This window comes from Hemiscyllium ocellatum, chromosome 38, assembly GCF_020745735.1.
Source record: "Hemiscyllium ocellatum isolate sHemOce1 chromosome 38, sHemOce1.pat.X.cur, whole genome shotgun sequence".
In the NCBI taxonomy this organism is placed as follows: domain Eukaryota; kingdom Metazoa; phylum Chordata; class Chondrichthyes; order Orectolobiformes; family Hemiscylliidae; genus Hemiscyllium; species Hemiscyllium ocellatum.
In genome coordinates, this window is record NC_083438.1 from 21584472 (window position 1) to 21700265 (window position 115794).

General features: G+C 52.1%; 2 protein-coding genes across 10 annotated transcripts; both read left to right on the forward strand.

Moving 5' to 3' along the window:
* Positions 1-36020: 36020 nt before the first annotated feature.
* LOC132834027 (guanylate-binding protein 1-like) lies at positions 36021-81669 on the forward strand. Of its 7 annotated transcripts, none has more exons than XM_060852742.1 (17): positions 36021-36144; positions 37733-38008; positions 41151-41272; positions 43200-43309; positions 44400-44569; positions 55709-55936; positions 58085-58233; positions 61143-61347; positions 62265-62392; positions 63063-63172; positions 64178-64365; positions 65532-65774; positions 66347-66627; positions 70108-70320; positions 78126-78228; positions 79929-80331; positions 80801-81669. In XM_060852742.1, the coding sequence occupies exons 2-17, from the start codon at positions 37828-37830 to the stop codon at positions 81039-81041; spliced, it is 3075 nt and encodes a 1024-aa protein (XP_060708725.1). In that variant the 5' UTR covers positions 36021-36144; positions 37733-37827; the 3' UTR covers positions 81042-81669. The 7 variants fall into 7 exon arrangements, with proteins under 7 accessions (XP_060708725.1, XP_060708726.1, XP_060708727.1 ...); XM_060852743.1 differs by having other exon boundaries at positions 37738-38008; XM_060852744.1 differs by having other exon boundaries at positions 37808-38008.
* Positions 81670-94849: 13180 nt separating this feature from the next.
* LOC132833874 (G8 domain-containing protein DDB_G0286311-like) lies at positions 94850-108246 on the forward strand. Of its 3 annotated transcripts, XM_060852518.1 has the most exons (8): positions 94850-95268; positions 96232-96352; positions 96867-96983; positions 100282-100423; positions 100613-100756; positions 101681-101845; positions 105342-105503; positions 107566-108246. In XM_060852518.1, exons 3-8 carry the CDS (start codon positions 96921-96923, stop codon positions 107757-107759), a joined length of 870 nt encoding a protein of 289 aa, XP_060708501.1. In that variant the 5' UTR covers positions 94850-95268; positions 96232-96352; positions 96867-96920; the 3' UTR covers positions 107760-108246. The 3 variants fall into 3 exon arrangements, with proteins under 3 accessions (XP_060708501.1, XP_060708504.1, XP_060708503.1); XM_060852521.1 differs by lacking the exon at positions 101681-101845; XM_060852520.1 differs by lacking the exon at positions 96232-96352.
* Positions 108247-115794: the final 7548 nt, after the last annotated feature.

Here is a 115794-nt window from a genome sequence, read left to right on the forward strand (position 1 = left end):
TTTTCTGATTCAGTCTGTGGATGTACCAAGTAGAGAAGGTGCAAAACTTGACCTACTCTTGGAAATAGGCAGGGCAGGTGACTGAGGTGTCAGTGGGGAGCACTTTGGGGCCAGCGACCATAATTCTAGTGGATTTAAAATAGTGATGGAAAAGGATAGATCAGATCTAAAAGTTGAAATTCTAAATTGGAGAAAGGCCAATTTTGACGGTCTAAGGCCAGAACTTTCGAAAGCTGATTGGGGGCAGATGTTCGCAGGTAAAGGGATGGCTGGAAAATGGGAAGCCTTCAGAAATGAGATAACGAGAATCCAGAGAAAGGACATTCCTGTCAGGGTGAAAGGGAAGGCTGGTAGGTGTAGGGAATGCTGGATGATTAAAGAAATTGAGGGTTTGTTTGAGAAAAAGAAGGAAGCATATGTAAGGTATAGAGAGAATAGATCGAGTGAATCTTGAGAAGAGTATAAAGGAAGTAGGAGTATACTTAAGTGGGAAGTCAGGAGGGCATAAGGGGACATGAGATAGCTTTGGCAAATAGAATTAAGGAGAATTCAAAGGGTTTTTACAAATACATTAAAGACAAAAGGGTAACGAGGGAGAGGAATAGGGCCCCTCAAAGATCAGCAAGGCGGCCTTTGTGTGGAGCCGCAGAAAATGGGGGAGATACTAAATGAATATTTTGCATCAGTATTTACTGTGGAAAAGGATCTGGAAGATATAGACTGTAGGGAAATAGATGGTGACATCATGCAGAATGTCCACATTACAGAGGAGGAAGTGCTGGATGGCTTGACACAGGTAAAGGTGGATAAATCCCCAGGACCTGATCAGGTGTACCCGAGAACTCTGTGGAAGCTAGGAAGTGACTGCTGGGCCTCTTACTGAGATATTTGTATCATCGATAGTCACAAGGTGAGGTGCCGGAAGACTGGAGGTTGGCAGACGTAGTGCTATTGTTTAAGAAGGGCGGGAAGGACAAGCCAGGGAACTATAGACCAGTGAGCCTGACCTCAGTGGTGAGCAAATTGTTGGAGGGAATCCTGAGGGACAGGATGTACATGTATGTGGAAAGGCAAGGACTGAATAGGGATAGTCAACATTGGCTTTGTGCGTGGGAAATCATGTCTCAGAAACGTGATTGGGTTTTTTGAGGATGTAACAAAGAGGATTGATGAGGGCAGAGCGGTAGATGTGATCTATAGGGACTTCAGTAAGGCTTTAAAGTTCCCCACGGGAGACTGGTTAACAAGGTTAGATCTCATGGAACACAGGGAGAACTAGCCATTTGGATACAAGACTGGCTCAAAGGTAGAAGACAGAGGATGGTGGTTGACGGTTGTTTTTCAGACTGGAGGCCTGTGACCAGTGGAGTGCCACAAGGATCGCTGCTGGGTCCTTTACGTTTGTACATTTACATAAATGATTTGGATGTGAGCATAAGAGGTACAGTTAGTAAGTTTGCAGATGACACCAAAATTGAAGGTGCAGAGAGGGTTACTCAGATTATAACAGGATCTTGACCAAATGGGCCAATGGGCTGAGAAGTGGTGGATGGAATTTTATTCAGTTAAATTCGACGTGCTGTATTTTTGGAAAGGAAATATTAGCAGGACGTATACACTTAATGGAAAAGTCCTAGGAGTGTTGCTGAACAAAGAGACCTTGGAGTGCAGGTTCATAGCTCCTTGAAAGTGGAGTCGCAGGTAGATAGGATAGTGAAGAAGTGTTTGGTATGCTTTCCTTTATTGGTCAGAGTATTGAGTACAGGAATTGGGAGGTCATGTTGCAGCTGTACAGGACATTGGTTAGGCCACTGTTGGGATATTGCGTGCAATTCTTATCTCCTTCCCATCGGAAAGATGTTGTGAAACTTGAAATGGTTCAGAAAAGATTTGCAAGGATGTTGCCAGGGTTGGAGGGTTTGAGCTACAGGGAGAGGCTGAATAGGTTGGAGCTGTTTTCCCTGGAGTGTCAGAGGCTGAGGGGTGACCTTATAGAGGTTTATAAAATTATGAGGGGCATGACTAGGATAAATAGACAAAGTCTTTTCCCTGGGACAGGGTAGTGCAGAACTAGAGGGCATAGGTTTAGGGTGAGAGGGGAATATAAAAAAGAGACCTAAGGGGCAACTTTTTCACGCAGAGGGTGGTACGTGTGTGGAATGAGCTGCCAGAGGATGTGGTGGAGGCTGGTACAATTGTAGGGGGAAAGAAACTTCCCTTCACTCCATCTGGGCCCTTTCCCTCCAATCTGGGAAGAGTTGGCTTTCAACAGAAAGGCAGGATTACCGATGATGATGTGGTATGACCCAGTCTGGCAGTTGCTGACGCCAATCCGGCAAGTGGTCTCATTCAGTGAGCAGGAACCGAGGAGGCTGAACACATGAAACATTGAAGAGATCGTCCTGGAAAGGGAGAGATTGTAGAGAATTCAGTGAGACTCGGAGTTTCAGTTTGAGGGGAATTTTCACTCAAGGGCCATTACTGTACTGTGCTTTCAGATTACACCCCCTCATTCCGATCATAACCTCAAACACTTCACTCACACTGCGAGGGATATTAAAGGGTGTGGGGATTGGAGGGAGAGTGGGATTAGATTGGGTGGGATATTAAAGGGTGTGGGGATTGGAGGGAGAGTGGGAATAGACTGGGTGGGGCATTAAAGAGTATGGGGAGTGAGGGGGAGAGTGGGAATAGACTGGGTGGGATATGAAAGGGTGTGTGGGATTGAGGAGGAGAGTGGGATTAGACTGGGTGAGATATTAAAGGGTGGTGGAGTGAGGGAGGACAGTGGGATTAGACTGGGTGGGGAGTTAAATGGTTTAGGGAGTGAGGTGTAGTGTAGGATTATGTGGGATGAGCTAGATTTGGGAATATGTTCGGATTGGACGGGTTGGGTCTGTTGCTGTGCTGTCTGACTGTAACTCAGCACCTTGAGGGGCAATCCCAGAGAGTGGGACATCAATGATAGCGTCAGGAACCCCCAACCCGATCAGTGACACAAACAGATCATTCCTTACCTGCTGTGATCCCAGCACAGAGCAGGACAATGCTGAAGAACCCCTTCATGTTTTCCCCTGCAGAGCCGGTGTGTCTGGGATGATGGGGAGCTGCTGTCTGTGTTCACAAACTGCTCACTTTCTGTCCCGGAATCAGGAAACACCATTAGAGATGTTGAAACGAGCCCTCTGCCAGCAGCCACACAGTACAGGCTTCACCCCACCCCGTTCCCCTCCCACAGTCTGTGCCGTGTCGGCTCAGGGACAGACAGTGTACCTCATGCTTTAGAAACTCCGTGACCATTCCTGCCTGACCACAAGGGAAAGGATCGACAGCTCATGGACTCCCTGTGACCCTGCTGCAGCTTTCCCAGGAACAGGGTGGGAACGTGCCTTACAAATACCTCGGGCTGGGGGTGATCACCCGCGTACAGGGCACGGGACTGACCCACTCACACAGCACCAGGGACATGGTTCACCACAGAAGGACGCCATTCGGCCTTCCCTGCCTGTACCAGCCCGTTACACCCAGTGCCATCACCTCGTGCCAACCTCCTTTCTCCCCACAGCCTTGCACGTTGTTTTATGTTCAATCCCCCCTCACCATCCAATGGCCCTCTTCCGTCGTACCCACCTCCCTGTCGCACAAACCCTCCAGTCCCGGTAACATCCCTTAAATGTTTACTGAACCCTTTCAAGTTTAACAACATCCTCCTCCAGCAGGGAGACCAGAATTACACACAATATTTTAAAAGTGGCCTAACCAATGTCCTGTACAGCCACAACCTGACCTCCCAACTCCTGTACTCAATGCACTGCCCAATAAAGGACAGCATACCAAACACCTTCTTCACTATCCTCTCTACCTGTGACTCCACTTTCAAGGAGCTATGAAGGTGCCCTCCAAGGTGCCCTTGCTCAGGAGCACTCCCAGGGTCCTCCCATTAAGTCTCGAAGCCCTGCCCTGGTTTGCCTTTCCAAAATGCAGCCCCTCACTTTGATCTGAATTAAACTCCATCCACCGCTCCTCAGCCCTTGAGACTGCAGCTGGCTTCCTCCTCAGCAGGAACGGCTCTGTTCCTTGTTACCTTTGGCCTTACCTGGCAGTTGGAACACACAGTTTTCCTGCGATGAACTCCTTCAATTCTCCAGCAGGGCAACCCTTGTCTTCTGGAGTGAGAAAGCATCCACTTTCTCAAGCAGGTGTCCAAGCAGTTTGGAGAATGTGATCTGAACTCCCTCCAGTCCAAGTGCTGGCTAAGTGCTTTCAGTCTCTGCTCAACAGCACATCTTTGTTGTTTAACAGGTTATTCCGTACGGGGTAATTGATGTTGATTCCCTGTGTTGATTTGCTAGTTTCAGGAATATGCAAAAAAAGTTTGTTAGCTGAAGTTTATAACAACACAGACCACACCCTTGTTCCTTATGACCTTATGTTGTGAAGTTTTGTAGAGTCAGGGACCCACAGAATCATACAACAGGGAAACAGACCCTTCGGTCCAACCCGTCCATACCGACCAGATATCCGAAACTGACCTAGTTCCATTTGTCAGCACTTGGCTCATATTCATCAAAACAATTCCTTTTCACCTACCCATCCAGATGCCTTTTTAATGTTGTAATTGTACCAACCTCCACCACTTCCTCTGGCAGCTCGTTCCACACACGTACCACCCTCAAAAGGTCCCCTTAGGTCTCTTTTATATCTTTCCCCCCTCACCCTGAACCTATGCCCCTCTAGTTCCGGGCTCCCCCACCCCAGGGAAAAAGACTTTGTTTATTTCCCCTATCCATACCCCTCATGGTTTTATAACCCTCTATAAGGTCAGCCGTCATCCTGCGACGTTCCAGACATGAAGCCCAGCCTTTTCAGCCTCTCCCTGTCGCTCAAACCCTCCAGTCCCAGCAGCATTCTTGTCAATCGTTTCTGCATCATTTCAAGTTTCCCAACTCGCAGAAAACCAGTCGGAATTATAACCAGCCAAGAGACAGAATCAAATAGAATGGAAAGAACAAAGCTGGAGCCTGATCTCGGAGAGGTACAAATGAGGAACCCAGCTGGGAGGGATTGGGTTAGGGTTAGGGCCAGAGTTAAGGTTAGGGTTAGGGTTAGGGTGAGGGTGAGAATTAGTGGGAGGGTTAGGTTTAGGGTTGAGGTTAGAACAAAGGTTAGGGTTAGTGTTAGGATGGGTTGGTAGGGTTAGGAATAGGGTTGGGCTTAGCGTTAGTGTTTGATTTAGGGTTAGGATTGGGGTTAGGTTGTAGTGTTTATGTTCACCAAGGGGCTTGGTGTGAAGTTCAGGGTTAGTGTTAGGGTCTGGGTCAGGGTTCGCATGTGGGTTAGGGTTCGTGTGCAGGTTTGGGTTAGGGTTCAGGTTATGGGGACCGATTGGGATGAGGTTAGGGTTAGGGTTAGAGTTCAGGTTTGAGAAATGGATAGTATTTGCCTTAGGGTTCGTGTTAGAGTTAAGATTAGATGTTTGGTTAAGGTTACGGTTAGTGTTCGAGCTTTGTTGGGTTAGAGTTAGGGTTTGGGTTAAAGTTATGATTAGTGTTAGGATTAGGGACAGGGTTAGGATTTAGGTTTGGGTTGGGCCAAGGTTTAGGGTTCAGTTTACGGTTCCAGATACGGTCAGTGTTAGCGTTAGGGTTAGGGTTAGGGTTGGGATTAGGGTTAGGGTTAGTTTTTGAGTTCGTGTTAGGATTCAGATGGAGTTAGGGCTACATTTTGGGCCAATGTTAGAATTTGGATTAGGGTTAAAGTTCAGGTTCGATTTAGGGTTAAGGTTACAGTTTGAGGTAAAGTTAGGGTTTTGGTGAGGGTAAGAGTTCAGATTCGAGTTAGGGTTAAGGTTCAGGTGAGGTTTACAGTTTGGGTCAGTGTTAGGGTAAAGGTTAGGATTCAGGTTAGGTTTGGGATTCAGATACAAATCCAGAAAGTGTGGTCCAATTAGCTGGGAGCGTTTATGTTAAATTGGCTTCGGGTTCGGTTTAGGGTTCAGTTTAGGGTTAAAGTTTGGTTAGGGTTAGGCCTAGGGTTAGGGTTCATTTTAGAGTTAGGATTAGAGTTCGGTTTGGGTTTAGGTTTGAGTTTCGCCAAGTGTTACGGTTAGGGTTTCAGTTTAGGTTTAGAGATTGGGTGAGCGTTAGCATTTACGTTTGTGTTAGGTTTATGGATATATTTCAGGTTCGGCTTAGGGTTAGTGCTCGGGTAAGGGTTTAGGAAAAGGTTAGGGTCAGTCTGCGGGACAGGTTGATGGATCGGCTTAGGGTTAGGTTGAAGGTTAGGGTTAGCGTTTGCGTTGGATTCAGATGCAAACCCCGAAAGAATGGACCATTTAGTTTGTTAAATTCAGTTTTGGCGATAGGATTAGGGTTCGGGTTAGGGTGGGGATTCAGATGCAAACCCAGAAAGTGTGGTCCATTTTGTTTGGAGTGTTTATATGAAATGGGCTTCGTTTTAAGTTCAGTGTTTGGGATAGGGTTGGGGTTAGTGTCAGTTGTGGCTAGTGAAAGGTTTAGGGTGAGGATTAGGTTTAGTATGATGGTTCGTGATTGGGTTACGCATTGGTTTAGGGTCATCTCTGATTGATTTAGGATTAGGGATCAGGTTAGAGTTTGGGTTATGGCAAAGGTTAGGGTTTGGGTTAGGGTTAGAATTAGGGTTAAGCTTTGTCTTAGGGGTAGTGTTAAGGTTTGGGGTAGGGTTCAGATTGGTCTAATGTTAGGCTTTGGGTTAGGGTTAGAGTTAAGGTTCAAGATATGGTTTAGGTTTGGGTTAAGGTTAGAGTTAGGGTCAGAGGTAGGGTTTTGTTAGGATTAGGGTTTGGGTTAGAGTTGGGATTAGAGTTAGGGCCAGGATTTAGGTTTGGGTGAGGCCAAGCGATAGGGTTAGGGTTGGGTTCCGTTTAGGTTTAGAGATAGGGTTAGTGTTAGGGTGAAGCTTATGTTGAGGGTCAGTGTTAGGATGAAGGTTATGTTGAGGGTCAGTGTTAGGATTAGTGTCCGGGTGAAGGTTATGTTTAGGTTTAGGATTAGTGTTAGGGTGAAGATTATGTTGAGGGTTAGGATTAGTGTTAGGGTGAAGGTTGTGTTGAGGGTTAGGGTAAGGGTTTCAGTTCAGGTTGGGTTCAGTTGCTAACCAAGAAACAGTGGCCCATTTAGTTTGTAATGCCATATCACTTGCCCTTCACTCCTCCCGAGAACATCTTGACACCAAGGACAGCTACGTCAGAATCCTACTCATTGACTACAGTTCAGCCTTCAACACGATTATCCCCTCGAGACTGATTACTAAACTTAGTGAGCTCGGACTAAGCCCCTCTCTCTGCAACTGGATCCTCAGTTTCCTGACCCACAGGCCACAATCAGTGAAGATTGGGGACAATATTTCACCCTCACTAACACTCAACACTGGAGCCTCCCCCTCCCGGGTGGGGAGGGTGTACTCAGCTCCCCTACTGTACTCACTGTATACCCATGACTGCATCACCAAATACCAGACTGATGCCATTTACAAGGTCACTGATGACACCACCATAATCAGTCGGATCTCAGATGGTGATGAAACAGACTACAGATGGGAGGTGGAAGGCCTGGAAGATGGTGCACTGAGAACAACCGAGCTCTCAACGTCAGCAAAACCAAGGAACTCATTACTGACTTTTGGCGGGATGTTACTCATGCCCCCCCCCCCCCCCCCTACACATTAACTGCACAGAGGTGGAACGAGTGGAGAGTGTCAAGCTCCTGGGAGTGGTCACCCACAGCAGGCTTCCTTGGGCTCTTCATGTGGACACACTGGTTACAAAGGCCCAACAACGTCTCTCCTTCCTCAGGCAGCTGAGGAAATGTGGCGTGACGATGAATACCCTTGTCAACTTTTATAGGTGCACCATCGAGAGCATTCTGTCTGGGTGTATCACTACCTGGGATGGCAACTGTACCATTCAAGATCGGAGATGGTTACAGAGAGTGGGGAACTCAGCCCGGACAATCACAAAGGCCAACCTCCCATCGATAGAATCCATCCACCAGGCCCACTGTCAGGGAAAGGCCGCCAGCATTCTCAAAGCTCCATCCCACCCTGGCAATGTTTTTCTACAGCCTCTACCATCAGGGAGAAGGTACAGGAGCCTGGACACACACACCAGCCGGTTTTAAAACAGTTTCTACCCACTTGTTGTTAGAATACTGAACGGACTCTCAAACTCTGAACATTCACCTGTCCCTGTGTTTTTGTTTTTGCCGCTGTTTCCCTATTATTTACTATCTATGCTCATTAACTCTGTGATCTGCCTGTATCGCTCACATGACAAAGGTTTTCACTGTACCCGGGCCACGTGACAATCAATTCAATTCAATTCCATTTGAGTTTGAATTCATTGATTTTGCCAACAGTGAACCGATGAGACCATCCGATGCTGGGAGTAAAACAAAAGCAGGCATTTTGAAAATCCGAGAGAGTACTAGGCATTGAGAGAGTACCTTCCAATGAGACAGACTGCCATCAAAAACACTCTCCATCAAAAGGACCTATTTCATATGAAACATAACACAGTGAATGACAGAAGGTGACCCAGGGAGATCTTTAGCTGAAAGAAGACAGACACCAGAGACAACAGCCATTGTGTAAATTTGAAATTAAATTGTTTGAACTTGAATAAATGTCGTTTAGGTGTGTCAGATAAAGTAATGCAGGTGACAAATGTTGAATATCACCAATTTAAAACTGTATACCCAGTCCCCAACCCCAGCACATTGCACCACATGATTGAATTTAAACCAAACTGAAATTACAGCTTTTTATAATTTGAAGTGAGTGAGTAAATTAAACTGAAGAGCTTCTATCGAGTGTGGACAGCAGAGAATCCCCGACTTACTGCCCAGAAACAAAAGCCAGAACTGAACTCAACTGATAAGGACCTACAACATTCAGGCAAGATCGTTTTAACTCTTTCCCTTTCAAAACTACACAATGCTCAGCCCCACGTATCCCATTGTAGAGAAAGTGAAATGTTGCCCTATTTACTGTAAAGGAAACATGTCTCTCCCAAATTTAATAAAATCACAGGTTTTCAAAAAATATCACTTCTCAAGTTACATTTCAGAAAGGTTCTGGAAGGAAAAGATTCATAAAACATGAATTTGATTTGATCTGATTTGAATTGATTGATTCCTTTCCCATGTCCCGAGGGACAGTGGAAAGTTTTGTTTGATGTGTTTTTAGGGCAGGTTGTACCACACATAGAACAGAGAGCAGGGCTGACTGTGACAGCTGCAGTCGGGTTAGTAGTGCAGGAGAGTTCAAAAACTGAAATTACAATCGAGGAAAATGGAGTGAGAGAATAAAGAAAGGGAAAGGAGAGAGAGAGAGAGAGAGAAAATGGAAAGGAGAGAGAGAGAAGAAAGAGAGAGAGAGAAAATAAGAAAAAGGAAGAGAGAGAGGGGGAAAAGCGAGAGACGGTCCTTAGCTGAGCAAAGAGAAAGGAAGAAAGGATTTGAACTTCAGAAGTTGAGAATTTGTCAGGATAGTCGAGTTAACAGTCTGGAAATAAAGAGAGAAGGTGGTGAGGGATGGGTGTGGGCCTTAAAGACAGATAAGACTGATGAGGCTCTCAGAGAGAGTACTCTGCTGGAGGGGTTTAAAAACTCACTTCCGGAGATGATAAGAATCCATGTGAAGGAACAGAAAGTTCCGGAAGTGAGAACAGCAGCAGAGATGGCAGGTGAATATACGTTGGTGCTGAAGGCAAAGTTCACCTTCCAGCAAGAATGTCATCCTGTGAGGGAGAGGAATTGGGAGAAGGGGAGATCTGACACTACAAACCAAGGAAACCGAGCACACTGGGAATAGTTGACCACAGGATCAAAAAGAAGGCTGGGAGAGTGGGAAGGAGGTGACAGGCCTCAGGTGTTTCCACTGCAGTAAAGTGGGACACGTAAAGTCCCAGTGCTGGCCGTTAAAGAAAGGCATTGTGGGAAAAGGTGTGGGAAAAGAAGCGAAGCCAGTGACATTAGTGAAAGTAGTAAAGGAGACCCCAAGGAGAGCCGAGGAGCTGCAGGAGAGTGCACAGCCCAGGCAGGGGCTGGGGATGGAGTTAGTGCCTCATCTGGATAAAGCATTCATTCCTGTGGGTAAAGGTACTCAGAAAGGTCAGGGGGAGGAGGGCAAGAAGGTATAATTTTGAGAGGTACAGGAGCTACGTGACCACAATTCAGTTATGTTTACTTTAGTGACAGTAAGGGATGGATATGTACCACAGGACAGGAGTTATAGCCGGGGGAAAGGCAATTATAATGGGGTTAGACAGGATTTCGGATGCATAGGGTGGGGAAGGAAACTGCAGGGGATGGGCACAATTTTAATGTTATTCAAGGACCAGCTACTGTGTGGCCTTGATAAGTATGTACCTGTCAGGCAGGGAGGAAGTGGTCGAGCGAGGGAGCCGTGGTTTACTAAAGAAGCTGAATCCCTTGTCTCGAGGAAGAAGGAGGTTTATGTTAGAATGAGATATGAAGGCTCAGTTAGGGCACTTGGGAGTTACACGTTAGCCAGGAAGGAGCTGAAGAGAGAGCTACAAAGAGCCAGGAGGGGACATGAGAAGTTGTTGGCAGATAGGATCAAGAAAAACCCTAAAGCTTTCTGCAGGTGTATCAGGAATAAAAGAATGACTAGAGTAAGATTCGAGCCAATCAAGGACAGGAGTGGGAAGTTGTGTGTGGGTCTGAGGAGATCGGAGAAGTGCTAAAAGAACATTTTTCATCACTATTCACACTGGAAAAACACAGTGGTATTGAGGAGAATACTGAGATACAGGCTACTAGACTAGACAGGATTGAGGTTCACAAGGAGGAGGTGTTAGAAATTCAGGAAAGTGTGAAAATAGATACATTCCCAGGGCCAGATGGAATTTATCCGAGGAATCTCTGGGAAGCCAGGGAGGAGATTGCCGAGCCTTTGGCTTTGATCTCTATGTTGTCATTATCTACAGGAATAGTGCCAGAAGACTGGAGGATTCCAAATGTTGTTCCCTTGTTTAAGAAGTGGATTAGAGACAACCAGGTAATTATAGACCAGTGAGCCTTACTTCAGTTTTGGAAAAGGTTAAAGGAGATCGGATTTATAATCTTCTTGAGAGGAACAAGTTGATTAGGGATCGTCAACATAGTTTTGTGAAGGGTAGGTCATGCCTCTCAAACCTTATTGAGTTCATTGAGATGATGCCCAAACAGGTGGATGGGGGTAAATTGGTTGAGGTGGTGGATATGGATTTGATAAGGTTCCCCACGATAGGCTATTGCACAAAATACAGAGGCGTGGGATTGAGGGTGAGATCGCGGTTTGGATCAGAAATTGGCGAGCTGAAAGAAGACAGAGGGTGGTGGTTGATGGGAAATGTTCATCCTGGAGTTCAGTTCCCAGTGGTGTACCGCAAGGATCTGTTCTGGGGCCACTGCTGTTTGTCATTTTTATAAATGACCTGGACGAGGATGTAGAAGGATGGGTTAGTAAATTTGCAGCTGACACTAAGGTGAGTGGAGTTGTGGATAGTGCTGAAGGATATTACAGGTTACAGAGGGACAGAGATAAGCTGCAGAGCTGGGTGGAGAGGTGGGAAATGGAGTTTAATGTGGAAAAGTGTGAGGTGATTCAATTTAGAAGGAGCAACAGGAAGGTTGAATACTGGGCTCAGGGTAAGATTCTTGGTCGTGTGGTTGAGCAGAGAGATCTTGCACATAGATTTCTGAACGTTGTAACCCAGGTTGATAAGGTTGTTAAGAAGGCATACGGTGTGTTGGCTTTTATTGGTAGAGGGATTGAGTTTCGGAGTCACAAGGTCATGCTGCAGCTGTACAAAACCCTGATGTGGCCACATTTGGAGAATTGTGTACAGTTCTGGTCACCGCATTATAGGAAGGTTGTGGAAGATTTGGAAGGGTTCAGAGGAGATTTACTTGGATGTTGCCTGGTATGGATGGAAGGTCTTATGAGGAAAAGCTTATCTCTGTCCCTCTGTAACCTGGAACATCCTTCAGCACTATCCACAACTCCACTGTCCTTAGTGTCACCTGCAAATTTGTTGGAGAGAAGAAGGTTGCGAGGTGACTTAATTGAGGTCTATAAGATCATCAGAGGGTTAGATCGGGTGGAGAGGGAGAGCTTTTTACCTCAGCTGGTGATGGCTAGCACGAGGGGACATCGCTTTAAATTGCGGGGTGATAGATACAGGACAGATGTCAGAGGTAGTTTCTTTACTCAGAGAGTAGTAGGGGTGTGGAATGCAATCCCTACAACAGTAGTGGACTCGCCAACTTTAAGGGCATTTAAATGGTGATTGAATAAACATATGGATTAGAATGGAACAGTGTAGGTTAGATGGGCTTCAGATTGGTTTCACAGATCGGTGCAACATTGTGGGCTGAAGGGCCTGTACTGCGCTGGCATGTTCTATGTTCTATGTCTCATTGGTTCAATGTTGGCAAAAACAATAAATTCAAACTCGATTGGGTTTTAGTATCCTGGGGCATAAGTTAAACTGATTGGCCAAATTCGAATTGTTGTCAAAACAGCAACCAACTCGGGTATCTATGTCACAGCCAGATGTTACATATCTTCCATTTCCCAGTGCACTCTGAGACTGCTAGCTGGTCATATACACAGGGGATTGTCAGCTCTATATGCAGATCTGCATTTTCTCTCTCTTAAAGGGACAGTACACGCCTTCATAACACCTCCCCCACTTCAGAAAAAACGAACAATCATAATGAAAAGATGGCTTCATTTTTGTTTTTCTCAGTCTTAACCCCATTACAATGAAACCATTGGTCATTAATCTAAATTAATTCCTTTAAAGCCACAATAATGCATCTGCTCTCACATTTTTATGACCCACGACATGTTTGATTCCAATGTCTTGGCCTCAGATTCTTGTCTTTAAATCATTCCCAGAATGTAAGAGGATTGTGATCCGTGGACACAACTGTCCCTGCCACACTGTTGTAAGGCCGGTCCCAAACTCAATCATTCCTTTCCAACGGAGGAGTATTTTCTCTGGTGGGTGATGAGTTTCTTTGTAAAGTCACCAATTGGCCGTTCAATTCCATCATCATCCTCCTGTAGTAGAACAGCTCCAACTCCGAGATCACGAGCAGCGATGGCAACTTTGAAGGGTTTCAAACCATTTATTGTGGCTAACCCTGGTGTGGTGGTTAATACTGCGGGAAAACTGTCAGATACCTCCTGCATTGTTCTATACACCAAAATGTTGTGTTCCTCTTCAGTAAGTCTGTTCGCGATGCCACTACGCTGCTGAGGTTGGGAATAAATTTCCGGAAGATTCCGCTTAATCCCAAGTACCTCTTTCTTCAAGGTTGGTCATGGACATTCCTCGATTGCCTCGTCTTTGCGTTCCTTGGGGTCAACCTTCCATGACCAACGTTATGTCCCAAGAATGTCCCCCCATCTTCACAAATTCGGCTTTGTTTAAATTTATTACAAGTTTGGCTTTTCATAATTGTTCAAAGAGCCCTGCCAACTGGACCATGTGGTCTTTCCATCACTCACTAAAGATCATTCCATCATCCAGAGAGACTGTACAGTTTGTTAACCCAGCTACAACTCTGTTCCTGTGTCTTTGGAATGTGGTTGGTGAGCTCTTCATTCCAAAGGGCATCACTTTGAGTTGATATCACCCATTTAGGGTGACAAACACAGAAACAACTGTCACTTTCTCTGAGAAGTCAGTCCAACCTGGTGATGTCACTGGCTTCTCCAACTATCTCCATACACTCCTCCAGTCTTGGGATTGGGTCTGAGTCTGATTTTGTTCTGGCATTGACCTTCCGATAGACCACACAAAGTCACTGAGCCCCGTCAGGTTTGGGAACACACACGATCGGTGAACTCCACTCACTCTGACTCAGTTCGATGGTATCTTCGTTGAGCATTGCATCCACTTCCTTCTGGACCTGCATGGCTCTGAGAGGATTAAATCTGTAGGGGTGTTGTTTTATTGGAACAGCATTCCCTCCTTCCACCTCATGCACAATAGTATTAGTCCTCCCCATCTTATTCCTGCATATGTCCTCATACTGCTGTAACAAACCTTTCAGCTGGGTTCTTTGCTCCTGAGACAGATAGCTCACTAACCTATCCCACTCCTCAAAGATTTCTTCAATGTTTAACATATTTTGAGACACATCAAACTCCACGAAACCTAGATTTGATTCCTCACTCTGCGGGGCAGTAACTAACACCTGTTTCTCCAGTTCCAGAGATTAGATTAGGGTCCCTACAATATGGAAACAGGCCCTTCAGCCCAAAACGTTCACACCAAGCCTCGGATGAGTAACCCACCCAGACCCATTCCCTTACCCTGTATTTAGATTAGATTAGATTACTTACAGTGTGGAAACAGTCCGTTCGGCCCAACAAGTCCACACCGACCCACCGAAGCGCAACCCACCAGACCCATTCCTCTACATTTACCCCTTCACCTAACACTACGGGCAATTTCCCATGGCCAATTCATCTAACCTGCACGCTTTTGGACTGTGGGAGGAAACTGGAGCACCCGGAGGAGACCCACGCAGACACGGGGAGAATGTGCAAACTCCTCTCAGACAGTCGCCCGTGGCAGGAATCGAACCCCAGTCCCTGGTGCTGTGAGGCAGCCGTGCTAACCACTGAGCCACTGTGCCACCCCCAGTCTCTATTATTCACACGATATCCCTGACACAGTTATTTTCCTATCTGGCATCTTTACCAGAGAGTTTACCTGACTCAACTTTTTCTCAAAATGAGAGGGAGCACTAAACATGGCTTTGAAGGGATCTCCTACCCCTGGGAACAACACTAATATGTCACCCTCCCCCTCGGGAACAACCCCTGAGTCTGAGAGTTTTTATCTGCCACCTGCTTCACTCTATGCTGTGTCCCTTCACTGTTTCGCTAACTCACCGACCCGATATAATCTCTCCCTCACCTCAGATACATCATCCAAATGGGAGGTCCCTGACTTTGGGCCTGTTCATTTCTCTTTAATTAATTCCAAAGGGCCTCTCCCTTCAGGCCTGAATATTACCTCAAAGGGAGTGAACTGAGTGGATTCATTTGGGGCATCTCTAATGGTAAACAATCCGAATGGGAAACCTTTATCCCAATCATTGGGGTAATCCTGACAGGACGTTCTTAACCTGGTCTTCAGGGTCTGATGTCACCTTTCTAAAGCTCCCTGGGATTCAGGATGGTTCCCACTGGATTTAAAGAGCTGGATGCCTAAACTATCCGGGACGTCCTTAAACAGCCGAGCGGGAAAATTAGGCCCTTGCTCTGACTGAATCTCTCTGGGTAGCCCATACCGTGGGAGGAAAGTTACTAACTCCTCTCCCACCCTATTTGCCTTGGTAATCCGTAATGGAATTGCCTCCGGAAATCTGGGAGACACATCCATTCTAGTTAACAAGTCCTGATTCCCACTTTTAGTTTGAGGGAGGGGACCTACACAATCAATCAGAAGCCACATGGAAGTTCTTCAAATGGAGCGGGGGGGGATTGACAACAAAGGGGCGGGTCAGATTCCCGGCCGTGGCTGACCTCCCATTTGGCAGGTAGGACCCGGATGGCAAAAGGGAACCACACCCTTGTGCATTCCCGGGGGATACAAATGGGTTTGTACCTTCGACTGAGTCTTCCTGACACCTGGGTGACCTCCTACAAGTAGGCCATGTTCTCCCGTAACCCCTCCTGTCTGTATGCTACCGGCAACACAATCTGGGGCACTTCGGCCCATCTCTCTCTGTACTAACCTGCCGTGGTCTCCATTATCGTCTACGGAGTCTGCCTTTAAGATAATAACCCTCAGGAATAATTCTGACTCCTGTTCTGAGTATGCATCTATAAATAGATCTCTTTTATCATCTTGTCTTTCTGCTGTCAGTCCCGTAGCCTTTCAGGACTAACCCCTTCTGTCTGACCCTCTGCCTGTTCAGGATTTTCCTGCAGCATTCCATCAAACAGGGTGTCCGCGAACTGAACCACAACTCCTTCATCTTTCTCGTTTGTTTTTGCTCTGTGCTGGGACTTGTGATAGTGGGATCATGTTACTGCACAGTCTGGAAGAATTCCAGGGGATTTTTCTTTCAATTCCTCAGTTCCCTGATCTTCCTTGGGCTTCTCCAAAACAAGGGGTGTCATTCCCACCTTGGATCCTGCTCAATCGTTCCCAAGAACAAACTGTATTCCTGGAACGGACACTCTGTCCATCACTCCCACTGTTCCTTCCCCAGTCTCGAGTTGGCACTCCAACCTGATCTTACAAATGGGAACATGAGATTTCTGTCCATCCAGCTCACAAATTAACGCTCTCTCAGGGAACAGATCAGAAACAGAGCAGATTCACATATCTCTTACTATTAGAGACCGGTTAGATCCTGTATCTCTCAAAGTATACCTTCTTGCCGCCCTCCCCCGACCTTTCTGAGTAACCTTTACCCACAGGGGTGAATGCTTTATACAGATTAGGCACTAACTCCATCCCCAGCCCCTGCCTGGGCTGTGCACTCTCCTGCAGCTCCTCGGCTCTCCTTGGGGTCTCCTTTACTACTTTCACTAATGTCACTGGCTTCGCTTCTTTTCCCACACCTTTTCCCACAATGCCTTTCTTTAACGGCCGGCACTGGGACTTTACGTGTCCCACTTTACTGCAGTGGAAACACCTGAGGCCTGTCACCTCCTTCCCACCCTCCCAGCCTTCTTTTTGATCCTGTGGTCAACTATTCCCAGTGTGCTCGGTTTCCTTGGTTTGTAGTGTCGGATCTCCCCTTCTCCCAATTCCTCTCCCTCACAGGATGACATTCTTGCTGGAAGGTGAACTTTGCCGTCAGCACCAACGTATATTCACCTGCCATCTCTGCTGCTGTTCTCACTTCCGGAACGTTCTATCATCTCTGGAAGTGAGTTTTTAAACTCCTCCAACAGAATAATCTCTGTGAGAGCCTCAGCGGTCTTATTTATCTTTAAGGCCCACACCCACCTCTCAAAATGACTGTGTTTAATTCGTTTGAACCCAACGTAAGTCTGACCTGATTCCTTCTTTCTGTTTGTGAACCACAGTCCATACGCCTCTGGTCCCACTTCATAAACACTGAAAATAACCTGTCTGACCTCGTCATCATCTCTTGACATTTCATCTGACAGCTCAGCAAATATCTCACTCGCTCTGCCAAGTCTGAACTGGCATTCCCCGTAAATCCTCGGGCCATGCCATCTGCTTAGCCAATTTTTTAAAGAAATTAAGAAAGCTTCAACATTTTCCTCATCAAAATGTGGCAGAGTATTAACATATTTGTATACACCACGATCTTCCCTTTTCAGCTCCATCCTGTCATCTTGACTTTCCATCCTAATTCACAACTTTCCCCGTTCAGATTTCCTCTCTGCCTTTCTCTTTCCTCTCTCTCTCTCTCTCTCTCTTTTCGCTCAGCCAAGAACCTTCTCTCCTTTTCTTTATCTTCTAACTCCAGTTGTGACAATTGCAATGTCAGGTTTCCGGACGCTCCTGCACGTGTCTGTTTCTGTGACACACCGAACCGCTTGACTAACTCCATGACAAGTTCAGCTTACCTTTTGCCTCTTGTTAAACCCGATTCTAAATGATTTGCTAATACGAAAGGTCTGTCATTCCTCTGCCTTTCTAAACCTTTTCGGGAACTTAGAAAGCATCTTCAAACCCCAGAGCCTCTTCCACAATCTTAAGAGCCATTTCCCTCACTTTTAATGTAACCAACCACAAGGAACCAAAATTAAACAAATTTTCCCACTAAGTTTTATTTAAAGTTCTCGGAGGTTAATTTGCAAGAGTTTAATTCTGCTGGGCCCTTTTATACCAAATCTATTCAAATCCCTGACTTGATCTGACTAAACCTGCCCAAATCTATCCTAACCTCAGACAACGAGCCTCTAAACTGTTCTGGCAGAGCGGTGGACACCGCGGTTAATGAAACCAAACACCCAGAAACACCTTCCCTCAGAATCTGTTTCAATTCACGTGACAGAGAACTTCCACAGACCACCATTTAAAGAAAATTCATTTTCTTACCGTAACAAAAATAATTCACACATATAAACCTCTAGTCATCGAGAAGCCGTACAGTTCCCCACACCAACCCTGTGAAGAATAACCCAGACCCACTTCCCACACCCTATAATGACATCTGACAGATGCACCTAAAGTCCACATCCCTGGGCACGATGGGACAATTTAGCATGGTCAATCCACCCTAACCTGCACATCCCTGAACACTATAGGACAATTTAGAATGGCCAATCCACCCTAACCTGCACGCCCCTGGACATTATAGGACAATTAAGCACGGCAATTTCCACCCCAACCTGCACATCCCTGGACACTATGGGACAATTTAGCATGGCCAATCCGCACTAACCTACACATCCCTGGGCACTATGGGACAATTTAGCACGGCCAATCCACCCTAACCTACACATCCCTGGACAATATGGGACAATTTAGCAAGGCTAATCCACCCTAACCTACACATCCCTGGGCACTATGGAACAATTTAGCATGGCCAATTCAGCCCAACCGACACATCCCTGAACACTATGGGACTATCTCGAATGGCCAATCCACCCTAACCTACACATCCCTTAATTCTAAGTGACAATTTAGTATGGCCAATTCACACCAACTGATACATCCCTGGACATTATAGGACAATTTAGCATGGCCAATCCACCCTAATCTACACATGCCTGGTGACTATGGGAAAATTTAGCATGGCCAATCCACCCCAACCTACTCATCCCTGGACACTTTGGTACAATCTAGCATGGCTAATCCACCCTAACCTACACAACCCTGAACACTATGGGACAATTTAGCATGGCCAATCCACCATAAACTTCACATCCCTGGACAATATGGGACAATTTAGCATGGCTAATCCACCCTAACCTACACATCCCTGGGCACTATGGAACAATTTAGCATGGCCAATTCAGCCCAACCGACACATTTCTGGTCACTATGGGACTATCTCGAATGGCCAATCCACCCTAACCTACACATCCCTTAATTCTAAGGGACAATTTAGCATGGCCAATCCACCCTAACCTACACATCCCTGGGAACTATGGGAAAATTTAGCATGGCCAATCCACCCTAACCTACACATCCTTGGACACTATGGGACAATTTAGCATAGCCAATCCAACGTAAACTACAAATCCCTGAATTCTAAGGGACAATTTAGCATGGCCAATCCACCATAAACTTCACATCCTAGGACACTATGGGACAATTTAGCATGGCTAATCCACCCTAAACTGCACATCCCTGGGCACTATGGGACAATTTAGCATGGCCAATCCACCCTAACCTGCACATCCATGGACATTATGGGACAATTTAGAATGGCCAATCCGCCCTAATCTACACATCCCAGAACTCTATGGGACAATTTAGCATAGCCAATCCAACGTAAACTACAAATCCCTGAATTCTAAGGGACAATTTAGCATGGCCAATCCACCATAAACTTCACATCCTAGGACACTATGGGACAATTTAGCATGGCTAATCCACCCTAACCTGCACATCCCTGGGCACTATGGGAAAATTTAGCATGGCCAATCCACCCTAACCTGCACATCCATGGACATTATGGGACAATTTAGAATGGCCAATCCGCCCTAATCTACACATCCCAGAACTCTCTGGGACAATTTAGCATGGCTAATCCACCCTAACCAACACATCCCTGGGCACTATGGCACAATTTAGCATGGCCAATCCACCCTAACCTACACATCCCTGGGATCTATGGGACAATTTAGCATTGCCAATCCACCCTAACCTGCACATCCATGGACACTATGGGACAATTTAGCATGGCCAATCCACCCTAACCTGCACATCCCTGGACACTATGGGACAATTTAGCATGGCCAATCCACCCTAACCTACACATCCCTGGACACAATAGGAAAATTTAGCACCGCCAATCCACCATAACCTACACATCCCTGGACACTGTGGGACAATTGTGCATGGCCAATCCACCCTAACCTGCACATCCCTGGACACTATGGGACAATTTAGCATTGCCAATCCACCCTAACCTGCACATCCATGGACACTATGGGACAATTTAGCATGGCCAATCCACCCTAACCTGCACATCCCTGGACACTATGGGACAATTTAGCATGGCCAATCCACCCTAAACTGCACATCCCTGGTCACTATGGGACAATTTAGCATGGCCAATCCACCCTAACCTACACATCCCTGGTCACTATGGGACAATTTAGCATGGCCAATCCACCCTAACCTACACATCCCTGCACATGATGGGACAATTTTGAATGGCCAATCCACCCTAACCTGCACATCCCTGGAAACTATGGGACAATTTAGCATGGCCAATCCACAATAAACGTCACATCCCTGGACACTATGGGCCAATTTAGCATGTTCGAGTTAAAAAATGAGGTCTGCAGATGCTGGAGATCACAGCTGAAAATGTGTTGCTGGTTAAAGCACAGCAGGTTAGGCAGCATCTCAGGAATAGGGAATTCGACGTTTCGAGCATAAGCCCTTCATCAATCCACCCTGACCTACACATCCCTGGGCACTATGGGACAATTTAGCGTGGCCAATCCACCCTAACCTACACATCCCTGGAGACTATGGGACAATTTAGCACGGCCAATTCACCCCAACCGATACATCCCTGCACACGATGGGACAATTTCGCATGGCTATTCCACCCTAACCTACACATCCCTGGACAGTACGGGACAATATAGAATGGCCAATCCACCCTAACCTACACATCCTGGACACTATGGGACAATTTAGCATGTCGAATTCACCCCAACCGATACATCCCTGGACACTTTGGGACAATTGAGCATGGCTAATCCACCCTAACCGACACATCCCTGGGCACTATGGGACAATTTAGCATGGCCAATCCACCATAACCTTCACATCCCAGGATACTATGGGACAATTTAGCATGGCTAATCCACCAACCTACACATCCTGGGACACTATGGGACAATTTAGCATGTCTAATTCACCCCAACCGATACATCCCTGGACACTTTGGGACAATTTAGCATGGCCCATCCATCCAGCTCTGTGGGACAATTTAGCATGGCCAATCCATCCTAACCTACACCTCCCTGGACACTATGGTACAATTTAGCACGGCTAGTCCAACCTAACCTGTACATCCCTGGACACTACGGGACAATTTAGCATGGCCAATCCACCCCAACCGATACATCCCTGGTCACTATGGGACAATTAGCATGGCTAGTCCACCCCAATCTACACAGCCCTGGGAACTATGGGACAAGTTGCATAGCCAATCCACACTAACCTACACATCCCTTAATTGTAAGGGACAATTTAGCACGGCCAATCCAACCTAACCTGTACATCCCTGGGCACTATTGGACAATTCAGCATGGCCCATCCACCCTAAACTGCACATCCCTGGGCACTATGGGACAATTTAGCATGGCCCATCCACCCTAACCTGCACATCCCTGGGCACTACGGGACAATTTAGCGTGGCCAATCCACCCTAACCTGCATATCCCTGGAGACTATGGGACAATTTAACATGGCCAATCCACCCTAACCTACACATCCCTAGTCACTATGGGACAATTAGCATGGCTAGTCCACCCCAACGTGCACATCCCTGGGCAGTATGGGACAATTTAACATGGCCTAAACACCCTCACCTACACATCCCTGGACGCTACGGGACAACTTAGCATGGCCAATTCACCCCAACCATACATCCCTGGACACTATGGGACAATTTAGCCTGGTCAAACCACCCTAACCTGTACATCCCTGGGCACTAAGGGACAATTTAGCATGGCCCATCCACCCTAACCTGTACATCCCTGGGCACTATGGGACAATTTAGCATGGCTAATCCACTGTAAACTACACATCCCTGGGCACTATGGAACAATTTTCCATGGACAATTCACTGCAACCGACACATCCCTGAACACTATGGGACAATTTAGCTTGGCCAATCCACCCTAACCTGCACATTCCAAAATTCTATGGGACAACTTAGCATGGCCAATCCACCCTAACCTGCACATCCCTGGACACTATGGGACAATTTAGCATGGCCAATCCACCCTAACCTACACATCCCTGGTCACTATGGGACAATTTATCATGGCCAATCCAACATAGCCTACACATCCTTGGGCACTATGGGTCAATTTAGCATGGAAAATCCAACTTAAACTACACATCCCGGAATTCTAAGGGAAAATTTAGCATGGCCAATCCACCCTAACCTACACATCCCTGGTCACTATGGGACAATTAGCATGGCTAGTCCACCCCAACGTGCACATCCCTGGGCAGTATGGGACAATTTAACATGGCCTAAACACCCTCATCTACACATCCCTGGACACTATGGGACAATTTAGCATGGCCAATCCACCCTAACCTACATAGCCCTGGGAACTATGGGACAATTTGCCTGGCCAATCCACCCTAACCTACACATCCCTTAATTGTAAGGGACTATTTAGCACGGCCAATCCAACCTAACCTGTACATCCCTGGGCACTATTGGACAATTCAGCATGGCCTAAACACCCTAAACTGCACATCCCTGGACACTATGGGACAATTTAGCGTGGTCAAACCACCCTAACCTGCACATCCCTGGACACTATGAAACAATTTTCCATGGCCAATCCACCCATTACCTACACATTCCTGGACAGTATTGGACCATTTAGCATGGCCAATCCAGGCTAACCTATACATCCCTGGGCACTATGGGACAATTTAGCAAGGCCAATCCACCCCAACCTATACATCCCTGGGCACTAGGGGACAATTTAGCATGGCCTAAACACCCTCACCTCCACATCACTGGACACTGTGGGACAATTGAGCATGGCCAATCCACCCGAACCTACACATCCCTGAATTCTAAGGGACAATTTAGCATGGCCAATTCACCCCAACCGATACATCTCTGGACACTATGGGACAATTTAGCATGGCCAATCCACCATAACCTGCACATCCCTGGGCACTTTGGTACAATTTAGCATGGCCAATCCACCCTAACCTGCACATCCAAGGACACTATGGGACATTTTAGCATGAAAATGTGTTGCTGGTTATAGCGCAGCAGGTCAGGCAGCATCCAAGGAACAGGAAATTCGACGTTTCGGGCATAAGCCCTTCATCAGGAATGGGATGAAGGGCTTATACCCGACACGTTGAATTTCCTGTTCATCGGATGCTGCCTGACCTGCTGCACTTCAACCAGCAACACATTTTCAGCTCTGATCTCCAGCATCTGCAGACCTCACTTTTTACTCGACACTTTAGCATGGCCAATCCACCCCAACCTACACATGCCTGGACACTACGGGACAAGTTAGCACGGCCAATCCAACCTAACCTATATAACTTTGGGCACTATGGAACAGTTTAGCATGGCTAATCCACCCTAACCTGCCCCTCCCTGGGCACAATGGGACAATTAGCATGGCTAATCCACCCCAACCTGCACATCCCTGGGCACTACGGTACAATTTAGCATGGCCAATTCACCCCAATCTGCACATCCCTGAGCACTATGGGACAATTTAGCATGGCCAATCCACTCTAACTTGCTCATCCCTGGTCACAATGGGACCATTTAGCAAGGCCAATTCACCCTAACCTATATAACCTTGGGCACTATGGGACAATTTAGCATGGCCTAAACAGCCTCACCTACACATCCCTGGACACTACGGGACAATTTAGCATGGCCAATTCAGCCCAACCGATACATACCTGGACACTATGGGACAATTTAGCATGGCCAATTCACCCCAATCTGCACATCCCTGAGCACTATGGGACAATTTAGCATGGCCAATCCACTCTAACTTGCACATCCCTGGACACTATGGGACAATATAGCATGGCTAATCCACCCTAACCTGCCCTTCCCTGGGCACAATGGGACAATTAGCATGGCTAATCCACCCTCACCTGCACATCCATGGACACTATGGGACAATTTAGCATGGCCAATCCACCATAACCTTCACATCCCTGGACACTATGGGACAATTTAGCATGTCCAATTCACCCCAACCGATACATTCCTGGACACTTTGGGACAATTTAGCATGGCTAATCCACCCTAACCAACACATCCCTGGGCACTATGGGACAATATAGCATGGCCAATCCACCCTAACCTACACATCGCTGAACTCAAATGTACAATTCAGCATGGCCAATTCACCCTCATCTACACATCCCTGGAGACTATGGGACAATTTAGCATGTCCAATTCACCCCAACCAATACATCCTTGGACACTTTGGGACAATTTAGTATGGCCAATCCACCCTAACTTACACATCCCTGGACATTATGGGACAATTTAGCAAGGCCAATCCACCCTGACCTGCACCTCCCTGGACACTATGGGACAATTTAGCACGGCCAGTCCAACCTAACCTGTACATCCCTGGGCACTATGGGACAATTTAGCAAGGCCAAAACACCCTCACCTACACATCCCTGGACACTACAGGACAATTTAGCATGGCCAATCCACCCTTACCGATACATCCCGCGACATTGTGGGAATATTTAGCATAGCCAATCCACCCTAACCTACACATCCCTGGGCAATTTGGGACAATTTAGCATGGCCTATCCACCCTAACCTGCACATCCCTGGACACTATGGGACAATTTAGCATGGCCAATCCACCCTTACCGATACATCCCGCGACATTGTGGGAATATTTAGCATAGCCAATCCACCCTAACCTACACATCCCTGGGCAATTTGGGACAATTTAGCATGGCCAATCCACCCTAACCTACACATCCCTGGGCAATTTGGGACAATTTAGCATGGCCTATCCACCCTAACCTGCACATCCCTGGACATTATGGGACAATTTAGCATGGCCAATCCACCCTAACCTGCACATCCATGGACACTATGGGACATTTTAGCATGAAAATGTGTTGCTGGTTATAGCGCAGCAGGTCAGGCAGCATCCAAGGAACAGGAAATTCGACGTTTCGGGCATAAGCCCTTCATCAGGAATGGGATGAAGGGCTTATACCCGACACATTGAATTTCCTGTTCCTTGGATGCTGCCTGACCTGCTGCACTTTAACCAGCAACACATTTTCAGCTCTGATCTCCAGCATCTGCAGACCTCACTTTTTACTCGACACTTTAGCATGGCCAATCCACCCCAACCTACACATGCCTGGACACTACGGGACAAGTTAGCACGGCCAATCCAACCTAACCTGTACATCCCTGGAGACTATGGGACAATTTAGCATGGCCAATCCACCATACCCTACACATCCCTGGACACTGTGGGACAATTGAGCATGGCCAATCCATCCTAACCTACACATCTCTGTTTACTTTGGTACAATTTAGCATGGCCAATCCACCCTAACCTGCACATCCCTGGACACAATGGGACAATTTCGCAAGGCCAATCCACCCTAACCTGCACCTCCTTGGACACTATGGGACAATTTAGCACAGCCAGTCCAACCTAACCTGTACATCCCTGGGCACTATGGGACAATTTAGCATGGCCTAAACACCCTCACCTACACGTCCCTGGACACTACGGGACAATTTAGCATGGCCAATCCACCATAACCGATACATCCCTGGACACTATGGGACAATTTAGCATGGCCAATCCACCCTAACCTACATATCCCTGGAGACTATGGGACAATTTAGCATGGCCAATCCACCATAACCTACACATCCCTGTAACTGTGGGACAATTGAGCATGGCCAATCCAATATAACCTGCACATCCCTGGACACAATTGGACAATTTAGCACGCCTATTCCACCCTGACCTACACATCCCTGGACACTATGGGACAATAGAGCGTGGCTAATCCACCAAAAACTGCACATCCCTGGACACTATGGGAATATTTAGCATAGCCAATCCACCCTAACCTCCACATCCCTGGGCACTTTGGGATAATTCAGCACTGCCAATCCACCCTCGCCTGCACATCCATGGACACTATGGGACAATTTAGCACGGCCAATCCACCCTAATCTACACATCCCTGGAGACTATGGGACAATTTAGCACAGCCAATCCACCATAACCTTCACATCCCTGGACACGATGGGACAATTTAGCATGGCTAATCCACCATAACCTACACATCCCTGGACACTGGGACATTTTAGCATGGCCAAACCACCCTAACCTGCACCTCCCTGGACACTATGGTACAATTTGGCACGGCCAGTCCAACCTAACCTACACATCCCTGGGCATTATGGGACAACTTAGCATGTCCAATTCACCCCAACCGATACATCCCTGGACACTTTGGGACAATTTAGCACGGCCGATCCACCCTAACCAACACATCCCTGAACACAATGGGACAATTTAGCATGGCCAATCCACCATAACCTTCACATCCCTGGACACTATGGGACAATTTAGCATGGCTAATCCACCATAACCTACACATCCCTGGACACTATGGGACAATTTAGCTTTGCCAATCCACCCAAACCTACACATCCCTGGACACTATGGGACAATTTAGCATGGCTAATCCACCATAACCTACACATCCCTGGACACTATGGGACAATTTAGCTTTGCCAATCCACCCAAACCTACACATCCCTGGGCACTATGGGACAATTTAGCATGTCCAATTCACCCCAACCTACACATCCCTGTGCTGTATGGGACAAGGTAGCATGGCCAATCCACCCTCACCTACACCTCCCTGACCATAATGGGTCAATTTAGCATGGCCAATCCACCATAACCTTCACATCCCTGGACACTATGGGACAATTTAGCATGGCTAATCTACCATAACCTACAAATCCCTGGACACTATGGGACAATTTAGCATGGCTAATCTACCATAACCTACAAATCCCTGGACACTATGGGACAATTTAGCATGGCTAATCCACCATAACCTACACATCCCTGGGCACTATGGGACAATTTAGCATGTCCAATTCACCCCAACAGATACATCCCTGGACACGTTGGGACAATTTAGCATGGCTAATCCACCCTAACCTACACATCCCTGGGCAGTATGGGACATTTTAGCATGGCTAATCCACCCTAACCTAGACATCCCTGGGCACTATGGGACAATTTAGCACGGCCAATCCACCCTAACCTACACATCCCTGGGGACTATGGGACAATTTAGCATGGCTAATCCACCAAAAACTGCACATCCCTGGACACTATGGGACACTTTAGCATGGCCAATCCACCCAACCGATACATCCCGTGATACTGTGGGAATATTTAGCATAGCCAATCCACCCTAACCTCCACATCCCTGGGCACTTTGGGACAATTTAGCATTGCCAATCCACCCTCGCCTGCACAACCATGGACACTATGGGACAATTTAGCACGGCCAATCCACCCTAATCTACACATCCCTGGAGACTATGGGACAATTTAGCATGGCCAATTCACCCTAACCTACACATCCCTGGAGACTATGGGACAATTTAGCATGGCTAATCCACCATAACCTACACATCCCTGAACACAATGGGACAATTTAGCATGGCCAATCCACCATAACCTTCACATCCCTGGACACTATGGGACAATTTAGCATGGCTAATCCACCATAACCTTCACATCCCTGGACACTATGGGACAATTTAGCCCGGCCAATCCACCCTAACCTACACATCCCTGGGCACTATGGGACAATTTATCATGTCCAATTCACCCCAACCTACACATCCCTGGGCTGTATGGGACAAGGTAACATGGCCAATCCACCCTAACCTACACCTCCCTGACCATAATGGGACAATTTAGCATAGCCAATCCACCATAACCTTCACATCCCTGGACACTATGGGACAATTTAGCATGGCTAATCCACCCTAACGTACACATCCCTTAATTCTAAGGCACAATTTAGCGTGGCCAATTCACCCTCATCCACACATCCCTGGGCACTATGGGACAATTTAGCATGTCCAATTCACCCCAACCGATACATCCCTAGACACCATGGGACAATTTAGCATGGCTAATCCACCATTACCTACACATCCCTGGACACTATGGGACAATTTAGCCCGGCCAATCCACCCTAACCTACACATCCCTGGGCACTATGGGACAATTTAGCATGTCCAATTCACCCCAACCTACACATCCCTGGGCTGTATGAGACAAGGTAACATGGCCAATCCACCCTAACCTACACCTCCCTGACCATAATGGGACAATTTAGCATAGCCAATCCACCATAACCTTCACATCCCTGGACACTATGGGACAATTTAGCATGGCCAATCCACCCTAACGTACACACCCCTTAATTCTAAGGCACAATTTAGCGTGGCCAATTCACCCTCATCCACACATCCCTGGGCACTATGGGACAATTTAGCATGTCCAATTCACCCCAACCGATACATCCCTAGACACCATGGGACAATTTAGCATGGCTAATCCACCATAACCTGCACATCCCTGGACACTATGGGACAATATAGCATGTCTAATCCACCATAACCTACACATCCCTGGACACTATGGGACAATTTAGCATGGCCAATTTTCCCCAACTGATACATCCCGCGACACTGTGGGAGTATTTAGCATAGCCAATCCACCCTTACCTCCACATCCCTGGGCACTTTGGGACAATTTAGCATTGCCCATCCACCCTCGCCTGCACATCCATGGACACTATGGGACAATTTAGCATGGCCAATCCATCCCAACCTACACATCGCTGGGCACTATGGGACAATTTAGCACGGCCAATCCACCCTAACCTACACATCCCTGGAGACTATGGGACAATTTAGCATGGCCAATCCACCCTAACCTACACATCCCTGGACACTGTGGTACAATTGAGCATGGCCAATCCATCCTAACCTACACATCTCTGGTTACTTTGGGACAATTTAGCACGGCCAATCCACCCTATTCTACACATCCCTGGTCACTATGGGACAATTTAGCATGGCCAATCCACCCTAACCTGCACCTCCCTGGACACTAGGTGACAATTTAGCATGGCCAATCCACGCTAACCTACACATCCCTGCACACGATGGGACAATTTCGCATGCACAATCCAACATAGCCTACACATCCCTGGGCACTATGGGACAATTTAGCACGGCCAATCCACCCTAACCTGCACATCCCGGGACACTATGGGACAATTTAGCACTGCCAATCCACCCCAATCTGCACATCCCTGAGCACTATGGGACAATTTAGCATGGCCAATCCACCCTAACCTGCACATCCCTGGTCACAATGGGAGAATTTAGCATGGTCAAACCACCCTCACCTACATATCACTGGACCCTATGGGACAATTTTCCATGGCCAATTCACCCCAACCGACACATCCCTGAACACTATGGGACTATCTCGATGGCCAATTCACCCTAACCTACACATCCCTGGACAGTATTGGACCATTTAGCAAGGCCAATCCACCCCAACCTATACATCTTTGGGCACTAAGGGACAATTTAGCAAGGCCAATCCACCCCAACCTATATATCCTTGGGCACAATGGGACAATTAGCATGGCTAATCCACCCCAACCTGCACATCCCTGGGCACTATGGGACAATTTAGCATTGCCAATCCACCCTCACCCGCACATCCATGGACACTATGGGACAAATTAGCATGGCCAATCCACCCTAATCTGCACATCCCTGGAGACTATGGGACAATTTAGCATGGCCAATCCACCATAACCTACATATCCCTGGACACAGTGGGACAATTTAGCATGGCCAATCCACCCTAACCTGCACTTCCCTGGACACTATGGGACAATTTAGCATGGCCAATCCACCCTAACCTACACATCCCTGCACACGATGGGACAATTTCGCATTCCCAATCCACACAAACCTGCACATTTCTGGGCACTATGGGACAATATAGTTTGGCCAATCCACCCTAACCTGCACATCCCAGAACTGTATGGGACAACTTAGCATGACCAATCCATCCAACCTACACATCCCTGGACACTATGGGACAATTTAGCATGGCCAATCCAATATAACCTGCACATCCCTAGACACAATTGGACAATTTAGTACGGCCAATCCACCCTAACCTACACATCCCTGGACACTATGGGACAATTTAGCATGGCCAATCCACCCTAATCTACACATCCCTGGAGACTATGGGACAATTTAGCACGGCCAATCCAACTTAACCTCCACATCCATGGACACTATGGGACAGTTTTGCGTGGCCAATCCACCCTAACCTACACATCCCTGACCACTATGGGACAATTTAGCACAGCCAATCCACCCTAACCTGCACATCCATGGACACTGTGGGATAATTTAGCGTGGCCAATTTACCCTCATCCACACATCCATGGAGACCATGGGACAATTTAGCATGGCCAATTCACCCTAACCTGCACATCCCTGGACACTATGGGACAATTTAGCATGGCCAATCCACCCTAAACAACACATCCCTGGGCACTATGGGTCAATTGAGCATGGCCAATCCACTCTAACATACACCTCCCAGGGCACTATGGGACAATTTAGCATGGCCAATCCACTCTAACATACACCTCCAAGGGCACTATGGGACAATTTAGCATGGCCAATCCACTCTAACCAGATCATCTTTGTACTGTCGGAGGAAATCGGGGCTCCCGGAGGAATCCCACGCAGACACGGGGAGAATGTGCAAATTCCACACAGACATTCGCCCTGAGGCTGGGATCAATTCAAGTCCTTGGCGTTGTGTGGAAACACTGCTAACCACTGAGCCACTGGGCTCTCTATCCCTGAACTGCTTCCTCCCTGACTCCAACTCTCGTCTAAAACCACACTTTTTAAACTGGCGTCAACTTAGTCTGAAAATCGCCCAGTTCGGGTCTTCCCTGCTGCCTTCAGTGTTCCTGCTGCTGATCTCCCTGAACCATCCTCCATCATTTTACCACAAATAGGCTTCACAAATAGGCTTTGTTCGAATGTTATTGAACATGTTTGAGAGAAAATGGCAGCACAGTGGCTCAGTGGTTAGCACTGTTACCTCACAGCACCCGGGACCCAGGTTCGATACCAGCCTCGGGTGACTGTCTGTGTCGGGTTTGCACATTCTCCCCGTGTCTGTGTGGGTTTCCTCCCGATACTCCGACTTCCTCCCATAGTTCAAAGCTGTGCAGGTCAGGGTGGATTGGCCGTGCTAAATTGTCCCATAGTGTTCGGAGCATCAGTCAGAGGGGAATGGGTCTGGGTGGGTTACTCTTCAGAGAGTCAGTGTGGACTTGTTGGGCCGAAGGGCCTGTTTCCACACTGTAGGGAATCTAATTTAAACAAAAAGATGTTATTTAAGCAATTAGCTCTCCAACAGTTTCTCTCTACACAGCAGTTGCTCTCTGACTGATGCCCACATTCTTATAACCCCCCAACATCAGATCATCACATTGCTTTGGTGTTGGCAAAACAATCAATTCAAACTCAATTGGGCTTTAGTATCCTGGGGCATAATTTAAACTGATTGGATAAATTCGAACAACAGCAACTGTCTCATTTCGCAGCCAGATGTTCCAGGTTCTCAACTTTCCAGGGGACTCTGAGACGGCGAGCTCGTGATATACCCAGGAGCAAAATAACCCCTCGGTTCAGAACGCCATACTCTCTCAAAGGTACAGTACGTTCCTTCAACTTCATAACATGAGGAGATACTGCACTGTCGGAAGGTCAGTGCTGTGAGAGTGCCGCACTGTCGGAAGGTCAGTGCTGTGAGAGTGCTGCACTGTCAGAGGGTCAGTGCTGAGGGAGTGCTGCACTGTCAGAGGGTCAGTGCTGAGGGAGTGCCACACTGTCGGAAGGTCAGTGCTGAGGGAGTGCCGCGCTGTCAGAGGGTCAGTGCTGAGGGAGTGCCGCGCTGTCGGAGGGTCAGTGCTGAGGGAGTGCCGCTCTGTCGGTGGGTCAGTGCTGAGGGAGTGCCGCACTGTCGGAGGGTCAGTGCTGAGGGAGTGCCGCACTGTCGGAGGGTCAGTGCTGAGGGAGTGCCGCACTATCGGAGGGTCAGTGCTGAGGGAAAGCTCTGATCTGCTTCAGGACGTCCCCATTCTAAAAGCGAGTTACAAATCACCCAACACCAGGTTCTAGTCCAACAGGTTTATTTGGAAGCACTAGCTTTCGGATCCCTGCTCCTTCAGCATCTGGTTGTGGAGAATAAGATCATCAGACACAGAATGTTTGCTGTAAAGTGTGTACTTTTTATCTTTGTCCACCCTTGGCTCCTCTCCCCATTGGCCAGTAGGGAATGGTCTCCTTGGTCAAACCGAATCCCAGGTGGACATTGTCCCCAAACTAAGATGACCATCTCATTGCTGCTGTCAAGTTCATGTCAATTGGAAGATTCCTGTCAGACTGGCCGGGTTGGTTGTGAGCGAAGGAGGAAGAAACACATTTTGGTTCGAGTTGACTCTGAGCTGGCAACACCCACGGGACACAGCAAATTGGGATTGTGAGGGAGAAGAGAAATGGATCGAGATCGGGAGACACGGACTGTCAGGGAGACAGGGAGAGGGATACAGGGAGATGGTAGGGCCAGAGAGAGTCAGAATGTGGACAGAGAGAGAGCTAGACGTGGGGAACTGGAGGGAACGTGGGACAGAGAGAGGGAGAGAGAATGTGGGGAGAGACAGAGAGGGAGAGAGAATGTGGGGAGAGAGAGAGAGAGAGAGAGAGGGGGAGAGAATGTGGTACAGAGAGAGAGAGGGAGAGAATGTGGGGAGAGACGGAGAGAGAGAGAATGTGGGGACGGAGAGAGGGAGAGAATGTAGGGACAGAGAGAGAGAGAGAAAATGTGGGGACAGAGAGAGAGGGAGAGAGGGAGAGAATGTGGGGACAGAGAGAGAGAGAATGTGGAGACAGAGAGAGAGAGAGTGGTAGAGACTTGTGCAGGACACAGAGGTGAAGAGAGGGAGTGTGGTAACGGAGAGAGAGAGATCGGGGAGAGTGAGTGAGTGTTGAAACACAGGGCAGGATGAGTGGTCGGTGATAGACAGAAGGTGGGGGTGGGGAAGAGGAAAGTAAACAGAAGGAAACGGCCTTCATGGTGATGTCACAGCAGTATCCACGCTCCGAGAGACACAGATTCCCAATCCCACTGCGACTGGTCCGTTTGGGAAACCCGATCTGATTCATGCCCGTTGTTCTGTGGTGGCGATCAGTACGGTATAGAGAGACCCTTCGGTCCATCCAGCCTGTCCTGGCTCAGCTAGACTGAACCCAGAGCAGCCCCGCTTCCCTGTCCCACAGCCCTGGCCTGGAATGTTCGGAGGTTACAAGGGCTCATCCAAGTCCCTTCGAAAGGTTGAGGTTTTCAGCCTGAACGACCCTCCCAGGCCCATCCCTGACCCTCCATCACCCCCTGGGGGAGAAAGGGGATTGCTCACGTTCCCCCTTCCTGCCTTCCACTTTGACGTTATCTCTATGCTGTCATTGACCCTTCGACCGAGGGGGAGATGGCTGCTTCCTATCCATCCTGTCTCTGCTCCTCATCATCTTCCACACCTCGGTCAGGACCCGGCTCCACCTGCTGAGTGTGTCCCGGTAAATCCCTACACCCCTACACCCCCTCCACCCGGATCACCTCCTTCCTCTGGGAGAGAGTGAGGACACTGGAGGAGGGCATCAGAGGGAGACAGGGAGGAGAGGGGGGAATGGAGTGAACTTGGAGATGGGAGCAGTCACAGAGCGAGGAGGAAGTGTGGCACAGACTCAGTAAACCCAGAGAGGGAAAAGAGAGGATACCAGGACATGGGGCAGGGAGGGGAGAGGGTGTGTATGGACAGGGGTGTGGGTCATGGGGCAGGGAGGGGAGAGGGTGTGCATGGACAGGGGTGTGGGTCATGGGGCAGGGAGGGGAGAGGGTGTGCATGGACAGGGGTGTGCGTCATGGGGCAGGGAGGGGAGAGGGTGTGTATGGACAGGGGTGTGCGTCATGGGGCAGGGAGGGGAGAGGGTGTGCATCATGGGGCAGGGAAGGGAGAGGGTGTGTATGGACAGGGGTGTGCATCATGGGGCAGGGAGGGGAGGGGGTGTGTATGGACAGGGGTGTGCGTCATGGGGCAGGGAGGGGAGAGGGTGTGCATGGACAGGAGTGTGGGTCATGGGGCAGGGAGGGGAGAGGGTGTGTATGGACAGGGGTGTGCATCATGGGGCAGGGAGGGGAGAGGGTGTGCATCATGGGGCAGGGAGGGGAGAGGGTGTGCATCATGGGGCAGGGAGGGGAGGGGGTGTGTATGGACAGGGGTGTGCATCATGGGGCAGGGAGGGGAGGGGTGTGTATGGACAGGGGTGTGCGTCATGGGGCAGGGAGGGGAGAGGGTGTGCATGGACAGGGGTGTGTGTCATGGGGCAGGGAGGGGAGAGGGTGTGTATGGACAGGAGGGTGCATCATGGGGCAGGGAGGGGAGGGGGTGTGTATGGACAGGAGTGTGGGTCATGGGGCAGGGAGGGGAGAGGGTGTGTATGGACAGGAGTGTGCGTCATGGGGCAGAGAGGGGAGAGGGTGTGTATGGACAGGAGTGTGGGTCATGGGGCAGGGAGGGGAGAGGGTGTGTATGGACAGGAGGGTGCATCATGGGGCAGGGAGGGGAGGGGGTGTGTATGGACAGGAGTGTGGGTCATGGGGCAGGGAGGGGAGAGGGTGTGTATGGACAGGGGTGTGGGTCATGGGGCAGGGAGGGGAGAGGGTGTGTATGGACAGGGGTGTGGGTCATGGGGCAGGGAGGGGAGAGGGTGTGTATGAACAGGAGTGTGGGTCATGGGGCAGGGAGGGGAGAGGGTGTGCATGGACAGGAGTGTGCATCATGGGGCAGGGAGGGGAGAGGGTGTGTATGGCCAGGAGTGTGTGTCATGGGGCAGGGAGGGGAGAGGGTGTGTATGGACAGGGGTGTGGGTCATGGGGCAGGGAGGGGAGAGGGTGTGCATGGACAGGAGGGTGGGTCATGGGGCAGGGAGGGGAGAGGGTGTGTATGAACAGGAGTGTGGGTCATGGGGCAGGGAGGGGAGAGGGTGTGCATGGACAGGAGTGTGCATCATGGGGCAGGGAGGGGAGAGGGTGTGCATGGACAGGGGTGTGCATCATGGGGCAGGGGAGGGAGAGGGTGTGTATGGACAGGAGTGTGCATCATGGGGCAGGGAGGGGTGAGGGTGTGCATGGACAGGAGTGTGCATCATGGGGCAGGGAGGGGAGGGGGTGTGCGTCATGGGGCAGGGAGGGGAGGGGGTGTGCGTCATGGGGCAGGGAGGGGAGAGGGTGTGCGTCATGGGGCAGGGAGGGGAGAGGGTGTGCATGGACAGGGGTGTGCATCGACTGCACTCCTCACTTTCCCTGTCACTGCTGGTGTGTGGCAGTGGGACTGAGGGGCTGAGGGTGTGTGTCTCTGTGCTCGCATGTGTGTATCTGTGTCTGTGTGTGTGTCTGTGTGTGTGTGTCTCTGTCTGTCTGTCTCTCTCTCTCTAAGTGTCTCTGTGCCTGTGTGCTCACGTGTGTATCTGTTTGTGTGTGTGTGTCTGTGGATGTCTCTCTCTTTCTCTGTGTAAGTGTCTCTGTGACTGTGTGTGTGTGTGTGTCTGTGAATCTCTCTCTCTCTTTCTCTCTCTCTCTCTCCCTCTGTCTCTGTGTAAGTGTCTCTGTGCTCACATATGTGCATCTGTGTGTGTCTATGGATGTCTCTCTCTCTCTGTCTGGAATTTGAGGACAGCTGTTTTGTTTCTTTGCAGTTGGTCTCTCGGATATATTCTTGTCTGACTTTGGCCCTCCCTCACTTAGTGTATTTATACCTCACCCTGACTGTGCTTTCAGTTTCTGTTTGAATATGTTTCCCGGAAATCAGCTCAACTTTCAGAGCTGGGAAGGCGGTCTCACTGAGCAGTGAGCAGGCTTCCCATTTCATTCCAGAGACTGGGGGATTACTGTGGACACAGAGATCTCCGTCTGCAACTCCAGAGGCTGCAGGAGCAGGTATAAACCAACCGATCCCCTCCCTCGGTCCTTTCCTGACGGCACTGACTGGGAGCTCGCTCCACGTGGGCCGGAATTTAAACTGAAACTTCCCCCGTATTTGTGACAAGACCTTGTTCACTTCAGAGAGGGCTATGTCTGTGTGTTACTGATTCAGGCTAACACTCAGACTGGGGAAGGACAGCCCCTCTCTATCTCTGTGTGTTACTGATTCAGGCTAACACTCAGACTGGGGAAGGACAGGCTGTCTCGATCTGTGTGTGTTATTGATTCCCCTCCCTCTCTCCCCTCCCCCACTCCCCTCCCCCACTCCCCTCCCTCACTCCCCTCCCTCACTCCCCTCCCACACTCCCCTCCCACACTCCCCTCCCTCACTCCCCTCCCACACTTCCCTCCCACACTCCCCTCCCACACTCCCCTCCCACACTCCCCTCCCTCACTCCCCTCCCACACTCCCCTCCCTCACTCCCCTCCCTCACTCCCCTCCCACACTTCCCTCCCACACTCCCCTCCCACACTCCCCTCCCTCACTCCCCTCCCTCACTCCCCTCCCACACTTCCCTCCCACACTCCCCTCCCACACTCCCCTCCCACACTCCCCTCCCTCACTCCCCTCCCACACTCCCCTCCCTCACTCATCTGCCCCTCTTCCTCCTCCATCCCCTCTCCTCTACGAATGAGGGGAACAGGAGTTTAGGTGGAGGGGAGAGTGGGGGAAGGGAGTTAGGTGGAGGGGATTGTAAGGGAGGGGAGTATGCGGGAGGGCAGTGTGGGGGATGGGAGTGTTAGGGAGGGGGAGTGTAGGGGATGAGGAGTGAGGGGGAGGGGAGTATGGGGAAGGAGACTGAGTGTGGGGGAGGTGGAGTGTGGAGGAAGGGACTGCGTGAGGGGGGAGTGTGGGGGTAGGGGAGTGTAGGGGAGGGGAGTGAGGGGGTAGGGGAAGAGGAGAGAGAGAGGGGGCAAGTGAAAGGAGTGTTCCCTTGCTTCAGTGATCAATCCGATGTTGATGTGAATTTGTGAAGGGGATGAGGCTGATGGTGAGCAGCTCCAAGTTTATTCTCCAGGGGGCAGTGTTCAGAGGCAGCTGCCCTGTTGTGGGCTGGAGTCACGTGGAAAGCCAGCCCAGCAGTGTCCCTTCCCTCAGGGACATCCCGATGGTTTCCGACCCACAATCCTCCCACTGGGATTCGATTGGCCCTGCTGGGATTTGAACCTGCTCCATACCGAAGGTGATGTCCTGGGGTCGATGTGAGAGCCGTATCACAGGGACATTCCCACTCTGTCAGGGTGAGGATGGGGGGGGGGCTCGGCCTCATTTACCCCCTGCTCCAACTCAGGAAGTGGAGGCTCATGATAGACCAGGCCGGAGCCTCCTCAGCTCCACCTCTGCCAGGGTCAGCCATCGGGTCAACAGCACAGACACAGGCCCTTCGGCCCATCGGGGCTGTGCCCCTCACCAACTAACACCTCACTGTTTCAATCCAATTTTTGGAACTTCCTGAAGCCCCCTCCTCTCCCTGTACGTCAGGTGAGGAACATCTCTCTCTCTCTCTCTCACCCACCACTCTCTCCCCTCTCTCCAACCCAGAGCAGAAGAGGGTGGATGGGCCGAATTGCCTCCTGCTGCTGACCTATCTCCGGACTGACTGTGTTTCCTGTCCAGGTGTTGGAGAGCTGTTTGGAATGGAGACCGGCGATGCAATCTCCCTCCTTGAACTCACTCCCTCGGGTTCCCTCACCCTCAACCTGAAGGCGATACAGGTGCTGTCTGCCATTACCCAGCCTGTCCTGGTGGTGGCGATATCGGGGCCCCCGAACACTGGCAAATCCTACCTCATGAACAGACTGGTCAACCGCACCAAAGGTAAGGACACTACACCCCTCCCCATCTCTGTAACCCCCTCCAGCCCCTACACCCCCTCCCTATCTCTGTAACCCCCTCCAACCCCTACACCCCCTCCCTATCTCTGTAACCCCCTCCAGCCCCTACACCCCCTCCCTATCTCTGTAACCCCCTCCAGCCCCTACGCCCCCTCCCTATCTCTGTCACCCCCTCCAGCCCCTACACCCCCTCCCTATCTCTGTAACCCCCTCCAGCCCCTACACCCCCTCCCTATCTCTGTCACCCCCTCCAGCCCCTACATCCCCTCCCTATCTCTGTAACCCCCTCCAGCCCCTACACCCCTCCCAAACGTCATGAAAAATCACCCAACACCAGGTTCTAGCCCAAAGGGTTGATTTGGAAGCACTACCACTCGGAACGCTGTCCCTTCATCAGGAGGATGTGGAGCAGGACTATTAGACACGGACTTTATAGGAACAGGATTGCAGTGCCGTGGAATGGAATATTCAACACATTTCACCCAGGTCTTTCCTCTTTCCGAATGACCATCTTAGTTTCGGTTCCTCCATCTGTAAATCCCAGATAAACCTTTAAAGTTACATTCCCAATCTCAGCGCGCGCACACACACACTCACACACACACACTCACACCCACACTCACACACACACTCACAACACGAACACATTTGTAGGTGAATTTCTATTTGCAGAATTATATTTTATTTTGCTCAGAAACTGCATCAATCCCTGTCAGATTTTGGAACTCTCCCTTTAGAAACCGAACCAGTCTGATCTAACACTGGGATACAGCCGGACTTTCACCGAACACCTTCAATGCATTCTCTGAGCTGAGATGGGACGATTGTTCAAAGCTGTCCTGAGAATGTCACTTTGAACATATTCTGGGTTTGACACCTGCCCCTCAATCTCTCTCTCTAAAAGAAACCAGGACAAACTGCATTATCGTCACAATTGGGAGGGAAGGAGAGAGAGAGAGAAAATCATATTACTGAGAGGGAGAGAGAGAGCGTTATATTACTGAGAGGGAGAGAGAGAGAGCGTTATATTACTGAGAGGGAGAGAGAGAGAAAATCATATTACTGAGAGGGAGAGAGAGAGAAAATCATATTACTGAGAGGGAGAGAGAGAGCGTTATATTACTGAGAGGGAGAGAGAGAGAGCGTTATATTACTGAGAGAGAGAAAGTCATATTACTGAGAGGGAGAGAGAGAGCGTTATATTACTGAGAGGGAGAGAGAGCGTTATATTACTGAGAGAGAGAAAATCATATTACTGAGAGGGAGAGAGAGAGCGTTATATTACTGAGAGGGAGAGAGAGAGCGTTATATTACTGAGAGAGAGAGAGAAAATCATATTACTGAGAGGGAGAGAGAGCGCGTTATATTACTGAGAGGGAGAGAGAGAGCGTTATATTACTGAGAGAGAGAAAATCATATTACTGAGAGAGAGAGAAAATGTCAAATTCTGGAGAGAAAATTCCTGAGAGGTGCTGCATTTTGGGAAAGCAAATCTTAGCAGGACTTATACACTTAATGGTAAGGTCCTAGGGAGTGTTGCTGAACAAAGAGACCTTGGAGTGCAGGTTCATAGCTCCTTGAAAGTGGAGTTACAGGTAGATAGGATAGTGAAGAAGGCGTTTGGTATGCTTTCCTTTATTGGTCAGAGTATTGAGTACAGGAATTGGGAGGTCATGTTGTGGCTGTACAGGACATTGGTTAGGCCACTGTTGGAATATTGTATGCAATTCTGGTCTCCTTTCTATCAGAAATATGTTGTGTAACTTGAAAGGGTTCAGAAAAGATTTACAAGGATGTTGCCAGGGTTGGAGGGTTTGAGCTACAGGGAGAGGCTGAACAGGCTGGGGCTGTTTTCCCTGGAGCGTCGGAGGCTGAGTGACCTTATACAGGTTTATAAAATCATGAGGGGCTTGGATAGGATACATAGACAAAGTATTTTCCCTGTGTGTGTGTGATTAAATTAGATTATTTACAGTGTGGAAACAGGCCCTTTGGCCCAACAAGTCCACACCGACCCGCCGAAGCGCAACCCACCCATACCCCTATATTTACCCCTTACCTAACACTACGGGCAATTTAGCATGGCCAATTCACCTGACCCGCACATCTTTGGACATATGTGGGGTATCCAGAACTAGAGGGGCATAGGTTTAGGGTGAGAGGGGAAAGATATAAAAAGGGACCTAAGGGGCAACTTTTTCATACAGAGGGTGGTACGTATATGGAATGAGCTGCCAGAGGAAGTGGTGGAGGCTGGTACAATTACAGCACTTAAGAGGCATCTGGATGGGTATGTGAATAGGAAGGGTTTGGGGGGATATGGGCCAATGGGACGAGGTTAATTTAGGATATAATTTAGGACAAGTTGGATTGAAGGGTCTGTTTCCATGCTGTACATCTCTATGACTCTAATGAGAGAGAGAAATAAAGTAACATAACCGAGAGTGAGAGTGAGTGTGAGAGTGAGTGTGAGACAGATGACTGTGATGTCCCTCCTGAGTTGGTCAACAAACACACGACAGTGGATTGACTCCGACGGGATGCTGGGAGCTGTGTGACTTTGTCCAGCCCAGTCCAACACCGGCACCTCCACGTCACCTGCCCTGATTTGGACAGACTTTCACCAAGTGGTTTACTTGTTAATCCTGTAACCCCAGAGCTGCAGCAACATCCTGGGGAGCCCAGGTTCAAATCCCACCGGGGTAGATGGTGGAATCTGGGTTCAATTTTAAAATAAAGCTGGATTGAAGATGGTTATCAAATAGTTGGCTCAACTCGTTCACTCGGTGAGAGAAAATCTGCCTTCCATCCCTGGCTCGGGCCTCCATGTAACTCCAGACCCACAGCAACGGGGTTATTATAAATGGCCAATAAATGCCCATAAAGACACCTGCATCCTGGGAGTGAATTCAGTAGAGATTAGGCTGGTCTGAAAATTAATGGAATTCTCCCCCTCCCCGCTCCTATCCCCCTCCCCACCCCGAGATTACCTTCCCTCTATCCTCTCGATCAACTTGATTGTCTTGTTCTGTGATGGATTAGCTGTGACTGACCCCCTGCTGATGAGGAGCCGTCTCTCTCTCTCTCTCTCATTGAGTCCCACACTCTTTGTCTCCATCCTGTAGGATTCCCACTGAGATCCGGAAAGATGCTTCCCGGCTGGAGAACGTGGATGTGGTGTCTCCCTCACCCTGAAAGAGCCAATGAGTATCTGGTTATCCTGGACATCGACGGATTGGAAGGAGAGGTGAGGTTGGGCTGGAGGTGGGGTGCAGGGGGCAGTGGGGAGAGGGCTGGTGGAGGGGCAAGACAGTGGGTTTAGGAAAGGAATGAGCCAGTGAGGGGAGGTAACCGGGGTGGGGGGGAGAGATGGTAAGGACAGGTGGATTCTGCTTGTAAGGGGTGGCATTGACTCTGAGACAGAGCTGGAAGCAGACGCACGGGAGTCAGTGGTTAGCACGGCTGCCTCACGGCGCCAGGGACCCGGGTTCAATTCCAGCCCAGAGGTGACTGTCTGTGTGGAGTTTGTACATTCTCCCCGTGTCTGCGTGGGTTTCCTCCGGGTGCTCCGGTTTCCTCCCACAGTCCAGGGATGTGCAGGTTAGGGTGGGTTGGCCATGCTAAATTGTCCCATAGTGCCCAGGGATGAGCAGGTTAGGGTAGATTGGCCATGCTAAATTGTCCCATAGTGTCCAGGGATGTGCAGGTCAGGGTGGATTGGCCATGCTAAATTGTCCCATAGTGTCCAGGGATGTACAGGTTCAGGTGGATTGGCCATGCTAAATTGTCCCATAGTGCCCAGGGATGTGCAGGTTCGGGTGGGTTGGTCAGGCGTAAATGTCGAGCAATGGGTTCAGGGAATGGGTCTGGATGGGACACTTTTTGGAGGGTCGGTGTGGACATGTTGGGCCGAATGGCCTGTTCCCACACTGTCGGGATGCTGTGTTCTGTCGTGTGTGTCTGAGCAGAGAAGGTCTCTTTGGATGGAGAATGGAAGTGATGATGGTCTCTGATATTGACCTCCCAGAGGATCAGGTGGGAATTTAAATACCCCTGGTTTAAGATGCCGGGTATCAGAGGGACGTCTGTGGTGACCAGGGAGAGCCGGCTGCTTCCCAAAAGGCCAGCAGAGCTCCCCTGGGCTCCAGGTGACTCCAGGCCCCACAGGCCTGACCTTTCCCATCCGTAAGCAAGGCCCCATCAGATCCAGGAGATGGCAGGATGGCCAGGCCTCGCTGGTGGGGAACGGGTCCTTGAACATTGACACAGCGTCAACGCGCTGATTAGCTTCCCTTCTGTTTGTAAGAAGTAGGAGGTGGGGCAGGCCGTTCGGCCCCTCTGACAAGCTCCACCATCGATACCAACTCCTCTTTCAGAGCAACTCCCCGTTGCTTCAAACACTGGTCTACCCCCTCTGGAAGTCTTTCATTGATCTAGCCTCCACAAACCTCCTAGGCTAGAGACATTCACCATCCTTAGGGGCAGGAATTCCTTCAGGTCTCAGTTTTGAATGAGCCACCCTTGATCCCATGACTCTGTCCCAAGTGCGAATAAATGATCGGAAGCAGATCTGTTTCTCAGGGCTACTTTGGGGAAGGGGGGTGGAGGGGGAACATAAGAAACTGGCAAAGAGCTGACCTAGCCCTGGTGGGCCCAATGGCCTCCTTCGACACCTGCAATTCCAGCAAGCTTTCAGCAAGTAAGAAGGTATCAGTGAAAGTTGGAATGAAGCCCCCCACAGTCGAGCATCTCTGCTGCCCCCCAGTTTGAGGCATGAAGGCACACTTGGCTTGGCTGCCTATCAGAAGGAAGATGGAGCGTTGGAACTTCGAGGAGGGTCAGTGATGAGAGAGGGATCTGGACGGAGGGGTGGGGTGAGCATCTTAGAGAACACAGCAACGTCCTTTAGATCAGTGCATTCAAACCTCATTCTTCCCTTCACCACCCCTCCCACCTGTGGGAAATTGTCCCGTAGTGTTTAGGGATGTGCAAGTGAGATGGGGAATGTGGAGTGGGCTGGTCTGTGTGAGGGTCAGTTTGGACTGGATGGGCGGAATGGGCTGCTTCAGCACTGTAAGGATTTGATGATTCTCTCCAGTCCCCCAATCTCTCCATCCCTTCCAATGGCCAATCTCCCCCTAACTGCCCACCCCATCGGTCTCTTTCCTCTCCAGAGAAATGAAAACACAAAACCCCAGATATTTGCTCTGGCTTATGTCCTCAGCAACATCTTCATCTACAACAGCAAAGGGACCGTTGACCAGGAGGCTCTGGACAAACTGAAGTCAGCTTTCAATGGCCATTTGGGGAGGACTTTGATTTAGGGTCACATTGGGCTGGGGGAGGAGAGAGGTGGGGAGATTGGGGAAGGGGGAGAGAGAGTGGGGAAGGGGGGAGAGAGAGTGGGGAAGGGGGAGAGAGAGTGGGGAAGGGGGGAGAGAGAGTGGGGAAGGGGGAGAGAGAGTGGGGAAGGGGGAGAGAGAGTGGGAAGGGGGAGAGAGAGTGGGGAAGGGGGAGAGAGTGGGGAAGGGGAGAGAGAGAGTGGGGAAGGGGGAGAGAGAGTGGGGAAGGGGGAGAGAGAGTGGGGAAGGGGGAGAGAGAGTGGGGAAGGGGGAGAGAGAGAGTGGGGAAGGGGGGAGAGAGAGTGGGGAAGGGGGAGAGAGAGTGGGGAAGGGGGGGAGAGAGTGGGGAAGGGGGAGAGAGAGAGTGGGGAAGGGGGAGAGAGTGGGGAAAGGGGGAGAGAGAGAGAGAGTGGGGAAGGGGAGAGAGAGAGTGGGAAGGGGGGAGAGTGGGGGAAGGGGGAGAGAGTGGGGAAGGGGAGAGAGAGAGTGGGGAAGGGGGAGAGAGAGTGGGGAAGGGGGGAGAGAGAGAGAGTGGGGAAGTGGACAGATGGAGAGATTGGAGAAAGGGAGAGATGGAATGATTGGAGAATGGGTTGATGGAGATATTGGGAAGGGGAGAGATGGAGAGAGTGGGGAGGGGAGAGATGGAGAGATTGGGGAAGGGGAGAGATGGAGAGAGTTGGGGAAGGGAGATGGAGAGATGGAGAGATGAGGGAAGGGGAGAGATGGAGAGATTGGGGAAGGGGAGAGATGGAGAGATTGGGGAAGGGGAGAGATGGAGAGAGTGGGGAAGGGGAGAGATGGAGAGATCAGTAAAGAGAGAGATGGAGAGATTGGAAAAGGGGAGAGATGGAGAGAGTGGGGAAGGGGAGAGATGGAGAGATCAGTAAAGAGAGAGATGGAGAGAGTGGGGAATTATAGCTCCCTTCTCCTATGGTGTGCTGAGGGATGGGGAAGGTAGACCATTCACTGGGTGCACTGGGCATGTTAGAAAAGCAGAGCCTTTTCCATCTTCCTCTCACTGTCCATCAGCTACATCACCAAGCTCCCCAGGTACGTTCAGGAAGGAGCTGTTGACAGTCACAGGGAGATTTGTCCGGAGTTTCTGTGGTGTGTGCGGGACTCGGAGCTGGAACTTTGGATGGATGGCTTCAGGCTGGTTGCAGATGACTACCTGAACGCCGTTCTCCTCCCGGGCCAAGGTAAGAGTGGGCAACAGCGGCAAGAATTGAGGTATCGCCGTCAAGTGACCAATGGCAGGAGGTGGCATTTCTCAAACCAGCTGTCACCGCCCCCAGGCAATCAGAATGGGGCTCACAGCCAATGGGGACTGACCCTCCGACAGTGCGGCACTCCCTCAGCACTGACCCTCCGACAGTGCCCACTCCCTCAGCACTGACCTCCGACAGTGTGGCACTCCCTCAGCACTGACCCTCCGACAGTGCGGTACTCCCTCAGCACTGACCCTCCGACAGTGCGGTACTCCCTCAGCACTGACCCTCCGACAGTGCGGTACTCACTCAGCACTGACCCTCCGACAGTGCGGCACTCCCTCAGCACTGACCCTCCGACAGTGCGGCACTCCCTCAGCACTGACCCTCCGACAGTGCGGTGCTCCCTCAGCACTGACCCTCCGACAGTGCGGCACTCCCTCAGCACTGACCCTCCCACAGTGCGGTACTCCCTCAGCACTGACCCTCCGACAGTGCGGTACTCCCTCAGCACTGACCCTCCGACAGTGCGGCACTCCCTCAGCACTGACCTCCGACAGTGCGGCACTCCCTCAGCACTGACCCTCCGACAGTGCGGCACTCCCTCAGCACTGTCCCTCCGACAGTGTGGCACTCCCTCAGCACTGACCCTCCGACAGTGCGGCACTCCCTCAGCACTGACCCTCCGACAGTGCATCACTCACTCAGCACTGACCCTCCGACAGTGTGGCACTCCCTCAGCACTGACCCTCCGACAGTGCGGCACTCCCTCAGCACTGACCCTCCCGACAGTGCGGCACTCCCTCAGCACTGACCCTCCGACGGTGCGGCACTCCCTCAGCACTGACCCTCCGACGGTGCGGCACTCCCTCAGCACTGACCCTCCGACAGTGCGGTACTCCCTCAGCACTGACCCTCCGACAGTGCGGTACTCCCTCAGCACTGACCCTCCGACGGTGCGGCACTCCCTCAGCACTGACCCTCCGACAGTGCGGCACTCCCTCAGCACTGACCCTCTGACAGTGCCCACTCCCTCAGCACTGACCCTCCGACAGTGCGGCACTCCCTCAGCACTGACCCTCCGACAGTGCGTCACTCCCTCAGCACTGACCCTCCGACAGTGCGGCACTCCCTCAGCACTGACCCTCCGACAGTGCGGCACTCCCTCAGCACTGACCCTCCGACAGTGCGTCACTCCCTCAGCACTGACCCACCGACAGTGCGTCACTCACTCAGCACTGACCCTCCGACAGTGCGGTACTCCCTCAGCACTGACCCTCCGACAGTGCGGTACTCCCTCAGCACTGACCCTCCGACAGTGCGGCACTCCCTCAGCACTGACCCTCCGATAGTGCGGTACTCCCTCAGCACTGACCCTCCGACAGTGCGGCACTCCCTCAGCACTGACCCTCCGATAGTGCGGTACTCCCTCAGCACTGACCCTCCGACAGTGCGGCACTCCCTCAGCACTGACTCCGACAGTGCGGCACTCCCTCAGCACTGACCCTCCGACAGTGCGGTACTCCCTCAGCACTGACCCTCCGACAGTGCGGCACTCCCTCAGCACTGACCCTCCGACAGTGCGGCACTCTCAGCACTGACCCTCCGACAGTGCGGCACTCCCTCAGCACTGACCCTCCGACGGTGCGGCACTCCCTCAGCACTGACCTCCGACGGTGCGGCACTCCCTCAGCACTGACCCTCCGACGGTGCGGCACTCCCTCAGCACTGACCCTCCGACGGTGCGGCACTCCCTCAGCACTGACCCTCCGACGGTGCGGCACTCCCTCAGCACTGACCCTCCGACGGTGCGGCACTCCCTCAGCACTGACCCTCCGACGGTGCGGTACTCCCTCAGCACTGACCCTCCGACGGTGCGGTACTCCCTCAGCACTGACCCTCCGACAGTGCGGCACTCCCTCAGCACTGACCCCCGATAGTGCGGCACTCCCTCAGCACTGACCCTCCGACAGTGCGGCTCCCTCAGCACTGACCCTCCGATAGTGCGGTACTCCCTCAGCACTGTCCCTCCGACAGTGTGGCACTCCCTCAGCACTGACCCTCCGACAGTGCGGCACTCCTCAGCACTGACCCTCCGACAGTGCATCACTCACTCAGCACTGACCCTCCGACAGTGTGGCACTCCCTCAGCACTGACCCCTCGACAGTGCGGCACTCCCTCAGCACTGACCCTCCGACAGTGCCCACTCCCTCAGCACTGACCCCTCCGACAGTGCGGCACTCCCTCAGCACTGACCCTCCGATAGTGCGGTACTCCCTCAGCACTGACCCTCCGACAGTGCGGCACTCCCTCAGCACTGACCCTCCGACAGTGCGGCACTCCCTCAGCACTGACCCTCCGATAGTGCGGTACTCCCTCAGCACTGTCCCTCCGACAGTGCGGCACTCCCTCAGCACTGACCCTCCGACAGTGAGGCACTCCCTCAGCACTGACCCTCCGACAGTGCCCACTCCCTCAGCACTGACCCTCCGACGGTGCGGCACTCCCTCAGCACTGACCCTCCGACAGTGCGGTACTCCCTCAGCACTGACCCTCCAACAGTGCGGTACTCCCTCAGCACTGACCCTCCGACAGTGCGGCACTCCCTCAGCACTGACCCTCCGACAGTGCGGCTCTCCTCAGCACTGACCCTCCGACAGTGCATCAGTCACTCAGCACTGACCCTCCGACAGTGTGGCACTCCCTCAGCACTGACCCTCCCACAGTGCGTCACTCCCTCAGCACTGACCCTCCGACAGTGCGGCACTCCTCAGCACTGACCCTCCGACAGTGCGGCACTCCCTCAGCACTGACCCTCCGATAGTGCGGTACTCCCTCAGCACTGTCCCTCCGACAGTGCGGCACTCCCTCAGCACTGACCCTCCGACAGTGCGGCACTCCCTCAGCACTGACCCTCCGACAGTGCCCACTCCCTCAGCACTGACCCTCCGACGGTGCGGCACTCCCTCAGCACTGACCCTCCAACAGTGCGGTACTCCCTCAGCACTGACCCTCGACAGTGCGGCACTCCCTCAGCACTGACCCTCCGACAGTGCGGCACTCCCTCAGCACTGACCCTCCGACGGTGCGGCACTCCCTCAGCACTGACCCTCCGACGGTGCGGCACTCCCTCAGCACTGACCCTCCGACGGTGCGGCACTCCCTCAGCACTGACCCTCCGACGGTGCGGTACTCCCTCAGCACTGACCCTCCGACGGTGCGGTACTCCCTCAGCACTGACCCTCCGACAGTGCGGCACTCCTCAGCACTGACCCTCCGATAGTGCGGCACTCCCTCAGCACTGACCCTCCGACAGTGCGGCACTCCCTCAGCACTGACCCTCCGATAGTGCGGTACTCCCTCAGCACTGTCCCTCCGACAGTGTGGCACTCCCTCAGCACTGACCCTCCGACAGTGCGGCACTCCCTCAGCACTGACCCTCCGACAGTGCATCACTCACTCAGCACTGACCCTCCGACAGTGTGGCACTCCCTCAGCACTGACCCTCCGACAGTGCGGCACTCCCTCAGCACTGACCCTCCGACAGTGCCCACTCCCTCAGCACTGACCCTCCGACAGTGCGGCACTCCCTCAGCACTGACCCTCCGATAGTGCGGTACTCCCTCAGCACTGACCCTCCGACAGTGCGGCACTCCCTCAGCACTGACCCTCCGACAGTGCGGCACTCCCTCAGCACTGACCCTCCGATAGTGCGGTACTCCCTCAGCACTGTCCCTCCGACAGTGCGGCACTCCCTCAGCACTGACCCTCCGACAGTGAGGCACTCCCTCAGCACTGACCCTCCGACAGTGCCCACTCCCTCAGCACTGACCCTCCGACGGTGCGGCACTCCCTCAGCACTGACCCTCCGACAGTGCGGTACTCCCTCAGCACTGACCCTCCAACAGTGCGGTACTCCCTCAGCACTGACCCTCCGACAGTGCGGCACTCCCTCAGCACTGACCCTCCGACAGTGCGGCTCTCCCTCAGCACTGACCCTCCGACAGTGCATCAGTCACTCAGCACTGACCCTCCGACAGTGTGGCACTCCCTCAGCACTGACCCTCCCACAGTGCGTCACTCCCTCAGCACTGACCCTCCGACAGTGCGGCACTCCCTCAGCACTGACCCTCCGACAGTGCGGCACTCCCTCAGCACTGACCCTCCGATAGTGCGGTACTCCCTCAGCACTGTCCCTCCGACAGTGCGGCACTCCCTCAGCACTGACCCTCCGACAGTGAGGCACTCCCTCAGCACTGACCCCCGACAGTGCCCACTCCCTCAGCACTGACCCTCCGACGGTGCGGCACTCCCTCAGCACTGACCCTCCAACAGTGCGGTACTCCCTCAGCACTGACCCTCCGACAGTGCGGCACTCCCTCAGCACTGACCCTCCGACAGTGCGGCACTCCCTCAGCACTGACCCTCCGACGGTGCGGCACTCCCTCAGCACTGACCCTCCGACGGTGCGGCACTCCCTCAGCACTGACCCTCCGACGGTGCGGCACTCCCTCAGCACTGACCCTCCGACGGTGCGGTACTCCCTCAGCACTGACCCTCCGACGGTGCGGTACTCCCTCAGCACTGACCCTCCGACAGTGCGGCACTCCCTCAGCACTGACCCTCCGATAGTGCGGCACTCCCTCAGCACTGACCCTCCGACAGTGCGGCACTCCCTCAGCACTGACCCTCCGATAGTGCGGTACTCCCTCAGCACTGTCCCTCCGACAGTGTGGCACTCCCTCAGCACTGACCCTCCGACAGTGCGGCACTCCCTCAGCACTGACCCTCCGACAGTGCATCACTCACTCAGCACTGACCCTCCGACAGTGTGGCACTCCCTCAGCACTGACCCTCCGACAGTGCGGCACTCCCTCAGCACTGACCCTCCGACAGTGCCCACTCCCTCAGCACTGACCCTCCGACAGTGCGGCACTCCCTCAGCACTGACCCTCCGATAGTGCGGTACTCCCTCAGCACTGACCCTCCGACAGTGCGGCACTCCCTCAGCACTGACCCTCCGACAGTGCGGCACTCCCTCAGCACTGACCCTCCGATAGTGCGGTACTCCCTCAGCACTGTCCCTCCGACAGTGCGGCACTCCCTCAGCACTGACCCTCCGACAGTGAGGCACTCCCTCAGCACTGACCCTCCGACAGTGCCCACTCCCTCAGCACTGACCCTCCGACGGTGCGGCACTCCCTCAGCACTGACCCTCCGACAGTGCGGTACTCCCTCAGCACTGACCCTCCAACAGTGCGGTACTCCCTCAGCACTGACCCTCCGACAGTGCGGCACTCCCTCAGCACTGACCCTCCGACAGTGCGGCTCTCCCTCAGCACTGACCCTCCGACAGTGCATCAGTCACTCAGCACTGACCCTCCGACAGTGTGGCACTCCCTCAGCACTGACCCTCCCACAGTGCGTCACTCCCTCAGCACTGACCCTCCGACAGTGCGGCACTCCCTCAGCACTGACCCTCCGACAGTGCGGCACTCCCTCAGCACTGACCCTCCGATAGTGCGGCACTCCCTCAGCACTGACCCTCCGACAGTGCGGCACTCCCTCAGCACTGACCCTCCGATAGTGCGGTACTCCCTCAGCACTGTCCCTCCGACAGTGTGGCACTCCCTCAGCACTGACCCTCCGACAGTGCGGCACTCCCTCAGCACTGACCCTCCGACAGTGCATCACTCACTCAGCACTGACCCTCCGACAGTGTGGCACTCCCTCAGCACTGACCCTCCGACAGTGCGGCACTCCCTCAGCACTGACCCTCCGACAGTGCCCACTCCCTCAGCACTGACCCTCCGACAGTGCGGCACTCCCTCAGCACTGACCCTCCGATAGTGCGGTACTCCCTCAGCACTGACCCTCCGACAGTGCGGCACTCCCTCAGCACTGACCCTCCGACAGTGCGGCACTCCCTCAGCACTGACCCTCCGATAGTGCGGTACTCCCTCAGCACTGTCCCTCCGACAGTGCGGCACTCCCTCAGCACTGACCCTCCGACAGTGAGGCACTCCCTCAGCACTGACCCTCCGACAGTGCCCACTCCCTCAGCACTGACCCTCCGACGGTGCGGCACTCCCTCAGCACTGACCCTCCGACGGTGCGGTACTCCCTCAGCACTGACCCTCCAACAGTGCGGTACTCCCTCAGCACTGACCCTCCGACAGTGCGGCACTCCCTCAGCACTGACCCTCCGACAGTGCGGCTCTCCCTCAGCACTGACCCTCCGACAGTGCATCAGTCACTCAGCACTGACCCTCCGACAGTGTGGCACTCCCTCAGCACTGACCCTCCCACAGTGCGTCACTCCCTCAGCACTGACCCTCCGACAGTGCGGCACTCCCTCAGCACTGACCCTCCGACAGTGCGGCACTCCCTCAGCACTGACCCTCCGACAGTGCATCACTCACTCAGCACTGACCCTCCGACAGTGTGTCACTCCCTCAGCACTGACCCTCCGACAGTGCGGTACTCCCTCAGCACTGACCCTCCGACAGTGCGGTACTCCCTCAGCACTGACCCTCTGACAGTGCCCACTCCCTCAGTACTGACCCACCGACAGTGCGGCACTCCCTTAACACTCACACTCCCACAGTGCGGCACTCCCTCAGCACTGACCCTCCGACAGTGCGGCACTCCCTCAGCACTGACCCTCCGACAGTGCGGCACTCCCTCAGCACTGACCCCCCTACAGTGCGGCACTCCCTCAGCACTGACCCTCCGACAGTGCGGCACTCCCTCAGCACTGACCCTCCGACAGTGCGGCACTCCCTCAGCACTGACCCTCCGACGGTGCGGCACTCCCTCAGCACTGACCCTCCGACGGTGCGGCACTCCCTCAGCACTGACCCTCCGACGGTGCGGCACTCCCTCAGCACTGACCCTCCGACGGTGCGGTACTCCCTCAGCACTGACCCTCCAACAGTGCGGTACTCCCTCAGCACTGACCCTCCGACAGTGCGGCACTCCCTCAGCACTGACCCACCGATAGTGCGGCACTCCCTCAGCACTGACCCTCCGACAGTGCGGCACTCCCTCAGCACTGACCCTCCGATAGTGCGGTACTCCCTCAGCACTGTCCCTCCGACAGTGTGGCACTCCCTCAGCACTGACCCTCCGACAGTGAGGCACTCCCTCAGCACTGACCCTCCGACAGTGCGGCACTCCCTCAGCACTGACCCTCCGACAGTGCATCACTCACTCAGCACTGACCCTCCGACAGTGTGGCACTCCCTCAGCACTGACCCTCCGACAGTGCGGCTCTCCCTCAGCACTGACCCTCCGACAGTGCATCAGTCACTCAGCACTGACCCTCCGACAGTGTGGCACTCCCTCAGCACTGACCCTCCGACAGTGCGTCACTCCCTCAGCACTGACCCTCCGACAGTGCGGCACTCCCTCAGCACTGACCCTCCGACAGTGCGGCACTCCCTCAGCACTGACCCTCCGACAGTGCATCACTCACTCAGCACTGACCCTCCGACAGTGTGTCACTCCCTCAGCACTGACCCTCCGACAGTGCGGTACTCCCTCAGCACTGACCCTCCGATAGTGCGGTACTCCCTCAGCACTGACCCTCCGACAGTGCGGCACTCCCTCAGCACTGACCCTCCGACAGTGCGGCACTCCCTCAGCACTGACCCTCCGATAGTGCGGTACTCCCTCAGCACTGTCCCTCCGACAGTGTGGCACTCCCTCAGCACTGACCCTCCGACAGTGAGGCACTCCCTCAGCACTGACCCTCCGACAGTGCCCACTCCCTCAGCACTGACCCTCCGACAGTGCGGCACTCCCTCAGCACTGACCCTCCGATAGTGCGGTACTCCCTCAGCACTGACCCTCCGACAGTGCGGCACTCCCTCAGCACTGACCCTCCGACAGTGCGGCACTCCCTCAGCACTGACCCTCCGATAGTGCGGTACTCCCTCAGCACTGTCCCTCCGACAGTGCGGCACTCCCTCAGCACTGACCCTCCGACAGTGAGGCACTCCCTCAGCACTGACCCTCCGACAGTGCCCACTCCCTCAGCACTGACCCTCCGACGGTGCGGCACTCCCTCAGCACTGACCCTCCGACAGTGCATCAGTCACTCAGCACTGACCCTCCGACAGTGTGGCACTCCCTCAGCACTGACCCTCCCACAGTGCGTCACTCCCTCAGCACTGACCCTCCGACAGTGCGGCACTCCCTCAGCACTGACCCTCCGACAGTGCGGCACTCCCTCAGCACTGACCCTCCGACAGTGCATCACTCACTCAGCACTGACCCTCCGACAGTGTGTCACTCCCTCAGCACTGACCCTCCGACAGTGCGGTACTCCCTCAGCACTGACCCTCCGACAGTGCGGTACTCCCTCAGCACTGACCCTCTGACAGTGCCCACTCCCTCAGTACTGACCCTCCGACAGTGCGGCACTCCCTTAACACTCACACTCCCACAGTGCGGCACTCCCTCAGCACTGACCCTCCGACAGTGCGGCACTCCCTCAGCACTGACCCTCCGACAGTGCGGCACTCCCTCAGCACTGACCCCCCAACAGTGCGGCACTCCCTCAGCACTGACCCTCCGACAGTGCGGCACTCCCTCAGCACTGACCCTCCGACAGTGCGGCACTCCCTCAGCACTGACCCTCCGACGGTGCGGCACTCCCTCAGCACTGACCCTCCGACGGTGCGGCACTCCCTCAGCACTGACCCTCCGACGGTGCGGTACTCCCTCAGCACTGACCCTCCAACAGTGCGGTACTCCCTCAGCACTGACCCTCCGACAGTGCGGCACTCCCTCAGCACTGACCCTCCGACAGTGCGGCACTCCCTCAGCACTGACCCTCCGACAGTGCGGCACTCCCTCAGCACTGACCCTCCGATAGTGCGGTACTCCCTCAGCACTGTCCCTCCGACAGTGTGGCACTCCCTCAGCACTGACCCTCCGACAGTGAGGCACTCCCTCAGCACTGACCCTCCGACAGTGCGGCACTCCCTCAGCACTGACCCTCCGACAGTGCATCACTCACTCAGCACTGACCCTCCGACAGTGTGGCACTCCCTCAGCACTGACCCTCCGACAGTGCGGCTCTCCCTCAGCACTGACCCTCCGACAGTGCATCAGTCACTCAGCACTGACCCTCCGACAGTGTGGCACTCCCTCAGCACTGACCCTCCGACAGTGCGGCACTCCCTCAGCACTGACCCTCCGACAGTGCGGCACTCCCTCAGCACTGACCCTCCGACAGTGCATCACTCACTCAGCACTGACCCTCCGACAGTGTGTCACTCCCTCAGCACTGACCCTCCGACAGTGCGGTACTCCCTCAGCACTGACCCTCCGATAGTGCGGTACTCCCTCAGCACTGACCCTCCGACAGTGCGGCACTCCCTCAGCACTGACCCTCCGACAGTGCGGCACTCCCTCAGCACTGACCCTCCGATAGTGCGGTACTCCCTCAGCACTGTCCCTCCGACAGTGTGGCACTCCCTCAGCACTGACCCTCCGACAGTGAGGCACTCCCTCAGCACTGACCCTCCGACAGTGCCCACTCCCTCAGCACTGACCCTCCGACAGTGCGGCACTCCCTCAGCACTGACCCTCCGATATTGCGGTACTCCCTCAGCACTGACCCTCCGACAGTGCGGCACTCCCTCAGCACTGACCCTCCGACAGTGCGGCACTCCCTCAGCACTGACCCTCCGATAGTGCGGTACTCCCTCAGCACTGTCCCTCCGACAGTGCGGCACTCCCTCAGCACTGACCCTCCGACAGTGAGGCACTCCCTCAGCACTGACCCTCCGACAGTGCCCACTCCCTCAGCACTGACCCTCCGACAGTGCGGCACTCCCTCAGCACTGACCCTCCGACAGTGCGGCACTCCCTCAGCACTGACCCTCCGACAGTGCGGCTCTCCCTCAGCACTGACCCTCCGACAGTGCCCACTCCCTCAGCACTGACCCTCCGACAGTGCGGCACTCCTTCAGCACTGACCCTCTGACAGTGCGGCTCTCCCTCAGCACTGTCCCTCCGACAGTGCGACACTCCCTCAGCACTGACCCTCCGACAGTGCGGCACTCCCTCAGCACTGACCCTCCGACAGTGCGGCACTCCCTCAGCACTGACCCTCCGACAGTGCATCACTCACTCAGCACTGACCCTCCGACAGTGTGGCAATCCATCAGCACTGACCCTCCGACAGTGTGGCACTCCCTCAGCACTGACCCTCCGACAGTGCGGCTCTCCCTCAGCACTGACCCTCCGACAGTGCATCACTCACTCAGCACTGACCCTCCGACAGTGTGGCACTCCCTCAGCACTGACCCTCCGACAGTGCGGCACTCCCTCAGCACTGACCCTCTGACAGTGCGGCCCTCCCTCAGCACTGACCCTCTGACAGTGCGTCCCTCCCTCAGCACTGACCCTCCATCACACAGAGAAAGGAAGGGCCCATACTCTGCCTTCCGCCTGTTACTCTGAACTTTGAGAAGTTTTAGGTGAGAACCATCATTGAGTGAGATCGATTCCATCAACATGTTCAGGCACATTCCCCCCCCAAACCCCTTTAACTCCCTGAGTCCTGACCAACCCACCCCTCGCTGTGTTGAATATCATCGATGACTGAGTTTCCTCAGCTCTTTGGGATTAAGAATTCCCACGGTTCAGTGAGTGAAGGAATGACTCTCCATCTCTGTCCAAAATGACCGATGGACCCCTCAGACTGCGCTCCCTCTCTCCCCCACCCCACACAACAAGGAGAGAATGGTTCATTGCCCATCACGCTCCCCTGGCGGGATATTGGGAATGGGAGGGGGTGATTTTATGTGGAATTCTCTCCCTCCCCTCCCCTCCCCACCCAGAGGGCTGTCGAGCCAGTGACATTGAGGATATTCGAGGCTGCAATCGATTTTCATTCAGTCATGGGAGGGCGAGGGGGGAGGGTGGAGGGTGATGAGGTTCGCCAGGATCCCATTGAATGATGGCACAGATTGGATGGACCGAATGGCCTCCCGATGCCCGCTGTGCGGTGGAGCTGGGAGCCCGTTTGCTTCGAAGGTTGGCTGTTCTCCGGCCGGGCCCCCCCACCCCCCCCCCCGTGCTGTCTTTTGTTCCCAGTGTTGTCGCTCCTGCAGGTCCCGATGGTGTCTCCTCGGTCAGCCGCTTCCTGACGGAGAGATTCGGCCACAGGAAGTGCTTGGAGTTCAGCCGCCCGTGTCCCGAGGCCGGTGCCCTGAGGTTGGACCAGGTCCTGGAGGGGGAGCTGGCCCGGGATTTCCAGCTGCAGACGGAGAGGCTGAGGGGACACGTGCTGGGGGTGAGGCCGGAGAGGGGCCCAGGGGGCAGCGTGGTCAGTGGGCAGGGTACGTACCACCCAGGGGGAAGGGGGGGCAGGGTACGTACCACCCCGGGGGGGAGGGGGGGCAGGGTACGTACCACCGCGGTGGGGGAGGGGGGGCAGGGTACGTACCACCCGGGGGGTGAGGGGGGGGCGGGGGACGTACCACCCGGGGGGGGCGGGGTACGTACCACCCCGGGGGGGGGAGGGGGGGGCGGGGTACGTACCACCCGGGTGGGGAGGGGGGGTGGGGGACGTACCACCCGGGGGGGAGGGGGGGCGGGGTACGTACCACCCGGGGGGTGGGGGGGTTGGGGGACGTACCACCTGGGGGGGAGGGGGGGCAGGGTACGTACCACCCGGGGGGGCAGGGTACGTACCACCCGGGGGTGAGGGGGGACAGGGTACGTACCACCCGGGGGGGAGGGGGGGCAGGGTACGTACCACCCCGGGGGGGCAGGGTACGTACCACCCCGGGGGGGGGGAGGGGGCGTACCACCCGGGGGGAGGGGGCGTACCACCCGGGGGGGGAGGGGGGGCAGGGTACGTACCACCCGGGGGTGAGGGGGGGGCGGGGTGCGTACCACGCGGGGGTGGGGGACGTACCACCCGGGGGGGAGGGGGCGTACCACCCGGGGGGGGAGGGTACGTACCACCCGGAGGGGGAGGGTACGTACCACCCGGGGGTGAGGGGGGGCAGGGTACGTACCACCCAGGGGGGAGGGGGTGGGGGACGTACCACCCGGGGGGGAGGGGGGGTGGGGGACGTACCACCCGGGGGGGGAGGGGAAGGAACCTCCCAGGGTTGAGGTAGGGAGGTGTAGCACGTACCACCCAGGGTGGGGGAGGGGGACGGGGGGAACGTACCATCCAGGGTGGGGGGGGGGGGCGGAACGGGGGGAAATGTACCATCCAGGGTGGGAGTTGTTGGGGGGTACGTACCACCCACGGTGGAGGTGGAGGAGGGGGTTACGTACCACTCAGGGTGGGGGTGGAAGGAAACACCCAGGGTGGGGGCACGTGCCACCCAGGGTGGGGGAGGGTGAGGAGGGTACGTAGCACACAGGATGGGGGGCTGTGGGGGGGGGGTTGTACCACCCAGAGTGAGGGGGAGGGAGGGCACAAAACCCCAGGGTGGGGAGGAAAGGAACCATCCAGGGTGGGGGGGGCGGAGAGAGGGGGTTCTGTATCACCCAGGGTGGGGTTTGTAGGGGGGGTCTACCCCCAGGGTGAGGGGAGGGAATGGCCGCTCCCTTTGGGCCCCGTGCTGTCCCCGGGGAGATCCCCCACCATCGCCCCCTTCACCAGCCACGGTTCGGAATCCCCCTGCTCCTGGAGCAGGATCCCCTCCCCCCATCACCATCTGTACCCCCTTCCCTCCCCCATCACCATCTGTACCCCTTCCCCCTCCCCCCATCACCATCTGTCCTCCCCATCCCCCTCCCCCTCCCCCATCGCCATCTGTACCCCCTCCCCTCCCCATCACCATCTGTACCCCCTCCCCATCTCCCTCTGTACCCCCTCCCCCTTCCCCCCAACTCCCTCTGTATGTCCCCTCCCCCATCTCCCTCTGTACCCCCCCATCTCCCTCTGTACCCCCCTCCCCCCATCTTCCTCTGTACACCCTCCCCCTATCTCCCTCTGTACCCCCTTTCCCCCCATCTCCCTCTGTACCTCCCTCCCCCCCCCCCCATCTCCCTCTGTACCCCTTTCCCCCTCCCCCCCATCTCCCTCAGGGCCTGGGTAAACTCCGAACGGATTCCCAGGGGAGGGAGAAGGTTACAATCCGGCCTGCTCTCCCGTGTCCGATGGGCTCCTCAGCTCCACTCTCACGGTGTGTACCCGCTGCCCTCCCTCTGGGGCTACCCCCTCCCCTCAGCGTCACCCCCCCCCTCCCCTCAGCGTCACCCCCACCTCCCCCCCTCCCCTCAGCGTCACCCCCACCCACCCACCTCCCCCCTCCCCTCAGCGTCACCCCCACCTTCCCCCCCCGTCAGTGTCACCCCCACCTTCACCCCCTCCCCTCAGCGTCACCCCCACTTCCCCCCCTCCCCTCAGTATCACCCCCACCTCCTACCCCCCCTCAGTGTCACCCCCCCCCCTCAGTGTCACCCCCACTTCCCCCACCATCGGTGGGCAGAGTTGACGTGATGCCCTTCCCGGTCTGTTCCAGCGTTGGCGAGGATGGTGGAACACTGCGTGAGCCGTCTGTGCCAGGGTCAGCTCATCGTCCTGGAGGATCTCTACGATGCCACGCGGCATTCGGTGCCAACCGTGCCCCAAGGGGCAGCGACAGACAGGACCATGCCACAGCCAACCAAGGTATTGGGCGCTACCACAAGGAAACAAAGATCCAAGGTTTAGAGGCGACAGGAGAAAAGGGACAGGAGAGGGAGACGTTTTTCACACAGAGGAGGGGTTCAATGGGTATAAGGCTGGCACAGTGACTCAATGGGATGTGTAGTTTAGGGTGGATTGGCTGTGCTAAATTGTCCCATAGTACCCAGGGATGTGCAGGTTAGGGTGGATTGGCCATGCTAAATTGTCCCATAGTGCCCAGGGATGTATAGGTTAGGGTGGATTGGCCATGCTAAATTGTCCCATAGTACCCAGGGATGTGTAGGTTAGGGTGGATTGGCCATGCTAAATTGTCCCATCGTGCCCAGGGATGTGCAGGTTAGGGTGGATTGGCCATGCTAAATTGTCCCATCGTGCCCAGGGATGTGCAGGTTAGGGTGGATTGGCCATGCTAAATTGTCCCATCGTGCCCAGGGATGTGTCGGGTCAGGTGCCATCGTCAGGGGGAAATGTAGAGTAATGGGTTTGGTTGGGATCCTGTTCGGAGGGTCAGTATGAACTTGTTGGGCTGAATTGCCTGTTCCCACACTGTGGGGATTCTACGGAGACAAACAAGGACAGAGCTTTATTCCTGATGAAGGGATTATTCCTGAAACATGGATTCTCCTGCTCCTCGGATGCTGCCTGACCTGCTGTGCTCTCCCAGCACCACCCTCTCGATGCTGATCTCCAGCTTCTGCAGTCCTCCCCTTCTCCCAGGAGTTGTGCCATTAATGGTCGAGCCCCTGGGGAGTGTTGGTGAACAGAGGTGTGCAGGTACAGAGTCACAGCTCGGCACGGTGGGGAAGAACACCTTTAACACACTCAGCTTCCTTGCTCAGGCCGTTGGGTGTCGGCATTGGGGTGTCACAGTGAGGTTGTACGGGACGTTGTGAGGCCACTCCTGCAGCCCTGTGTCCTGCTGTCGGGAAGACTTTATTAAATTGGAGAGAGAGTGCAGCAAAGATTGACTGGGATGTTGCCAGGACTGGAGGGTTTGAGTTGTAAGGAGAGGCTGGATCGGCCTTTTCACTGCAGCGTCCGAGGCTGAGGGGTGACCTTGTAGAGGTTTATAAAATCAGGACGGACATAGAACATAGAACAAGGCAGCGCAGAACAGGCCCTTCGGCCCTCGATGTTGTGCTGACCTGTGAACTATTCTCAGCTCGTCCCCCTACACTATCCCAAAATCATCCACGTGCTTATATAAGGATTGTCTAAATCTCCCAAATGTGGCTGGGATAACGACATTGGGAGGCATGGCGTTCCAGCCCCTTCCCACTGTCTCAGTAAAGAACCTGTCTCTGACATCTGTCTTCAATCTATCACCCCTCAGTTTGTAGTTATACCCCCTTGTACACGCTGACGTTATCATCCTCGGGAAAAGTCTTTCACTGTCTCCCCGATCTAATCCTCGGATTATCTTGTATGTCTCGATCAAATTCCCCCCTTCGCCGCCTTCCCAATGGGAACAGACCCAAGTCTCTCAGCCTTTCCTCATCAGACCTTCCCCCAAGAGTAGGCAACATCCTGGTAAATCTCCTCTGCACCTTTTCCAATGTTCCCACCTCCTTCCCGAAATATGGCGACCAGAACTGCACACAATATTCCAAGTGTGGCCACACCAGCGTTTTGTAGAGTTGCAGCGTGATATTGCGGATCTGGAACTCAATCCCTCTCCCTAACACCCTCTGAACAGCACTATTCCTGGGGGGGCAACTTTCAGGGATCTATGTTCATGGGCTCCAAGATCCCTCTGCACATCCACACGACCAAGAATCTTCCCATTGACTCAGTCCTCGGCCTTCCTGTTATTCTTCCCAAAGTGAATCCCCTCACATTTAGCTGCATTGAACTCCATTTGCCACCTCTCAGCCCAATTCTGTCATTTATCCAAGTCCCCCTGCAACCTGTAACGTCCTTCCGAACTGTCCTCTACTTCACCGACATGGATCGGGTGAACAGACAAGAGGTTTTTCCCCAGGGTTGGGGGAGTTCAAAACCCAAAGGTGCAATTTTAAGGTGAGAGGGGAAAGATTGAAAAGGGAGCTGAGGGGCAAGTTTTCTCACGCAGTGGGGTGGGGTGGAACGAGCAGCCACAGGAAGTGGTAGGCACAGATACAGTCACACCATTGAACAGACAGGAAGGTGGACAGGAAAGGTTAAGAGGGGTTATGGGTCAAATGCAGGCGAGCCAGCCCAGTTTGACTTGGGACCCTTTGGTTAGCATGGATGAGTTGGGCTGAAGGGCCTGTTTCCGTCCTGTACATCTCTCTGACTCTCGGTGAACGTGCAGGTGTCTGGCTGGAAGGTCTCGCTGGGATCTCGGATACTGAGGAAAGGGGAAAGGAAACAGACAGGAGTTACACCTCCTGTGGTTGCAGGGGAAGGGGGTGAGGGGGTGCTGGGAGTGGAGGAGGAGGGGACCAAGGTGTCCCAGAGAGAACAGTCCCTGCGGAAGGGCTTGTGAGGGAGGGGACAAGGAGGGGAATACATGCCTGGTGTTTCTCAGCCAGCTGACCTGGAATGGGGCAACAGAGTCGGATCATCCAGATCGGAAAGGCCCGGCAATGGGACACACTGACCATTCGTCAGTCCCCAGGAACTGACCGCTCACTCGGTCTCTCGCTGTGGGATCGCGCTGTGCGGAAATGTGTTGGTGTGTTTCCAATATTACAACGTTGGTGCAATTCTTGTGGAAACGTGAAGCAGCAGAACGGGTGTTGTACGGATTTTGCACACTCACCGATGGCAGTGTCACTGGGGAGTGGAGCTCATATTTCCTGCCCTTGACCTGCCTGGCTCCTCTCTCACCCCCCTCCCCACTCCCCCTTCCTCCTCAATGTGTCTGGGAGCTGCAGACTGAGGCTGTGACCCATTTCTCTGTGTGTTAGACAGTAAGGATTGGTGTCCCGTGGAACATGGAGAGACCCGTGTGTCTGATTGAGAACAGCTCGGCTGGTGAACTCTCGGTTAACCGTGAGGCTGTGGATCAGATCCTGTCCACCATCAGCCAGCCCGTGGTGGTGGTAGCTATCGCTGGGCTATACCGGACGGGCAAATCCTATCTCATGAACAAACTCGCTGGCAAACAGAAAGGTAGGAAGCTCCAGTCCCCTCCTGGGCACCTGGGCAGAGCCTGACAGAACCAGAGACTGAACAGCTCTCTCCAAGTTCACCCTGTCCCTTTCCAATTTTCCCTCGACTCGCATGTCCCTCCTCTCCCTCTCCCTCCCTCCCTCACTCTCCTCTCTCCCTCCCTCCCCCTCGCTTTCCCTCCCTCCCTCACACTCTCTCCCTCCCTCACTCACACTCCCTCCCTCCCTCCCTCACTCACACTCCCTCCTCCATCTCTCTCTGTGTCCCTCCCTCCCTCACACTCCCTCTCTGTGTCTCTCCCTCTCTGTGTCCCTCCCTCTGTGTCCCTCACACCCACACTCCCTCCGTCATACTCCCCTTCCCTCTGTGTCCCTCCCTCCCTCACAACCCCTCCCTCCTTGACACTTCCCCCTCCCTCACACTCCCTCCCTCACACTCCCTCCCTTCCTCTCTGTGTCCCTCCCTCCCTCCCTCTCTCTCTGTCCCTCCTTCACTCACACCCCCTCCCCCCCACTCACACTCTCTCCCTCCCTCTCTGTGTCCCTCCCTCCCTCCCCCTCGCTTTCCCTCTCTCCCTCCCTCCCTCCCTGTGTCCCTCCCTCTCTGTGTCCCTCCCTCCCTCTCTGTGCCCCTCCCTCACTCTCCTCTCTCCCTCCCTCCCCCTCGCTTTCCCTCTCTCCCTCCCTCCCTCCCTCTCTCTGTCCCTCCCTCCCTCTCTCCCTCCCTCTCTCTCCCTCCCTCTCTCTCTGTGTCCCTCCCTCCCTCCCTCCCTCTGTCCCTCCCTCCCTCCCTCTCTCTGTCCCTCCCCCCTCCCTCTCTCTGTCCCTCCTCCCTCCCTTGCGCCTGTTTAATGACGAGTTGAATGGGGGGAGAGTGTGGATCACTAACTGTTTCTCCTCTGTCCAATCACAAACCAGGATTCTCGTTGGGATCCACCATCCAGTCCCACACGAAGGGGATCTGGATGATGTGTGTGCCTCACCCAGTCCGGCCCGATCACTGCCTCATCCTATTGGACACTGAAGGCCTGGGAGATGTGGAGAAGGTGGGTCATTGTCTCCCTCCGTCTGTCTCTGGGATAGCAGACAGCTTCACTCCATCAGGGAAACACACAGCATTCCCACTTTCCCAATCCCACATTCCCAGCCCAGCCAGTCAAACCAGGGAAGGACAACGGCCTGAGGTCAAGGAACCCATCGCTCTGTGACTGGCAGGAGAAGGCCATTCAGCCCCATCTCCAGCCTATCACACAGGAACAGGAGAAGGCCATTCAGCCCCATCTCCAGCCTATCACACAAGAACAGGAGGAGGCCATTCAGCCCCATCTCCAGCCTGTCACACAGGAACAGGAGGAGGCCATTCAGCCCCATCTCCAGCCTATCACACAGGAACAGGAGGAGGCCATTCAGCCCCATCTCCAGCCTATCACACAAGAACAGGAGGAGGCCATTCAGCCCCATCTCCAGCCTGTCACACAGGAACAGGAGGAGGCGATTCAGCCCCATCTCCAGCCTGTCACACAGGAACAGGAGGAGGCCATTCAGCCCCATCTCCAGCCTATCACACAGGAACAGGAGGAGGTGGGATATTCTCCGGTCTCCCTTATACTTTGCCCTGTGAAGGGGGAGTATCCCAGAGTTGCTCGGGTTGGGGAAGGGGAGAGAACGGTGCGATGTTGATCGGATCCTTTCCCAATGTTCCCACCTTCTCCGCAGGGCGATCCGACCAACGATTCCTGGATTTTTGCTCTCGCTGTGCTCCTGAGCAGTATGTTGGTCTATAACAGCATGGGCACCATCGACCAGTACGCAATGGACAAGCTCCAGTATCCTTTACCCAGCGAGAGGGAGGGAACAGGCCCCTCAGCTCAGACTGACCGCCTGGGGCAAGGAAGGTGGGAGAGGGAGAGAGAGAGAGCCTGCATTCAGATAGCACCATTCTCCTCCTCAGGGGCAGGAGGAGACCTCTCAGCCTGCCCGTCATACAGAACCATCAAGGCCGACCGAATATCTCAATGGCCATTCAGCCCCTCCATTCCCACTGGGGCATCAGAAATCGACCAATCCCGACCCTTAACCACACACAGAGCCTGAGCTTCCAGGGCCCCTCTGTGAGAGGGAAGGAGACGGGTTACCAGCCCCTTCGATGAGAAACCAACCCCCTCTCCATCTCAGAGCTGACCCTGAGAGGAAAGGGAAGGCCTTTGGGAATGGACAGAACGGGAAACTTCTTCAGGCAGAGAGGGGGGGGGGGGGGGGGTGGAGTCTGTGGGATCCCACTGCCCCCGACGGTCATGGGGGGGGAGTCTGTGGGATCCCACTGCCCCCGAAGGTCATGGGGGGGTCAGGTCAGTGGGATCCCACTGCCCCCGAAGGTCATGGGGGGGTCAGGTCAGTGGGATCCCACTCCCCCCGAAGACCGTGGGGGGGTCAGGTCAGTGGGATCCCACTCCCCCCGAAGGTCGTGGTGGGGTCAGGTCAGTGGGATCCCACTGCCCCCGAAGGTCGTGGGGGGGTCAGGTCAGAGCGGATATTTAAGACTGAGGTGGACTCATTCCTGATTGTCCAGGGGATCAAGGGTCAGGGGGAGGAAGCAGGAGAATGGGGTTGAGAAAGTGATCAGCCATGATTGAATGGTGGAGCAGGCTCGATGGGCTGAATGGCCTCATTCCTGCTGCTAGCCCTCATGGTTGAACATTTCAGCTGGAATTCTATTGGGAGTGAGGAGGTCCCTGTCTGGTTCCCCCCCGAGTTCCAGCAACATGGAACAGACAGCTCCCCCAGGAATGGGAAGGTCAGGGCCCCCTTCCCCTTCCTTAGCTGCTGCTCAGTTATGTCACCGAACTGACCGAGCTGATCAAAGTGAAAGCGACAGGAGGGGAGGACGAGTCCACGGAGTTTGCTCGTTTCTTCCCAGCCTTTGTCTGGTCCGTGCGGGATTTCACCCTGGATTTGACCTTGGAGGGCAGGAAGGTGACGGAGGATGGGTACCTGGAGAATGCTCTCAAACTGAAACACGGTGAGGGAGGGACAGGCTGGAGCTGAGGGGCTGGAGGAGGGTCCACTCTCATCCCAGGCTGGGGATTGTCCCAATTGTTCATCCCCCTCCACCCCCAGAGCTTCCATCAACGCGGCACTCCCTCAGCACTGACCCTCCGACAGTGCAGCACTCCCTCAGCACTGACCCTCCGACAGTGCGGCACTCCCTCAGCACTGACCCTCGACAGTGCGGCACTCCCTCAGCACTGACCCTCCGACAGTGCGGCACTCCCTCAGCACTGACCCTCCGACAGTGCGGCACTCCCTCAGCACTGACCCCCCGACAGTGCGGCACTCCCTCAGCACTGACCCTCCGACAGTGCAGCCCTCCCTCAGTACTGACCCTCCGACAGTGTGGCACTCCCTCAGTACTGACCCTCCGACAGTGCGGCACTCCCTTAACACTCACACTCCCACAGTGCGGCACTCCCTCAGCACTGACCCTCCGACAGTGCGGCACTCCCTCAGCACTGACCCTCCGACAGTGCGGCACTCCCTCAGCACTGACCCCCCCGACAGTGCGGCACTCCCTCAGCACTGACCCTCCGACAGTGCGGCACTCCCTCAGCACTGACCCTCCGACAGTGCGGCACTCCCTCAGCACTGACCCTCCGACAGTGCGGCACTCCCTCAGCACGGACCCTCCGACAGTGCGGCACTCCCTCAGCACGGACCCTCCGACAGTGCGGTGCTCCCTCAGCACTGACCCTCCCAGAGTGCGGTGCTCCCTCAGCACTGACCCTCCCAGAGTGCGGTGCTCCCTCAGCACTGACCCTCCGACAGTGCAACACTCCGTCAGCACTGACCCTCCGACAGTGCGGCGCTCCCTCAGCACTGACCCTCCGACAGTGTGGTGCTCCCTCAGCACTGACCCTCCCAGAGTGCGGTGCTCCCTCAGCACTGACCCTCCCAGAGTGCGGTGCTCCCTCAGCACTGACCCTCCGACAGTGCAGCACTCCCTCAGCACTGACCCTCCGACAGTGCAGCACTCCCTCAGCACTGACGATGGGCCATCTCGGAGTGGATTACAGCCTCTGATCCCCGGTCAGTGTTCTGAGCCTGTGATCTGGTAAATCCACACGGCCCTGGTCAACCTGAACAGATGAGCAGCTGATTGAATTTCTGATCTCGTTTCCTTCCTCCCAGGCGCCAGTCCCAATGTCCAGAAATATAACCTGCCGAGGGAGTGCATCAGGAATTACTTCCCCACGCGCAAGTGTTTTGTCTTCGACAGACCTGCTGATAAAGACACCATGAGGAACATGGAGGAGGTTCCAGACTCCTGTCTAGATGCTGCGTTTGTGAATCAGGCCCAGAGATTTGTTCAGTACGTTTACAGAACGGCACAGACCAAGACCCTGAAAGGAGGGTATCCAGTGACTGGGCAGAGTAAGTGACTGCACACAGCCCCCCGAGTGTGAGTGTGAGTGTGAGTGTGGGACAGGGGCTGTTCCCCAGGAGAGGCCATCGATTCGGTTCGGGATGAGAGTCAGAGTTCACTGGGGCCTCCCTCTCTGCAGCTGCTGTCGTGTCTCTGCTCTGCTTTCCCCAGTGTTTGAGGAGGCTCTGGCTGAAGGGGAGCTCTGGTCTGACTGACCGATATCAGGACAGCCTGACCACCTACACAGGCTGTGCTTCAGAATCCATTCAGGAGGCCACTCTGCCTGCACACCTCCTTCTAGCTCACAGGAACAGCCACCTTTCCAGTGCCACTGCCCTCCCTCACCGTGTAATTGGAGCAGGCAGCAACGTCCGGGAGACCCTCGTGTGTGACTGTGTGTGTGTGTGTGTGTGTGTGTGTGTGTGTGACTGTGTGTGTGTGACTGTGTGTGTGTGACTCTGTGTGTGTGTGTGTGTGACTGTGTGTGTGTGTGTGTGTGTGTCCCAATGAGGGTGAGCTGCCTGTGTCTAACCCCCTTTCCCTTCCCCTCCCTCTCTGTCTCTCCCCTCTCTCCCCTCAGTGCTGGGAGCCCTGGTGCTGACCTACGTGGACTCTATCCGGAGTGGACACCTGCCTTGCCTTGAGAGTGCGGTGCACACACTGGCCGATATTGAGAACACAGCTGCAATCCAAGAGGCAGCGCAGGCCTACGGGAAATGGATGGGGGAGAGGGTGACCCTCCCCACAGAGACGGTGAAGGAACTCTCGGAGATCCATAACCAGGTTCACCCTGAGGCTCTGCAGCTCTTCATGAGGCGCTGTTTCAAGGATGAAGGCCAGAGATACCAACAGGAGTTTACGGTGAGTATTAGAGGGGAGGGAGCCGGTATCTCCGAGAGCCCATCTAGGACCAGGCCATTCAGCCCCATCTCCACCTGCTGGCTGCTTGGGATGAGTCCTATTCTTGCTGCTGTTTCTCACCCACTCCACCGTGACTCCTGGTTATCTGATTGGTCCCCACTCCGGGAGTTGGGATGGAACTTGCTTCCTTGTAGGTTCAGGGAGAGGGCTGCAGACCCCAGCAATTGGCTGCGTTTGCTCTGATTACCTTCCTCAGGAACGTTCAACTCTGAGAAGTTCCACTGAGTTCCCACGTTAGTCAACCCCTCCTCGATTGGCTACCCAATCACAGACCGAGGAGTAAAGTCCCGCTGTGTGGAACCGAGAGACTGGGAGGATTATTTTGGAAACAGAGAGCCAAGAGAAAAAGGATCTTCTCTCGTTTTTCCCCGTTGACAATCCTTGCATTGTGTTCCGAGGTTAATCAGGAAGGGTTTCTGACCACCGCACAGTTCCCAGTCACATTTCCTATGTCAACAGTCACAGTGTCCTGTGTTGTCACCACTAGATGGAGCAGTGTGCTGTCCAGGTTTGATTCGAGCCTTGGCTGACTGTCTGTGCAGCATTTACACATTCTCCCCGTGTCTGCGAGCAGGTGTGCAGGTTAGAGTGGATTGGCCGTTCTAAATTGTCCCATAGTGCCCAGGGATGTGCAGGTTAGGGTGGATTGGCCGTTCTAAATTGTCCCATAGTGCCCAGGGATGTGCAGGTTAGGGTGGATTGGCCATGCTAAATTGTCCCATAGTGCCCAGGGAGGTGCCGGTTAGGGTGGATTGGCCGTTCTAAATTGTCCCATAGTGCCCAGGGAGGTGCAGGTTAGTGTGGATTGGCCATTCTAAATTGTCCCATAGTGCCCAGGGATGTGCAGGTTAGGGTGGATTGGCCGTTCTAAATTGTCCCATAGTGCCCAGGGATGTGCAGGTTAGGGTGGATTGGCCGTTCTAAATTGTCCCATAGTGCCCAGGGAGGTGCAGGTTAGGGTGGATTGGCCGTTCTAAATTGTCCCATAGTGCCCAGGGAGGTGCAGGTTAGAGTGGATTGGCCGTTCTAAATTGTCCCATAGTGCCCAGGGAGGTGCCGGTTAGGGTGGATTGGCCGTTCTAAATTGTCCCATAGTGCCCAGGGAGGTGCCGGTTAGAGTGGATTGGCCGTTCTAAATTGTCCCATAGTGCCCTGGGAGGTGCCGGTTAGGGTGGATTGGCCGTTCTAAATTGTCCCATAGTGCCCAGGGATGTGCAGGTTAGGGTGGATTGGCCATGCTAAATTGTCCCATAGTGCCCAGGGAGGTGCAGGTTAGGGTGGATTGGCCATGCTAAATTGTCCCATAGTGCCCAGGGAGGTGCAGGTTAGGGTGGATTGGCCATGCTAAATTGTCCCATAGTGCCCAGGGATGTGCAGGTTAGGGTGGATTGGCCATGCTAAATTGTCCCATAGTGCCCAGGGAGGTGCAGGTTAGGGTGGATTGGCCATGCTAAATTGTCCCATAGTGCCCAGGGAGGTGCCGGTTAGGGTGGATTGGCCGTTCTAAATTGTCCCATAGTGCCCAGGGAGGTGCAGGTTAGGGTGGATTGGCCGTTCTAAATTGTCCCATAGTGCCCAGGGATGTGCAGGTTAGGGTGGATTGGCCGTTCTAAATTGTCCCATAGTGCCCAGGGAGGTGCAGGTTAGGGTGGATTGGCCGTTCTAAATTGTCCCATAGTGCCCAGGGAGGTGCAGGTTAGAGTGGATTGGCCGTTCTAAATTGTCCCATAGTGCCCAGGGAGGTGCCGGTTAGGGTGGATTGGCCGTTCTAAATTGTCCCATAGTGCCCAGGGAGGTGCCGGTTAGAGTGGATTGGCCGTTCTAAATTGTCCCATAGTGCCCTGGGAGGTGCCGGTTAGGGTGGATTGGCCGTTCTAAATTGTCCCATAGTGCCCAGGGATGTGCAGGTTAGGGTGGATTGGCCATGCTAAATTGTCCCATAGTGCCCAGGGATGTGCAGGTTAGGGTGGATTGGCCATGCTAAATTGTCCCATAGTGCCCAGGGATGTGCAGGTTAGGGTGGATTGGCCATGCTAAATTGTCCCATAGTGCCCAGGGAGGTGCAGGTTCGGTGCAATGTAGAGGAATAGGGTGGGAGGAATGGGTGTGGGTGGGTAACTCTTCAGAGGGTCAGTGTGGATTTGTTGGGCTGAATGGCCTGTTTCCACACTGTAGGACTTCTATGATTCTACAAACCCTGGGAACATCCTTGTAAATCTTTTCTGAACCCTTTCAAGTTTCACAACATCTTTCCGATAGGAAGGAGACTGGAATTGCACACAATATTCCAATAGTGGCCTCACCAATGTCCTGTACAGCCGCAACATGACCTCCCAACTCCTGTACTCAATACTCTGACCAATAAAGGAAAGCATACCAAACATCATCTTCACTATCCTATCTACCTGCGACTCCACTTCCAAGGAGCTATGACCCTGCACTCCAAGGTCCCTTTGTTCAGCCACACTCCCCAGGACCTGAACATTAAGTGGATCCGTCCTGTTCTGATTTCCTTTCCAAAACGCAGCACCTCGCATTTATCTGAATTAAACTCCAACTCCCACTCCTCGGCCCAGTGGCCCATCTGACCAAGATCCCGTTGTAATCGGAGGGAACCCTCTTCACTGTCAACGATACGTCCAATTTCGGTGTCAACTTGCCGAGGGATCCCGTTCAGTTGGAGGCGGTTCAGAGATGATTTACGGGATTGATTCCAGAGACGCCAGGTTGATCTTGTGAGGAGAGAGTGACCAGCTGAGGCCTACACTGTCTGGTGTTCAGGTGAATGCTGGGAAATCTCATTCCGATGCTGAGAGGGATTGACAATTGTAGACATAGAGAGGGCGTTCCCTCATGTGGGCAGTGAATTGAGGGGTGCCTCGGTTAGGTTATTTTATTTTACATTCGGATTAATCCTCGGCACGACATTGTGGGCCGAAGGGCCTGCTCTGTGCTGTACTTGTCAGTGTTCTCATCTGGAACGAGAGGCCATGGTCTTCAGGTCAGTGGTGACAGACTCAACACAGAGACAAGGAGGAAGGATTACTTCCCGAGGGTGGTGACGCTGTGGGACATCCTGACACCAGAGTGTTGGGACATTGAACTAATCGAAGGAGGAGCTGGGCAGGGTTTAAATCCGAAATGGGTGAAAGGGGTTGGGGGAAATGATCCCGAAAGTGGAGCAGGAAGCTGAGATGAAGTTCAGCCACGATCACATCAAATGGCAGAGGGGGCTGGAGGGGCTGAATGGCCTCCTCCTGCTGGCATCGTTGTGACAGGGCCAGGAGGAGGCGCTGCATTCCCTGGATGCTGGCCTGCCATTGGGTGGGATGGGGGAACAGAGCCGTAACTCAGCCTCAGGGGGGGTTCCCGATCAGAGTGTAACCCCGTCCAGGTTTCCCCTCTCCCTGTCTCCCACAGAAAGAAGTGGCTGCCATTTACGCCGACATTTCTGAGAAGAACAGGGAATTGTCCACGGATATCTCCAACAGGATCATCCTGGATCTGGGAGCTGGCATCCAGGAGAAGATCCGAATCGGATCTTACACGAAGCCAGGGGGATACTCGGAGTATGAGAAGGACATGGCAGAGCTCGTGAGGAAATACCGAGCGAAACCACGGAAAGGAGTCCAGGTACAGTTCGGAACGTCGGGAACATCGCCGGCTCATCACAGCCACGGTGCCTCCCTATCCCAGTACCCTCCTCCAGCCCCTACACCCCTTCCTATCCCAGTACCCTCCTCCAGCCCCTACACCCCCTCACTATCCCAGTACCCTCCTCCAGCCCCTACACCCCCTCACTATCCCAGTACCCTCCTCCAGCCCCTACACCCCCTCCCTATCCCAGTACCCTCCTCCAGCCCCTACACCCTCTCCCTATCCCTGTACCCTCCTCCAGCCCCTACACCCCTTCCCTATCCCAGTACCCTCCTCCAGCCCCTACACCCCTTCCCTATCCCAGTACCCTCCTCCAGCCCCTACACCCCTTCCCTATCCCAGTACCCTCCTCCAGCCCCTACACTCCCTCCTTATCCCAGTACCCTCCTCCAGCCCCTACACCCCCTCCCTATCCCAGTACCCTCCTCCAGCCCCTATACCCCCTCCCCATCCCAGTACCCTCCTCCAGCCCCTACACCACGTCCCTATCCCAGTACCCTCCTCTATCCCCTACACCCCCTCCCTATCCCAGTACCCTCCTCCAGCCCCTCCCCTCCCTCAGCCCCTACACCTCCTCCCTATCCCAGTACCCTCCTCCAGCCCCTACACCCCTTCTCTATCCCAGTACCCTCCTCCAGCCCCTACACCCCCTCCCTATCCCAGTACCCTCCTCCAGCCCCTACACCCCCTCCCTATCCCAGTAACCCCCCCCAGCCGCTACACCCCCTCCCTATCCCAGTACCCTCCTCCAGCCCCTCCAGCCCCTCCACCCCCTCCCTGTCTCTGTAACCCCCTCCAGCCCCTATAACCCTCCCTATCTCTGTAACCCCCTCCAGCCCCTACACCTCTCCCTATCTCTGTAACCCCTTCCAGCCCCTACACTCCCTCCCTATCTCTGTAACCCCCTCCAGCCCCTACACCGCCTCCCTATCTCTGTAACCCCCTCCAGCCCCTACACCCTTCCCTATCTCTGTAACCCCCTCCAGCCCCTACAACCCCTCCCTATCTCTGTAACCCCCTCCAGCCCCTACAACCCCTCCCTATCTCTGTAACCCCCTCCAGCCCCTACACTCCCTCCCTATCTCTGTAACCCCCTTCCAGCCCCTACACCCCCTCCCTATCTCTGTAACCCCCTCCAGCCCATACACCACGCCCTATCTCTGTAACCCCCTCCTGCCCCTACACCCCTCCCTATATCTGTAACCCCTTCCAGCCCCTATACCCCTCCCTATCTCTTTAACCCCCTGTAGCCCCTCCCAGCCACTGAGATCATTCTGTCAGGTGTGTGTGTGTGTGTGTGTGTGTGTGTGTGTGTGTGTGTACATCACGGTGTCTGTGTCTGTGTGTGTGTACATCACGGTTTGTGTGTCTGTGTCTGTGAAGGTGCATGTTGGTGTGTGTGTGTGTGGATGTATATTGGTGTGTGTGATCCATGATGTGTTTTTCTGTGACTGTCAGTGAGTACATTCGTGTGTGCATCAGTATGTGTGTGTGTGTGTATGTCTGTATGTGTCTATGTTATTGCATGTGTCAGTATGTATCTGTGTCTCTATATCTGTGTGTGTGTGTGTGTGTGTGCTTTTCTGTATCTGTAAGTGTATATATTAGCGTGTGTGTGTGTTAATGTTATTGTGCTTGTGTATGTATGTTGGTGTGTAGGAGAGTGTGTGTCTGTTCGTGTGTATTGATGTGTGTGTATGGGAATGTGTGTACATATATCAGTGCGTATACGGGAGTTTGTGTATATCAGTGTGCATATGGGAGCGCGTGTGTGTGTATATCAGTGTGTATATGGGAATGTGTGTGTATATCGGTGTGTATATGGGCATGTGTGTGTTTATCAGTGTGTATATTGGAGTGTGTGTGTATATAGGAATGAGTGTGTATTTAATGGTGTGTATATGGGAGTGTGTCTATGTGTGTATGGGAATGAGTGTGTGTTTTTGTTGGTGTATATATGGGAAAGTTTGTCTGTGTGTGTATGTGTGTATATAGGAGTGTGCGCGTGTATATATGGGAATGTGTTTGTGTATATCGGTGTGTATATGGGAGTGTGTGCGTGTGTATATATCGGTGTGTGTATGTATATCGGTGTGTATATGTGTGTATATCGGTGTGTATATGAGTGTGTGAATGTGTGTACCGGTGTGTGTCTGTGTGTATATTGGTGTGTGTATGGAAGTGTGTGTGTGTGTATATCGGTGTGTATATGGGAGTGTGTGTGTGTGTGTGTATATTGGTGTGTAAATGGGAGTGTGTGTGTGTGTATATGGGAATGTGTGTGTGTGTTTATCGGTGTGTATATGGGAGTGTGTGTGTTTATCAGTGTGTATGTGGGAATATGTCTGTGTTTATAGGTGTGTATATGGGAATGTGTGTGTATATGGGAGTGTGCGCGTTTATCAGTGTATATATGGGAGTGTGTGTGTATATTGATGCGTATATGGGAGTGTATCTGTGTGTATATAGTTACATATATGGGAGTGTGTATGTGTGCAGAAATTGGTGTGTATATGGGACAGTGTTCATATATCAGTGGCTCTGTGTGTATCTGTGTTTATATCGGTGTATATATGGGAGTGTATGTGTGTGTGTGTGTCAGTGTATATGGCAGTGTGTCTGTGAGTATATCAGTGAATATATGCGAGTGTGTCTGTGTGTGTGTATATCAGTGTGTGTGTGTATATGGGAGTGTCTGTAATAGTGTCTATATGGGAGTATGCCTGTGTGTGTATATGCGAGTGTGTCTGCATGTGTATATCAGTGTGTGTGCATATGGGAGTGTGTCTGTGTGTGTATATCATTGTGTACATATATGGGTGTGTGTCTGTATATCAGAGTGCATGTATATGGGAGTGTGTCTGCCTGCATACATCAGTGTGCATATGGGAGTGTGTCTGTGTGTATATCAGTATGTGTATATGGGAGTGTGTCTGTGTGTGCATATGGGAGTGCGTATATCAGTGTGTGTGTATATGGGAGTGTGTTTGTGTGTGTATGTGGGAGTGTGTTTGTGTGTGTATATGGGAGTGTGTCTGTGTGTATATCAGTATGTGTATATGGGAGTGTGTCTGTGTGTGCATATGGGAGTGCGTATATCAGTGTGTGTGTATATGGGAGTGTGTTTGTGTGTGTATGTGGGAGTGTGTTTGTGTGTGTATATGGGAGTGTGTCTGTGTGTATATCAGTGTGTGTGTATATGGGAGTGTGTCTGTGTGTGTACATGGGAGTGTGTGTGTTGGTGTGTGTGTGTATAAGGGAGTGTGTGTGTATTGGTGGGTATATGGGAGTTTGTCTGTGTGTATGTGTTAGTGTGTGTATATGTGAGTGTGTCTGTGTGTATGTGGGAGTGTGTCTGTGTGTATATCAGTGTGTGTACGGGAGTGTGTCTGTGTGTGTATATCAATGTGTACATATATGGGAGTGTGTCTGTGTGTATATATCAGAATGTGTATATGGGAGTGTGTCTACATGCATACATCAATGTGCATATGGGAGTGTGTCTGTGTATATATCAGTATGTGTATATGGGAGTGTGTTTGTGTGTGTATATCAGTATGTGTGTATGTGGGAGTGTGTCTGTGTGTATATCAGTGTGTGTCTATGGGAGTGTGCCTGTGTGTGTATATGGGAGTGTGTCTGTGTGTGTATATCAGTGTGTGTGCATATGGGAGTGTGTCTGTGTGTGTATATCATTGTGTACATATATGGGCGTGTGTCTGTATATCAGAGTGCATGTATATGGGAGTGTGTCTGCATGCATACATCAGTGTGCATATGGGAGTGTGTCTGTGTGTGCATATGGGAGTGCGTATATCAGTGTGTGTGTATATGGGAGTGTGTTTGTGTGTGTATGTGGGAGTGTGTTTGTGTGTATATCAATGTGTGTGTATATGGGAGTGTGTCTGTGTGTATATCAGTGTGTGTGTATATGGGAGTGTGTCTGTGTGTGTACATGGGAGTGTGTGTGTTGGTGTGTGTGTGTATATGGGAGTGTGTTTATCGGTGTGTATAAGGGAGTGTGTGTGTATTGGTGGGTATATGGGAGTTTGTCTGTGTGTGTATGTGTTAGTGTGTGTATATGTGAGTGTGTCTGTGTGTATGTGGGAGTGTGTCTGTGTGTATATCAGTGTGTGTACGGGAGTGTGTCTGTGTGTGTATATCAATGTGTACATATATGGGAGTGTGTCTGTGTGTATATATCAGAATGTGTATATGGGAGTGTGTCTACATGCATACATCAATGTGCATATGGGAGTGTGTCTGTGTATATATCAGTATGTGTATATGGGAGTGTGTCTGTGTGTGCATATGGGAGTGCGTATATCAGTGTGTGTGTATATGGGAGTGTGTTTGTGTGTGTATGTGGGAGTGTGTTTGTGTGTGTATGTGGGAGTGTGTTTGTGTGTATATCAATGTGTGTGTATATGGGAGTGTGTCTGTGTGTATATCAGTGTGTGTGTATATGGGAGTGTATCTGTGTGTATATGGGAGTGCGTATATCAGTGTGTGTATGTGGGAGTGTGTTTGTGTGTATATCAGTGTGTGTATATGGGAGTGTGTCTGTGTGTGTATATCAGTGTGTGTGTATGTGGGAGTGTGTCTGTGTGTGTATATCAGTGTGTGTGTATATAGGAGTGTGCCTGTGTGTGTGTATGAGAGTGTCTGTGTGTACATGGGAGTGTGTGTATTGGTGTGTGTGTGTATATGGGAGTGTGTTTATCGGTGTGTATGTGGGAGTGTGTGTGTGTGTGTATTGGTGGGTATATGGAAGTGTGTCTGCGTGTGTATATGGGAGTGTGTCTGTGTATATATCAGTGTGTGTACGGGAGTGTGTCTGTGTGTGTATATCAGTGTGTACATATATGGGAGTGTGTCTGTGTGTGTATATCAGTGTGTGCATATGGGAGTGTGTCTGTGTGTGTATATCAGTGTGTGTATATGGGAGTGTGTGTGTGTGTATATCAGTATGTGTATATGGGAGTGCGTATGTTGTGTATATCAGTGTGTGTGTGCATATGGGAGTGTGTCTGTGTATGTACATGGGATTGTGTTTCTGTGTGTATATGGGAGTGTGTATGTATGTATATCAGTGTGTGTGTGTGTGTTGGGTAGGGGTGTGTGTGTGTGTGGTGTGTGTGTTGGGTGGGTGTCTGTATGTGTGTTGGGTGTGCCTGTGTGTGTGTTGGGTGTGTGTGAGTGTCTGTGTGTGTGTGCTGGGTGGGGGTGTGTGTGTGTTGGGGGTGGGGGTGTGTGTTGGGGTGTGCGTGGGGGTGTGTGTGCGTGGGGGTGTGTGTGTGTGAGTGAGTGTGGGTGTGGATGTTGGGGGTGTGTGTGTTGTGTGTGAGTGTGTTGGTGTGGGGGTGTGTTTATGTGTGTGTGTTGGTGTGGGGGTGTGTTTGTGTTGGTGTGGGGGTGTGTTTGTGTGAGTGTGTTGGTGTGGGGGTGTGTTTGTGTGTGTGTTGGTGTGGGTGTGAGAGTGTGTGTGTGTTGGGTGTGTGTGGGTGTGTGTGTGTGGGTGGGTGTGGGTGTGTGTGTGTGGGTGGGTTTGTGTGTGTGTTGGGTGTGGGTGTGTGTGGGGGGGTGTGTGGGCGTGGGTGTGTGTGTGTGGGTGTGGGTGTGTGTGCGTGAGTGTGTGAGAGTGTGTGTGTGCTGGCTGGGTGGGTGGGTGTCTCCATGCCCCTCGATATAAAGTGGGTGTGGGTGTGTTTGTATGTGTGGGTGTGTGTTGGGGGTGGGTGTGTGTGCTGGGTGTGGGTGTGTGTGCTGGGTGTGTGTGTTGGATGTGTGTGTGTGTGTGTGTGTGTGTGAGGGTGTGTGTGTGTGTGAGGGTGTGTGGGTGTGTGTGTTGGGTGTGTGTGAGTGAGTGTGTTGGGTGTGTGTGTGTGTGAGTGTGTGTGTGTGAGTGAGTGTGTATGTGTGTTGGGTGTGTGTGTGTGTGTGTGTTGGGTGTGTGTGTGTGTTGGATGTGTGTGTGTGTTGGGTGTGTGTGAGTGAGTGTGTGTTGGGTGTGTGTGTGTGAGTGAGTGTGTATGTGTGTTGGGTATTTGGGTGTGTGTTGGGTGTGTGTGTGTGTTGGGGGTGTGTGTGTGGGTGTGGGTTGTGTATGAGTGTGTTGGGTGTGTGTGTGTGTTGGGGGTGTGTGTGGGCGTGGGTGTGTGTGTGTGTGTGGGTGTGGGTGTGTGTGCGTGAGTGTGTGAGAGTGTGTGTGTGCTGGCTGGGTGGGTGGGTGTCTCCATGCCCCTCGATATAAAGTGGGTGTGGGTGTGTTTGTATGTGTGGGTGTGTGTTGGGGGTGGGTGTGTGTGCTGGGTGTGGGTGTGTGTGTGTGTTGGATGTGTGTGTGTGTGTGTGTGTGTGAGGGTGTGTGGGTGTGTGTGTGTTGGGTGTGTGTGAGTGAGTGTGTGTTGGGTGTGTGTGTGTGAGTGAGTGTGTATGTGTGTTGGGTGTGTGTGTGTGTGTGTTGGGTGTTTGTGTGTGTGTTGGGGGTGGGTGTGTGTGTGTGTTGGATGTGTGTGTGTGAGGTGTGTGTGTGTGGGTGTGTGTGTGTTGGGTGTGTGTGAGTGTGTGTGTTGGGTGTGTGTGTGTGAGTGTGTATGTGTGTTGGGTATTTGTGTGTGTGTTGGGTGTGTGTGTGTGTTGGGGGTGTGTGTGTGGGTGTGGGTTGTGTATGAGTGTGTTGGGTGTGTGTGTGTGTTGGGGGTGGGTTGTGTGTGTGTGTGTGTGTGTGTGTTGGGTGTGTGTGTGCTGGGTGTGTGTGTGTGCTGGGTGTGTGTGCTGGGTGGGTGTGTGGGTGTGTGTGGGTGTATGTGCTGGGTGGGTGTGTGTGTGTGTGGGTGTGTGTGCTGGGTGGGTGTGTGTGTGTGGGGGTGTGTGTGTGCGTGCGTGCTGGGTGGGTGTGTGTGTGTTGGGTGTGTGTGGGTGTGTGTGCTGGGTGGGTGTGTGGGTGTGTGTGGGTGTATGTGCTGGGTGGGTGTGTGTGTGGGGGGGTGGTGTGTGTGTGTGCGTGCTGGGTGGGTGGGTGTGGTGTGTGTTGGGGGTGTGTGTGTGTGTGTGTGGTGTGTGTTGGGGGTGTGTGTGTGTGTGTGTGTGTGTGTGGTGTGTGTTGGGGGTGTGTGTGTGTGGGTGTGTGTTGGGGGTGTGTGTGTGTTGGGGGTGTGTGTGTGTGTGGGTGTGTGTGTGTGCGCTGGGTGGGTGTGTGTGGGTGTGTGTTGGGGGTGTGTGGGTGTGTGTTGGGGGTGTGTGTGTGTGTGTGGTGTGTGTTGGGGGTGTGTGTGTGTGTGGGTGTGTGTGTGTGTGCGCTGGGTGGGTGGGTGTGGTGTGTGTTGGGGGTGTGTGTGTGTGGTGTGTGTTGGGGGTGTGTGTGTGTGTGGTGTGTGTTGGGGTGTGTGTGTGTGTGTGTGGTGTGTGTTGGGGGTGTGTGTGTGTGTGGGTGTGTGTGTGTGTGTGTGCGCGCTGGGTGGGTGGGTGTGCTGGGTGTGTGTGTGTGGTGTGTGTTGGGGGTGTGTGTTGGGTGTGTGTGTGTGTGTGTGTGTGTGTGTGGGCGCGCTGGGTGGGTGGGTGGGTGTGCTGTGTGTGTGTGTGTGTGTGTGGGTGTGTGTGTGTGTGTGTGTGTGTGTGTGTGTGTGTGTGTGTGTGTGTGTGCGTGCTGGGTGGGTGGGTGGGTGGGTGTCTCCATGCCCCTCGATATAAAGTCCCTGTGCTGTCCCACCTCCTGCTCCCTCTCGGTTGTGGTAAATAACGATGGTCTCTACAAGAGGCTGACCCCTTGGTGCCCGCAGGCTCAGCAAGTTCTTCAGGACTTCCTGGCAACGAAGCAGCAGCTCTCGGACTCCATCCGACAGGCTGACCAGACCATGACCACCTCACAGAAGGAGATCCAAGGTAACCCTTCTCCCCAACTCCCAAGGTTATCCCCTGCAGGAGGGGGAGGCTCGGATTTCCCAATGGAATCAGAATCCGAACAAGAGCCTGGGATTCTTTCCATCTTTGGGACAATCCAAGTGCAGGCCCTTCAGCCCATCATTCCCTGTGTTAGCCCTGTGTAATCCCATTCTCCCCTGCCCCACACTTGCTTGGATTATTCCTATGACCCCATGGGACAGCAGCACTGACCTTCCATCAAAACAGAGGCCATTCAGCCCTTCCTGCCTGTTCTACTATCCAATACGATCATGGCTGACCACCCGACTCAGTCCCCTGTTCCCACCTTCTCCCTGATGATCCCTTCAGTCCAAGGAACTCTATCCCATTCCTTCTTGAAAACATTCCAGTGTTTCGGCCTCGATCGCTCTCCCCGTGGCAGAGAGTTCCACAGTCTCCCCCAGTCTCTGGGTGAGTCTCCCCATCTCAGTCCTGAGTGGCTGACCCCATTTCCTTCGCCTGTGACCCCCTCCCTCCCCTCCCCACCCCGGATCTGAACTCCCTCGTCGTCAGGAACATCCTCTCCCCCTGCCTGGTCCGGTTAGAATTTCACAGGTTTCGGTCAGATCCCTCCCTCCATTTCCTCCAAACTGCACTGAATGTGGTCCGCACCGATTCAGTCTCTCTTCATCCATCAGTCCTGCCATCCCGGGAGTCAGACTGAGAAACCTGTATTACACTGCCCCCACCTCCCTCCCCATCACCAGGATATTCCTCCCCAGAGAAGGAGACCAGAACTGTCCACCCGCTACTCCAGAGTGTGGTCTCACCAAGGCCCCCTGTATAACTGCAGCAAGACCTCCCAGCTCCTGTCCTCCAAACCTCTCACTGTGAAGGCCACTCTACCTTTCACCTTCCTCACCCCCTGCTGTCCCTGCAATGTTTCCCTTCAGCAATGGTAACCCAGGTCACTTTGTACTTCCGGAATATTCCCTGAATAGGCTCCTGCTCCTCTTGTGCCCTTTAGATAAGGGAATCTAACCTCAGTTGGAACTGCACATAACTTTCGGGCCCTGGATGATATGATGGATTGTTACTGTGCAGTAAATCCTGGCCGAGCCCCTGGCACCCACGCACTGGGAATAAAGTCTCACAGCTCAATTGGACAAGATGTCCTCTGAAAATGGAAGGTGCCTGTTTGTCCCCCGGGTTGATTCTGGGTGTTTGGTCAGCCCCTCGGCCTCCTACACTCCCGTGAAGCCTATCCAGTCTCTCCCAGTACCCAAACTCCCCGTGTCCCAGCAACACCCTGGTAAATCCGGTTCAGTATTAGCCACAGAAACAGATCAGATTCACAGGGGTGAGGAAAGAGAGGTTGTTCGTAATGACTGCAGTAACCCCACAACCAGGCTGTTACATAGAACACACACAATGTAGAACAGTACAGCACAGTCCAGGCCCTTCGGCCCTCGATGTTGTCTGGCCTTTTATCCTACTCTCAGATCAGACTAACCCTTTGTTGTATTCTCTTCCACGTGCCTATCCAAGAGTTATTTAAAAGCCCTTAATGTCTCTGACTCGGCTCCCACTGCGAGACCGTGCCTTCCACACACCCCCCACCCTCTGTAGAAAGAACCCACCCTAAACCTTCCTCCAAATTGGGGATCTGCCTGAGCTCCCTAACCCCCTGTGTCTGTTCCCTCTGGGTTGTCTCTGAGCAGCTGCAAGGGAGAGGGCAGAAGTGGCAGAACAGCAGCAGAGAGCGAAGGAAGAGGAGAAACGTGCAGCTGAGCAACGCCTGGTGGATGAGAGGAGGGCGGCCGAGGTGAATTTGGATCAGCTGAAAGAGAAAGCCAAGCAGGAGCAGGCCCGACTGGTCCAGGAACACGAGAGGCTCCTGACCCAGAGGCTGCAGGAGCAGGACAAGCTGATGAAGGAAGGGTTCCAGGGCCGGGCAGACGCTCTGCAGCGAGAGATCGACGCTTTGAAAGTGGAGAAGAAACAGGCAGCATCCCCTTCCTTGGTGGATGTGGTGATCGACACGTCCATTCTCGCAGCTCCCGGATTTTTCAAAGTTATCCCAATCGCTGCCAAAGTGGGCAAGTTTCTGTGGGACAAGTTCTGGTGAGCGTAATCTGTGTCCCCAAACAGTGAAACCCTAACCCCTCACACCACCCCCCACATACACACGCACACACACACGCACACACACACGCTCACACACACCCTCACACACACACACACCCCCCACATACACACACACACTCACACACACACACACACCCTCACCCCCCCCCCACACACACACACACACACACAGACACACACTCACACTCACTCTCTCACACACACACACCACCACACACACACACTCACACACTCTCTTACACACACACACACACCCTCACACATACACACACACACTCTCTCTCACACACACACACACACACACACACTCACTCACTCACTCACTCACTCACTCACTCTCTCTCTCCTGCATCCCACAGATATATAAGTCTATGGGTGAACTGGTGTTTGCAAAATTATATTTACAAATACATTCTATTTCCCTCAAAAACTGCCTACCCTCCAGGCAGCCAATGCAGGCCGTCTATCCTGATGAAGGGCAAATGCCTGAAACGTGGATTCTCCTGCCCCTGGGATGCTGCCTGACTGACTGTGCTTTTCCAGCACCACCCTCTCGACAGTCACTCCTCCCAATATCATGGAAATTCCACTTTAGACATCGAACCAGTCTGACTCAAGGTTGGGACAGACTCGAACCTCACCCCATGAATGCAGGGTCTGAGCTGAGGTGGGACCTTCTGTTATAAAACCTTATCTTGAGATTGTGAGTGAAACAAACTCCTGGGATTGACATATTAAAGAACTGAAATCAGCAGAGCCATTCGAAAACCTGACAGACTTCATCTGGTTTTGTTCAATGGACCGTTTCAGCTGCGTGACACTGTCATCTTTTGCTGGGAGCTCTGTGTTTTGTGATTCTGTTCCACAACCACCTGATGAAGGGGCGTCGCTCCGAAAGTGAGTGATTCCAGAGAAACCTGTTGGACGAGAACCTGGGGTTGGGGGATTTTTAGTGTTGTCCCCCCCCAGTCCCACACCGGCCCCTCCACGTCATGGTTTAGAAACTGCTGTCTCTCTCTCTCTCTGTTTTAGAAGCTGCGCTCGCTCTCTCTCTCTCTCTTTCTCTCGGTTTGGGAATGTTTCGGAGTGTCAGTTGGGACAATGATGGTTTAGTTGCTCCTGGTTTTCTCACTGATTGGGATCGAGTTCTGTTTTGGGAATAGAAGGTCCATTGTGTTGAATCCACAACCTGCTCGGAGTTTCCTGGGAACCGGGGTATAGCGGACAGGGTCACTCTGGAGACCTGGTCATTCCAAACGGATCCTGCTTCACTGTGGAATCTTTGAACTGTGTTGGTTCCACCTCAGCCTCACCGTCCTGCCCCTTGCAGAGTCGGAGGGCTGGGGTGGGGAAGGGAAGGTGGTGGGGGAGGTGGTCTCGTTGTGGGTCTGTCCCTGAGCCTGGCCAAAGTGGGCACCTGCAGGTTGGGTGCGGTGGACTATGGCCTTGGTAGGGGTCACCGACTCTGCCAGCTGACCTTGTGCCACAGTTACCTCAGTGCCAGGGGTCAGTGGGAGCACACACTGTTACAGCAGTGACCCTTGGAGACCAGCGGGCACCGTGGGTGAGAGTTGGGGGAGGATGACCAGTTGAAGTTTGCAAACCCGGTTGGTTTGGTCGGGTGTTCTGTCCCATTTCTGGGAGTCTCTGATTCCCGCTGGATTTGTTGGTTCCTGTCCCACTGTGGAATTTGTTGATGTTTTGTTTCTGAGCAGCGTGAAATGTCTCTCTCTCAACCTTCTGGCAGCAGGCTGTGGTGGGAGGACCTCCTGGCCAAGAGCTGGGGCTCCCACACAATGTTCCAACTGACATTTTCTTCCCAGTCCAGAGAGTGAAGGGAGATGGGGAGAGGGGGAATAAAGGAACATATCAGCCATGATGGGATAGGATGAATGGCCTCATTCTGTCCCTCTTTGGTCTCACAGTCAGCATCTGAAATGCAAGTTAACCTACAGCCGTGTGAGATAACGCCGTTTCATAGAATCATGGGATCCCTATGGTGTGGAAACAGGCCATTCGGCCCAACAGGTCCATGCTGAACCTCCGATGGGTAACCCACCCAGACCCATTCCCCTCTAGTATTATCCTATATTTCCCCCTGACTGATGTCCCCAATCTACACATCCCTGGGCACTATGGGACAATTTAGTATGGCCAATCCACCCTAACCTGCACATCCCTGGACACGATGGGACAATTTAGCATGGCCAATCCACCCTAACCTGCACATCCCTGGGAACTCTGGGACAATTTAGCATGGCCAATCCACCCTAACCTGCCCACCTTTGGACGATGGAAGGATACTGGAGCACCTACATTGGATTAGGTCATGACCCCGGCCAGGTGTTAGATTTGGAGGAAGGTGAGCACTTTGGTGATAGTGACCACAATTTGGTTATGTTTACTTTAGCGATGGAAAGGGATCGGTAAATACCACAGGTCAGGAGTTACCGCTGGGGGAAAGGCAATGATGATGCGATTCAGGAAGATTTAGGATGCATAGGGTGGGGGAGGAAACTGCAGGGGATGGGCACAATTGTAATGTGGGGCTTATTCAAGGACCAGCTACTGCGTGGCCTTGATAAGTATGTACCTGTCAGGCAGGGAGGAAGTGGTCGAGCGAGGGAACCGTGGTTTACTAAAGAAGCTGAATCCCTTGTCTAGAGGAAGGAGGAGGTTTATGTTAGAATGAGATATGAAGGCTCAGTTAGGGCACTTGGGAGTTACACGTTAGCCAGGAAGGAGCTGAACAGAGAGCTGCAAAGAGCCAGGAGGGGACATGAGAAGTTGTTGGCAGATAGGATCAAGAAAAACCCTAAAGCGTTCTACAGGTGTATCAGGAATAAAAGAATGACTAGAGTAAGATTCGAGCCAATCAAGGACAGGAGTGGGAAGTTGTGTGTGGGTCTGAGGAGATTGGAGAAGTGCTAAAAGTATATTTTTCATCACTATTCACACTGGAAAAAGACAGTGTTATTGAAGAGAATACTGAGATACAGGCTCTTAGACGAGACAGGATTGAGGTTCACAAGGAGGAGGTGTTAGAAATTCAGGAAAGTGTGAAAATAGATACATCCCCTGGGCCAGATGGAATTTATCCGAGGAATCTCTGGGAAGCCAGGGAGGAGATTGCCGAGCCTTTGGCTTTGATCTCTATGTTGTCATTATCTACAGGAATAGTGCCAGAAGACTGGAGGATTCCAAATGTTGTTCCCTTGTTCAGGAAGGGGATGAGAGACAGCCCTGGTAATTATTGACCAGTGAGCCTTACTTCAGTTGAGGGTAAAGTATTGGAAAAGGTTAAAGGAGATAGGATTTATAATCTTCTTGGGAGGAACAAGTTGATTAGGGATCGTCAAAATAGTTTTGTGAAGGGTAGGTCATGCCTCACAAACCTTATTGAGTTCTTGAAGATGGTGCCCAAACAGGTGGATGGGGGTAAAGTGGTTGAGGTGGTGGATATGGATTTGATAAGGTTCCCCACGATAGGCTATTGCACAAAATACAGAGGCGTGGGATTGAGGGTGAGATCGCGGTTTGGATCAGAAATTGGCGAGCTGAAAGAAGACAGAGGGTGGTGGTTGATGGGAAATGTTCATCCTGGAGTTCAGTTTCCAGTGGTGTACCGCAAGGATCTGTTCTGGGGCCACTGCTGTTTGTCATTTTTATAAATGACCTGGACGAGGGTGTAGAAGGATGGGTTAGTAAATTTGCAGCTGACACTAAGGTGAGTGGAGTTGTGGATAGTGCTGAAGGATATTACAGGTTACAGAGGGACAGAGATAAGCTGCAGAGCTGGGTGGAGAGGTGGGAAATGGAGTTTAATGTGGAAAAGTGTGAGGTGATTCAATTTAGAAGGAACAACAGGAAGGTAGAATACTGGGCTAAGGGTAAGATTCTTGGTAGTGTAGATGAGCAGAGAAATCTTGCACATAGATTTCTGAACGTTGTAACCCAGGTTGATAAGGTTGTTAAGAAGGCATACGGTGTGTTGGCTTTTATTGGTAGAGGGATTGAGTTTCGGAGTCACAAGGTCATGCTGCAGCTGTACAAAACCCTGATGTGGCCACATTTGGAGAATTGTGTACAGTTCTGGTCACCGCATTATAGGAAGGATGTGGAAGATTTGGAATGGTCAGAGGAGATTTACTTGGATGTTGCCTGGTATGGATGGAAGGTCTTATGAGGAAAAGCTTATCTCTGTCCCTCTGTAACCTGGAACATCCTTCAGCACTATCCACAACTCCACTGTCCTTAGTGTCACCTACAAATTTGTTGGAGAGAAGAAGGTTGCGAGGTGACTTAATTGCGGTCTATAAGATCATCAGAGGGTTAGATCGGGTGGAGAGGGAGAGCTTTTTACCTCAGCTGGTGATGGCTAACACGAGGGGACATCGCTTTAAATTGCGGGGTGATAGATACAGGACAGATGTCAGAGGTAGTTTCTTTACTCAGAGAGTAGTAGGGGTGTGGAATGCCCTCCCTACAACAGTAGTGGACTCGCCAACTTTAAGGGCATTTAAATGGTGATTGAATAAACATATGGATTAGAATGGAACAGTGTAGGTTAGATGGGCTTCAGATTGGTTCCACAGATCGGTGCAACATTGAGGGCTGAAGGGCCTGTACTGTGCTGGCATGTTCTATGTTCTATGTCTCATTGGTTCAATGTTGGCAAAACAATAAATTCATACTCGATTGGGTTTTAGTGTCCTGGGGCATAAGTTAAACTGATTGGCCAAATTCGAATTGTTGTCAAAACAGCAACCAACTCGGGTATCTATGTCACAGCCAGATGTTACATATCTTCCATTTCCCAGTGCACTCTGAGACTGCTAGCTGGTCATATACACAGGGGATTGTCAGCTCTATGTGCAGATCTGCATTTTCTCTCTCTTAAAGGGACAGTACACGCCTTCATAACACCTCCCCCACTTCAGAAAAAAACGAAAAATCATAATGAAAAGATGGCTTCATTTTTGTTTTTCTCAGTCTTAACCCCATTACAATGAAATACTTTGGTCATTAATCTAAATTAATTCCTTTAAAGCCACAATAATGCATCTGCTCTCACATTTTTATGACCCGTGACATGTTTGATTCCAATGAAATAGCCTCAGATTCTTGTCTTTAAATCATTCCCAGAATGTAAGAGGATTGTGATCCGTGGACACAACTGTCCCTGCCACATTGCCCATCACACAAACATTAAACTGTTGTAAGGCCGGTCCCAAACTCAATCATTCCTTTCCAACGGTGGAGTATTTTCTCTGGTGGGTGATGAGTTTCTTTGTAAAGTCACCAATTGGCCGTTCAATTCCATCATCATCCTCCTGTAGTAGAACAGCTCCAACTCCGAGATCACGAGCAGCGATGGCAACTTTGAAGGGTTTCAAACCATTTAGTGTGGCTAACCCTGGTGTGGTGGTTAATACTGCGGGAAAACTGTCAGATACCTCCTGCATTGTTCTGTCCACCAAAATGTTGTGTTCCTCTTCAGTAAGTCTGTTCGCGATGCCACTACACTGCTGAGGTTGGGAATAAATTTCCAGAAGATTCCGCTTAATCCCAAAAATCAAAGTACCTCTTTCTTCGAGGTTGGTCATGGACGTTCCTCGATGGCCTCGTCTTTGCATTCCTTGGGGTCAATCTTCCATGACCAACGTTATGTCCCAAGAATGTCCCCCCATCTTCACAAATTCGGCTTTGTTTAAATTTATTACAAGTTTGGCTTTTCATAATTGTTCAAAGAGCCCTGCCAACTGGACCATGTGGTCTTTCCATCACTCACTAAAGATCATTCCATCATCCAGAGAGACTGTACAGTTTGTTAACCCAGCTACAACCCTGTTCCTGTGTCTTTGGAATGTGGTTGGTGAGCTCTTCATTCCAAAGGGCATCACTTTGAGTTGATATCACCCATTTGGGGTGAGAAACACAGAAACATCTTTCACTTTCTCTGAGAAAGGTACCTGTGAGTAACCAGGCAGTCAGTCCAACCTGGTGGTGTCACTGGCTTCTCCAACTATCTCCATACACTCCTCCAGTCTTGGGATTGGGTCTGAGTCTGATTTTTTCTGGCATTGACCTTGCGATAGACCACACAAAGTCACTGAGCCCCGTCAGGTTTGGGAACACACACGATAGGCGAACCCCACTCATTCTGACTCAGTTCGATGGTATCTTCGTTGAGCATTGCATTCACTTCCTCTGGACCTGTGTGGCTCTGAGAGGATTAAATCTGTAGGGGTGTTGTTTTATTGCAACAGCATTCCCTCCTTCCACCTCCTGCACAATAGTATTAGTCCTCCCCATCTTATTCCTGCATATGTCCTCATACTGCTGTAACAAACCTTTCAGCTGGGTTCTTTGCTCCTGAGACAGATAGCTCACTAACCTATCCCACTCCTCAAGGATTTCTTCAATGTTTAACATATTTTGAGACACATCAAACTCCACGAAACCTAGATTTGATTCCTCACTCTGCAGGGCAGTAACTAACACCTGTTTCTCCAGTTCCAGAGATTAGATTAGGGTCCCTACAATATGGAAACAGGCCCTTCAGCCCAAAACGTTCACACCGAGCCTCGGATGAGTAACCCACCCAGACCCATTCCCTTACCCTGTATTTAGATTAGATTAGATTACTTACAGTGTGGAAACCGTCCCTTCGGCCCAACAAGTCCACACCGACCCACCGAAGCGCAACCCACCAGACCCATTCCTCTACATTTACCCCTTCACCTAACACTACGGGCAATTTCCCATGGCCAATTCATCTAACCTGCACGTTTTTGGACTGTGGGAGGAAACTGGAGCACCCGGAGGAGACCCACGCAGACACGGGGAGAATGTGCAAACTCCACACAGACAGTCGCCCAAGGTGGGAATCGAACCCCGGTCCCTGGTGCTGTGAGGCAGCCGTGCTAACCACTGAGCCACCGTGCCACCCCCAGTCTCTATTATTCACACGATATCCCTGACACAGTTATTTTCCTATCTGGCATCTTTACCAGAGAGTTTACCTGACTCAACTTTTTCTCAAAATGAGAGGGAGCACTAAACCTGGCTTTGAAGGGATCTCCTACCCATCTCGGGAAAACCCCTGAGTCTGAGAGTTTGTATCTGCCACCTGCTTCACTCTATGCTGTGTCCCTTCACTGTTTCGCTAACTCACCGACCTGATATAATCTCTCCCTCACCTCAGATACATCATCCAAATGGGAGCTCTCTGACTTTGGGCCTGTTCATTTCTCTTTAATTAATTCCAAAGGGCCTCTCCCTTCAGGCCTGAATATTACCTCAAAGGGAGTGAACTGAGTGGATTCATTTGGGGCATCTCTAATGGTAAACAATCCGAATGGGAAACCTTTATCCCAATCATTGGGGTAATCCTGACAGGACGTTCTTAACCTGGTCTTCAGGGTCTGATGTCACCTTTCTAAAGCTCCCTGGGATTCAGGATGGTTCCCACTGGATTTAAAGAGCTGGATGCCTAAACTATCCGGGATGTCCTTAAACAGCCGAGCGGGAAAATTAGGCCCTTGCTCTGACTGAATCTCTCTGGGTAGCCCATACCGTGGGAGGAAAGTTACTAACTCCTCTCCCACCCTATTTGCCTTGGTAATCCGTAATGGAATTGCCTCCGGAAATCTGGGAGACACATCCATTCTAGTTAACAAGTCCTGATTCCCACTTTTAGTTTGAGGGAGGGGACCTACACAATCAATCAGAAGCCACATGGAAGTTCTTCAAATGGGGGGGGGGGGATTGACAACAAAGGGGCGGGTCAGATTCCCGGCCGTGGCTGACCTCCCATTTGGCAGGTAGGACCCGGACGGCAAAAGGGAACCACACCCTTGTGCATTCCCGGGGGATACAAATGGGTTTGTACCTTCGACTGAGTCTTCCTGACCCCTGGGTGACCTCCTACAGGTAGGCCATGTTCTCCCCGTAACCCCTCCTGTCTGTATGCTACCGGCAACACAATCTGGGGCACTTCAGCCCATCTCTCTCTCTGTACTAACCTGCCGTGGTCTCCATTATCGTCTACGGAGTCTGCCTTTAAGATAATAACCCTCAGGAATAATTCTGACTCCTGTTCTGAGTATGCATCTATAAATAGATCTCTTTTATCATCTTGTCTTTCTGCTGTCAGTCCCGTAGCCTTTCAGGACTAACCCCTTCTGTCTGACCCTCTGCCTGTTCAGGATTTTCCTGCAGCATTCCATCAAACAGGGTGTCCGCGAACTGAACCACAACTCCTTCATCTTTCTCGTTCGTTTTTGCTCTGTGCTGGGACTTGTGATAGTGGGATCATGTTACTGCACAGTCTGGAAGAATTCCAGGGGATTTTTCTTTCAATTCCTCAGTTCCCTGATCTTCCTTGGGCTTCTCCAAAACAAGGGGTGTCATTCCACCTTGGAACCTGCTCAATCGTTCCCAAGAACAAACTGTATTCCTGGAACGGACACTCTGTCCATCACTCCCACTGTTCCTTCCCCAGTCTCGAGTTGGCAGTCCAACCTGATCTTACAAATGGGAACATGAGATTTCTGTCCATCCAGCTCACAAATTAACGCTCTCTCAGGGAACAGATCAGAAACAGAGCAGATTCACATATCTCTTACTATTAGAGACCGGTTAGATCCTGTATCTCTCAAAGTATACCTTCTTGCCGCCTTCCCCCGACCTTTCTGAGTAACCTTTACCCACAGGGGTGAATGCTTTATACAGATGAGGCACTAACTCCATCCCCAGCCCCTGCCTGGGCTGTGCACTCTCCTGCAGCTCCTCGGCTCTCCTTGGGGTCTCCTTTACTACTTTCACTAATGTCACTGGCTTCGCTTCTTTTCCCACACCTTTTCCCACAATGCCTTTCTTTAACGGCCAGCACTGGGACTTTACGTGTCCCACTTTACTGCAGTGGAAACACCTGAGGCCTGTCACCTCCTTCCCACCCTCCCAGCCTTCTTTTTGATCCTGTGGTCAACTATTCCCAGTGTGCTCGGTTTCCTTGGTTTGTAGTGTCGGATCTCCCCTTCTCCCAATTCCTCTCCCTCACAGGATGACATTCTTGCTGGAAGGTGAACTTTGCCGTCAGCACCAACGTATATTCACCTGCCATCTCTGCTGCTGTTCTCACTTCCAGAACTTTCTGTTCCTCCACATGGATTCTTATCATCTCTGGAAGTGAGTTTTTAAACCCCTCCAGCAGAGTACTCTCTCTGAGAGCCTCATCAGTCTTATCTGTCTTTCAGGCCCACACCCATCCCTCACCACCTTCTCTCTTTATTTCCAGACTGTTAACTCGACTATCCTGACAAATTCTCAACTTCTGAAGTTCAAATCCTTTCTTCCTTTCTCTTTCTCTTTGCTCAGCTAAGGACCGTCTCTCTCTTTTTCCCTCTCTCTCTCCCTTTTTGTTTTTTTTCTCTCTCTCTTTCTTCTCTCTCTCTCCTTCCCACTTCTTCTCTCTCACACTCTCTCTCTCTCTCCTTTCCTCCTCTCATGCCTCTCCTTTCCCTTTCTTTATTCTCTCACTCCATTTTCCTCGATTGTAATTTCAGTTTTTGAACTCTCCTGCACTACTAACCCGACTGCAGCTGTCACAGTCAGCCCTGCTCTCTGCTCTATGTGTGGTACAACCTGCCCTAAAAACACATCAAACAACACTTTCCACTGTACCTCGGGACATGGGAAAGGAATCAATCAATTCAAATCAGATCAAATCAAATCAAATTCATGTTTTATGAATCTTTTCCTTCCAGAACCTTTCTGAAATGTAACTTGAGAAGTGATATTTTTAAAAACCTGTGATTTTATTAAATTTGGGAGAGACATGTTTCCTTTACAGTAAATAGGGCAACATTTCACTTCCTCTACAGTGGGATACGTGGGGCTGAGCATTGTGTAGTTTTGAAAGGGAAAGGGTTAAAAAGATCTTGCCTGAATGTTGTAGGTCCTTATCAGTTGAGTTCAGTTCTGGCGTTTGTTTCTGGGCAGTAAGTCGGGGATTCTCTGCTGTCCACACTCGATGGAAGCTCTTCAGTTTAATTTACTCACTTCAAATTATAAAAAGTTGTAATTTCAGTTTGGTTTAAATTCGATCATGTGATGTCATGTGCTGGGGTTGGGGACTGGGTATACAGTTTTAAATTGGTGATATTCAACATTTGTCACCTGCATTACTTTATCTGACACACCGATATAACATTTATTCAAGTTCAAACAATTTAATTTCAAATTTACACAATGGCTGTTGTCTCTGGTGTCTGTCTTCTTTCAGCTAAAGATCTCCCTGGGTCACCTTCTGTCATTCACTGTGTTATGTTTCATATGAAAACGGTGCATTTGATGGAGAGTGTTTTTGACGGCAGTCTGTCTCATTGGAAGGTACTCGCTCAATGCCTAGTACTCTCTCGGATTTTCAAAATGCCTGCTTTTGTTTTACTCCCAGCATCGGATGGTCTCATCGGTTCACTGTTGGCAAAATCAATGAATTCAAACTCAAATTGAATTGAATTGAATTGATTGTCACGTGGTCCGGGTACAGTGAAAACCTTTGTCATGTGAGCGATACAGGCAGATCACAGAGTTAATGAGCATAGATAGTAAATAATAGGGAAACAGCGGCAAAAACAAAAACACAGGGACAGGTGAATGTTCAGAGTTTGAGAGTCCGTTCAGCATTCTAACAACAAGTTAGAAACTGTTTTGAAACCGGCTGGTGTGTGTGTCCAGGCTCCTGTACCTTCTCCCTGATGGGAGAGGCTGTAGAAAAACATTGCCAGGGTGGGATGGAGCTTTGAGAATGCTGGCGGCCTTTCCCTGACAGTGGGCCTGGTGGATGGATTCTATCGATGGGAGGTTGGCCTTTGTGATTGTCCGGGCTGAGTTCCCCACTCTCTGTAACCATCTCCGATCTTGAATGGTACAGTTGCCATCCCAGGTAGTGATACACCCAGACAGAATGCTCTCGATGGTGCACCTATAAAAGTTGACAAGGGTATTCACCGTCACGCCACATTTCCTCAGCTGCCTGAGGAAGGAGAGACGTTGTTGGGCCTTTGTAACCAGTGTGTCCCCATGAAGAGCCCAAGGAAGCCTGTTGTGGGTGACCACTCCCAGGAGCTTGACACTCTCCACTCGTTCCACCTCTGTGCTGTTAATGTGTAGGGGGGGGCATGAGTAACATCCCGCCAAAAGTCAGGAATGAGTTCCTTGGTTTTGCCGACGTTGAGAGCTCGGTTGTTCACAGTGCACCATCTTCCAGGCCTTCCACCTCCCATCTGTAGTCTGCTTCATCACCATCTGAGATCCGACTGACTATGGTGGTGTCATCAGTGACCTTGTAAATGGCATCAGTCTGGTATTTGGTGATGCAGTCATGGGTATACAGTGAGTACAGTAGGGGAGCTGAGTACACCCTCCCCACCCGGGAGGGGGAGGCTCCAGTGTTGAGTGTTAGTGAGGGTGAAATATTGTCCCCAATCTTCACTGATTGTGGCCTGTGGGTCAGGAAACTGAGGATCCAGTTGCAGAGAGAGGGGCTTAGTCCGAGATCACTAAGTTTAGTAATCAGTCTCGAGGGGATAATCGTGTTGAAGGCTGAACTGTAGTCAATGAGTAGGATTCTGACGTAGCTGTTCTTGGTGTCAAGATGTTTTCGGGAGGAGTGAAGGGCAAGTGATATGGCATTACAAACTAAATGGGCCACTGTTTCTTGGTTAGCAACTGAACCCAACCTGAACTCAAACCCTTACCCTAACCCTCAACACAACCTTCACCCTAACACTAATGCTAACCCTAACCCTAATCGTCAACATAACCTTCACCCTAACACTAATCCTAATACTAACCTTAACCCTCAACATAACCTTCACCCTAACACTAATCCTAAACCTAAACATAACCTTCACCCGGACACTAATCCTAACACTAACCCTCAACATAACCTTCACCCTAACACTGATCCTAACACTGACCTTCAACATAACCTTCACCCTAACACTAACCCTATCTCTAAACCTAAACGGAACCCAACCCTAACCCTATCGCTTGGCCTCACCCAAACCTAAATCCTGGCCCTAACTCTAATCCCAACTCTAACCCAAACCCTAATCCTAACAAAACCCTACCTCTGACCCTAACTCTAACCTTAACCCAAACCTAAACCATATCTTGAACCTGAACTCTAACCCTAACCCAAAGCCTAACATTAGACCAATCTGAACCCTACCCCAAACCTTAACACAAGCCCTAATACAAGCCTAACCCTAATTCTAACCCTAACCCAAACCCTAACCTTTGCCATAACCCAAACTCTAACCTGATCCCTAATCCTAAATCAATCAGAGATGACCCTAAACCAATGCGTAACCTAATCACGAACCATCATACCAAACCTAATCCTCACCCTAAACCTTTCACTAGCCACAACTGACACTAACCCCAACCCTATCCCAAACACTGAACTTAAAACGAAGCCCATTTCATATAAACACTCCAAACAAAATGGACCACACTTTCTGGGTTTGCATCTGAATCCCCACCCTAACCCTAACCCTAACCCTTACCCTATCGCCAAAACTGAACTTAACAAACTAAATGGTCCATTCTTTCGGGGTTTGCATCTGAATCCAACGCAAACGCTAACCCTAACCTTCAACCTAACCCTAAGCCGATCCATCAACCTGTCCCGTAGACTGACCCTAACCTTTTCCTAAACCCTTACCCGAGCACTAACCCTAAGCCGAACCTGAAATATATCCATAAACCTAACACAAACGTAAATGCTAACGCTCACCCTATCTCTAAACCTAAACTGAAACCCTAACCGTAACACTTGGCGAAACTCAAACCTAAACCCAAACCCTAACTCTAATCCTAACTCTAAAATGAACCCTAACCCTAGGCCTAACCCTAACCAAACTTTAACCCTAAACTGAACCCTAACCCGAACCCGAAGCCAATTTAACATAAACGCTCCCAACTAATTGGACCACACTTTCTGGATTTGCATCTGAATCCCAAACCTAACCTGAATCCTAACCTTTACCCTAACTCTAACCTGAACTCTAACGCTGACCCAAACTCTAACATTATCCCAAACTGTAAACCTCACCTGAACCTTAACCCTAACTCGAATCTGAACTCTTACCCTCACCAAAACCCTAACTTTACCTCAAACTGTAACCTTAACCCTAAATCGAACCTGAACTTTAACCCTAATCCAAATTCTAACATTAGCCCAAAATGTAGCCCTAACTCTATCTGAATCCTAACACAAACTCAAAAACTAACCCTAACCGTAATCCCAACCCTAACCCTAACCCTAATGCTAACCCTAACCCTAACGCTAACACTGACCGTATCTGGAACCGTAAACTGAACCCTAAACCTTGGCCCAACCCAAACTTAAATCCTAACCCTGGCCCTAATCCTAACACTAATCATAACTTTAACCTAAACCCTAACTCTAACCCAACAAAGCTCGAACACTAACCATAACCTTAACCAAACATCTAATCTTAACTCTAACACGAACCCTAAGGCAAATACTATCCATTTCTCAAACCTGAACTCTAACCCTAACCCTAACCTCATCCCAATCGGTCCCCATAACCTGAACCCTAACCCGAACCTGAACACGAGCCCTAACCCACATGCGAACCCTGACCCAGACCCTAACACTAACCCTAACCCTGAACTTCACACCAAGCCTATTTAACATAAACACTACAACGTAACCCCAACCCCAATCCTAACCCTAAATCAAACACTAACGCTAAGCCCAACCCTATTCCTAACCCTACCAACCCATCCTAACACTAACCCTAACCTTTGTTCTAACCTCAACCCTAAACCTAACCCTCCCACTAATTCTCACCCTAACCCTAACCCTAACCTTAACTCTGGCCCTAACCCTAACCCAATCCCTCCCAGCTGGGTTCCTCATTTGTACCTCTCCGAGATCAGGCTCCAGCTTTGTTCTTTCCATTCTATTTGATTCTGTCTCTTGGCTGGTTATAATTCCGCCTGGTTTTCTGTGAGTTGGGAAACCTGAAATGATGCAGAAACGATTGACAAGAATGCTGCTGGGACTGGAGGGTTTGAGCGACAGGGAGAGGCTGAAAAGGCTGGGCTTCATGTCTGGAACGTCGGAGGATAAGGGCTGACCTTATAGAGGGTTATAAAACCATGAGGGGTATGGATAGGGGAAATAAACAAAGTCTTTTTCCCTGGGGTGGGGGAGCCCAGAACTAGAGGGGCATAGGTTTAGAGTGAGAGGGGAAAGATATAAAAGAGACCTAAGGGGCACCTTTTTCACACAGAGGGTGGTACGTGTGTGGAACGAGCTGCCAGAGGAAGTGGTGGAGCTTGGTACAATTACAACATTAAAAAGGCATCTGGATGGGTAGGTGAAAAGGAATTGTTTTGATGAATATGAGCCAAGTGCTGACAAATGGAACTAGGTCAGTTTCGGATATCTGGTCGGTATGGACGGGTTGGACCGAAGGGTCTGTTTCCCTGTTGTATGATTCTGTGGTTCTGTGACTCTACAAAAATTCACCACATAAGGTCGTAAGGAACAAGGGTGTGGTCTGTGTTATTATAAACTTCAGGAAAGAAACTTTTTTTGCATATTCCTGAAACTAGCAAATCAACACAGGGAATCAACATCAATTACCCCGCACGGAATAACCTGTTAAACAACAAAGACGTGCTGTTGAGCAGAGACTGAAAGCACTTAGCCCGCTCTTCGACTGGAGGGAGTTGAGATCACATTCTCCAAACTGCTTGGACACCTGCTTGAGAAAGTGGATGCTTTCTCACTCCAGAAGACAAGGGTTGCCCTGCTGGAGAATTGAAGGAGTTCATCGCAGGAAAACTGTGTGTTCCAATTGCCAGGTAAGGCCAAAGGTAACAAGGAACAGAGCCGTTCCTGCTGAGGAGGAAGCCAGCTGCAGTCTCAAGGGCTGAGGAGCGGTGGATGGAGTTTAATTCAGATCAAAGTGAGGGGCTGCATTTTGGAAAGGCAAACCAGGGCAGGGCTTCGAGACTTAATGGGAGGACCCTGGGAGTGCTCCTGAGCAAGGGCACCTTGGAGGGCAGCTTCATAGCTCCTTGAAAGTGGAGTCACAGGTAGAGAGGATAGTGAAGAAGGTGTTTGGTATGCTGTCCTTTATTGGGCAGTGCATTGAGTACAGGAGTTGGGAGGTCAGGTTGTGGCTGTACAGGACATTGGTTAGGCCACTTTTAAAATATTGTGTATAATTCTGGTCTCCCTGCTGGAGGAAGGATGTTGTTAAACTTGAAAGGGTTCAGTAAACATTTAAGGGATGTTACCGGGACTGGAGGGTTTGTGTGACAGGGAGGTGGGTACGATGGAAGAGGGTCATTGGATGGTGAGGGGGGATTGAACATAAAACAACGTGCAAGGCTGTGGGGAGAAAGCAGGAGGTTGGCACGAGGTAATGGCACGGGGTGTAACGGGCTGGTACAGGCAGGGAAGGCCGAATGGCCTCCTTCTGTGGTGAACCATGTCCCTGGTGCTGTATGAGTGGGTCAGCCCCGTGCCCTGTACGGGGTGATCACCCCCAGCCCCTGAGGTATTTGTATGGCACGTTCCCACCCTGTTCCTGGGAAAGCTGCAGCAGGGTCACAGGGAGTCCATGAGCTGTCGATCCTTTCCCTTGTGGTCAGGCAGGAATGGTCACGGAGTTTCTAAAGCATGAGGTACACTGTCTGTCCCTGAGCCGACACGGCACAGACTGTGGGAGGGGAACGGGGTGGGGTGAAGCCTGTACTGTGTGGCTGCTGGCAGAGGGCTCGTTTCAACATCTCTAATGGTGTTTCCTGATTCCGGGACAGAAAGTGAGCAGTTTGTGAACACAGACAGCAGCTCCCCATCATCCCAGACACACCGGCTCTGCAGGGGAAAACATGAAGGGGTTCTTCAGCATTGTCCTGCTCTGTGCTGGGATCACAGCAGGTAAGGAATGATCTGTTTGTGTCACTGATCGGGTTGGGGGTTCCTGACGTTATCATTGATGTCCCACTCTCTGGGATTGCCCCTCAAGGTGCTGAGTTACAGTCAGACAGCACAGGAACAGACCCAACCCGTCCAATCCCAACATATTCCCAAATCTAGCTCATCCCACATAATCCCACTCTCCCCCTCCCTCCCCACACCCTTTAATATCCCACCCAGACTAATCCCACTCTCCCCCTCACTCCACACACTCTTTAATATCCCACCCAGTCTAATTCCAATCTCCCCCTCTCTCCCCACACCTTTTAATATCCCACCCAGTCTATTCCCACTCTCCCTCTCACTCCTCACACCCTTTAATATCCCTCGCAGTGTGAGTGAAGTGTTTGAGGTTATGATCGGAATGAGGGGGTGTAATCTGAAAGCACAGTACAGTAATGGCCCTTGAGTGAAAATTCCCCTCAAACTGAAACTCCGAGTCTCACTGAATTCTCTACAATCTCTCCCTTTCCAGGACGATCTCTTCAATGTTTCATGTGTTCAGCCTCCTCGGGTTCCTGCTCACTGAATGAGACCACTTGCCGGATTGGCGTCACCAACTGCCAGACTGGGTCATACCACATCATCATCGGTAATCCTGCCTTTCTGTTGAGAGCCGACTCTTCCCAGATTGGAGGGAAAGGGCCCAGATGGAGTGAAGGGAAGTTTCTTTCCCCCTTTGCCTGAGTGCAGACGTGTCTTCCCTCTTCCTCAGGGTCAGGCCCATTGTCGGTGTTTGTAGGGACTGGGAGTGGGGATTGACCTGCTCCCATGATGCAGTGGGGCATCCACCTCAGCACTGACACAGGAACGGTGGCAATGTCCCCCCACAAACACCTGCCCCTCAAGCGGTGTCGGGTCATATTCTCCAAAACACAGAGTTATAGATGTGCAGCATGGAAACTGACCCTTTGGTCCAACCCGTCCAGATATCCCAACGCAATCCAGTCCCACCTGCCAGCACCCAGCCCGTATCCCTCCAAACCCTCCCTATTCATATACCCATCCAAATGCCTCTTAAATGTTACAATTGTACCAGCCTCCACCACATCCTCTGGCAGCTCATTCCACACACGTACCACCCTCTGCGTGAAAAAGTTGCCCCTTAGGTCTCTCTTTTGATATTCCCCCTCTCACCCTAAACCTATGCCCTCTAGTTCTGCACTCCCCTGTCCCCAGGATAAGACTTTGTCTATTTATCCTAGTCATGCCCCTCATAATTTTATAAACCTCTGTAAGGTCACCCCTCAGCCTCTGACACTCCAGGGAAAACAGCCCCAACCTATTCAGCCTCTCCCTGTAGCTCAAACCCTCCAACCCTGGCAACATCCTTGTAAATCTTTTCTGAACCATTTCAAGTTTCACAACATCTTTCCGATAGGAAGGAGACCAGAATTGCACGCAATATTCCAACAGTGGCCTCACCAATGTCCTGTACAGCCACAACATGACCTCCCAACTCCTGTACTCAATACTCTGACCAATAAAGGAAAGCATACCAAACGCCTTCTTCACTATCCTATCTACCTGCGACTCCACTTTCAAGGAGCTGTGAACCTGCACTCCAAGGTCTCTTTGCTCAGGAACACTCCCTAGGGCCTGACCATTAAGTGTATACATCCTGCTAATATTTCCTGTCCAAAAATACAGCACCTCACATTTATCTGAATGAAACCCCATCTGCCACTTCTCAGCCCATTGACCCATCTGGTCAAGATCATGTTGTAATCTGAGATACCCTCTCTGCTGTCCACTACACCTTCAATTTTGGTGTCATCTGCACACTTACTAACTGTACCTCTTATGCTCACATCCAAATCATTTATGTAAATGTCCAAACGTAAAGGACCCAGCACCGATCCTTGTGGCACTCCACTGGTCACAGGCCTCCAGTCTGAAAAACAACCCACCACCACCACCCTCTGTCATCTACCTTTGAGCCAGTTCTCCCTGTATTCCATGAGATCTAACCTTGTTAACCAGTCTCTCGTGGGGAACCTTGAAGCCTTACTGAAGTCCATATAGATCACATCTACCACTCTGCCCTCATCAATCCTCTTTGTTACTTCCTCAAAAAACCCAATCACGTTTCTGAGACATGATTTCCCATGCACAAAGCCATGTTGACTATCCCTATTCAGTCCTTGCCTTTCCACATACATGTACATCCTGTCCCTCAGGATTCCCTCCAACAACTTGCCCACCACTGAGGTCAGGCTCACTCGTCTATAGTTCCCTGGCTTGTCCTTACCAGCCATCTTAAACAGTGGCACCACGTTTGCCAACCTCCAGTCTTCCGGCACCTCACCTGTGACTATCCATGATACAAATATCTCAGTAAGAGGCCCAGCAATCACTTCCCTAGCTTCCCACAGAGTTCTTGGGTTCACCTGATCAGGTCCTGGGGATTTATCCACCTTTACCTGTGTCAAGCCATCCAGCACTTCCTCCTGTGTGATGTAGACATTCTGCATGATGTCACCATCTATTTCCCTGCAGTCGATATCTTCCAGATCCTTTTCCACAGTAAATACTGATGCAAAATATTCATTTAGTATCTCCCCCATTTTCTGCGGCTCCACACAAAGGCCGCCTTGCTGATCTTTGAGGGGCGCTATTCTCTCCCTCGTTACCCTTTTGTCCTTAATGTATTTGTAAAAACACTTTGGATTCTCCTTAATTCTATTTGCCAAAGCTATCTCATGTCCCTTTTTGCCTCCTGATTTCCCACTTAAGTATACTCCTACTTCCTTTATACTCTTCTCAAGATTCACTCGATCTATTCTCTCTATACCTTCCATATGCTTCCTTCTTTTTCTTAAACAAACCCTCAATTTCTTTAGTCATCCAGCATTCCCTACACCTACCAGCCTTCCCTTTCACCCTGACAGGAATATACTTCCTCTGGATTCTCGTTATCGCATTTCTGAAGGCTTCCCATTTTCCAGCCGTCCCTTTACCTGCGAACTTCTGCCCCCAATCAGCTTTCGAAAGTTCTTGCCTGAGACCGTCAAAATTGGCCAGTCTCCAATTTAGAACTTCAACTTTTAGGTCTGCTCTATCCTTTTCCATCACTATTTTAAATCCACTAGAATTATGGTCGCTGGCCCCAAAGTGCTCCCCCATTGACACCTCAGTCACCTGCCCTGCCTTATTTCCCAAGAGTAGGTCAAGTTTTGCACCTTCTCTACTTGGTACATCCACAGACTGAATCAGAAAATTGTCTTGACCGCACTAAACAAATTCCTCTCCATCTAAACCTTTAACGCAATGACAGTCCCAGTCTATGTTTGGAAACTTAAAATCCGCTATCATAGGTTCAGAAAATATCTCCATGTTGATACTGGGTTTGTTATTGTCACATGCACCGAGATACAGTGAAAAGTATTGTTCTGCATGATATCCAGACAAATCACACCTTACAGAAGTACATCAGGGTAATGGAACAGAATGTAGAATATAGTGTTCCAGCCACAGGGAAGGTGCAGAGAAAGATCAACTCGAACATATGAACGGTCGGGTCATTAATCTGATAACAGCAGGGAAGAAGCTGGTCTTGAATCTGTTGGTACGTGTTTTCAAACCATTGTATCTTCTGCCTGATGGAAGAGGGTGGGAGAGAGTATTCCCGGGCTGGGAAGGCTCTTTAATGATGTTAGTTCCTTTCCCGAGGCAGTGGGAAGTGTAGATGGAGATAACAGGGGGGAAGGCTGGTTTGTGTGATGGACTGGGCTGTGTTCACATCCCTCTGTAATTCCTTGTGCTCCATACCAAGCTGTGATGCATCCGGATAGGATACTTTCTGTGGGACATCGACAGAAATTGTTGCAGACGGGGTGAAGCTAAATAAATGATGTGGTGAAGTTCTAACTCCAGCCTGTTTACCGTAGACAGTGGGACTGAGACTCACACACATTCAACAACACTGTGAGGGTCCTGTCGAAGATGTTTCGTTGAACACTGGAAGGGTGCATATCTCCCGGAGCAGCCGTCTCTGTGACTCAGACCGATGTAATAACCAGACAGTAGCAGGTGAGGATCACAGTGAGGTCTGTCACGATGCAGACCCACATGAAAACCCCGGGGGGTGGGTGGGGAGGTGATGAATGTCTGGTTTGGGGAGTTGTGTTGGGGGGAGGGGATGTGACGGTTTGAGGGGAGGATGGTTTTGCCCTTGAATCAAAAAGAAGGCATCTTCTCTTCTTCCCTTTGTGATTTCAGAGCCTGTCAACACCACCCTGAACGGACTGCAATGTTTCGGATGCTACAGTCCATCCATGGCCTCCTGCCTGGCCAATCTACAGAAGGTGGAGTGTGTGGGTCTGGAGAATCGCTGTGTGAATGGAACAAGCGAACAGATATTGTGTACGTAGATACACTCCATCCTCCACTGCTCTCTCCCCACCTCGGTCACTGAGCTTCAGGGTCAACGTCCAACTCACTCCCAGCTTTGGGAGATTGAAGGGAGACATTGTTCAGGAGAATGGAATGATGGGATAGCACAGCACAGGATGAGGCCATTCAGCCCATTCTTGTCCACCAGGGTGCAGTACAGACTGGGTTCCCTCCTTGACCCAGTTGTCAGTCCACAGTCTGTATGCAGAGGGAGAGGTGGGTCACTGGCTGGTGCTGAATGGGAACATCCTTCAGCCCCAATCTCACCTGGGCCTGGGCCTACACTCTCTGTGAGCCTCAGCACTTGGCTCGGGATCACCCCCTGACAGGGAGCCGCTAACAGGGAATGTGCCTGAGTCTGGGCCCCTTCCCCAATCCAGCCCTCACCCCGAGCACCCCCCGGGAGGGTAGGGGTCTGGGGGAGGTAGTTTTCAGGCCCCTGATCTGGCTCTCAGCCTCACAGCCCACACCCAGACATTGCTCAGAATGTAACGTCCTACAGGTATCCCCTGCTTTTGGAAAGTTCACTTTCCCCCACCTCCCTTTTCAGAAAGACCGACATTAGGACCTGTTTTCACTCACCGAAAGAAATCCAAAGAGGATTATCACTTTTACCAGAAAAGGAACCGATTCTTCACTTTGTGCCATTTCGGCTTCTGAAAGGTTTCTTCGGAACGCTCTACTTTCGGATCGCGGGGGAAAGCTGTACCTCTCCCCGGGAACCCACCAACCCCAGCCCAGCTCAGTGATCCTCCAATCACAGCCTCCCGCTCTCACTGATCCTCTAATCACAGCCTCCCGCTCTCACTGACCCTCCAATCAGGACAGTGATCCAGTTTCCTGTCAGGGATCCACTCTGTTGCGATGTGATCTGTTCTCTGTTCTGCCCCGCAGTGTCAGATATTGGTGATGATGTTGTATTTAAAGGATGTGCTTCAGCGAATCAGTGCGGAGCGTGGATGGAATTGCGAATGTTTGGTTTGTTTCTAAGCGACCTGTCCTGCTGTGAAGGCTCTTTGTGTAATGGAGACACAGGGATCACCACCACAGTGGATCCAGGTAAAGGGGACACAGGCTCGGTGGGAGAGACCCAGTGACCGTCCCCCCTTCAGATCCCCACTGTCCCCAGGCAATAATGGCGTCTAGATCCTGTACCAGATCCCCTCGGATCGTGCTGCTTCAGTCGGATCCCCTCACTTTAAGCCTCATCGACCGATCCCTCTGATCCATTCCCCCTCAGTCCCTGTTCCCCTTAAATGCATTGAGCTAGCCACCCCACCTGCCTGTGGTGATGAGTTCAACTCTCCACAGAGGGACATTCCTTCCCTGTTCCTCACTGGATGCAGGAGAGACTGTCATGTGACCCGATCCCCCACACTCCTTGAGGATATTTTATTAAGGTCTGTAACCTTCCTCATTCCCCTGACCATTTGGGGACGGGGGAGGTGGGAGTGTGCTGGTTGCTGTTGGGGAAGGTGTGAAGGGCTGGCTACATTTTGGAAAAGTAACTTTCCTAGTCCTCATTGTGAGTGCTGTTTACACAGCTGCTGCTTCAAGCCAGTGGGAAGAGATGGGGGTTTTGTGTCTGTCTGTGCCTGTCTGTGCCTGTCTGTGTGTGGATGTGTGTGTATTTGTGTGTGTGTGTCTGTGCTGGTGTGTGAGTGTATTTGTGTGTGTCTGTGTGTGTGTGTGTGTCTGTCTGTTTGTCTGTGCCTGTCTGTGTTTGTGTGTGTGTATGTCTGTGTTGTTGTATGTGTCTGTGTTGTTGTATGTGTCTGTGTGTTTCTGTGTCTGTGTGTGTGTTTCGGTCTCTGTGTGTGTGTGTGTGTGTGTGTGTGTGTCTGTCTGTCTGTCTGTGCCTCTGTGTGTGTCTGTGTTGTGGGGGGAGGGGGTGTGTGGTCAGTCCAGGTTGAAACCAGCTCAGTCCCAGCAGACACACCCAGAGCAGGAGCTGATTGGTCTTTGGTTGGTGAGCAGTTCCCCAGAACCGAGACCTTCTGTCCCGAGCAATTCCTTCCTGAGGTCAGGAATATTCCTTGCTCAGAAACCTGGTCTGTGCTTCCCACCCACCTCAGGCTAAACGGCCGGTTCATTTGGGAACTTTACGTTCTCCGATAATATCTTTAACCGTTGTGGTGACTCCGGGAATAGGAGTCACAATAATCGGGAATAATCCCAGGAAGGAATCCGGGAGGAATTTCTCTCCTTAGGGAGTGAGACCCATTCTGCTGGACAGCATTGCAGATGGTCAGATCCCTCAATGTTGATTTGTCAATGAAAAATTCAACTTCTGCATCAGAATGAAGCTGCCGATGAATTAAGTTCCAAAGTGCCCACATGGTGGACTGGTCATGATGTTCCTCACCCCCACAGTTTCTAACTCCATCCCATTTCGAAAATACAGCAGAGGGGTGGGGCTCCCTGATTGACAACCGTCCCCCTTACAGACACTCCTCCTTACAAAGGTGATCCCATCCTGGGCTGTCATTATAACCATCCAACGCTCTCATGGTTCCTGTATTTACAAACGGCTGCTTTATTTTGCTGGGGATGAGATTCCGACTTGAGATTCCAGGCCAACTTGCAAATGGAGCCCATTCGTAATCCCTGGGGGACTGCCTGGAAACTGGTTCCCCTTTCTCCATCTGAAGGGATTAATCTCTCCAAACCCCTTCCCCCTCACTTATTGAATCTCACTCATCCCAGAATAGCCCATTCCCTCAATCCTTCAGTCTCTGACTCTGCCTGACGAGAGCAGTCTCCACAACTTGTAGCTCCCACTAACCCAGTGTGACCTGGGGAGAGATCATTCACAGCCTGGAGTGTAGGGGCAGGTGCAGTGGAAATCTCAACACCAACCCCCCCCCCCCCCACCCCCTTATCCCCAAATCCCTCCCCCTTCCTCCCAAACCTCTCAGGAAGCATCATCTTCCGGATCCTGCCCAGTCCAATCCTTCTCCTGTTCACGGAGAACATCTGGTGATGAAGATTTCCAATTGGTGTTTTGGAATGAACTGAGATCAGTGAGCAGGCCATTGGCCATCTCTGTCAGGGATCTCAGTGCTGAGGGATTTGGATCATCGAGAGTCACAGGTGAGGTGCTGGAAGACTGGAGGTTGGCTAACGTGGTGCCACTGTTTAAGAAGGGTGGTAAGGACAAGCCAGGGAACTATAGACCAGTGAGCCTGACCTCGGTGCTGGGCAGTTTGTTGGAGGGAATCCTGAGGGACAGGATGTACATGTACGTGGAAAGGCAAGGACTGATTAGGGATAGTCAACATGGCTTTGTGCGTGGGAAATCATGTCTCACAAACTCGATTGTGTTTTTTGAAGAAGTAACTGATCGATATGGACTTCAGTAAGGCGTTCGACAAGGTTCCCCACGGGAGATGGTTAACAAGGTTAGAGCTCATGGAACACAGGGAGAACTAACCATTTGGATACAGAACTGGCTCAAAGGTAGAAGACAGAGGGTGGTGGTGGAGGGTTGTTTTTCAGACTGGAGGCGTGTGACCAGTGGAGTGCCACAAGGATCGGTGCCGGGTCCTCTACGTTTTGTCATTTACAGAAATGATTTTAATGTGAGCATAAGAGGTACAGTTAGTAAGTTTGCAGATGTCCCCAAAATTGGAGGTGTAGTGGACAGCGAAGAGGGTTACCTCAGATTACAACAGGATCTTGACCAGATGGGCCAATGGGCTGAGAAGTGGCAGATGGATTTTAATTCAGATAAATGTCAGGTGCTGCATTTTGGGAAAGCAAATCTTAAGACTTATTCACTTAATGGTAAGGTCCTAGGGAGTGTTGCTGAACAAAGAGACCTTGGAGTGCAGGTTCACAGCTCCTTGGAAGTGGAGTCGCAGGTAGATAGGATAGTGAAGAAGGCGTTTGGTATGCTTTCCTTTATTGGTCAGAGTATTGAGTACAGGAGTTGGGGGGTCATTTTGCGGCTGTACAGGACATTGGTGATGCCAATGTTAGAATATTGCGTGCAGTTCTGGTCTCCTTCCTATCGGAAAGATGTTGTGAAACTTGAAATGGTTCAGAAAAGATTGACAAGGATGTTGCCAGGTTTGGAGGGTTTGAGCTACAGGGAGAGGCTGAACAGGCTGGGGCTGTTTTCCCTGGAGCTTCAGAGGCTGAGGGGTGACCTTATAGAGGTTTACAAATCATGAGGGGCATGGATAGGGTAAATAGACATAGTCTTTTCCCTGGGGTGGGGGAGTCCAGAACTAGAGGGCATAGGTTTAGGATGAGAGGGGAAAGATATAAAAGGGACCTAAGGGGCAACGTTTTGAGGCAGAGGGTGGTACGTGTGTGGAATGAGCTGCCAGAGGAAGTGGTGGAGGGATCTGGATGGGTATATGAATAGGGAGGGTTTGGAGGGATATGGCCTGGGTACCGGCAGGTGGGACTAGATTGCGTTGGGATATCTGGTCGGCATGGACAGGTTGGAGCGAAGGGTCTGTTTCCGTGCTGTGTATATCTATGGTGTACAACCGAATTATTTCCCAGCATTCTCTCCACTCTGTGTGTCTGTCTGAACTGGTTTTAGGTTTGATCCCAGCAGCAACCAGCACATCAACCCCAGCAGCAACAAGGACATCGACCCCAGCAGGAACCAGCACATCGACCCCAGCAGGAACCAGCACATCGACCCCAGCAGGAACCAGCACATCGATCCCAGCAGGAACCAGCACATCGACCCCAGCGAACGGTAACTTCCAACATGCAGCTTGGTGATTCCAGTCAAATGGAGGCCCCTACCTTATCACTCAGTGACTCGAGGGGTCCTGCCCCCTTCCTCCCACCCCCTCCGTTCCTCTGCCCATCACCCCCTCCTGTCCCTCCCCCAGGAACATTTCCCTTTCACTGGGGAATGAAAGCAGCAGCTGGGGTCAAGCACTCAGCGGGTCAGACTCCAGTCCCTGCCCCTGGTGGGGGGGGTTGGGGGGGGGGACAATGCCAACATTCCCCATTGGTGTACAGCATTGGGTGAGACTGTGGGATGGGACCGGATTTTCTACCGTCACCTCCCTCCCTGAACCCCCCCGTCTCAAACCCCACCCCCTCCCTCAGGGACTGACCCCACAACACTCTACACACTCAGGCCCGGAAGGGGCCGTGGGATCTTTCTGTGCACTGCAAGACCCCCTCCCCCTCCCCTCATCAGTGTCCTGTCACTGACTGAGCCTGTGTGGGTAGGACCACCTCCCCTCCCCCCATCACTGTCCTGTCACTGACTGAGCCTGTGTGGGTAGGACCCCCTCCCCTCGCCCCCATCACTGTCCTGTCACTGACCGAGCCTGTGTGGGTAGGACCCCCTCCCCTCGCCCCCATCACTGTCCTGTCACTGACCGAGCCTGTGTGGGTAGGACCCCCTCCCCTCCCCCCATCACTGTCCTGTCACTGACTGAGCCTGTGTGGGTAGGACCCCCTCCCCTCTCCCCCTTCACTGTCCTGTCACTGACCGAGCCTGTGTGGGTAGGACCCCCTCCCCTCCCCCCCATCACTGTCCTGTCACTGACCGAGCCTGTGTGGGTAGGACCCCCTCCCCTCCCCCCCATCACTGTCCTGTCACTGACCGAGCCTGTGTGGGTAGGACCCCCTCCCCCCTTCACTGTCCTGTCACTGACCGAGCCTGTGTGGGTAGGACCCCCTCCCCTCCCTCCCATCACTGTCCTGTCACTGACCGAGCCTGTGTGGGTAGGACCCCCTCCCCTCCCCCCATCACTGTCCTGTCACTGACCGAGCCTGTGTCGGTAGGACCCCCTCCCCTCCCCCCATCACTGTCCTGTCACTGACCGAGCCTGTGTGGGTAAGACCCCCTCCCCTCCCCCCCATCACTGTCCTGTCACTGACCGAGCCTGTGTGGGTAGGACCCCCTCCCCTCCCCCCCATCACTGTCCTGTCACTGACCGAGCCTGTGTGGGTAGGCCGGGTCCTGAGATTCCTGATATTCCACGGCGTTCTCCCGGATGAGACGATGGGATTATTGCCTTCGTTCCCCTCCCCCGACCCGGCCACACTCTCAGACAGCACATTCCCACATCCCAATCACACGCCCCGTTCTGAAAAGTTGCCTAATTCTCGGTCGCCCACGCCCCCTTCATAGAATCCTACAGCACGGAAACAGACCCTTCGGCCCAACCAGTCGGTGCTGACCACAATCCCAACCTAACCCAGTCCCAGCTGCCTGCTCCTGGCCCATATCCCTCCAAACATTTCCCATTCCTGGTCTTATCCAAACATCTGTTAAATGTTGTAACTGTCCCCACATCCAGCACTTCCTCAGGAAGGTCATTCCACACACAAACCCCCTTCTGGGACAAACATCGGCCCCCTACCCTCCTTTTTAAATCTCTCTCCTCTCACATTCAAAATGTTCCCCCCCCCGAGTCTCAAAATCCCCCCCGTCCTGGGGAAAAGACCCCACCCACTAATCCTATCCATCCCCGTCATTATTTTATACACACTCGCTCCAGTGAAGAAAGTCCCAGATTACCCAGCCTTCCTCTCCAACACAAACCTTCCACACCCGGGAACATCCCGGGAAATCTCGTCAGGACCCTCTCCAGTTTAATAATATCCTTCCGATAACAGGGAGACCAGAACGGGACACAGTATTCCAGACGAGGACTCACCAATGTCCTTTAATATCCCACCCAGTCTAATCCCACTCTCCCCCTCAGACCCCTCACCCTTTAATATCCCCCAGCACCTTCCTTCCCTAATCCTTGATGCAGTCACTGACCTTTTTTGGATTATTCCCCCCACAGCTCCATTGAGTGGAGAAGTGTCCATTATCATCGCCCTGGTGGTGGTCCTCATCGCCTTGCTCCCAGTGCTGATACTGAGACACAGAGTCAGCAGGCATCGCTATGATAGATTGCAATCCCATCATCCGCTGTTGCCGTGGGGACATGTGTTTCCTCCTTCTCCCCGTGAGCAGTGGACCCAAACCCAGCTGTGATGTCAGCACAGGACGTGTGGAAGTGTGCATGATGGGAAATGATGCTAACTTGACGTCAACACTTAACCAACTGAGTGTGAAAGGGACAGGCCTCTGTGGACCCTGCAAATACCTGACAAGCTGGTGGTCAGTCGGCCGGCTCAGGGGGAGCCAAAGGGGATAGAATAAGGAATCATGGACCCAGATGTTCTCCACTGCCCTTGGAATCTCTTGGAAGGTTCTGATCCACAGGGTTTGGGCAAGAGAAGGGAACGGGACAACTCCAGAGCCCCCCTCCCGGTGAAGAGCCCCAGAGTTTGGAATTAGCAGGAGAGGACGAGGTGCAGTCCAGTTCAGGCCACAGCGATGGGGTTAGAGTTCACACGATGATGGTCACAGAGTAACAGCAACCCAGAGTTGGCCGCTGGATGGGAAGCTGTTCCGAATTACCGAGATACGTGCACGTTGTCAATGATTTAAATGCAAATACAGATTAAGATTTCCGGGACTCCAGTTTGAGGGTGTCTCTCTGTCACGCCATGCCCACCAGGGTGATGGGGTAAATACGGGGTTTGTACACACAGAGAACAATGGGGGGGCAGTGTGGGTATTGGCAACACCCAGACTGCTGTCCACTTTAACAATCATCGTCAACGTCCCCTTCCTCCCCTCAACTTTATTGAAAGCAACGTTCAACAGGGATCAATGTGAGGGGACGCACTGGGGTGGGGGGATACAAGGCAAGGGAGTAGATGGTGGGCAGTAGGACCCTGGGAGTGCCCGAGGGTCAGAGAGGGAGCTCGGTGGGTGTGTTCCCCGCTCCCGTAAGGTAGTGGGGCAGGTGGGTGAAGTGGTTAAGGAGGGACACGGGACCCTTACCTTAATTAGCCGGGGAGGGGGGGAACAGAGTTGAAGAGCAGGGAGGTGAGGCTGGAACTGTCTCAAACGCTGGTTAGGCCCCAGCTACAGGACTGTGTGCAGTTCGGGAATCCCCATTATAGGGAGGGTGGGATAGCACTGGGAGTGGGGGGGGCAGAGGGAGATTTACCGGGGGGGGGTGTCGCCTGGGCTGGAGAGTTTTGGTTCTGAGGAGAGATTGGACCGACTGGGGTCACTTTCCTCAGAGCTGGGGGGGAGGGGGCGGGGGTGGAAGTCATGACTGAGATGGATATAATGATGAGGAACATCGACAAGAGAGACAGGGAGAAACATTCCCCCTTGATGGAGTGACCAGGGCAGGGGGCATTGATGGAAGGAAGTGTGGATCAGATATGGGGGGGGTCATTGGGATCCCTTCTGGGGAAGGTGGGACCTGTACAAGGAAGATGGGTTGTACCTGAACTGGGGGGGCCCTCAATATCCTGGGTGGGAGGTTTGGGAGAGCTCTTCGTGGGAGGGTTTAAACCAGTTTGGGGTGGGGGTGGGGGGGGGGGGGAACCGGAGCTATGGGTCAGAGGAGGGGGTCGCTGGTGAACAGGCAGAATTAGCGTGCAGAGAGTCTGTGAGGAAGGAGAGACAGTTGATAGAGCAACGTTGCAGTCAGTGTGATGGGGTGATGGGCGTCTATTTGAACACAACAATTGTCAGGAATAAGGAATAACTTGGAGCATGGATCAGCCCTTGGAGGTAGGATGTTGTGGCCATTCCGGAGACTGGGATATCACAGGGGCAGGAATGACTGTTGGATGTTCCAATGTTTAGATGTTTCAGAAGGAATAGGGGAGGGAGGTAAAGGAGGTGGGGGGGTGGCATTGCTAATCAGGGACAGTACCACCGCTGCAGAAAGGGAGGCCATCGAGGAGGGTTTGTCTACAGAGTCAGTCTGGTCGGAGGTCAGGAACAAGAAAGGAGCAGTCACTTTCTTGGGAGGTGTCTACAAGCCCCCCCCCCCCCAATAGCAACAGAGACATGGAGGAGCAGATTGGGAGGCAGGTTTTGGAAAGGTGCAGAAGTAACAGGGTTGTTGTCAGGGGTGACTTTAACTTCCCTCATATTGATTGGAAGCTCCTTAGTTAGTTTGGGTGGAGCAGTTTTTGTCAGGTTGGCCCAGGAAGGGTTCCTGATGCAATATGTAGATTGGCCGACTAGAGGGGAGGCCATCTTGGATTTGGTGCTTGGCAACGAACCAGGCCAGCTGTCAGATCTCTCGGTGGGAGAGCATTTCGGTGATGGTGATCACAACTCCCTGACCTTTACTACAGTCATGGAGAGGGAGAGGAGCAGACAGTATGGGAAAGTATTTAATTGGGGGAATTAGAATGCGATTAGACAGGAAGATTGGGAGCAGTTATTCTCAGGGAGGTGCACGACAGAAATGTGGAGGTTGTTGAGGGAGCACTTGCTGAGAGTGCTGGATAGGTTTGTCCCAATGAGGGAAGGAAGGGATGGGAGGGTGAAGGAACCTTGGGTGACAAAGGGATGTGGAAGATCTCGTCAACAGGAAGAACAAAGAATAAAGAGAATTTACAGCCCAAGAACAGGCCCTTCGGCCCTCCAAGCCTGTGCCATCCAAATCCACTGTCTAAACCTATCACCCAATCCCTAAGGATCTGTATCCCGCTGCTCCCCACCTACTCATGCATCTGTCCAGACCCATCTTAAAAGAATCTACCCTGCCTGCCTCTCCCACCTCTGCTGGCAACGCCTTCCAAACACCCCCCACCCTCTGTGTGGGAAGTACTTACCGTGTGTATCCCCCTTAAACTTTCCACCTCTCACCTTGAAACAGGAGCTGCCCATCATTTTTAGACCGGTGAGCCTGACATCAGTGGGAGGGAAGATACCGAGCGATAGGATCGATTTCCATTTGGAAGAGGTTGGGCTTATCAGTGAGAGGCAGCAGAGAGGGTCATGTCTTACCGACTGTATAGAATTCTTTGAGGAAGTGACAAAGTTGATTGATGATGGAAGGGCTGTAGATGTCATATACATGGAGTTGAGGAATGGGTTTGAGAAGGGTCCCTGTGGGAGGCTGATGGAGAAAGTGAAGTCACACAGGGTCCAGGGTGGACTAGCGAGATGGATAGAGAACTGGCTGGGCAACAGGAGACAGAGAGTAGGAGTGGAAGGGAGCTTCTCAAAATGGAGAGCTGTGCCCAGCGGTGGGCCCTGTGCTGGGCCCACTGTTGTTAGTGATAGACAGGAATGAGCTGGAGGAAGGGATCGGTGATCTGATTAGCAAGTTTGCAGATGACACTCAGGTTGGTGGAGTAGCAGATAGTGAAGGGGACTGTCGGAGAATCCAGCAGAATATCGATAGATTGGAGAGTTGGGCAGAGAAATGGCAGATGGAGTTCAATCCAGGCAAATGTGGGGTGATGCGTTTTGGGAGATCCAATCCAAGAGCGAACTACAGAGTAAATGGAAAAGCCCTGGGGAAAATTGATGGACAGAGAGGTCTGGGTGTTCAGGTCCCTTGTTCCCTGAAGGTGGCACCGCAGGTCAGTGTGGTGCAGAAGGCATACGGCCTGCTTTCCTCCATCGGACCGGGCATTGAGGACAAGGGTTGGCAGCTCATGTGACAGTTGGATCAGCCTTTGGTTCGGCCACATTTGGAAAACTGTGTCCAATTCTGGTCACCACATTACCAAAAGGATGTGGATGGGTTGGAGAGGGTGCAGAGGAGGTTCCCCAGGATGTTGCCTGGTATGGAGGGTGCGAGCTATGAGGAGAGGTTGGGGAGATTAGGATTAGTTTCATTGGAAAGACGGAGGTTGAGGGGGGGACCTGATTGAGGCCGACAAATTCAGGAGAGGTGTAGACAGGGTGGATAGCAAGAAACGTTTTTACCAGAGTGGGGCACTCGATCACTCGGGGTCATGAGTTCAAGGTGAGAGGGGAAAAGTTGAGGGGAGATATGCGTGGAAAGGTCTTTACCCAGAGAGGGTGGTGGGTGCCTGGAACACATTGCCAGTGGAGGTGGGAGGGATCGATAGCATCATTTACGATGGATCTGGACAGATCCACGAATGGGCAGGGAGGAGAGGGATACAGATCCTCAGAAGATAGGTGACAGGTTTGGGGAGAGGATCAGCCCAGGCGAGGAAGGGCCGAAGGGCCTGTCCCTGTGCTGGAATTTTAATTGTTCTTTGTTCCTGACTGTCTGTGTGGGGTTTATACATTCTCCCCATGCCATAGAATATAGAACATGGCACATTACAGCACAGTACAGGCCCTTCAGCCCTCGATGTTGTGCTGACCTGTGGAACCAATCTGAAGCCCATCTAACCGACACGATTCCATTCTCCTCCATACGTCGATCCAATGACCATTTAAATCCCCTTCAAGTTGGTGAGTCTCCTCCTGCTGCAGGCAGGGCGTTCCATGCCCCTACTACTCTCTGAGGAAAGAAATGACCTCTGACATCTGTCCTGTATCTATCACCCCTCAATTTAAAGCTCTGTCCCTTTGTCCCATCACCATCCAAGGAAAAAGGCTCTCACTGCCCACCCTCTGTAACCCTCTGATTAGCTTATATTTCTCAGTTAAGTCACCTCTCAACCTTCTTCTAACGAAAACAGCCTCCGTTCCCTCAGTCTTTCCTCAGAAGACATTCCCTCCAAAGAAAGTAATATCCCAGTATTTCTCCTCTGAACCCTTTCCAAAGTTTCCACATCCTCCCTATAATGCGGTGACCAGAACTGTACGCCATACTTCAGGTGGAGTTTTGTACAGCTACAACATGACCTTATGGCTCTGAAACTCAATCCCTCTCCTAATAAAAGCGAACACACCTTATGCCTTCTTAGCAACCCTGATCAACCTGGGTGCTAACCTTCAGGGACCTGTGCACATGGACACCGAGATCGCTCTGCTCATCTATACGACCAAGAATCTTCCCATTAGCCCAGAACTCTGCATTCCTGTTACTCCTTCCAAAGTGAATCACCTCACACTTTTCCACATTAAACTCCATTTGCCACCCCTCAGCCCAGCTCTGCAGCTTATCTATGTCCCTCTGTAACCTGCAACATCCTTCCACACTCTCCACAACTCCACCAACGTTCGTGTCAGCTGCACATTTACTAACCCATCCTTCTAGGCCCTCAGTCAGGTCATTTATAAAAATGAGAAACGGCAGTGGCCCCAGAACAGATCCTTGTGGGACATCACTGGGAACTGAACTCCAGGATAAATATTTCCCATCAACCACCACCCTCTGTCTTTTTTCAGTGAGCCAATTTCTGATCCAAACCGCGATCTCACCCTCAATCCCACGCCTCTGTATTTTGTGCAGTATCCTATCGTGGGGAACCTTATCAAACACCTTCCTGAAATCCATATCCACCACCTCAACCACTTTACCCACATCCACCTGTTTGGGCACCATCTCAAAGAACTCAGTGTGACGTGTGAGGCACGACCTACCCTTCACAAAACCGGGTTGGCTATCCCAAACGATTTATTCCTCTCAAGATGATTATAAATCCAATCTCTTATCAACTTTTCTAATACTTTACCCACAACCGAAGTAAGGCTCACTGGTCTATAATTACCTGGCTGTCTCTAATCCCCTTCCTGAACAAGGGAACAACATTTGGAATCCTCCAGTCTTCTGACACTATTCCTGTAGACAATGACAGCATAGAGATCAAAGCCAAAGGCTCGGCAATCTCCTCCCCGGCTTCCCAGACAATCCAAGGATAAATCTCATTCAGCCCAGGGGACTTAGTTATTTTCACACTTTCCTGAATTTCTAAGTTAAAAATCACACAACATCAGGTTATAGTCCAACAGGTTTAATAGGAAGCACACTAGCTTTCGGAGCGACGCTCCTTCATCAGGTGATTGTGGAGGGTTCGATCGTTTCAGAATTTATAGCTAAGATTTTCAGTGTGATGTAATTGAAATTATACATTGAAAAATTGATTGTCTGTTAAGCCTTTCATCTGTTAGAATACAGTGATAGTTTCACTTCTTTCATGTGTAAATCACAAAACCCTTTTTTTAAAAAGTTGCATTCTCGGGTTAGCTGTTAACAATGGTGATAGCGAGACAATATGTTGAAGGTGTTATCCCCCCTGTGTTCTCTGTCTCTGACCTGATGTTTAGATTGATTCTAATCTAAAAAGTGAGATAACAGAGTTTTACATAAATTCATGCAGTTTTTGAGCTCAGAGTTCTACAGGAATGTGTGCAGTGTTTGAGCAAAGTGCAATGTAACTCTGCAATACAAATTCACCCACAAAATATATGTGTGTGCATGTGGGTCTTTGTCTGTCTGTGTGTGTGTGTCTGTCTGGGGTGGGGGTTGTGAGTGTGTGTGTGTGTGTGTGTGAGAGTGTGTGTGTGTGTGGGTGGTGGGTGCAGAGTGTCTTAAGTCTGCGAGGGGGTGCATGTGTGAGCGTGGGAATGTGTGTGTCTATAAGAGTGTGTGTGGGTGTCTGTGTGCGAGTCTGTGTGTAGCTGTGTCTGTGTGTGTGTGTGTAGAGCAATGATGATCACCTGTGACATGAACCCAAGGTCCCAGTTGAGACCCTCCCTATGGGTACCGAACTTAGCTATCAACCTCTGCTCGGCCACCTTCCTCTGCTGCCTGTCCTGAAGTCCACCTTGGCAACAGGTACACATTCACACACACTCTCACACTCAGAGACAGCAGCTTCTAAAACAGAGAGACAGCAGCTTCTAAAAGAGAGAGAGAGACAGCAACTTCTAAAATAAAGAGAGAGAGAGAGAGAAAGAGAGACAGCAGCTTCTAAAACAGAGAGAGAGAGAGAGACAGCAGCTTCTAAAAGAGAGAGAGACAGCAACTTCTAAAATGAGAGAGAGAGAGACAACAGCTTCTAAAATCAAGAGAGAGAGAGAGAGAGACAGCAGCTTCTAAAAGAGAGAGAGAGACAGGCTCTGGGCCCTGACGACACTCCGGCAAGAGGCAACGTAACCACCACTCCTTGGACAATCAACCGTCCCGGTGCAGCCAAATCCCAGACCGAGACATGTCCCAGTCACATCATTGAGAGGGATGTTTGTGGGAAAGGTCATGTGGTTCCTGTTTACATTGGGGAGGGCTCTGGGGATGGCTGTGTCTATCAGGGTCACAGGGAATGGTTACACTGACATCTCCTGGCCAGGAAGATGGAGAATTGGACAATTCACTGAAATGGATTTGAATCTGTTACAAAAGGGACTTCACAGCTGTTAAAGAAACGTCCCAAATCTGAGGCTCCATCCGAGGGTCAGTGCTGAGGTAGTGCCTCACTGTCGGAGGGTCAGTGCTGAGGGAGTGCCGCACTGTCGGAGGGTCAGTGCTGAGGGAGTGCCGCACTGTCGGAGGGTCAGTGCTGAGGGAGTGCCGCACTGTCAGAGGGTGAGTGGTGAGGGAGTGCCGCACTATCAGAGGGTCAGTGCTGTGGGAGTGCCACACTGTCAGAGGGTCAGTGCTGTGGGAGTGCCACACTGTCAGAGGGTCAGGGCAGTGGGAGTGCCACACTGTCAGAGAACTTTAACCCACCCTATCCCCATCAATTGGGATACAAAATCCTGCTCATCTCAGAGCTGACCCCACCTCCCTCCCCTCGTCCCAGTTTCCCTGGAGACGGTGGGGGTGAGCTGCCAACTTGAACCGCTGCAGTCTATCTGCTGTGGGTTTACCCACAATGCCCTGAGGGAGGGAATTCTGACCCAGCGATAATGAAGGAACGGCCATATGTTTCCAACTCCAGATGGTGAGTGGATCACAGGGGAACTTGCAGGGAATGGTATTCCCATGGATCTGCTGCCCCTTGGCCTTCCCGCTGGAAGTGGCCGTGGGTTTGGAAGGTACTGTCTTGGTGAATGTCTGCAGTGCATCTTGGAGATGGGACACCCTGCTGCTACTGAGAGTCGGGGTGGGAGGGAGTGGGTGTTTGTGGGTGTGGGGACAATCAAGTGGGGGCTGCTTTGTCCCTGGATGGTGTCGAGCTTCCTGAGTGTTGTTGGAGCTGCCCCCATCCCGGGAAGTGGGGAATATTCCCTCCCACTCCTGACTTGTGTCTTGTATAATGGTCAGGCTTTGGGGAGGCGGGAGGTGAGTTACTCGCTGCAGGATTCCCAGCCTCTGACCTGATCCTGCAGC

Bases quoted from the DNA above. Each gene is read 5' to 3' on its own strand.
- LOC132834027 (XM_060852742.1), top strand. From the start codon at position 37,828: ATGGAGACCGGCGATGCAATCTCCCTCCTTGAACTCACTCCCTCGGGT. The intron at 44,570-55,708 runs GTAAGAGTGGGC...TCGCTCCTGCAG, and splicing joins CGTTCTCCTCCCGGGCCAAG to GTCCCGATGGTGTCTCCTCG. The intron at 61,348-62,264 runs GTAGGAAGCTCC...ATCACAAACCAG, and splicing joins ACTCGCTGGCAAACAGAAAG to GATTCTCGTTGGGATCCACC.
- LOC132833874 (XM_060852518.1), top strand. From the start codon at position 96,921: ATGAGACCACTTGCCGGATTGGCGTCACCAACTGCCAGACTGGGTCAT. The intron at 100,424-100,612 runs GTGAGGATCACA...TTGTGATTTCAG, and splicing joins TAATAACCAGACAGTAGCAG to AGCCTGTCAACACCACCCTG. The intron at 100,757-101,680 runs GTACGTAGATAC...TCTGCCCCGCAG, and splicing joins AACAAGCGAACAGATATTGT to TGTCAGATATTGGTGATGAT.